This window comes from Haemorhous mexicanus, chromosome 4, assembly GCF_027477595.1.
Source record: "Haemorhous mexicanus isolate bHaeMex1 chromosome 4, bHaeMex1.pri, whole genome shotgun sequence".
Taxonomy (NCBI): domain Eukaryota; kingdom Metazoa; phylum Chordata; class Aves; order Passeriformes; family Fringillidae; genus Haemorhous; species Haemorhous mexicanus.
The window spans coordinates 28,597,606-28,723,960 of record NC_082344.1 but is presented as its reverse complement, the minus strand read 5'-3'; the positions used below and the strand labels follow the sequence as shown (position 1 = coordinate 28,723,960).

The 126,355-nt window shown below is 43.3% G+C and overlaps 1 protein-coding gene across 2 annotated transcripts; it reads right to left on the bottom strand.

Annotated features, from left to right (window-relative positions):
* Nucleotides 1-5,330: 5,330 nt before the first annotated feature.
* On the bottom strand, nt 5,331-76,757 carry TET2 (tet methylcytosine dioxygenase 2). Of its 2 annotated transcripts, none has more exons than XM_059844205.1 (10): nt 76,614-76,757; nt 26,047-29,425; nt 23,762-23,852; nt 20,166-20,259; nt 18,851-19,059; nt 17,896-18,046; nt 15,644-15,733; nt 13,024-13,161; nt 11,330-11,690; nt 5,331-10,096 (listed from the first exon to the last, which is right to left on the bottom strand). In XM_059844205.1, exons 1-10 carry the CDS (start codon nt 76,641-76,643, stop codon nt 8,679-8,681), a joined length of 5,961 nt encoding a protein of 1,986 aa, XP_059700188.1. In that variant the 5' UTR covers nt 76,644-76,757; the 3' UTR covers nt 5,331-8,678. The 2 variants fall into 2 exon arrangements, with proteins under 2 accessions (XP_059700188.1, XP_059700189.1); XM_059844206.1 differs by having other exon boundaries at nt 5,331-10,078.
* Between the last annotated feature and the right edge of the window lie 49,598 nt (nt 76,758-126,355).

Below are 126,355 nucleotides of genomic sequence, written 5' to 3'. Positions count from 1 at the left end.
AACTGCAAATGCATGAAGAGAGCACATAGAAATACTTGCTGGATTCATGGAAACTTGTTCTCTTCAGACTTTGTGAAGTTTTCTTCTTTCCCTTGAACTTAAAATGTGTTTTTCTGGGGTGAGTCTGAGATGTGTAACTAAGCTGTTTGCCTGGCTCTCCCAAGGAAGCAGCTGCTGCTGTGCAGCAACAGAGACTGTGGTGGAGGAGGAGGCAGCACTGCTTTCTTCATGTAACAGGCACAGCTGCAGGAGATCTGAAACCTTGTGGCTACACTTGACCTGGTTTCCTTGTCACAAGCACATCTGGTTTTCAATTTGATTTAACTTGGAATCTGTGTTCTGCCTCTGCTGGGGCTAGGACTCCTGAGATGCAAATCCTTCTGTAAAATGCCAGTGTATTACTGCTGGGAAAATTACCAAGAGAGCAGATCTAAATGTTGTTTTGATAGTCCTATGAGAGAGGTTCACCTTTGTCTTGTCACCTGATGTGGCTGGGATTTCTGCCTGGCAATATGAGTGCTCCGGGAAGTGTCAGACTCCCCACTCTTCCCTGTACTGCTTTGGTTTGGCTGGTATCACCTGGCATCCCCTCACAGCAGCATTGTCTTAGTACAGGTGACTTTCCTCTGTGCTAGTATTTCTTGCCTGGCACTGTGGACAGGAGGAGCCCAGACTGTCCTCTGTGGCACACGTGCACTGTGCCATGGACTTGGTCTCTGTCTTCCCTGGAGCAGCTCAGCTGAGGAGTTTCTGCAGCTTGCCTGAGGCTCCTGCAGGAGCTGGGTCAAGGTGGAAACAGGCTGCTCTTGGTTGCATCCTGTGCCAGAGGTACTGGAATTCTTCTGTGCAAATGAGCAATCATTTTCGTCTTAAGAGCTGGAAGAATAAACTGCAGCTTTCTGACAAAACCTTTGCTTGCTTCTGGTATGGAGAGCATTCACAGAAGAGACAAAGAGAGGGGAGATTTGCAAGGGTTACTCATTATAAGACTGTAAAAATTCCTGAAGAGCAGGCAAGCCTGAGGTTTTAAAATTCTGCTTTATACAGTCCCTTCCAGTGTCCTGGCTTAGGAGGGCTGTGTAAATGCTGCAAATGTTCAAATACAGACCCAATATTTGGAGTCTGCATGTTTTAAACCAGGGCCTGAACTGAAGGGCTGACATGCAAAACAAATGCTCTGGGGTGGCAGTGGAGGATGGAACAGCTAATAGATGTTTTCCCTTTGCTTGACATCTGCCACCTTCCCCCATGCCAACCCTTCCTCTGTTTATAGCAAACCATTTGCTCCCATTAATTATAACTGGATTGCTGCCATCTGACCAGCTTTGTGCCTGTACAAATGTCAACAGAGCCAGGACTACACAGGTGGGGAGAAGAGCCAGTCAGAGGAGATCTGGTACATCTGTTTGGGGAGGGATAGATGGGGGGGAAGGGGGGAAGTGCCACCCTCTCCTTTCCAAATCAGGCACATTGGCCTACAACAGTAATTGAAATGCAGACCGGGAGCCCCAGGATGCCACTTTACCCGGCCCTTTTCAGAGCAGACTGCACTTTAAGCCATCCCCTCCAGTTAAATCTCTTTACCAAAGTGGTCTGTATGAAGCCTTACATACAAGAAGATAATGGTGCTGTCATTTTTACAAATAATCACAATGGGAGCAGAAAAATAAGAGGAAGATGATTACACCTGAAAATGCAATGAGGCTCCAATTGCTAATGCAGTGAAAACTAAAAGGAAGCTGAACCACAGTACCAAGCTGTTCCTGCCAGGCTGGCTTTTCTGCTGTGATTTAGGAGTGTACAGCTGTGTTGCCATGACATTAGGAGGAAATGTACCTACCCTGGGATGGTTTTCCTTGTGTGAAATACTATGAAGACAAAGTATTTAGTGTGGTAGTTGAAGCAAATCTTGAGTGGGTTAACATAGCTTGTCTTGGCTAGGTTGTAAAAGAAAAATCCCCTCAAACCTTCCTGTGGCTGCCTCCAGCAGTGCTGTTCTGCTTCTGCTGGGAGCATGAAACAAGAGGGTGGCACTGGTTTTAACACTGAGGATTAAACCCCATTTTAAAATGAAGTAGAATAGCAGGCTTCCATCACTCCTTCATATAACGGTGGGAAGTGTTTCTTTGTGATGTGGGATGCAGGGGCTTGGTGGGATGTGCTTGTGTGTACCCCAGAGTACTTCAAGCCTTTTGGAATGATAATGATCTGAATCTGTTCAGACATGGAGGACCTGAGTGCCAAGGCTGTGAGTATTCCAAGAACAAACCTGAACCAATGGCAAAATGGTTTTGGGGGAGAAGGAAGGGATGGTGCCTTGTTCTCACAAGCTTACAAGGAAGGAGACCTTTTGAAGTCAACAGTAAAGAGATTTCTAAACAGAAAAGCCTTGGAAATGTTTTTACAGCATGTTGTAGGAGTATGTAATTCCCTTCTCCATGGCCTAGCAACTGGGGTCCCTCCTTCAGGGGCCTCTGGCCTCGACTCTGCTGCAGCGGTATTTTTCTGGGGCTTAAGTGCCTCCATGTTGCAACATCCAAGTCAAGTAAGCAGCATCCAGGTTCAGTGTTCTCCCATCAGAAAGGACAGCAGTAGATCTTTAACATACCTCATCCTTCTTTCTCACATTCCTGCCCCCAGTGCAAGATTTTTCTTCCCTCTAAGAATGAGCATTTTTTGTTTCTTTAAGCAGCACTTTCTGTGCTGATGGCAATACTCCCTTTGCTGGTTAGAGGTGAGGGAAATAAAACATAGAGCTGACTTATCTCCCAAATTCTGCAAGAATCTCTCCTAGCACAATATTTTGCCTAATTAAACTAACTTAGGGAATAATTTACAGGTCAAAGTAAATGGACTCACTTAATGTATAAACATAGTTGGAAAGCAGAGTGTCTCACAGAGTGATGCATAGAGAGCAGTCATTGTGGCTCATGGGTTGGTGGGGGTGGAACTGTCAATCCTCTGAGACAAAATGTGCCTCAAAACTATTACTTTTGTCTGCATTAGGTAAACAGAGTCAACTGTAACAGGAACTTGACCGATGCATCTTTTTCTGGAAAAAGAAATGTTACTGTGTCAAAGAGCAGAGTATTAATTTGCTGCTGAGATGATACGTACCAGTTTTAGTATCAGTGCTGCTGGATTACCTTTGCATTTTTGGGGTGGCATTTGTCACACAAGTGTAGAAGTAACAGAGAGCTCTGCTGGCAGGGCCTTGCTCTTGGGGACAGCCTAAAGGCAAGAGAATGTGCATTTCTATAGGCTCTGTTTTGCAGACAGGGTAAACCACAGGGTTCATGTTTAAATCCAAGGTCTTGTTCCTCTGCTTGGAGCTTTACTTGAGTGAAAAGATTCGAGCTTTTCTAAAACATTTCCTATTTGAAAGTGTGTTGAAAATGTGCATATAGCAAAACTACCATTGCCCACGACTTAACCCCGGCCTTCTGTAAGTTGTTTTGCTTCTCCAAGAGAAATCTGTTGTGCTTTTCCTCTCATCCTTTTTGTGTTGGACAATTTTCCATATCTCTGAGCATCATTACCTGTTACTCTTAATTTTTGCGTGGGTTTGTTCACCCTGGCTTGTCACCACAGACCTTCCAGTCGTTCTCATAAAAAAGCTGTATTGTCCTCTCTGTGAGATGTCAAAAAGTGGGAAATGACAGAAAAGAAAGGGAAGTGAAAAGAAAAGGTGTGGCAGAAGCTATTTGGATGCTCAGCTGGGCATTCCCAGTTGTAACCACTGTACGGGGGCTACAGCCAGTGGTTTGGGTGGTGATGGTGAGTGGTCATGGCCCCCTGAGGCACTGCAGCAAACTGCCCAAGTCTCAGGAAGAGACTGTGTTCCTGGGAGAAGTGTCCTGGGAAGGTCTGGTTTGACTTCTCTGGATCTTGGCTATGAGCACACTGTGCTTTGTTAGCACCTCTGGAATGAGAACTCTGGAAGTGCACTGAAGAAATTATGCTGAAAGGCATAAGTGGGGATGTTCATTAATGGCAAGATTCTTTGCCAAGGAAGGCTAAAGGGCTGAGAGAGCTCTGTTAAAGCCAATGCATCCATCTGTTCAGCTGGCTGATGCAGGAACATGCACCTGTGCACAGAAAAGGGCAGCACTTGTCTGCTGCAGGGCGCTAGCCTGCCTCAAGACATTCCCATCTGGAAATCCACTGAGACCTGGGGGAAACATTACAGACTGCAGAGTGTGAAATCACTGCGTTCCCGAGACACTGAGTGATCTGAATGTGCGTAGCAGGGGGGCTTTCCAAGACGTGTGGAATTGATGGATGGGGGAACCAGTGCTGATAACAAACTCAAGCTCTCAAAAAAGGAAGCTTGAGAATTCTTGTTATTGTCACAGAAATATTTTGCAACTGTGGAGAGAGCAATTTCTGTCTTCTCCCTCAGAATAGGCTATTTCAGAATTCAGTCCTGATATCCCCTGAAGTTAAAGAAAGGGGCCAGGAGAACAAGGCATTTTATCTGATGCCTCCAAGAATGTATGTCCGGGTATTGATTCAGATGCACTTTCTTACTGCTTCTGCTTTTCTCTAGATTGTGATTTAGATTATACCTGAGGTTTTTGGCTTTAATGGTTTTGGGGTTTTTCTTGGTCACAGAATAATTTAGGTTGGAGAAGTTGCTTAAGGTCTTTAAGTCCAACTGTAAACCTACACTGCCAAGTCCGCCACTAAACCATGTCCCCACGTGCCATATGTACAGGTCTTTTGAGTAGCTCCAGGGATGGTGACTCAACCACTTCCCTGGACAGCCTTTTCCAATCTTACAACTCTCTTGCTGACAAAATTTTTTCTAACATCCAATCTAGTCCTCCCTGGCACAATACTATTTGTTGGAGTCTCCCACCATTTGGGAGTGATTTCAAATAAAGTAGAAAAATGCTTAACCAGGTACAGCTGAATAGCCCAAACAAACAAATGAATGCTTAGAGTCTCCCCCTTGTCCTGCCTCTGCTAGGTGTGCTTTTGTGGCTGTTACTTGAGCAGTGAAGGCACTGGCACAGTGAATATGCCATATTCATTTGTGTACAAAAAGACCAATGGAAAAACAGCAGTGAAGCTTTACTGTCTATTCCTGCCCATAAAAACGCCTCCCTCCTTCCCTATAAACACAGATTTTATGGAGCAGTATCCTGGCCTCAGCAACTTGTGTCCCAACCTGTTGGAGGTAAGAGCCAAAGCAGAACTAGGAGTAAATGTGATGTCTAGGCTTCCTGTTCTGAAGTCCCTAGTGATGCACTTTGTTTGAGAGCGATGCCGGCTTTGTTGTTAGCTGGTAAAAATGACAACAAAAGACAAGTTTCTGCAAGACAGACTTAGAGTGCATTAAATAAATATAAATTTTATTAAAAACACCCACATCTCAGCGTTATCAGGAATGATATAATAATAAACAGCTTTCAAATAACCTGCATTACATTACAATACTTACAGTATTTATAACCATCCTTGGATTCTTTTTATAGACATACCAAACATCTCATGAAAATGAATGAAACTAAAGTAAAAAAAAAGTAGAACATAAGCATAGAAAATGCACACAGAAGTTCATTACCTTAGTGTCAAACTGCTAAAGTTTCCTACACAAGTTAACCACTAGCTTTAGAAGTGAACTTTATACTGCTGTGCGTCAATCAGGATGAAAAATTCATTCAAGTAAAGTTGACAACTCTCAGAAGCATCTTCAAGTATGGCTATAATCGACCTGATAATCCTATACAAGCAACTCTGTCTGCTTTGTCATTCGTTCCAACTGAGGCAGGGTTCTGTACACCAAAAATTACAGCTCAGGTATTTACAATACAAAACTGATTCTCCAACTAAGCTTCCTGCTCCTGCTGCCAGCAGTTTGGCAAATGACGGTGCACGGCATATTAACCAAACATCTACCATGGATTACATGAATTAGATAGGATTTAAAAAAAATCACCAAAAGATGAAGATATATAATGATTTACTTAATCTGACATATAACCATAATTTTTTTTCCCAAAAAGGTAAAAGTTTTGTTTCCACAAGTGGATAAAGTCACAGACTGAGAAAACCCAAAATTGCCATAAAAAATATTTGACCATTAAACCCAAAGGCCTCCTTTGATTTACTTGAGTTAGGTTGTGATTCTGTTGGATAGAATTTCTTTTGACCAAACATAATCTTACAGTATATTGCACAAGATATAGCTGGGACATGGAGGTTTGCATGTTTAGGGAAGCCCTTGTACTGACTGTACCTTCTTATATTTTATTTTATTCATTACAGTATCCAAGAAGCCTTGTTTAGAGAGTGACTTGAACAACTCTAGCAAACAGTCACTTGCCAAACCCCTGCCTTACATTTTTCCCTTTAATCAGCTCAGTGCATTCTACTTTCTTTTTGTTTAATCATTTGAAACAGTCAAAACATTCTAAATCTCTTTAAACACTTCTGTTACAATAAAAAGAGCTAACAAATTTACAAAATTAGTCTTAGTTACACAATACATATACAAGAAAAATAAGAGAAGGGATTCAAAAGAAAAACATTAAATCCCTGAAAAAAGAAACAAAACAAAAACAAAAAACCCAAGAATAATATATTTAACCTACAACAGCTTTACATACACACAGGTGACACGTTGGCATAGGAGAACATGAGCTGAAATATCCCTGAATTTTTAGAACCAAAAAAAAAAAAAAAAAGTTGAAGTTCAAGTTATACTTGCTAAAATGTCAAGTATTGAGAGTTTTTTGTTTAGGTTTTTTTTGTTTGTTTTTTTCAAAGGCTGTTGGGGGAAAAAGATGGTATGCAATATATAAACTTTCACACTCAGTTCAATATCCTATTGCCAAACTAGTGTTGAGGTATATGACAAGTAGGAACATCACTCAAACCTTTTAATGTATTTTTAGCTCACATTATGATATATTTGTAGCAGGCTGAGTAGCACCATGATGTGAATTCAGCTCAAAACCCAAATATATATAGATTTAATATTTTTTACAGTACTAAAATACTAAAGCATTGCGTTAAAAAAAGTTTTGTTTACAATTTAATTTACTATACAACTCTCCTGCTTTTTAAATTTTTTTAATAGAAATTAATGATTTAAAACCACCACAGCAAGCCAGCTGCCTATTTTTTTTCTATTAATCAACGGACTCGCACAGAACTAACCCTGTTTCATTCATCTTGTGTAGGCATTGGTCTGCTCAGTCTTTCTGGAAAAGAGGCCACTTGCACCGAGAAATGACTTGCACCACAATGTACATAATTATCAACACAAAAGCAGGTCTGCCATTCCATAGTGGGAGTGCACAGATCTCTAGAAACAGCAGAAGCCCAAGCTAACTAGGTGTAGTCTGTTGCATGCTGCTAATTATTACCTGTGATTAATATAAAACTCTTTCCTTAAAACTGTACATATTTGAGCAATGAACTTGTCATAATAATTGTAGAAAACAGTTTACAGTATAGCTGTGTGAGATGAGCACCAGAAAAAAATGTGTTTTGTGTACTAAAGTATTCCCTTATATCCAGTAAGCCCCATTTTTACCATAACTGACTGTATTAAAAATGGATATGTAGCCCACTAGCTGATGCATGGCTAAACCAAAAGTATTTAAAAGCTTTTTTAGTTTAAAAAAATTATCTTTGCATTTTAAAATCAAAGTAAACTCTTCTTTTTTTTTTCTTTTTTTTAATGTCTTAGTACCTTAGCATTGTTCAAGTTGCCAAGCTTAGGTAGACAAAGTGCTTTTGAAACACTATTTAAAAAAAAATATTTCTCTCTCTATTTTATTGTCCTTTTCTAGGACTTGACTGGATGAGTAAAATCCAGAGGTCTTTGTAATTCCCATTTGTTAAAAAGTAAGCTTATTTTAACACCAGGTAACTTCAATACATACATGAATGAAAAGGTCCTCCCTGTTGCTGAAGAACATTTGACTACATCATTGACATTTTATTATAAAGGCATTAACTGTTTCACTGATAAAATAAAGACACCATTCTCTTGGATAGCACCATGGTTTTAGAATATTCAAACAAATTCAGTGTTTTGCTGTCTACTTGTCTTATCTACTTTGTTAAATAAAATCAAAATACTATTAAGATTACAGTAAAAACTGCATGTTAAAAAGCCATAATTCCAGTATTTCAGTACATCATAGATTCAGCACCAGATGTTATTTTAAGATTCCTGCAGTTGTAATACTACAGTATTTTTTTAGGGTTGTTTTTGCTCCTGTTCCATGACTATGCAAACTTCATGACATTAAAAGTGGCCACAGATGTGAAAAACTGTAAGAAAAAAAAAAATCCATTTGCAGATTATCTCTTTCATTAATAGAGCCAGTGTTTTCCAATGTAAATTGTGAAACACTTTTATGTTGTGTTCTCCCCTTTTTTCTTTCCTTTTATTTTCTTCTTCTGTTTTTAAATTTTTTTTTGCATAGGATGCTTTGGTCTGTTTCCTATGTGCCATCTGTGACCACTTAAAAATCAGTAGAAAACAAGTGCTCTAGTGAGATTTACCTCTTTTTGCTGGTGTGCCGAGGCTTTTTCCACCGATGAGCTCCGTAAAAACGCTCTTTTCTTCTCCACCCTTGCCTTCCACAAAACCTAAAGCACTACTACCCTAGCGACAAGGTGTTTTTTCAAATGAGGTAACCAACCAAGGTGTGAAGTCAGATATATCGGTTGTAAGGCCCTGTAACCCGTGTAAAGGCATATGGAGATGTGGTGACGGTGGAGTCCGTGGTGACCGACAGTGTCCTTTGTGCCAGGGACTTGATGAAGCGCAGGTACGTTGGCTCAGAGGGCTCGTGGGGCTCCACGGGCTCCCGCTTGGCTTTTTTGCCGTAGGATTTCTGAGGCACGTAGTCTGGGCCGTACTTCTCGCATTCCTCCTCTTTCTCTCTTGCCTTCTCAGCCATCTTCGCCTCCCACAGAGCCAGGCCGTGTTTTGGCTCGTTCATGCTCTTGTGCTGGTAAAATACAAGGGATATTCTGGTGGGGTGGTTCCTGTTGGGATTTTTTAAGGGAGTCGTTGCGTGGAGCTCGCGTTTTGCACACTCTATGAGAATTGACCCATGAGATGGAGCAACTGCCACTCCTCCAATTTCTGGATCCAGAAAGTTCTGCTCACTATCTGACCAGACTTCATCGGGATCCTCTGCTTTTTCTGGATTCAGCACGTCAGTTTTATCTAAACCACCCTGGGGAGTAGTCCTGTCATGGTTTTGACCTGGAAGCATGTTAGACAAACCATTAACTGCATGCGAAATAATTTCATTATCCTTATTTTGGAGATGCAGTGAATTAGGGGGACCACTAAACATACTTGGAGCAGAATGGTAGTCATGTGATAAATGTGGAGGGGGTTGCATGTGATGATGTTCGCCTGTTTTACTCATGGAGGCATAATCCATGCTTGGATTATTCAGATTAGATTTTAACCTTGAGGCAACCTCCGTAAAATGGCCATTGGCCTCATGGGTTGAGTAAGAGGAAAATGACCCTACGTGGTGTAAATTTGGTCTAATGGTGCAATTACTGAAGGAGTCTACCTGCATATTTTGGTTTCCATAATTCAAGTACTTGGGACCAAAACTCTGGTTATTCCCAAACCTATGCTGGTATAATGTTTGAATGGGTGGTAGACTTAGTTTAGACATATGGTCTTGACTCTGGCAACTATACAAGTCCATGTGCTGATGCTGGGAAGAGTAGGAGCCCAAGTAAGAGGGGCAGTTGTCCATAGCTACGTTTCCATTGCATTGGTAGGGGGGATATTGGTTATTTTGACTTAAAGATCCTGAATAAGGGTTCATGGGACTGGAAGAATTCAAATAAGACCCCGCAGACTGTGATGAGGTTGGATAGAGGTTCACGGGATTGGACCCTCCATATGGATCTGAAGTGTACGAAGAGTTTGGATAAGCATTGGCTGGATTAGGCAACCTTCCATAGAGATTTGCAGAACCTGAACCCGAGTAAGAGTTAATGGGATTTGATTGAGGGTTGTTAGGGAGAGAGCGCTGTGGATGTTGCTGCTGCTGCTGCTGCTGTTGTTGTGTGGCTGGTCCTGAAAGACGTAAAAGATCTGTAGATGTAAAAAGGAAAAAACAAACAACCACACAACAAACAGGCTTTTTAAAAAAAGGCCCCAAACCAACCAACCACCCAACAGATTACATACTTCACATGAAATTTCTAAGAAAAGTAGATTCATTAACAGATGCTCCCTTTCTCATATCTCAAACACCATCCTTTAAGAAGCTGAATAAATACTAAGGCTACTCTTCCTTTTTGGCGTGTGCCCAATGAGATCAGATGCTAGTGGCAGTGGGGAAAAGAGGACAGTGCAGTCTTTTCAGAGTCACATGCACAAAATCCAAAGAGTTGAATCATCTTTTAAGTAGCCCATGAAATGGAGCATCAAAGTGCTCCCAAACAGCCGTGCACAAAGTGACTTTCTTTTCCCCAAGAATAAATAATTCTTCTCATCTACATGAATAGAACTGACTCCAAGAAATGTCCTTAGCAGTATGTTAAAACCAACATTCACTGGTAGACAGAGCAGTGCAGTAATAAGTGAGATTAACTGATGACATGAGAGCAAAAATAACATTCAATAAAGTGCAATGGCGTCATTTAATGGTCACAACCCTTGCCTGGGTCATGGGACAGCTGACTTCTATTCATAGGTATTTCAGTGACCTTCTGGGTGGCCCTGGATGTATCACTCTTTTCCTCTCTAGGAAAACTGCTGCAACAATAAAATAGTTCTGATAACTCCTTTGCTCTGGACTCTCAAATCTGCTTCTGAGAACTGCCATAAACTCTTACTCCACTCTGGAAAACCTGCTTTGCTTTTGGTCTTGAGGCAGAGAGCATAAATAATGGTTATGCTTGTATCTCCTGAATTTAGGAGGTGCTCTGTAACAGTGGCAGACATGGAGTCATGTGTAGGTCATTCTTTGGCAGCAGCACCACAACTTCTCTTCATGGCTTCTAGCACTACTAGTCCTTTAAAAATACTTTACAATAAACTGGATGACAAGCAGAGTTTATTTCTAGATTTCTACAAGTGTTAACTATCCAACAGTAAAGGATTTCTCATTGCAAATTTTTTTTTTTTTCTTCTCTGGAGTTGTACCAAATTTGGCAGTCTCGTATTTATATAATATTGATATTCGCTTTCAAGAAATTTCTTGCCTTTTTACTTCAATACATTCTTGGGCTGAAAGTAATGGTTTTCTTGAGGCTGATAGTAACTGGCCCTGATTTGTAGGATGCTTACCACTGCTGACCCCGCTCAGATTCCTGTATTTACCTGCCAGCTGCTTTGCATGACCCGCTGCTTCAGAGGTGCCTTGCTTGTTGCGTGCTGCAGCAGACTTCTCTCTCTCAGCTTTGCTAGACCCATTCTCCAAGGAGGAAAGCTTTTCTGCAGCTGCTTTCTTTGCTTCCAGCTTCCTTTGCCGACAGGTCTTAACGGGCTCTGCTAACATCCGTACTTTTCGTCGAAAGGAGGTAAGGACCTGGATGCTGCCATTCCTCTTCTTCTCCTCCTGGCCCTCAGTGCTTCCAAACTCATCCACATCAGAGACTTTGTATAATGGGAGCACGTGGAGCTGCTCATCTTCTGGTGTTTGGCCAATTTCACGATTGTCTTCTCTAGTCAGTGTGCAAACCTGTTAGAAAAGTGTATTAGAGATCTGAAACTCTACCTCTGCATTGTGCCCTGACACTGTCAGCACTGGCATCAGGCAGTCTCTTTGTAAACTGTAAGTTTCCATGCAATTTTTGCATATCACAACAAGCCTGCAAATGTAATTTCTTCCATTACTTTGTTGGACAGTGGTAAAAGAAACAGAAGGTGTATAGATATCTATTTCTTTTACTTGTGCTGAAATTCACAGTATAGTTAGGGATTACCCTCATGTGAAATAGACTGTGTGATCCATTGTACTGTGGCCAGAGAGCTAAAGCAGTGGAATCTGGGACTTTGAACTCACCTGAAGATTCTTTCACTACAATACGTGAGGTTAGAGACAGTGTTCAATATAGCACACTGGTCTTGTAGTTCACACCCTCTTTACAGTGCAACTGTAATGTTAATAACAAGGTTTAGGGGAGTTACTGTTGTCATGCAGCAAGCCTGTTGCTTTAGTTCTAGCTAGAACAGGCCTTGGGAGGATCTTTGTGGAAAAAGGTGCTGAGAGGGACATATTCTGCAGCAAAATCATTGTCCCAGCTTTGGGAAGAAAGCTCAGCTGGAAATGTACATTGGTGGTGATTAACTTGGGAGTTAAGTCAGACCCTGGAAACAGGAAAAATTCAGTTTGAGTTAAAAAGGCAGATACTCTCTTTGGTCATAATAAGAGCTGCACTGTGAATCCAGGGAGCTGCTTCTAACTACAGCCTTGAGAGTATTCTTTCCTATGTTTGGCCCAACTGTTTTGTCACAGAAATAATCCAATACACATTCAAAACCAGCTTGCTTTTCTAGTATCTTCTACAGACTTCTACTGTACCTGCCAGAAATCAGAGCTGAGGAGAGTCAAGGATACATGGACTTGCAGACTTTCTGCTTATCCAAAGAAGGAATAAAATCCAAATTTTCCAAAACTCTCTCAGAAAGAAGTTATTTGTTTCTACTTTTATTTTATTAGAAGATATAATCCAAAGTTGTTAGAAAAAGAAGGATTTCAGGAGGATAAATATGAACTGGTTTGTGCTAGGAACTCTGTAACAGGCATTTCAGTGCTGCTGGAACCTTCTTTCCATTGTCTCCACAGTTCCTTTTCTACCAGGTCTATGTTAAGCCTTTCTTTAATACACCGTAAGTCTCATTCATTTGAAAGAAAAATGTGTAGGGGGGAGAAACTTAGCTCAGTTACTGCCTAAAGGTTTTTTTTTACTGATCTGCGTTATACAGTATAAATTTGAACAGAGGGGAGATAATGAATGAAAGCCAGGAGCTGAGTGCTGGAGTGAGGAGGCTGTTACACATCCCAGACTTACCAGAGTACTCCCGTTCTGCATGTTGTGCAAGTCTCTGTGAGCATGAGCGCAGAAGTCGAGGCAGGCAGTGACCCCTGAGAATGGGCGACCTTCCTTCAGCCCCAGGCGGCACTCGGGGGCTCTGTGTTCGTACTCGATCTGCAGAGACAGGACAGGTTTCACTGGGTGCTCCAGGAGTGCACAAGGAATGCTCTGCTGTGACAAAGGGCAGGTCTCCCTCATGTCTTGGAGGTGACAACAAACACATCTTGAAAGCAAATAAACTACAGCAATTAGATGGCTGTTTTGTATCCATGCTTCATTCTTTGCTGCTTTGTTCCCTGGTACCTATGTCTCTGGTGTGATCGTGAAATTAGTCACTAATACTTTTCTTTGTGTATTACTCTGCCAGGAGTTGGTGTTTTTACATGACAAATGCAGTGCATGGTTTCCGTGACTGGCACTCTGAGAGTGATATGTTTGTGTAGACTGGAAGCATACCAAGCTATTAAGGGAAAATGGCTTTAGAAAACTGACTTCAGAATGACTTAATGAAAAATAATAATTTGCTTTTTGATTTGTAATATTTTGGCATGCTAAACATGTATTTCATTAGCTTAAGTACAAATCTAAACCCTGACTAAAAAGAGAGAGAATTCAGTCAAGACAGCACTTTGTACCATGCAATCATTATTAAGGAGCTTTACAAAGAACTCGAAATGCAATAACATACCTTACACAAAAAGAAAGGATTTTGTAATGGAAGATAAAGCCTTAAAAAAATGATGGTTTCATATTTTATTTCAAAAATTAAAAATGAAACCACATTTATAAAATGATTTGCTGAAATTCCTGAACCTTTCAAGTGAATGCACAGAACATCTACACTTAATGGAACTTAATGGATCCCTCTTTAAGTTAGGTCAAATTAGATGCTTTGCCAAGTCTTCATTCAGAATCACTAAAAATATGTCTAGTTTGCTCACAGACATTTATTTTTCAAAAATGAATTATTTACTTTCCTAGAATCTGAAAACAAGAGCAGAAAAAAACTTGAAAACTGTGTAAACTTCTTTGGAATTAAATGTGAGTAGTCTGAAATGTTTACCAGACTATAATTGTCTGATCAAACTACATGGGTTTAGCTGCTCTCTGAAATGTTCTGTTTGGTCCAGGTGGGAAACAGTCCCTTTCCAGTTTTTGGTTGTAATCCAGAAGTGGTCCAGATTTGGATTAGAATAAATCTGGGCATTTGAAATGTGGTTTTAGTGCTTTTTTGGTTTTAGAACCTTTTACAATATCATACAAATTAGAACTCAATCATCTCCTTTTAAAGCCACTGGCAGTAGCTCAAGTACAGTTTCCCCACAAATTCAAGGTCTGCATGAAACTCCTGAAATAAGCCAAACTATACACATGCCTTATTACATAAGGTAAAAATTGAAACTTGTAAAAGCATGTATTTTCAACAAATGTTGGGCAGCACCACAGCTTACTTGGAGAAAAGTTCTTAAGTGAATTTTTGTGGGAAAAGAAAAGCAGCCCAAGCAAAGAAACGATTTATTGTTCACTACCTCATTTTTTTTTCTTTCTCTTCTTATTTTCTCTTGCAGAATGTCTCTCAGATATTTTGACAGATAACCACAGCTAGTGAGCACATAGCCACAGTTTTCTCCATAATGAGTCTCCAAACATTATCAGATCAGGTAAGTGAAACTGGGTAAGTCTGCACTGAGTCTGCTTACCCTGTCTAGCTCTACTAAATACGCAGTAAAGGAGTGAATCTTACAGCAGATAATAATGGACAGTTTAGTGTTAATTTACTGTTTCTGTTAAAGCTGAGACTCTGTCTTGTGCTGGTTGTACAGCGCTGTCAATAGGAAAGCAGGGTGATGTCACAGTTTGCAGTAGATGCTGAAAGTTTGGGGACTGTAAGTTCTGTGAATGTTCCTAACAGTAGTAAACCTGAGCAACGAAAAGAAGGTCAACAGTTACATGTTTGCAAGTGGTGTGCTGTCAAATTTCGGTGTAACTATCTGAAAGACATTTTGTAATGAAATGTAGATGAGACACAGCCGCAGTGGGAAGCTCTTCAGAGCTCGGAAGGTGTCTGAGAACAGACCCCCACATGAAAGAAGGCTGGTGCAGGTACTTGAGTGCATACACAGGACTGAGTGTATTAAAATATAGAGCTTCACTTTAAAAGCATGTTCATAAAGGCTGTTTTGGTGAAAACTAAATTCATCTGCTGCTTGAGAGAGCAGAACTGAAACTGTGGCTTCAGGACTTGAGTGCAAACTGCTGCCAATTTCATGCCATGTATATGGCAGCTTTGTTGTTTTCAATGGTAATTCATGCTAAATCAAGAAATTTATATTTTGGAGCTGAAGAGTGAAATAATTTTATCATGTTGATGTAGCTGAAAATATTAATTCTATTTAGTAGACCAAATCTGGCTAGTTTTACTTGTGAGAGCATTTTAAGTGAAATTGTTCATTTCTATTTGTCTTCATGCTGATATCAGCAAAATGTTAGCACAAAATGTATATGATGGTTTGGTGCAAGGCTGAAGCACTGGGAAGTATGTTAAAAATCAGGCTATTGCCATGACTGCTCATATTCCTTTTTTCCCCCATCATACCTGGTTGTTATATGCATCGGGTGCAAGCTTCTTGTAGGTAGGTGCCATCAGGGTTGACAGATTCTGCAAATGGGATTCTAGTTTTTCTTCCTGTTAGAGATGAAATAGGGTTCAATGACATTTCCATACTGTACATCTGGGATCCAACAAGTTGGGGTCTTTACACAATTGTGTTTACACTGACAGTTGTGTAAAGGCATAAACCAGTATTATTGGTGTTTAGACAGTGACTGTTGTGAATCTCCTTTTAATTTCATTGTTCCAAGGCCTTTAATGGAGTGGAGCAGTTATAGCAGTGTAGTGGAAAACCTGCAATAGAACATCATCTACTATACCCTTAATTTGTTTTATATTAAGAAAAATCCCATTCTTCAACGTGGATATATTTTAGATCTAAGTGTGATAATCCTCATTATTTTCCTTTTTGGAGTTGTGGGAAAATAATACTCTTCAGAAAGCTTGAAAGAAATAACATCGGAGTAATCCAAGTAAATATGGCTAATTTAAGGATTTTGCACATTGCAATGACAACACTTTGACATTCTGAAACATTTTTATATGCAGAAATTTAAAAATATTTAAATATTGCAGCCTTCAAAACGTTTCCAATCGTTAAGCAATGAATGGGTGTGTCTAGTAATTGGTGATATGGACGTGGGAATGACAACACTTCCTTTTTTTCTCTAAATTGCACACTGTCAAAATAAAGCATTTTAAAAAAATAATCTAATAACATACTCCGTAGTTGTTCCCCATCATGTAAGGATGAGAATCCCAAATTCAAAACTTCACTTGTGAGAGTTTTATCATGGCTTTAATTTTAACTGCATACAGAATGGTGGCATACTGGAGTGGTGTACTTGTTTTTAGGAGTTTTTGTATTTAAGGAAGATGTGAAGAGCTGGAAGAAAAACAGGTTTCAGAGAGAAATGCAGTTGGTGTGTTGAAAGTTTGTGTTCCCTACTAAGGGACAATATCCTAGTTTGGTTTGACATGAAATTGTTAAAAAATATTTTGCTGTGACCTTGTGCCTGCTGCCAGAACGTGGAGGTTTTGTATGGCCTGTAGGTTAGCATTTGTTAGACTGTCTTCTAGTTTTTATTGGCGAGGATTCTGTTTGTGCTGCCTGTAAACTGTGTGTGTGCTATGGAACCCAACCCCTGGTCTGGATGCATGCTTTGGCTGCCCCTAACTTTGGGACCAGGACTGGAGGGTAAAGCCCTCTTTTCTGCATAAATCTAGCTTCCATAGGAAGCAAATCCAAGAATGTAAATTGAGAGAGGGCCCTGGTGAGCTCTGGCCAGGTATCCACCTTCGAAATGTAGGTAGTTTAGGATTGCAGGCTGTGATAAAGAAGTCTTTGTGCCGCAGCATGTATGGAGGAGAGCTATTCTGTAGTTCTTGGTGTTGTAGAAGAGCAGTGGGCAGGAAAACCTGTATGTTAGTTATGATGATATTCTGAACAGTGCACTCTTTTCAGCACAAGCTGTAGGATGTGGAATTATCTGTCTCTCTGATTATGACAGAGTAATGCTTGGATTTGTTTAAGACATCAGAATACAGTGAAACTAGCATGCCAGTACACAAGCAAGGGACTAAATCTGCACATCCTTGCCAGAAAGCAGACTGGGCCACTGGAGCTTCACATGACTTGCTGGAGATGTCCAGGAGTCACTGCAGTCATAACTTCAGGGTATCTTGTGTCCAGGCTAAGGTCAATGTTTATTACTCTGGCTCGTTTTAAACATTTGCCAGTTTGTTGTAACACAGAGCCTGGTCTGGAAACATTCAGTGAGGCAGGACTGTATGTAGAATGAGTCTTCCTATCCTCTTCCTATTGTCATCTCAGAGTTTCATCATGTTTGTCTCCACTGAACCAGTCTGCTCTGGTTCCCAGTTGCAGTGTTATGTGCCATTAGCTGGTAAACCTTCCATTGTGCCACTGGGGAATGCTCAATTGCAGGCCTAATACAGCCAGAATTATTCAGGCCATGCCTTCTCCTCTAATTGTGAAAGCCTGCAAACATGGTTTCAAGTCTCAGGGCTTTTACCAGCTGTCAGAATTTGGACAGTCGATTCAGTTGGCTCAGTGACTGGAATCAATTGGTTTTGACTGGCAGTTATTTAATTACCCTACATGTACAGCACTCAGGGAGGCCTCGGGCCCTGCTCTCTTGTCCTGTATCTCTATTTACAGATCGACAGAAAACATTTCTTTGCAAACGAAGCTCATTTCAGAAATGGACACCAACCTCTTTTGGGTCATCCCCCATCAGCTTAAACTTTCTTGGAATCTTGCTTCTGGCAAACTTACAACCATTGTAGTACATGCTCCAGGAGCAACCGAAGGAAAATGAAGCACCACAAGTTTCAGGGTCCAGCCCTTGGCATGCACAAGTCCGTCTAAAAGATAAGAGAGCACAGCTGTTAGCAGCAAGCAAGTCCCCCTGTGGTGCTCTGGCAGTGGCCATCAGTGTTCTGCCAGTGCTCCAGGGAATCAGCGGTGTGGATAATCTTCCACCAGTAAATAATGAAGAAATGCAAGAGGGAGATAGACACATCATAACAGAATTTATCAGAGTGAATAATTTCATGCTTACAAAGCAGGGTCTTTGGGGGTTCTACACTTGTGTGAGAAACACGGCTTTGCTTGGGTGAGGGTATGTGTGGTGCCTTGTTAGGTACTGATATTCATAGTGTTTCAGGGGCTTGTGCTGACAGCCCTGCAGGATGTCAGAGCCCTCTGTCAGGGGCCAAGCAATAATTCCTGAAATATGACTCTACCCATGAAGCTAAAGTAACATACAGTGATAGTTGTGGTAATTTTGGTCTAAATGTTCTTGTCTCTCAGAAAGGCATAGGAAAGACATACAGTGCAATTTCTTTAAATTGAGGCTAGTCTGTGTCAGCTTACACAAGTATGATTTAATGCATCCAGCTTTTATTTCAGTGTTAAGGTATCAGGTATCCTGGCCCCTGGTGAGATCTCTTCTTTTAAATATATTGAGTTGCTTTGCAACTCTGAGAAAATGTTTTTCCCTATTTATAAGAGTGTTTACTTTGGGTTTCCTGCAAAGTTTGTGGGTTTTCAAACCGCATGAAACAGCTGGGAAGGTTGTAGATGTTTCAGGGTATCAGCATGAGTAGAGGTGCTGGGTCTGAAGATGGAGCTGCAGGTTTGGTGAGCACAGCCCTTGCTCCACTTACTCTTCGTTCAGGGCGCAGCGCCGGTTGGTGAGCGTGCCGTACTTCCTCAGGGTGTCGGTGAGCTCCGAGTAGAGCCTGTCGGCCAGGCTGGTTGGGATTCCCTCCCAGACCAGGATGAGAATGACGATGACGGCCGTCTCACACGTGTGTCCTGCTCGCTCGCGCACCAGGCAGAGCAGCTTCTCCTCCTGACTGCTTCTGCGGACTACCTGCATGTACAGCAACACACACCCCAGAGCCCCAACACAAACGATGCCATTCTTAATGTGAAGAGCAAGAGAGTAGGAAACCTCAGCATTACTGTGCATCTGGGAGCTTACTTCTACTTGTATCCTTCTGGCAGTTCAGTCTGCTTCTGGCAGTTCAGTCTGTTTTCCTCACTGTGATACGGCAGGGCTACCCTTTGTGTTTAATGAAGCTGACTCTAAGAGGTTGACTGATGGCATGGAAAGCTGTGGCGGTGGAAAGCAGGTTTGTAAAAGCAGGATTCCTCTGCTGAATCTGTGTTAGGAGTGTGGCCCAGACTGATTGGTGAGCAAGAGGAAGTGAGCAGTGGGGTATCTCCCTGCACAGAGCTGGGTAGTGGACACCTATCTTAGGGCAGGAAGCATGCAGGCAAAGGCAGGCAGTAAGGAAGGGACTAAATAACTGGACATGGGAGCTCTCTCCCCTTCCCTTCCAAACTTAAGCAGCTCTACTCATAACCAGCCTCACAGTTTTGTGACCTCCTCTTATTACATACAAACATTACAGTGTTGGGAGGAAAGCAGCAGATGTTTTCTTAAATAAAAGCATCCTTCCAGTAGCATAAGCACTGAGAAGCTTTTCCTAAAAAGGGTGCAGTCTGGCATGCATAAAAACTATAATGCATTAGTTTTTCCTCATGCTGTCTTTCCCCAGCAATCCCAACCACTCAGTAATTTGTTCCAAAGTAAGACAGTGTTTGCTAAGAGGATGTCCTAACACCTCTCTCAAACTGGAAGAGTATTTTAAAGACATAACAGTGGTGCTGTTATTTACTAGACTTATTTGTAGGCTAAAATTAAACAGCAATGAAAATGTCAGGTGGTGCAAAACTTTAAGCAAATATGCTCTTCTTCTTAGGTTTTCATACCTTTGAATTAAATTTTATTCTTGCTATTCTCCATGCAACAAGTCAATGGAGTGAGAGAAGGGTGGGAGCAGGCTACAGGCACCCCATATTACTGCTGCTGAGCTATTTGAAGTTTCTTAGTGTCAGTTAACAGGACATGTCACTGCTGTCAGCTACATGAACCATCATACCAAACGGGATTAATTTGTTTACATCACTTACCCATTTAGCAATTGGACATCCTTGAGAACTTTTGCCTTCTTTCCCAGTATAGACAACCCTCTCAATCCTTATAGCTTTACCCTTCTGTCCAAATCTTAAACAAAACAAAGATATGTACAGTAAGCAGATTCATGTGGTTCTGTGTGAACACTGAAAAGATGGAGTACATTTGCCAGTCTTATCTTAGAAAAATAAACACTATGAATTACAGGGAAAGATGTGCAATGTGGTTAGTCTTAATGATTTTATTACAGTAGTGGAATGATATATTAAGAGAGGTAAATGTCTTTAATACATCTCAGATGGCTAAAAATTATCAGTATCAGATTAATATTACCAAATATTTTAGCCATTTCTTTAGAGCATTTGTAATAGATGACATTTTGAAAAGTGTTTTTTTTAAAAAAAAGAAGTCTCCTTATTTTGGTCAAGAATTTTATATTTTTATTTTAATTTCTGGGTTGAAGTTGTTTCTGCAAAATGCACATAATTAAATTGTCATGGAACAGCTGGCATGTAACAGTCACTTTATTAATTTTCTGTGCTTAGAGTGAATCAGTTTCTGGCTTAGTGTGAATCAGTTAAGTCAAGATTAATTTGCTTCATATCTATTTTTTTTAACTTTATAATCCTCTCATAAATTGTTACTTATTTACTTCTACTCGACTTCTATACTCCAGATAGGCTCACAAGGTGCCCTCAAATATCACAATTTGTGTGCCTTTTTGCAGGCAAGGTGGGCAAGCTCAGCTCTTGCTGAAGCGTTTAAACGAGGGAATAAGGCTCTCAAGGCAGGCTCTAGCTCCACACGCAAGCAGCGCTGTTGCCAGAGCAAAGAGGACCCACTTTCCAGGTGGAGATATGGGGCAAATGCCACATGAAGGATATCTTGACTCAATAAAAAGTGCTGGATGTGTTGAGCCAGTGCCAGGCATTTCTCTGGGATTGCCCACCTGCTGAGCCCAGGAGCACACCAGGGTTCAGGGGAGGCTGGGGCAGAACCCGCAGTGGCCGCCGTGTTACAGACTGAGCCACCCTGGCCACTTGGCTGCTCCCTGGGCACTGGGCAAACTGCACTTCCATCACCATCTCTGGAATTTTGCCGCTCTCACTGCTATTAACTTTTAAAACTCAAGTGTGGGGACTGACTAAATCAGTCTTCTTATTCTTTGCCTTTATCGACAGAGTAATCGAGGTATATTCCTGTTATGCAGCCATTTAGTGATGCCTTAAGGACTTTTGACCCTTTTTCCTCTTATTTTGGCACTAAAATCTTGGTGACATATTTAAGGGCCAGTATCTGTTTTTAAACTTTTGTCCTGTAAAGGAAATGAAAAATGCTTATTTTTAGATGTGATCTCGTTGTGAAGTTTCAGTGTCACAGGAAATTATAAAAACAAAATGAAGTTGTACTACACATGTTCTGCAGGCAACTGTTAGGTCACTTTTTCCTGCTTAGGCTTGGATATTAGTATTTATTTGTTTCTTTAATTAACCACATTCAAAAAACATTTTTAAATCTTAATATTTTCTGTCAGTTTTCTAATCTGGATTGCAGGACAATTGTGTGGATGACTCTATAGAAATATGTTGTACATTACACACTGGAAATTAAATGGACTTTGTCCCAAGTTTTTTCAACAGTCAGAAAGGAATTGGTGCCTGATGTTTGTCATGGTTGCTTTCAGGCCAAAGCTGATTGGCTTTAAAACTAGAGCAAATCTCACTGAACATAAAGTAGGAATTGGGAGAAGAGGTAAAATGTCTTTATCCGCTATGGATTCTGCAAGAAATTAGTTCTGGTATAACTAAAATATTAATTGTAAGTCTAAATCCAAATCCTGGCTTCTTTAGCAGTGCTGATACCTTAACAGTCAATCTATATGCATGGGAAGCCAGGTTAAAAGTGCTTGAGTTGTGATTAATGTCACCAACCGAACATGTATGCTTCAGTATCTTTATAGTGAAGGGTTTGAGGTTTTTTTACTTAGGGTTACAAAATTAACTAATGAGTTCTGGAGTTCTTCAGTCAGAGAATTTCATCGTTCATACCATACAGTTGAACACTAGCCATTGCTCAAGTGGCTGCTGCTATACTCTCCTGAACCTGGCTGATTAGTTGCACATTACCTATGATATCTCCTAATTTCCCTCTGCCAACATGAAATTAAATTAAATTCTCAGAAGAAAAGGAAAAAGGCTAGGTCAATATTAAGAATGAAAAATTACTTTCCAACGTAAAAAACCAGAAAAAATTTCATCTCTATAATTGACATTACAACATGAAAGACTTTCCTCTTTTATTTATTATTTGTAAATATTAAAGAACCAGGTGATGAGAGCTCTGGAGATAACAGATGGTAATGAATTTCTTCAGAGAATCAGTGCTCACTCTCCCTTCCCAGAAGGAAGCTGATTTATGTAGTTTACATTCACTCGAGCTGCTCTCAAAGCTGAAAATTACTGGGGCAAGACATGCACAAGAGTCGCAGGGAAAGAGGTGCTAAGAAAGAGAAAGCACCTTAGGATTTAATCTGAAGGGTGTAATAGGCTACAAGTGCCCCATGGCTGTGCAGTGATGAACACAAGCTAACAGACCTTGCTAAGAAATGGTGCTCCTTAGCTCAGACCCAGCGCTGCAATAATGCCCACTTGCTTTCAGTTCTGCAACTAGCTGGAGCTTCACTGCTGTTCTGGAGTCCAGATTTTTAAGGTACTAACAAACCAAATTCTCATCTGTGTCTGACTTAACTGAATAGTTTTTCTTTTGCTTCTTTGTTCAGGGGGAGCTGAATTCCCAGATACCTCTAAAAATCTGGTCATTATTGTCTACAAGTAATGCAGAATTCACAGTGCAGAAGTCACTTTTGTGACAGCTTTTAATTTGTGTATCTTAGGTAGGCTGGTGGGGTTTGTGCTTACTCATATTTTTAAACAGCACATATTATCTATCTTTTCTGTGCCTTTAAAAATTCCTGGTTTGGTTAGCATTGATGTAATAAATACACCACAGGATGCAACATGATGAGAGGGGATTGTCCATAATCAAGATAAGACTGGGTTTGTGCAATACTCCAAGGCAGGGGAATGTTTTCTCACAACACTACTTATCGATTCTTGGGCTGAAATCCCATCCAGCAATTTTGTGGCACTCCTCTGGACATGAATGAATGAGATTTAGACATTTAGTAATTTTGTGGGGGGAAACTAATGCTGAAATTTGGTATTCTGCTCTTCATCCCCCTTCTCTGCTGGCATTTTCCTAGCCAGAGGGAACACCAGCTCCATGGCTGCCTTTGCAGCCCCTGCCAGCCGCCTTGCTTGGCAGGCTGGTGAGAACTTGTTCCGGCTTGGGTTTGCTGGCATCTGTCTGCCAGGGCCCAGCCCGTGCCAGCCAGCAGACTATTAGCCCTGTCAAATATTGTGACTCTCTGCTGAATAGCAGGGTGCGTAATGTTGGCAACACTGGAGGAGCTGAGGCTACAAGTAATTACTTGATTTGCACTTGTTTATTTCTTTATGTGCAAAAGCTGGAAAAATTCTGACATCCACAAAAGGATAAAAGTTAATCTGCTCTGTGCCTTTGCACTAATTACCTTTCTTCCATGATTTCTCTAATAGCTGCCACATTAGGACCGGCTCCTAGATGGGTATAGAAGGGACCTTCATCTTTTTCAATAATTTGCTCTGTTTAAAACAAAATAAAGGTTATTATTTTGAAGCTTAATTCTTTCATGTAAAATGTCACATTGCAAAGTTTACCTCTAGCTTGTTAGAAGACTGCTGTATGGGCTGGGGTCAGTTTTCCAGCACTTATGTCTAAGGTATTTGCCCACACAGCTTGTACTAAACATGCAAAGCAATGGCTAATCCTGCAAACAGCTGCAATAGGGACTGTGTGCCTTTCCCTAGCACAAACACTTATTCCACATCTCAGGCTCTACACTGACATTCAAATTGGCATTTTCCTGTTATCAGGGAACAATTGTTTCTCCTTCTCCCACTTCCTCCTCTCCCAGTATATAGAAAGGAGGATAAATGGGATAACAGTGGTAAATATTGATGTTAGGGAGCTGTATTGTACTTGTTTTTTACAGCACAGGAACTTACAGCTTGAAAAACTGGCCACTAAGGTTACCCAGAGAATTCTTGCCACCCATGGAAAGACTGTGAAATGAACTCCCCCCCCACCAAGTTTGCTGAAAAAAATCATGCTCAAGGCCTGGTAAAAACCCTTGTATGCCAAGAATGTGGCCTCAGTTTTCTGTGTGTAGGTAGGACCATATCAGCAGCCACAATACATGCTGTATATTGGTTTTATACCAGGAAGCAGGCTCCAGCTGTGTAAAAGAAATGGCCAGGCCCTGCTTGGGTTCAGGAGATGGTGGAGCTGTGCTGGCTGATTTCTGAATGCTGACTTGATGCTTTCTGCCATGCTAACTCCACAGGCTGGATGGGTGGTGCTGCTCCTGACAGCCAGCCTCTGGAAGCACGATGAAGGCATGGTATAAATATGAAGTGGGAATGGCTTAATTTCATCTTCTTAAGGACAATATTGATAAGAAAGAGCAATAAACCTATAGATTATGCTGTGGCACGGGGTTCTTCAGAGAGAGTTTCATACCCTTGTATCTCCTACTGTCTGCTAGGACTGAAGAATTAAAATGTAAATGGAGGATAAGTTCTTAAGTTTGCTTTGTGGTTTCAGTATGAAAAAAAAAAGTGAGGATAAGGAAATAAGTGCCAGAAAAACTTGTGCTAACTATATGGAAGAAACAATATTAAAAAACCCCAAAAAATTACAACTGTGTTTTCGAAAAAAACTATCTTTTGAAGGTTGTTTCTTATCAAACAAGGAAGAGCAAGGAACTGGCTTGCAGAGTTCTTCCTGGGAGCTCTAGAAATACACTATTTCCTGGTTTTGTTCTCACATATCATCTCTGAGACACAGCCCCAACATTCAAAAAGGCAAAAAGGTCCGTTTTGCATTATGGAGGAGCATTGATTCAACTTTCCTTTTTTATAATTGATACAAAATCCTAGTAACTGAAACTGTAACAAGGATTTTTATTTTCTTCTTCTTTTTATTTTTGGTGCTGAACCTTTTGCCTCAGCCTGAATAGTTTATGCAGTAGTCTGAAAGTGCCTGTTACACTTGGCTATGTGCAGTGTCAGTACTGTATGAAAGCTTGTGCTAGGGGACCATGCCTGTCACTCTGCTTCCCTCTGCTCTATTTTTCCAGCTCTTGGAGACAGGGTTTGCCATCAAGCAACAACAAGGGTCTCCCCACTGCTATTTTTGGTGCTGCTTGTGTAGTTTCTCTATGAAACTGTGGATTTCTTTAGCCTTACAGTAGACAAATGCCTGAAAAGGAGGATAAACTCTTGCAACAAGTGAGGAATAATCTGACATCTGTTTTTTCTTAGGCTTTACTAAGGGAAACTTCAACAATTTCACTGTTAAAGCAAAAAATGGCCATAAGGCTCTAAAGTTTTGGACAGGGATAGTTTTTTTAAAAGCTGTATCTAACTTTGACAAATAAATTAGGTCATAAAGTTATGACCTATTTCTTATCAGTATGTTGTTGTTACATGTCTGCTGCTCAAGGAGAATGGATCTGAAGCCACAAGCATTCTGACTGAAAAATCAAATAGGTAATTGCTTTATGAAATTATGAGAAAGGGGCCTTGTGTAGGGTTGGTAAGTGGAGTAGGCATAAGTGTGTAAAATCCCAGTTTTATAAGTTTTCATTAATTACTGTTCTTTAAAAACCCCAAAAAATCTTCCAACAAAAACATCCAGCTAACCTTGTGATTCCCAACTTGAAGGCTCATTTCCTTCCCGTGAACTATTATGTTTTTAGTATATCTCAGCACTTACCAACACAGCTGCAAGATGGGAAATCATACTGGGTTTTGGCAGGTGTGTCCAATAAATTTTTTACAGGCGTATCCAATAACTTGGAAGGTGAGTCTAAAAAATTATTGAGAACAGTTCCAGCTGTTCTTTTGGTCGGGGTTTTCTCAGCAGACAAGTTTGCTTGCTGATCTAAGATTGGGGTTTGAGTGTCAAAATCTGCAGCACTGGTATTTCGTGAGAGGATGGTAATAGGGCCTGCTGTTTCAACCTTCACATGTTTGGGTGATTTGAGAGTAAAAGTCTTATGATCGAACAGTGATTTGACCTGTATCTGTTTTAGCTGCTGCTCCATTGTCTCAATGATGCTCTTTTGCTGCATGTTCTCGCAGCCAAAGTGCTGATTCTCTTGTTTAATTGTTTTTTTCCACACTTTGTTTTCCAGCTGTCCAGCTGATGGGCGCATGCAGACATTAGACTTTGTGCCAGCCTCAATTTTTATAGGCTTGCGTGCTGCACTAGGACCAATCTCAGTTTTGGGTTGCTGGTATGCTTGTTGCTCCTGTTTTTGCAAAAGATGCCACCTCAGAGCAGCATGTTTTTGAAAATCCTTAGGGGTCTGCGACTGCAAATGACAGCCTCTCTGGTCTTGGGCCTGGGGGGCAGTTTGGCCATGTGGTAAGTACTGCTGAGAGATCTGTGGAGCTTGTTTGCTCGGGAGGTCTTGGTTCAGACTAGCACCATAGCCCTGTGAGGGCTGGAGGGGTGGCAACTGCGGAACTGAGGCTTGTTGTGTCTGTTGATCTTGTTCTTGAAAACAATGATTCACATCTTGCTTTGCGGTCAAGTTATTTGAAAAATACTGCGCGTGCTGCAAGTCCTGCATTTTGTTGGCTCCAAAGTGTTCTGTATTTGCGGCGTTCCCTTTCTTCTCGGAAATCAGGTGTCTGTTGTTTGGGCAAGGGTGCTGGAGACTGACATTTGCCTTCTGAGTGTAAAGGGGAGCTTTGTTGTTCATGGTCTGTACCTGCTCCAGGCCTAGCTGAGGGTTAGGCAGTGGGAATGCAGCTGATTTAGTGTACTTACTCCCAGTTTGGAAACATTCATCTGCTTTGAGTTGATTGAAGGATGTCCTGTTTAAAGGCTGCTCAGCATTGCTTTGGGGGTGGGGTACAGCTTGGGACAGGCCTTTAGTTTTCGTTTGTGGAGCCTGCTGCTGGTTTGGGGTTTGCTGTGGACTGCATGGCAGTTGCACTGGACGTGCCTGTTTTTGCAGCATCTGTTGCAAGATGTGCGAATGCAGGAATTGCCCGTTTTCTCCTGGCTGGGGATTCAAGTGCTGCTGTTTCAAGGGGGCCCCTAAAGGCTGTTCAGCTTGTTCTGATCTTGGCTGGAAATGGAGCTGCTGTGAAGGGTGTTGCTGCACTTTGGACTTGAGAAGGGAATCCACCTTTGTGAGCTGCGGCTGTGGTGAGTGTTTCTGGAACGGCAGCTGCTGGTCAGCTGGGGGATGCGGCTGCAGCTGGGAGCTCTCACTTTTGTACAGCAGAGGAAATTGTTCCTGTTGCATTATCTTCTGGCTCTGGGCCTGTCCTGAAGGCCCCTTTAATGAGTCAGGACTTCCAGCATACTGTTTTGTATAAACTGTTTGGGCTGTGCTTGCCTGGTACTGAAGAATTGACCGCAGTAATGCTTCGCTGGGCTTCTGGGGAGGCTCTCCCTGGTGGAACTGGGTGGAAACCAGTTCTATCCAGGCTGGTTTTGAATAATGTTGAGCCTGTTGTACAGGCTCTTTCACTTGGTCCTTTTCTTTGTCACGAGTCTCAGGTTCTCTCTGTCCTGAGAAATGCTGATAGTGTTGTTGCAGCTCACCCTCACTTCTGTGTGTGTGCAGGTTTTGGAGGGGAGATTCTGACGCCAGCATCTCTCCTTCGGGGCGCTGCAGAATCGAGGCGGCCACAGCAGCTTGCGGGTTGCTTTCACTGACATCTTGTGACATTTGTGCCTGTTGCAGAAGGCTCTGCTGAGGTTGAAATTGTTGTTGGCTGAGGCTAGGACTTTCTAACATTGGTCCCTCCTGTTGCCCTTCATTTTTTATCTCCCCAGGAAGAGTTTCATCACACCTGTTGTCATAGGAGTGGTGTCCTTCTTGCACCGCGGCAGACAGTGCACTATTCATTTCTGGAGCAGGAGCAGTGGAGGAATCTTTGTGAAAAGTTGAGTTCTGTGTAAAGAAAGCACCATTATTTTCTGCTTGCTCAGAGTGCCTTTCCAGAGTAGTGCTCTGAGCTTGCAGGTTACTGCTGGAACTTAGAGAGAGGTCTTGGTTAGGAATCTGCCCTATGCTTCCATGAATATTACTGTTTCCTACAGGTAACTGGTGAGTATCATAGCCTGGAATCTGTTGCTGTAGCTGTAGATCTGGTTTCTGAAGTGAACAGCTACCTGGCAATACAGGTGGTTTACTGGAGTCTTTTGTGTTGTAGACCTCAGTAACCACTACAGCTGGCACTTGAGGCAGCTCAGAGTTTGAGGTCTGTGGGGAAGTGATCTTCCCTGAGGTATGGGATGAATGTGTTGCCTCATAGGACAACTCATTAGTAGCCTGACTGGTAATGGCATTGATATGAGATGTGTTCTTCTGCATTGCTATGGAAACATGTTCTGGATAATATTGAGACAGTGTTTTCTCCAGGAGTTCACCATGCATGCTTTCCATGGAAGAGGCAGAAACTGTAGCACCATTAGGCATTGGCACTGCCTTGTTCTTAAGTAGTAAGACAATGTCCCTGTTATGGCAATGAATATTTTCCTGTTCCTGCTCATTCTGAATCAGAAGGTCATGAGGGTTTTCTGAACCAACACTGTTGTATCTTGTAGACAGTATCAAATCTGAAGCTTCATTTTCTTGTCTTTTAAAACTCTCAGATTTCTTCTCACTGTAAGAATTGGAGACACTTGGTTTTTCACTATTGTCCTCTGGCTCAGCTTTTTCTCCATTTATCTCTTTATCTTGTTTCACTTTCTTGCTCTCATGAAGTCCATACAGAGAGGGTTCACTAAAAGTGCGTTTGATCCCACCATTTTGCATATATTTGGAATATACTTTCTTTTCTTGTAAAAGGTCTGGGCTAACACGATTGTTTGGACTTCCCTTCGGGTGGGGCACTCCAAAGTTGCTTTTATTGAAGAGTGGCTTATGGTCTCCATTTACTTCCACTTCAGACCTCTCTGTTGCTGGACTCCCGTTCTGTAGCTTCACTGCAGAAGGCTCTGCCTGGCAGACGTGAGAAGACTGTGGTATTAGAAATGGACTCAATCTATTGCCGTCAACATGGTTGGTTCTGTCCTGTTCCATCTGGCCTGCTCTGAGGCCATCCACAAGGCTACCCTCTGAACGTATCTGAAAGAGAAAAGAAACAGGAGAGAATCTGAGTCAGTTTTAGTTTCCATTGAAGGACAGCCAGTAACTGGCAATTCCTGCAGCACTCAAGCACCCCTTGCCCTGACCAGCTCCCACACACAGCGTGAGCCTGCAAGCGCACCTGAGAGGGGTTTCACTATCCTAGTGCTTCTTGCCACCCCCAGGTCTCCCTTTTTCTAAAAGGTTTGTTCTTCAAGATAAAAAGAGAGTAAAAATACAGAGTAACTTCCTTACCCCCATTTACCACACAAAAAGATATTTTACCAGAAGAAATCTCTCGCAGTGGTGCAAAAAGTATTCTCTGCTTTTGAATGATTTGCATAGACTCCTCTGTCATCACATTTTGCCCTTGGTAAGGCAGAAAGTCATGCTGAAACCGTGGTTCCCAGACTTGGTGCTAATCCTGTAATTTGATCAAGTGTGCCAGACCTCTTTTGTCTGACTTGAAGGAGTATTACCACCAAGTTTCCAATTAGAGGGGAAAACTTTTTTTTTTCTGTCCTCAGCTGTCTGAGAGGGTCTTTTAAAACTGGCATTCCTGAAGACCACGCAAGTGGCACAATACACAAGACAAAGCCATACTTGACTGCTGTCCACAGGAACTCTAACAGTTCATCAGCAGATCAGTTGAGTTGAGAGAAATAGAGTGATTTTGGAAAGGTTTGATGGAAATGCTTTTTTTTCAGGTATCAATATACTTTCAAATTTACATATAGACATCAAGCATGGCTTAAACCATGCTTTGGGTTTTGAATTGAGCTCTGCAGCTGTGGAGTTAGGATTTTTTCTTCTTTGTTGGAATGGGAAATCCCATTTTCTCATATACTCTTTACTTACAAAGTGAAGTTTTTAGCTGGATAAAAGTACTGACAATGTGCAGTAAGCAAATTCCATACAATGACAAGCTAATCCTGTTCACATGCATCTTCCCAGAATTCACAGACCCAGTTAACATAGATAAAGCCCTTGTTTGACTCTTGTCATAATTTATTCTTTGTTGGTTTATGGTTCTCAACCAGTTACAAATGACAGAAGGCAGACTGACAGTGGGTCTTACAGATTTGAAGTTGCACAGAGAAAATTTGGATATATGCATGTCTGTTCTGAAGCTTTTATTTTTGGTTTGCATAAAGGAGAATCTGAAGGGTTCTCCATTACCAGGTCAGCACTGCTTGGACTGCAGAGTCAGGAGAAGCATGACATGTGGCTGGTATTGCCACTACGCAGGAAGAGCAATTATACTGAAAAAATTCTCCCATCATGGTTGCTCTGCTTATGTATTTATCCTACATTAATATTTTAATATTATTAAAATGTAATTTTAAATGTTATTTAAATATAATTTATATAGTTTTCAGTACAGTATTGCCTTACTCAGTTTAGTAATGTGATTCTAAAATGCTTTTATAAGTAATATTAATTCATTAAATACATTGCATCCAGCAGAATTCTTTCTGCTTGCAGCTCTGATTTCAGTAGCAGGACAATTCAAATGCTCACTTTCACCAGCAAGCACCTATATGATAACTTATATTCATTTCCTCCAAATGCCAGACTTGTTTTTAGATTTACTTTTGACCACCTGAAGTTTGGTTTTTTTCTTCCTTTACTCAGTTAATGTTTTTTTTTAATGACAGAAGTAGAGAAGATCTCGCTGCAAGTAATGATACTTTAAAAAATAATTTTTGCAGGGAAAACTAAGAACAGGAAGATGGAAAAGTATTCTTGTCAATCTTGCCTGGGTTTTTTAACATGGTAGTGTAGGTTTATTCCCTTCTAGAGGTATTTCCCACCCTAGCTTTATAGTACCACCAGACACGAGCCTTTGCAGCTTTCCCAGGGAGATGATGTTCCATGCTTAGCAGAAAGCCGTGTGAAAAGGATTCCTCTGATGTGTCATTCTAGGCCAGGCAGTAGAACGATGCTCCCAGAGTGTCTCAAAAATAAAATGCCAGACTAATTTGGAAGCCATACTTTGCCTCCACACCTTTCATTCCTAAAAACTGCAGGTGAACCACAGACATGAGTGTATAGGCTGCTGCATTTTGCGAGTATGAAATGAAATAAAGAGCACCATAGTGATTAACACCATGCTGTCAAGCTGCTTCTAAAAGATTTATTTCTTTAAAAAAAGTTTTAGTCTGTGCGACTAAGCTGCGAGAAACTTTGTCTGGCCCCAAAATCTGCCTTGTGGCTTTTTTTCTGGTGTACCTTGTGGGTTGCAACCAAATTCCTTCTGGGAATTCCCAGGCAATCTTTCTTCTCAGCTCCTTACTATCTATCAGATAAACCCACCATTTTCTTTAGAAGTGGGGGCTCCCTGATTTCTTTAAACTTAGCTTACAAACCACTCAAAGGAGCATATCTGTGGTCAGAAAAGAGTCTTAGGTTCATGCTGTTCTCAAAACCCACAAGGTTATCTTGTGAGATGAATTACTGTTCATGGCATTCTCAAAGATCTCATGGTATGTTCCCCCAAATTCTGACCACTTTCAGTGCAAAAGGGACTGGTGTTAGACATTGCAAAACATATGAATATCATTTGGTTCTTCAAAATACAAAGTTAATTCATGCATTAAAAGTGCCAGATTTGCATTCTTTGAAATGCATCTAGGATTGGGGTAACTTTGCATTATACTTCTTTCTCTCACTGTCTACACTCAAGTTATTCACTATCCTCAAGTCACACCTGAGTAAAAATCTTCCTCAACCAACTACAAATCACAGCAAATGTAAAGTAATGTAATTGGTAATGCTGAACTAGCAAAAAATAAATATCTTTATTACTGGTTTTAACTGGGAACTATGAAGTAGTACTCCTACTTGCTTGCATCTTTAAAAGCCTTTGTGGTTGTCCTTACAATCATTGTGGGGTGAACTCTCTACCTCTCAAAGTAAATCTACCTTCCCCCAAGTGCAGCAGTTAGTCTTTTTAGTCTTTCCCATAGCTGTATTTTATCCAGACCATTTAGAAGCTCCACATATTTTTCTTCAGCTATAATTCATTAAAAATTCAAGTCACATCATCAGCATCTGTGAAACAATTACTGCATCTAGGACTGACTCTGCAGTCTAATCCATCATAATTATGACTGGCCTCTTTGAAGATGCCACGATGCATGACTTAAATATAGCACATTACTGTGCAAATGGATCAGCATCTCATCCCACCAATATGCATTCAAGATAGAATTCAGACTACCACTGTTTGACTTTTTCAGATGCAATCAATGTAAGTACATTTATTTCTTGCCGCACACAGGACACAAACTGGAAACTAGGCACTGAATGAGAGCCTGAGATTTTTTGTTGTTTGTTTTGTGGACAAATTTGGCATATTCCTGCCACTTCTTATCGGTGTACTGTGGAAGGTGTTGTTACAAGCAGAGCAGATATTTCTGCAGCAACAGAAGTTGTGTCATTTTCTTTCACAGAAAATCTTCAGTTTTAGCCAGTTCTGGAGGTTCATAGCTTATTTTCTATAGCACCTGTATCTGGGGAGTTTGTGAATGCAAAGCAGTTCAGTGAATGAATGAATAAATACACCCACTGCAGGGGAGTACAGTCGTCTGCAAAACTGGGCAAGATTCCCAGGAGAAAAAGTAGGTGGGGGAATAGCTGTGGTAGAGCACTCACAGACCCAAAAGGACCAAAAGGTGGGATGTCAGATGGGTTTTTTCCCCTTCTAGGGTTAGCCGAGATGGACTTTTATCTCCCCAGAGGTTTTTTTCCCCAGCAGAAATACACATCCTCAGATCAAAGCCTCAGCTGACTTGTGCTCAACTGATTATCGGTATGAGACTTGGGAAAGCAGAAGTCAGATACCCAGAAGCTTCTTGCTGGCTCTCTGGGTTGTTCCTGGGATGTTGCCACAGCCTCCATCCTGCTGGAACCCTTCTGCCACTGCCAGATGACACAGAGGTCTAAATTGCTCCCAGACAAGAAACCCCTCTAGCACTTTCTCAACAGGAGGTGAATTTGCCCATATGCCTTGCCAAACTCTAGTTTGGTAAGTTGTGCTTTTTTGCTTAGACTCTCCTGCTTCTCTTGTCTGTGTACGGTAGGTGGCTTCACTTGTGGCTGCGTATCCTTATGTGCTGTTGTGCAGTTGCATCTCTCCTCTGAAGCTCATGCATCTGGCAAAGAGTTCTAAATACTGAACTTCCAACATGTGAAAAAGCTCCTGAAGTTAGGGGTTTGGGTTTTTTCCTATTTCACTAACAAATGAAAATTTGAGAAGGGGCACGAGTGGTTATTACTTAGGTAAGGGCACTCATGCATGACATTGTCAGAAAGTTCAATTTCTGTTCTAAAACCTGAAACCTTCTGGACTTGCATTTTGCAAAATTGTTTCTGATTAACCTAAGACAAAGATTTCTCTTCTTTAACATTGGAACAAGATGTGTAAGCAGTTACAATGATGCTTAACACCAGGATTTGATATTATGGGATATGATTCCCTGGCCTAGCTAAAGACCAGTTGCTGCAGCTGTGCCTTCAGTTAACACCTGTAAGCAACTGCCAGTGTCCCAAGAGGAGAAAAGATGTGCAGGGGACTCAGATGGCAAAGGGGTGATGTAACACATCAAAGCTCCTTATTAATGAGACATTTCCATTATTGCTGGGATAAAAAGTTGAACACATGCGGTATAGTTAGGGATTTCTTATATGTTTTTGCACTTAAGGTACTGTAGTTTATACAGAGAGAAACTTAGAGGACAGGCAAGACCAGGACAGATTTGAGAGATTGCATTCATACCCAAGGTGAACTGAGGCTCAAAACCCCACCAACATCTCCTAAGGATTTGCTCTGCTTCTTACCAGCAGCACTGCTGTGCTGCCCCACTGCATATGTGTTGATGGAGGAAAACACAGTGAAACTTCAAGGCAGATGTAAAGGAAGCCCCAGAAGGACAAGGACACTCTGTTTTTAGCTGAGCTCTATGGCTTACAATAGAGTCCTTTTGCACTATATTCAACTGTCTCTTCATTTGGATAGTTTATTTATTTAGGGCATTAGCAATGCTTTGGAGAAAACTTGAGTAAGGATGCCATGCTTTGTCTGTCCCTTGAAGTTTTTTAGTTAAAGTTGTATTTTTTCCTAAAATATGCATGTTGCTTTTTTATTGTAGCTTTAAAGAGCAGTTAAGGGGTTAATCTAGAAACTCCTCAATGACACTGTGACTGTATTCTGCAGAAGGTCATATTACATGAATATAATTGTCTTCTCTGGCATTTAGATCTACGATAATCTGTGTCAAACAAAAGAAAATGTGGGATGGATAAAACTTGTTACCTAATTTATAGCTAATTTATCCTTAATTTACAGGGAAAATGGTGACTAGTGAATATACATATAAGCAGACATACAGGAATGAAGAGCATGGGATTTGTGACATATGAGGATTAATAATTCATTAAATCTTCTCCAAGCCAGACACTTCAAAATTCATGCATTTTTAAAATCAACCAGTGCTAAACCCCCCTCAATCTACTGACACCAGTTCCTGCATTTCAGTGATACAATGATCTAATTTCAAAGGCACTTGAATCAATTTGATTTTTCACCTTAATACAGAGGCCATGATAGTAAAGCTAAATGGTGATTTCCACTTGCTACATTACATAACCATCAACAAGACTGGATACTGTGTAATTTCTACCCAGATGTGAAAAATTGTACTATTCTAACAACTGCATAAAATCAAGGGAAGTAAAAATTAAATGCCTCTACAATATGGGTGGAAAAAACCCAAGTATGCAAAGGAAATGAATTCAGGATTATAAAATATGAGTAAACAGAAATTATAATTTTACATCCCACAGCTCTCCAGTTCCCATTTTTTGTGATTTGTGTTCCATACAAACTTTGTACCTAATTGTACTATGTAGCACTTCTAGGAAAACACCACAGCTCCTAAAGTAGTTGCTTTAAATTCCACCATGATATGACCAGATAAGAAATGTCTTCCTAAAGGTCAAACTTTAGAACCAGATTGAATTTAAGAAACAAAAGGACCCTCCCATTGCAATAACCAGATCATTCAAGGTGAGGTTGGCATCTCTGTCAGTTCTTGCCAGTTATGAGCTCTTTTCCTTAGTTTAGGTTTGGAGTATGGTGGATCCAGGTGGTTTGTATGGACAGGCCATTCCACAGAGCTGCAGTGCTCCCCAGGTCAGCTTTTTGGTACTACCTTGGGTGCTAGGATGCCAACATACTCTAAGACCACTATTGCTCAATTTCTTGAGCACCACCTTGACTAGTAGATGTCTTTAACAAATACAGGGAAGCTGAGCTAAAGCATCCTATCATCTTTGCTGGTTTTTTGAGAATCTTTGTATCTGACAGAAAGAGTTATAGCCTTAAGTCTCAGGGGTGCTCAAATAAGTGTGTGTAGAATGAGATGCTTTTGTGTAATGAGAAAATTCTCTGTGAAGTCTGGGCCAGCAAACTTATTTCAAATTGTGACCCACACAGGACAATTCCGTAATTCCACAGTGCCTGTGAATGAAACGTTGGCAGAGATGTTTGGGTTGAAAAACAGAACAGTCTCTTTTTCTTCATCTCAGTCCATTATGCTAGGCTAGGTGTGTTGAGCAGTGTTAATCAGGTGCACAGCTGGTGCTTTGACCCGTTTCTGATGTCTGGAGAAAGGATGTTATCTGAGGGATGATTTTCCTCTCAGAACTTCAGCTACTCCATGTGTCAAATGGCAATGGTGATATAGGCTGCTGATTAAAATCAGCTCCCTGAGAGCAACAGCTGACTTCTCTTGCTGTTCTGGCCAAGCTCTGCAGTGCAGCCTCTTGTGAGCACGCCAGGATAAGCAAGCGTTGGTGGCTGAACCGTTCCTCAAGGCACGCTTGATGTTATCAACCTGCTGTTTAGGGAGGGTTACCAAGAGGTCACTGTCATCATTATCTTCCACTTTCTGTGATCTTTGTCCATTTGGCTTCAGACCTGGATATAGCACGGATTTCTTGGGTTGATGACTTCCTAGCACCAGTCAAAGGTCATTTATCCATGATGATTTCATCACAGCTTTTGGCAGAGTGAAAAACCACTGGATGGAAAAAAAGAAGCACTGGCAAGCTAAAAATTTCAAGGTTTCATTGTGTTGTGTCAGTAACATTAGAAAATAGATGTATGAGCGGAAGAACTGATAGAAGACAATAAAACCTTGTGGGCAGCAGTGTCCTCAGAAAACCTATTTACACAGCTCTGGCTTCCATTATCCTTTGAACTTCAAGTAGGAAAACCTGTTGGTCTCACAGTTCTGTTGAAAACAGAAGTTTTTACAAAATTCAGTTTTCTTAAATTTTTTTTAAAAGTTGAAGATCATACTGAGAGGAGAGTGGGGGGAATGCAAAGAGAATGTTGATTGCTCCAAGGTGTACTCTGACTGGTGCTACTGCATGTCCAGATGGTAAAGCAGAGCTTTCAGCCCTTTTAGTGGCCTCACTACAGTAGCCTTTACACCCCTCTACACATTCTTCCTCTGTTTTTCTCATGGCTCTGCCACACCTAGGCTGGGATGTTGTAGTGAACTCAACTTTTGGCTGCTGTGTTTTGAGAAATGAGAGGCAGCCAAAGAGGCAGCTCCCACACTACAGAGTGTGCCATGTGTGTGCTGATATAGCCAAGGGGCAGGTTCTGGGGATCCCTGCCAGGGCCAGTGAGCCATGAGATGCCCTGGGTCCCTGTGAGAGATGCTGCCTGCCCCTGCATGTCCTGCTGGGGCTTCACTTCCACACTCCAGTGGAGCTGGAGGAGTTGAGCCAAAACAAGGGTACTTGTTTTAGAAACATCTTACGCTGTTTTAATTGTTGCATGATTTAATTTCAAAATGTGTTTTCATTCCCACCTGTGATTTAATTTTATTCATTCCAATTTGTGCCTTTCGCGACTTACAAATCAGACCAATTGCTCATAAATATATGGGAAAAATAGGTTTGTCAGTGCCCTGTTCCTTGGCTTCAGGGCAACACCAGCTAGACCTGTACCAGTCCACTCCAACCTGTTTTCAAAAGTCTCTGATGATGAGGGTTGCATAATAACACACAGTTACATGCAGTAATTAATCTAACGTATTAGAAAGCTTCTACCATTTAAAACATAACCTTAGATCAGCTCATCCCATCTGCCACAGACATGCAGAGCAGGTTTTTTTTCCTTCTGTGCTAGGGCTTGTTTCTCCCCATGTAACTGAAGACTATCATTAATGCTCCCCTCTTAGACAGAATAAACAACCCAGTTCATGACATCCAGTGTCCTCCCTGGGTGGATCTATATCCATACCATTTGTTCCCTGACCAAATGCATGGAGGTCACATAGCAAATCCACAGTCTGTTCTCTGGAGACATTATGCACATGCTACACTCTGCTAGATTTTCTCCAAATTCAGATGCTTGATATACGAGCAGTTATAACATGTATCTGTATAATCTTCCAAAAACCTGTATGAATTACCTTGACTTTCACCTCAGCAACTAAGCAGTTTTATTCCCTCACTGTATAAATCACACTGAAATCAGCAGAATAGGCTTGTTACTCTTAGCAGAGCTTTATAGAAAAGGTTTCCTTAAAACCTTTCAGTGTGCTCAAGTCTTTGAGCTATTCGCACAAACATCTTTTCTGACTTCCACTGTTGCTGAGGCACCACAGAAGATAAGAATCTAATGCATTTTTAGAGGTCTATGAGAAGATGCTCCCTGGAGCTATGGTTGCCATTCAGCTTTTCTGCATCTGTGTGTGGTCTTCAGGAGCAGTTTTCATGTGGGCTATTGCAATCTACACAGAACAATGGCATGGATTATTGGGCTGAAATCCAGATCTGAGAAAACAGTTATAGTTACCTCTCCAGATGTACCAGAGATGGAAGACAAGGTGGTTTTGATGACCAGAGCCAGCTGACAACCTAAGAACAGTTGAGGTCTAATCCTGATAAAAGCAAAACTCTGGGACAGAAACAAAACGTGAGCTAGTGCTGCCATACCACAGTTCCAAGCACACAAGAGAGCTTGGCATGGGTACTGTTGCTGATAGGTTTGAGATGAAGATGTGGGACTCTGTTTTCTTTTTGAATACTCAGTATATAAGCTTGGGAAGAGCTTGGTCATTGATCTTCTTAGATGAAAAGGCTCAGGACCCAAACAAATTGTCAGTCAAAAAACCCCAACTACACATCATGGCAGCATGTATTGAGGAGTTGCAGCCTAGCTTCTTAAGCCTGGCTTGAAAAACATAATTTCTGTAGTTACCATCTTGGTTACAGTATTTTTCTTCCCTTTCTGATTTTAGTTTTATATCCCTTTCCAAGAGAGTTTTTAGGTTTTTCTTTAGAAGACTGCTGTTAATCTTGTTCTGAGGATAAAGTAATAGGCTCCAGTTTGTACTTCTACAACTGAGGCTATTTATCAGTTACTTCTTATCTTGTTCTTTCCCCACTTACAAAGGATGTGGGTTTTATGTATAGCCATTTAAAACTTCTTAGTATTTAAGCATAAATGGGCAGTATATATATTTCTGATCACATCTCACAGCAGACACCAGAGAAGAAGCATTTTCATGGAGCACTGGCATTGCGCCAAGCTCAAACCATGACAGAAGTTCTATGTATTTTGTGACAAGAAACATTTAAGAAAACTACTTGAGAAAAAAGATTATTACAAGGATACAGGCTTTTTCCTTTCTGTGGAATATCACTTAGGTATTCCAAGGAAACTGGAAACCAGTCTAGATTTTTTGAATGGGATGATTGCTTAAAAACTCAGCTCTAGCATGAAAATTTCTCCCTTTAACTAAATTAAAAGACTCAGAATTGCTGTGCTGAGAAACAGTTGGGACCTGAGAACAAGCTGGCATTCCTGCTTTTCTTTAATTTCCAGTAATTCAAAGGAACATTGTTTCTCCTGTTTAAATTTTTCCCTTTGTGGCGGGATGCAACATGAAGAGGCAGAAAATTCACTGCTGCCAAGCTAAAAGGAGCCAGGGGAACTGGCAGATTGTGATTTAACTCTCACTAAGACTTTTAGACTCCCACAGCTGACACTTGGAAGAGCGGCATTTGAGCAGTCCTGAAGGGAAGTGCAACACTTCTCTCTCTGTCCTTCCTTTTCAAATATTTTCAAAGCTTTGAAAACAGTCGGTTGTTCTTCGTTCTGGCAGCTCGCCACTTGCTGCCGGCTCACATCAGTTCATGGTCTTCTGAGGTATCTAGTGGCCTGCATGGATTTGAGAGAGTCTGAAGCTCTAATGAAAGACCTTTGATATTTTGGGATATTTAAGAGACATACAGAAACGGGTGAGTTAAAAGAGCTGTTGTCAGCCTCTGCAAAGCCCACTTCGTATTCTCAGTCACGAGATACCATTTCCCTAATTGATTATTGTCTGTCCTCAACACAGCCATGCTCTTAGTGCACAAAGAAGCAGTGTGGATGAAAGGCTCACCATTGTAAAGTACACACTCAACTGGATTTAGAAAGCTGGGAACTACAGACAAATCTAAGATATGAGACTACTTTGAAGGAAACTCATAAATCATAGCTGAGACTTTTTTCAGCTTAAGTAAACATTTTTCTTACAGACGATGAAAGGTAATGGAAGCCTTTTAAATGCCTCTCTTTAGTCTTTCTAAGAGAACCTAAGCAGGGGAACTCTCCTCAAAAGGGTCAGGTGACTTTTCATTCTTTAAATCCACACCTCCAGCAATGAAGACTTGATCCCACAAGCCCTGCAGAACTGCTCCTACCTGGCAAGGTTATGCAGAGTGTTTGCCAGGCTAGTCCTTCAGCCAGCAGCCTCATAGCTGTGGTGGTCTTGAGCTCAGGAATGCAGGTGTAGGAGAGAACGCCCTGCATTGTGTGCGTGAGTTCCCATAAGCATGTGCGTGTCCTCATGCGCCAAGTGGAATGCACAGCACAGTCCCTGCTTTTCTTGCCAACACAAACCTGTGGTCTCTCTGTCACCCCTGTGCCCCCAAAACACAGCAGGAAGAGAACAGTTTCAGGGGTGAGCAAGGAGATGATAGGCAAGGATTAAGATCTGATTTATGCAACTGGTTTTACTCAGAAGAAATACAGCGCAGACTGTGACTGGTAGTGTTACTTCTATACAGCCTCTGGGGGCAATGAACAGCTGCTTTTTCTTAGGAAAAAAAAAGCATGGGGAGTTGGGAGAAGAGAAGAGACATCTATCAGGATACTCAATGTCTAATGCAGTCAGTTAAGCTAATATGAATGCCACTGTCAAATGCATATAAGGGTACTTTATCTTTGGTTGTTAACCTTTGAGGGTCAGCCAAGTTGATTATGAGAAAATAAGCTAATAATTTTACTGTGGGAAGGGTGGGGGACAAGGATGAATGGCAAAATTTATCTGCTTATTACACTCCACAGCAAACAAACCTTCCTAATAGCCTCATCTAGCTCACAAAAGCTTTCTGTGGAAACAGTGTTTAATAAATATGTCCCTCAGCTTCCCAAACCAAAATTGTCTTAAAAGTCTTTGATAGGTATTGGTGATTAAGCAGATGTTCTGAAAACTTAGTTGCACCTAAAATTAGAACTGAAAACAAAATGGGGAAAAAAATATCCTGGAGTACCTGCAGTTAACCTTTAAAAAGCATATGGAGGACTAAAGCAAATCAGGTGAATGCTAGAGATAGAATATGTCCCCATACTGCTGTGCATCAACTGTGCAGCATGACAGAGAGAAATTATTATGTCATGAAGCTGTTTGGACTCTATGTTCAGGGTGCTGATAGCTCCAAGCCCATCCTATTTCCTACCTTTTCCCTCTAGCACTTTTAAAGTCCTGTGACTGATAGATCCCAAGAAAACCATGCTCCTCTCTTCAAACAGAGGGGCCAGCTGAGCATGCAATGTATACAGGGCATGTGTCAGCATCACCCAGCAGAGCCCCAGTCCCATCCTGGAAATTGCTGGGGGTCCCAGCAGCTCCCAACCTCCCCCTGCCTGAGCTCCCTTCCCCAGCTCTTGGAGCTGTGGAGGCAGAGATATCTTCAGAGTTGTTAGATGTTTTCTCATACACTGCAATATAACCAGGCAGCACAAAAGTCTTAGTCTGCCCTCCAGTTTTTCTGTCTTCATTGAAAAAATTCAATGTCTTGAAAACAGCTGGTACTACTTAATGATCTTTTGGTAACTAAGGCTGAATCCTTTTGTTATGCTCTCTGAAGATTAAATTTTGCTCTGGACTCTATAGCCTGAAGGAGGCTATTGTAAAACAAGATACTCGGAAATCATCAAAAAGATGTTCGAGCTAAAACAGAACACCAAAACATTTTAACTCTAGTGGTGCTGCTGCCAATGAGTTAGAGTAAAGATCCTGAGATTATGCTAAAACCAGTCTGGTATTGTGGGCTAATGGCTGAGAACCTGCTTTGTAGAAATGTGCACAGCCTTGTAAATAAATCAAAACTCCATGATAAGGAAGATGCTTCTTTGAAGTTCGGTTTTAAATCCTGACTTGGTAAAATAGGCTATCATGGAAATAACTAGATGCTGGTATACACTGCTGTTGTTTTAAATTAAAGGAGGGAAATATAAAGCTCAAGAATTGCAGTCCCTTTTACAAGAGACACATTGGGAACAGCCTGTGTCTGCTGAATACTGAAAAGCTCAATCAGGATTCCAAAGGAAATTGCTATGAAAGATTAAATATGTGGTCAGCAGTAATAACTCTCCCTCTGTTTGTTGTGTCGGATTGTATTTGTGTTGGAGGAAAGATTGGTGTACTTCAGATAGCAACAAGGAAGAGAGTGAGAGATTTTCCATTACAAGGTTAACAAGAGGAAGTGGATGGGGTTGAGGGAATGTGCTCCACAGAACTGCAGGAAGCTGAAGCTGGAGGAAGGCTTTGCAGCAGCTAGAGACTGTGGCTAAAAGTTTTGATGACTAAAAACACTGACCATAGTCTTTAGAGATGAAATTACCAAGGACTGCCAACCAATAGTTTTCAAGTTTCCATTGTTGGTATGCGCCTGCAGCACCTGTGGGGGTTGGCTTGTGAATCCTGGAATCGACAGGCAGTGACTTTTGTTGGGTGGTAATTACAGAGGCTTCCCCTTGGATCTGGCTCACTAGGAACCTACTACAGAATTTGCACTGACTTATTTGAAGGTTTAAGCTCCTGATTTGCAGCTATGGCACTCATTTCCAAGTAACTGCAATAACTTTGATTCAAATCAGTCTTTATAGGAACTGGCCCGTGCAACCTTCTGACCCCTCCCAGTGCAGAGCAGCTCCATAGGCCTTCCTTGTTCTGTCAACTTGCACTGGAGTACCCTCCTCCTATCTAGCCTGGCACCAGCACTCACACTGAGGTCCCACCTGTGGGATGTGTGAAGCCACTTCTTTGAGGCTGTCTCTGCAGAGCCCTCCTGCTCCCCACAGAGTTACTGAATGTCCCTGGGGCTTGCACGTGACACCGCTTCCTTTCCGCTCCAGCTGGAACAGGGCAGCAGCCTTTGCCAATTGTTTTGCTCATATAGGTCACAACTACAGATACAGACTCTCAGGCAACTGCAGTAACCAATACATAACAATGCACAAAATGCAGGAAAAACATTTTACAAGCACTTTGAGCATCATTGTTGCCTCTTTCTGCTAAAGCTACAGACATGTATTTTGAATACACAGAACCAGGTTAATTAAGGCAAGTACTGCCAACATTATCTTTCAGGAGTAGATTTGCACTTCACACATGAAGACGTGAACAGTAACTAGTGAATGTTGTGCTGAGCATAACTGAGTAACGTTCCCTGAAGGATTCAGGGTGGCCAGACACTGTAAAGCAGTGGCCACAGGCCATGAACTGTGTACAGCGTGGCATGGCAAAACGTTGAGCACATAGGACAGGATATAGGGTGTTTTTTCCGACCAGAAGCTCAGGGATGAACTATTCATAGGCATTGTAAAATAAACAGCTACGCTTTTAAGTTTTAAGTGAACTTGCTTGAGTTGAGACTCACTGGGTTTTCAATAAGCTGACTGAAAAGAAGAGCAGCTGTAACCATCTGTTATTGACTTTTTTTTCTCATTTGTGACCTTATCATCATTTAGATTTAGTTTTAGGTACAACAATTTACATAACTGCAAAATTATTTGGTACTTTATTAATATTTTAATTTCTGTGGACTGTACATGGAAAAGAAGACCATAAACTTTTGCATCTACTACAATGGATAGAAAAACTGCTGTTGACTAGGCCAGATATCAGATTTTTATGCAGAAACGTTACAGATTTTAGTAACTTAAAGGCGCTGCCGTCGATTACAGGAAAAGAAGTGATGGTATTTTGTATATTGGTCATGCCCCAATAACTCCCACAGTGCTCTTCTGTTGTAACACTGAGTGTTTCATGGCTTGACAATGTTTATTTGCATTCTTTGTATTTTTTGCTTGAAGGGAAGCTCTTCTGTAAGCCTTTTAACAAAAAAAAACCTTTATTTTTTAACTCTAGTTTCTGTATTTCTCATCTTCTCATCTCATTCTAATCTTGTCTTTTCTTAAAGGGGAAAAAACAGATTTATAGTATCTGAATGAAGAAGACAGATGACATTAAGTACCTGACACCTCAAAAGAGCAAAGATCATCAGCTTTCTCTTTCAATGTTAGTTAGACAGTGCATTTGACAAAGTTAGGCTGTCAAATAGATCATCTGCTGGGAAGATTTACACAGTTCTCTCACTTGTTATCTCTACCCATGACAGAAAGCTTAGTTAAAATCAAGTCACCCAGATAAAAAATGAGAAACTGTGCTTCTTCACTTAAAATTGTTGGTGATTTTAAATGCACAAAGTAGATGCATTCGTTTCCTGCCCTACATGATGTTGATCCTGAATGTATATTTAGCATCTGAGCATTTGAGGCAGAGCCCTGAAAAGTCAAAATGACAGCACAAAGTCTTAGATAAGAGGGATATTCCTGAAAGATTCCCCGCACCCAGGAAGGTATGTAAATTAATGCCCCATCTGACTTTGGTCCATGTTTAGTGTCTGTCTTACAAGCAGAACTGAAAAATGCTTTGCAGAGGAAAACTGAATCAGTGTTGGATGGGCAGAAATCTTTCTTTCCTCAGTTCTACAGTCCTCACAGCTGGTTACTTTTATTGTCTTCATTTCAACTTTAGCTCTATTTGAGGGCTGCTGAGGAAGAAAGAAAATCTAGGAAAATCTTGTGCTTATACTTCTTGTCTCACAGAAAAAGTTCTATAATCCCTTTTCTTTTATTTCTTCCAATTGTAAAACAGAGCTAAAATTTTTCTTGGCTACCTTTAAGGGTAAAGGAAAGGGATTATTTCCTAGCTTTAAATGGCATTTTAGCAATTCAGAAAAACAAGCTTTTGTTTGAATAAAGAAGAACAGTACCATCACCTTGTAGCAGGTGATACAAGTGGTATAGCAAGATTTTTGGTTTTGCAAGGGTAAACCCTAGTTCTGTAGTTCAGACATAAAATAGGAATCTTTGTAGATAGGAGAAGGAGTTTCAGAAATGCATTATCCTTGTCACAGTTGACCTTTTCTCTCCTTGAGCTTATGGGTGTTTTCTCAAGAAGTAAAAATTCTTGTTCTTGTTCTTGCTGTGCATGGAGGAGATAAGGACAGTATCACAGAGGGAGGCAGTTGTGATTTCTTAAAAGGTAAATTACTATTTAAAGAAGGAGGGAAAGAACAGACAGAAACTGTTTGGGGAGGATATTTTGCCCAGGGGAAGAAGAAAATATGTAGTATCACAGCTGAGACTAATTACACTGAAAAGACTAAGAAAAAGAAACCGCAACAATGGAGAATCCAAAGCTTGTAGAAGTAAAATGCACTCACCAAGGGTAGAATGGCAGAGATTAGCATTCAGATTTGAAACTGAATTGATTTACTGACTTTCTAGAGAAAGAAAGAGGGGGGATGGGTTTTTTGGATTTGCTCTTGTTTTATTATTTTAAGTCATCATCTGATTAAATGCTTAGTTAATAGCCAAGAGAAGAAAAATCCAAATACAAGAAATCGTCCTGTGCCTTGGTAAAGAAAACCCTCAGTCACTAACACAGTGATTGAATCCTGTTTTAGGCAGGTAATGACTTGAAACTCCCTGCTGAAAACAAAGGTAGTTCACAATGATGCCTGACAGATGCAGAGGCAATGTGACTGTGAGATGGCACAGTTATTCAGGTTTCAGGGGCGACAGGAGTTTATCTAAGGATAAAGGAGGGAGGGGTTCCCTGTGCAAGGTCAGTGTAGGGGAGAGATCCAGGGGGAGACCAGCTGTCTGTGCTTACTAAGCTCTAATCCAGGAGGATGGCTTTGTTGTGCTGCTCCAATACAGAACAGGTTAGACTGAGTGCTGATGAGGTACCAGCCATCTAGGAAATCGTTTTCTGTTTCGCTGATTTTGGTTCTCGTTGTTTTGTTTTCCCTTCCCTTTGTATGTAAAAGAAGCGTTGAAGGAGTTCCTGAACAGAGGTCGCTCTGCTCCTCTCGAGGAGCGGCCTTGTGAGCAATGAGGCTCTGCTGGCCCAAGGGCTCGCCAGCATTTCACAAAGGGCCCTGATAGTACATAAATTCAGATCTTCACCAGATAGATAATTTTATGTGGTCTGCAGAAGAATAGGCCTTTGTCAGAAGGAGATGATAGCTGACTTTGTTTGGGAGGGGGTGGGGAGGGACGAGTTTTTTAATTTTCTGTGTATTTCTATTCAGCTGCTGCAGAAACATCCCCATCTGCTTTGAATCTACATTTTTATTCCAAACCCTAGCAAGAAATACAGCAAGCTGGCTTGGTCTGCCTGGCAAAGTAAATACACAGCAAGCTGCTGAGCTGAAAGCTGTTTCAAAATCTAGGAATATAACAAACTTAAAAGCCAAGTTACCTGCCTGGCCTTGTGTTCTGTTTAACCATACGATGATGATAATCAAAAATAGATTTAATTTGTCTGTCCTTTAAATGTTGATACTTACTCAAGAGTACATGCTTTCTTTCTGATCTGCTTAGTCAGAAAAAATTGGTTTAAGGATATGAAATGGGTTTGGGTTTTCATTTCTCTGGTAAAAACATGCAATGGGGCTTTGCCTGCTTTTCCTGCATGATGAAATGGGAGGTGCAAATTAAATTGTTGATTACCATAATTTATAACACCTATATCTGAATTCATGTAGTAAGACATGACTTTTGCTAGTAGCAGTGAAATCTTGCTTGGTGTATATATATACATATGTGTATGTGTGTGTGTGTGTGTGTGTGTGTATGAAAGCTCAAGGACACATCTTAGCTTTAGGATCTCCACACTTAGAGTTTCTGCTTTGTCCGTCCTAGTGCATAAAATGTTATCCCTAACTGTCAACAGGTGTCAGAAACAGAAGCAGCTGGAGCCAGAGTTGAACAACATTTCTGTTCTGATCTGATACACTTGCAAATTAGCCATGTGTAACTCCTGTTATGGACACCCAGCAAAAACTAATCATGATGCAGACCCTAAGTTAATTTCTGTGCCTGCTTCACAAACTACAACGGGATAGTGAGTGATATACAGACTAACTCACAGTCTGATAAGCAGAACTGCCTCTAAATTGTTCCTGGCTGAAAGGAATCATAGAAATGCAAGTTATTTGTGTGGCACTCTAGAGAGAGTACAATTTAAAGGATTTTTTTTTTTTTTTTGTGATGGAAAGAAAATGGACAAGCAAAACTGTTCAAGCAAACTTAAGCTGTTGTGAGAAAAGACAGAAAAGGAGAAGAGGGTTTACTGTGAGCTGAAAGGGAAAAAGAATTGAAAGATGCCCATTCAAATGCTTCATCTGCCTGCTAATTTTAATTAAGACTCCTCCTTTGTAACTATGCCACAGAGCCTGAGTCTTTAAAAAAAAAAAAAAAATTGTCACTAGGCAGATTTCTGAGTCTCCTGATTGAATCATCATTTTAATCTCTTCACTGCCACCCCCCTCTCCTGAGCAGAAGCTACCCGCTGCACTATGTGACAATTAACATGCTGAGAAATGCTACTGCACTGCTCAGGGAGTTTCAGTGATGCAAAACACCGTTCTGCTGTGTGACAAAAACACCAAACCCTTTAAAATAGCTCTCTGGTGAAATATCATGACTTTTTTAAGCCTGGATGCACACTTTGTTTTCAGTAGGAAAAAATATTCTTCATTAACTTTTTCTTAAGAAAAAAGTATTCCTTTCCTTCAATTCCAGCCGTCCCCAAAATCCTCTGCAAGTTTGGAGAACTTGATAAATACTTTGCAAAGAATTACCAACCAGTGACAAAACCTGCTCTCTGAGTTTGTGTGTCTTTGTTCAGTGTACTTTTACTTTCTCAAATCCTTCCTCATCCTTGCCTTACTGCTTCATGTTTCACCTCTCTTCCCTAATAAAGCACTAGATACAGCTTCTTGCTCTGTGCCTGGTGTGGTCCCAGCCTGCTCTTCTGCACTGTCTCACTCCAATCCCACAGAGCCAAGCCAGGTTTATTGAACTGGGTCACTGCTCCCAGTTAGACACCACCCACTGTACCAGTCTCCTCTCCTAGCAACAAAAAAGAGGGGGGTAATAAAAAAGCAAATTAATCCTTTCTGCATTTTCTCTCTGTCACCTTTGTAAGTCACAGATCAATCCAAGCAAGGTCTGCCCACAGGGACATGCTAATTGAGATGCTGTTTGGCAGCAGACTCCGTCCTTGCACAAATGTTCACGAAACGACTAATTAAAAACAAGCCTCTTGCCCTGCTTCCTTCCCTTGACAGCCTAACATAGGCATGTTTTTCCTTTCATTATTTTATGGACAACAATAATGAACACACCAGAGAAAGAACACTTCAGGAACAATTTTGTCTGAAGAAAATACCAAGGGTAGTTGTCCCTTTCTTCTCTCACACCCCGATGGCTGCCAGCATTGCTGAGAGGGAACAGGCCAGGAGGAAGTCGTCAAGAGGGGGTGTATGGGGAAAGGTGAGTCACTCCAGGCAATTCCTAATTATAGTGAAAGAGGAGGAAATATGCTTAAGCTGAAGAATTCTGTTTCTGTTATTCCAAAATATTTTGGATATTTGCAAGGAGAATAAACAGATTTTCCATGAAGCCAGGAAAGTTTGGTCTCAGTAAGGAACACTTCTGCTGCTCAGCTGAACGTCTGTCCTCCCATGGCCTTGCTTGGAAACCAGAAGGCCCAAGTAGAAGTGCAGAATGCTGCATTACTCCAGAAAGCACACACCATGCCAAATGGCAGAGCTCTTAATTACATCATAGATAAGCATAGAGTAATCATGGAAGCATGCAAGGAATGGGAGTAACTTTAATTCAGGAAAAATAGCTCAGTGGGTTGTGTAATGGGGAAAACCAGCAAATGCAGGAGGAGAATGCAGTGGCAAGGTGACTGCTGCAAAGCAGGCAACAGAATGATTCCCACAGCGATCAGAGATCATGAAGCAACAGGCTGGATTTTTATCTGGCTGCTGTGCGTGACTAACATCAGCTCTGTGTGTGCATGAAGCACTGAGAACTGCTTTCACTGCTTTACTGCATGTGTGTTCATTGTTGTCTAAACTTGGGAATAATTGCTGTGAAACTTTCAAGCACGTAAGAGTTTTCCTGTAGGCAGAATGGACAAACTCCTAAGGGAGAAACAAGCTGGCACCTTCTGAGGACCTTGATCTCAAGACTTGGAGAGGAACAGCTTTGCCGTGCTGGAAAAAGCTGCATGTGCATCCACGTGCTTTGGAGGCAGCCTCCTCGCTGGGTGTGAGCCAGCTGCTGAGGAAGCAGCTCTCCACGCACAGCCAGGCTGCTGGGGGAGTGCCCACAGTGCTCAGGGACACAGAGGGGAAGCCTGGTTATTCCTGCCGAGGCTACGAAGAGACGGCGGTGTGGCACTCGGCAAAACCTGAGTGCCAGACTGAAGAAATGAGCGAAAGATGGGCCAAAATCTGCAGTGGTGTTTGCATACATAGACATGCAGATGGACACCTCCTGGGGACTTACAAACATAAATAGAAACTCTGTGGAATTGCAGAAATACCAGTCTGACACTCCAAACATCTGAATGCTGCTGGAGAGATGGTCCTTAGGGCCTGTTTGACCAGAAGTCAGGTATGCAGGTTTGGTGACCGCAGAATGCGCAGGTCAGATCCTTGTGAGTGCAGCTGTCCTGCAGGATACCTGAGCTCTGCTGTGGACTGCTGGTGGTTTGGTAGCCCACTCTCCATAACCAGCCTGTGCCATTCAGTTAGCACTCCCATATGTAGTTTGTGGAACTGCTGCTGACCTCCACAACATCCTGACAATGTGTGGACAGTTGCCAGAATCAGCCTTATGAAGCTGAGGTCAAAGTGTTATGAAAAAAAAAAAAAGAAGTGCAGTAGCAATTTCACCTTGATACTGGACCTCCCGTGTTAAATAGGTATATAAACTTAATTACAAGGAAAAGCCAAATGCTCTAGGAAGTAGGATTCATATTTCCACGTGTAAATCCACGTGGAAATATGAATCCTTTTATGTGAGCTCCAAACTTTCCTTATGTGAAGAGCTTATCCCTTCCCTTTATGTGAGCTCCAAACTCTCAACACAGAAAGATGAAGTGGCCTGATTTGCAGGCAAAAAAATCAGTCTTCCTCTGAAAAAGTTAACTACATTTTTGTTCAAGTAAGGAAAAGGCAGGAACTGAAAAGAGTGAACTTTACAGGTCAGGTTTTTATTTATGTAAACTGTCCAGAACACCTTGACAATCTGGGGGATACACAGAGCTATATATAGAAGTATGAATAACTGTATAAGTGAGCATGACACTGTGTGCAAGCCAGAATACTCCTGAGTGTTTTCAGCCATATGTTTTCTTTCTTTTCTGTAGCCTTGCATAGGTTATTCTAAATCACTTTAGCACAATGTAAAAGAACTTTTTCTTGCCTTTTATGGTAGTTATTTCAATATTAATGCTATCTAGTGTGAGACTTCCTCAAAACGTCCTGGTTTGTCTTGAAGTTTCCCCTGAATAAAATATTCTATTAGGAGCCTGTAAAGCTGTACCTCTATTCCATTGATAGATCGTTCTGCAGTGAGCAGGTTATACAGAGACCTCATTGCTGAAGAAGTAGAAGTGTTGTAACATGAGGATTAGTAGATCAATAACCCAAACAGGCTGAATCCAACTCCAGAGTCAGTACATACCTGTCATTATCCTGAGTTACTTACAGAACTTTTTAGAACCCAATGCAAACCTAGGAGGTAAGGCCTTTTCCAGGGATTTTGGTACTCTTACTGGTACTTGTGTTCTGAGCATGAAGAACACATGCTGTAAACTAATATTTAGCATTTCTGAGCTGAAATGCAAATATTAAATTATTCTGACTGGAGTGGGAACTATTCCTGATTTGGGACCTGATTTGGCATGCTTTCCAAGCAGGTAGTTTCAGGAGCACCAAGCTCAGGAAGATTAAGATTCCTCTGGGTTTGCTTTTCTTGGGTGACTGAGAGTTTCAGCAGTGAAACTCTCCTGCTTCACAGGAAGCTTTTCTCAGGAAGCTTTTCATAGGAAGACACTCCCTGTTTGGGATCACAGAGAGAGGTGAGTAGGTAAGAAGTAAAACTGATCAGGTCTTTTTGAAGCAACAGACTTACTGTCAAATGACTGGCTAGAGGACAGTACTTTGGATTTACAGCTTTCTTGTCTTTTATGGAGAGAAGCTTGATAAGTAATGTTTTGGGGAAGATAAGTCAGAAATAAAGCCCAGAGCAATGCTTGAGAAGGGGGTAGGGCAGACAGGTGGTACAGTTTAGAAAAATTCTGTGCCATTTTAATGCATGCTAAGTCATGCAACTGCAGGGTAGGAAATTTGTGCCAGTAAACAAGTTTTCCCAAAGACCATTTCACATGCAGTAAAGCGACACACAGGTGAAAGGCTGGAGAGCTTCAGAACTAAAAGGGACAGAAAGCTGGGAATGTGCTAGAAGAAGTCCCTTCCTAATTTTTAATTTGGGAAGAGAACTGTTTTGGAAACAGTTGAAGATAGTTGCAAAGTTTGGCCACAGGAACTGTATAGAGAAGTTTGAAGGATGTGAAGGGAAGCAGGGTAGTCACCCAGGCAGAAAATGTGTAGGTGCTTTGGGAGCATGCAGCTGCCAAGAATTGAGCAAGGAGAGTGCTGTATATATCCAGATACAGATGCAGACCTTGCTTAGATTATTCAGATGTCTGGCCTTTTTTGGGAAAAACAGCAGTGAGATCAAAGGAAGTATCCTAAAGGAGGGCAAGAAGGGATGAGTGAGAATGTGAAATGGAGAAGGCTAGATATAAAAAAAGAGGTTCTGGATAGTGGAAGAAAAAGCTTACAAAAGCATGTTTTGAAATAAAGCAGTTATATTTTTCAACTTGCAGAAAGTGAACAGAGCAAGCGAGAGGTGAAAAAGAGTTTATAGAGGTAAGAAATGAGATAAGAAATAGGATTTTCTGTTTTCTTTTAAAAGTAATCTAACAAAATTGTGAACTTCAGCTTTCTGTGAATGACAGTTGTTGTTCTTTCCTTCTAAGAGCTAGTGTGGTGCAATCAAGTGGTAACAGTGATGGACATGATGAGGAAAAGGTCTCTGGTGTGGCAAAAATACAGGAGGATGAATTTACCCATCTAGTTAGTTCACAAGATGTGCTGTGAACACACGATTCAAAATGATCAAATGGTTTATACGATATCTTTTCTGTGGCACGTGGAACCGAATCTGTGTCCTGGAGTAAGGTCACTACACTGTCAGCTGGGTGACAAACCCAGTGTGAGCATTGACTCATGATTGCAGGCCACGGGCCTCAGGCCAAGGGATGTCGAGCGTGCCCCAGAGGTGACGCGCGCACTCCCGGCGGGCGGAAGGCTCCCAGTCCATCGGCACGCCGCCATGCCATCCCCACGCCAACTCGTGGGAAGGCAGCCGGGCTGCCTCCAAAGGGAGTGTGACTTGTCTGCCTGTCCAGATGGATGTGGCGTTGTGCTGGCAGCAGTGAAAACCTGGCAGAGAGGAGGAAGGGAGTCTGTTGGGTAGCCACTCACTGTTTGTGACGAGCTTTTTATGGAGACTGAACGCTTGCCGAGGATGCCTATTAGCTTTGCCCAAAAATATCTGGTATTTTGCAAGAAATAGCAGAAAGGAGGGCAGGTGTTGCACTGCTGTGGGTCAGGGTAGCTCCCCTGATTTCAGCAGAGTCGTGCTGGTTGAGTTTTGGCTCAAGGTCTGAGCAATGGCATTACACGGTGAGGCTGTTACTGCACTCCTGTAAAATGGTACCGTTCCAGATCTTCCTGCATAACGCAGATGTCAGCCTGCCCCTCAAGTGTTCCTGTTAAGATATGTTGCTACTGAGAATTTATTTGGGGTTTCTGCATCGGTTTGAAAGGTAGCAACCTCCTTGCTGCAGCTGAATGCTTCAGACAATGCCATGACAACTGTACCACATGGTGCCTGCCAGGTTCAGGCAAGGACATGGTGGAGCACACGTCAGCAGTGAAGCTGCAAATGAGGTAATGTGTTATCAGCAGACAGGTCAAGGCTCTGAGTATCAACTCCTGGAGCACAGTAACTAAAAATAGCTCTCTATTGCAAGTACCCATTTCCCAAAGAAGGAAATGCCCTCGATTAACACCTTCCACCCCAAACAAACCATGAATTACTTAATGTAGTTCCTGTACCCCTTTACATCCTGATGGTCTAATTGGATGCCTGGCTTAAGTGCTCTGCTTTCACCTCCAGAAGGTGACCATAAGTCTAAAGTCATATAAAGACCTGAGCAGTCCCAGCCACAACCCCATCACCTGACTGTCACCAAGGATAGTATTACAGTTATGCACCAGCCTCTCTCTGTCAGGAATGTGAGTGTCTGGAGCAAGTGTGAGATGAACTACTCCTCATGGCTTTTGAGGTACACATCATCAGGTCAGGATCTAGACTACTAAATTACCTCACACGTCAACTTCCTACTCGGGTCTGTACTGTGAACAGAGAAGCCTTTGGCTTCTGTTATGAAATCAGACTTTATACCCATACACAGGCACCAGAAAGATCCCAAGGAAATATTTATATTATTAAAAAAAATTAGTATTCATCTGCAGCTTCTAGAGTGCCCTAAGAAGTTTATTTTATCCACTAAACTGTAGTGGATATTTTGGTCCTTGCAATGTATGAAGAAGTCTATAGCACAACACTTGAGTGTGAAGGGTGTGAGTCTGTTCTCCCTAGCAGTGTAGAGCAGCATGGACCTGAGGCAAGGGTAGAAGTGAGTGAGGTCAGTTTATTAATATTGGAGGACAAAAAAAGAATCAAGCTTAGGTAGTCTAATTGTGGTTTTGCATCTTCATAAAAAAAGTTTATTTGATTTCAGCACGTTGTTTCTCAGTAGGTTTGTTACTCACTACCTTGTCCATCAGCTCTGATACTTTCACTCTGGCCAAGCAATTTCTATTCCTTCTACCATACTAATTATACTTTTCCATATATTTACATTATTAAGTCACGGAGTATGCTGATCCTGTCTAATGAGAGTGACAGGCTTACAGCTGTGCCACTACATGCCAATGCAGTCTTCTCCTGAAGATGCTACTGCTTTGAGAACATGCGATAGAGGGCAAAAATGAAAAAGCAAAAGCATTTTGAAAAGGCACCCACTAACAGATACACCAGAAAAAGGCATGTTAAATAATTCATGGCACATCTTCTAGTGACCACAGGTGTTTTAGTAACACACATAAGCAAGGAGCTTAAGCAGGTCCATTGGATCAGGCAAGCTGAACTCCTCTGCCTTTCCATTATTTAACTCAGGATTGGGCTTTCTTTTTTTTTTACCTCCTGACTACACACAGTGCAATGAGTATAAAAAGGACAATTAAGCACCACTGCTGAGCACGTCTCTTCTTCCCATGCTGCACACCCTGGCAACAAATCAATTTTGTCCTTTGCTGCAAGACTTTCTCTCTGCTGCCTCAAAATTATTCTCCCAGAATCCTCTAGAGTAACTTTTTTTTCCCCCTTCACAGTTCATTCTGCCAGTTGCCACTTCAGTAAAAAGCATATAGCTAGCAATAACTTTGTGTTTTCCATTCCCTCTAAAGGTTAACTATAGGTGAATGTTTTATTCTTTATAACAAGTAATTGACATGCATGAGCCAACTTTCTGTTCAGAACATAATTTGTATTCTTGAGAGATCTGTGCGTGTTCTTGTTCATATTGCTTCTTCCCTGCAGGGATCTGGGAGGGGGAGGAGAAGGAGAAGCTTTTAAAGTTTGGCTCACAAAAGTTACAGAGAAAGATCTAGGCTTCCAACTCCATCAGATAAATGCTAATGTAACTGCACCGTGTACAGTACAGTGGCACATACTGATAGGAGAAGAACAGAGTAAATAAGGGGGAGGGAGAAGGGGAGAAGTCAGCAGGCAAAAACCTCAGAATACTCAAGTGTTCAGGCAAGCTTGCTGCTAAAATATAAATCATCAGGAACTTTGATCCCAAAGGTTGGTGAGCTCATTAGAAATACAATTCAGTTTGATGGGAATTTCATGAAAGCTTTCTAATGAAAAGTTGATGTAGTTCTTCGTAGCCTTACACCTGGGAACTTGGTCAGTATTTGTTTAATTAAACTTAAAGATATGATCCCAAGATCACTGAAATTAGATTTGTTTCACTCACTTCAGTGAGTTTAGAATGAAGTTCAAAAAAGCACCATTTTAATGGGGGTGTGGCGGGGACTTTCACAGAGCATACCTTTTTCTTTTTTTTTTTAATAAATCAAGAGTCTTCTTATGTGGCTACATCTTCTTGTGAGAAGGTCTTTTTAGAATTTTGGTTTAAAAAGAGTGTCAGCACATATGCAACCCCTATAATTCAGAACATAGTTTGCGGGTTGTGGTCTCCTCCGTCAGGCTGGTAGGTGTGGTGGGTACAGCTGTGTAATCCTTATGATGCTGGCATCTGTCAGCTGCTACTTTAAATTTACCACACAATAGTGATTTTTTTATTTTGTAGTAAGGATCTTCAGCCCCTTTACATATGTTTTCTTCAAAATTAAACAGACCTAACATCCCCTCTGGCATACACAGAATATTTTGAAAAGCTAATGTAAAATCACATATAGAGACTTGATATTCATACTTTAACCCATGAAGGTATCTCCTGCTGACCAGCAGTAACCCCCTCCCTTAGTTTGTAACATTCACATTTGTGCATTTGAAAGAATGAACAATGTAGTTTTACTGAAGAAAATATAATTTACAGGCAGAACTGGGACAGGATTATGTATTAGTTGCACATGATCGTGGCCATTTATGAGACTTAGCCAGTGGAGTCTTCACGCTACTTAGGTTACAGTATCCTCTTGTAGCCTGCTCCTTGCAGTTTCCTGCTGCACCCACCACCAAGCATTCTCCACACACAGATCCTAGTTGTCTACTAAAAAATACTCTAAGTATTAACGAACTAAGACAACTCAGGCAGACAAAACCCACCTATCTTGTGCAATAAAAGCCTGAAAGAGCACCATGAGGTTATTCTTTCCACTCACACTTTATTTCAAACAGGTGTCAAAGGGAACATATCAGAGAGATTTAAATAGGTTAAGCAGACTGTGAATTTCCATCTATGCTTGGTCTAATTAAAGCTATGAACATACGTGAGACTGAGAATTTTGTTTAGAGTAAACGCCTTTTCAAAACTGTCATATGCCAGGAAATGTTAGAAGCAGAGTTGCTTATTCCCCGTGTTCTTGAGCTACTGTGTTTGCCATTTAAATATCAACATTTCTCAAGAGCTTTCAGTTTAACCCACAGAGGTTTTCCCACAGTAACTTCTGGCTGACTTGTGAGCCCCTTACTCATACCGATGATTAGTTAATTCCGCAAATGCAATTGGATCACATTTAATTATGACTGCATCAATGTAAAAGGTTTCCAGCCCTTTAGGACTAACCCAAATAGTGCTGTGAGATAATCTCCCAGAGGCTGTGATCACCAGACTTTTTTCTGCTTCTGCTTGTGTGAAAGATAAGCCACTGCCACCACAGACAAGTGACAGAATGTTTCTATTGCAAGCCATAGTAAGCATGGGTTTGTTGGGTTTTTTCCCTATTGTTATCTTCCTACAAAGAGCTTTCTGCCTCTTCTGACTCATATTCTACCATAAAAGCAAAACTTTAAGGCCTAGGGTGTAGGATTTTCCCAACTTCACACCATCTCACTCAATATACTTCCAAGCTTTGCACCTCTACCCAGTATTTGCACTTAAAAATAATCAAGAAATTATACAGAAAAAATATATATGTGCTATTTATGTACCACAGGCATGTCTTCATGCATCTGCTGAGCTAGGGGGCCTCCTGTTAGATACTGGAAGGATATAAGATGTCCTTTTGGCTTCCCTCATTGTTATATTGTTCTTCCCAAAGGACTATAGAGTTCTTCCATGGATGCAAGTTCTCACATGTGATCTCACTGCAGTCAGTGACATTATTTGTGAGATTAAATAATCACCACTGTGGAAAAGCACTCATGTTCTTTTTAATGAAAGGGGGGAAAAAGTTTTTCAGTACAGGGACTACAATCCTACATGGAGCAGCAGACAAAGGCCAGAACTGGAAACAGGTGATCATGGATCACTCAAGTCCTCCTGAGGCCACCAAATGGGTCCAGGGCTAAATCTACACACAGGCCACAGGGCTACCCATTCCCCTAGAGCTCCTTTTGTTGGTGTCTGAGGGACAAATTTCCCTGAGTTTTTGCCTGCTAGTTACAAAGCTTTCTTTTTTAAGAGCTGCAATGTAATAACCTAAAATAGCCTGCCCATCTATCCTGAGGGTAGCCGGGCAGAGTTCCTTCATAGTATCCGTCATGCCTAAAAATATTCCTGTTATGAAAATATAGACAGAGATCTCTGGTTTTGTGTGCTGTGCCTGTGTGTTTAATGTACCTGTAAGTGCACGTGGAGATAGTCTGAGGGTGAGCTTCATCATCCTCAGAGAGTGAATCTGTACTGAAGGATTATTTAAACAGTGGGCATCATGATAAGGGCTTGATACCTGTTTCTGAGTATCTGTCTGTAGCTCTACTGCTGCACTGTAAATACATCAAAACCAAAGCAGACAGTATGTAAAGTAGAGCAGGGAATACCTCTGACTTCTAGACTTGCTAAACTTGCAAAGATGTGGGCAGTGCTGCTCACAGTAATACTTCACAGGCATGAGAGAAATACAGAGCAATGAAGAGCAAAATACAGAGAAATAAAGAGCAATGAGGCAGGCTAAGCCTCATAAGTGAGATGGGGTATACAACGGGGATGTTTGGAAGGAAAGAAACTAAAGGACAGAGCAAAGTAGGTAAGATGTACCTTGACTGGTGTAGAGGATGACAGTGGCGAGGGTCACAGTGACAAGGCAGAAAAGTGAGAGGTGTTTTAGATCACATGTGGTTTTCCTTCTCTGAAAGTTTTAAGTCATAGAAAAAGCCCATAAAAGAATCAGATATGACCATACAGAAACAGGAACTGATGAAAGAATCTAAGTCTCAGGGTAGAGGAAAACCCTATTAGTTGAGTGTTTCTCACAGGGTTTTTTTCCCTTCTTGGTTTTAAAATGATGTTCAGCTCCCTAACAGAGGCAAACCCTGCAACTGAACCTGCCCAGTTGAGGTGCTTTAAGGTATGGATGGAAGCAATAAACATGCAAGCACAAATACCTGCTGAGTTTAGGAGAATAGAAAGAAACAAAAGAAAAGGCCTTGGTTGTTTCCAGTTCCCTCTGAACCTTGTCCAGGTCAGCACTGTTGCTGACTATAGTGCAAGACAGGAGTTTCTGCAGGATGTCCAGATTGTATGAAAGGATGTTTATTTCTCACAAGTGCTATCTTTACATCCAGTGTTGCTTTGAAACCTTCTTTGCTTCATAGTCTCTACAGTTCTCCAACCAATATCTCCATGTACTCACCCTCTGAGACTGCTGAAAACGACTTGTAAATTCCCTGGAGGGAAGGACACAATCAGATGAGGTAGCACTTTCCTGCTCAGTTCTGAATACAGAACCTGTAACCCTTCCAAAAGGACTGCCATTTGCATTCCCCTTGAATGTCCTGATTTAGTTCAAATCATATTCATATATATAATTACCATTTTAAAAGGATTTCTAAAGTCTGTGCCATAGCCTGTAAAATGCTTTGGCACACGCAGAAGAATTTAGGTACTTTCAGGTTAAAACAATTTTGGCAAAAGAAAGAAAACCAGAGGCAGTAATAAAAAGCCCAAATCCTTGAAAGCACATGATGTGTCCTTCCCCATGTATTAGGCTGCAACAAGTGTGCTGATAGGCAACATTAGGTATGCAAGGATGAACTAAACAAAAAACCCAAGGATTATGAAGTAAATATTTGGGTGTATTAGCTAGCTGTCTGGGGGTGTTTTGCATTTTTCAATTTGTTTGTATTAATGTTTGAGTCCAACATGCCTTCTAAAAAAAGATAACTGAAACGATCTGTCTCCTGCCCACAGTCATCTCCTCCATCAATATTTGTGCTTATCTCTCTTTGCATGTTTCATGTTGTTGCAAGCAGCTCTTTAGCAAGCCACAAAAATGTTAGCTATCCAGCTAAGTTTAAGTGGACCCCAGCTGAAGTAAATACTCCAGGCGTATTATCTCTCTTTTCCATTTCTTGGTTAGTATTCTTTGGGCCTGCTACATGTAGATCAGGAGTCTTTAAAATGTTTAGTGAGGGACCCGTGCATTACAGTAACTCTTGCTTTCACAGTGCTGTGTTTCTATAGTAACCACCTTATTAAAGCACTGCAGCCATCTGCTTTAAATACTAACTTCACAAGACATCAGGACTAGCTTAAAACGATATCACATGTTCATTAAATATTAAAACTAGAAACAAAAGGAAAGAACTAAAGGAGAGATATTTTTCCTGTTCCTTCAATCTAATCTTTGAAAAAACCCAACACTTATTTGCTCTTTTTAGATAATTTAACAGTTTGTGCCACCGCTTTACAAAGAACTGTGAAAGTGGCCACACTTGCTGCTGGTGACATAAACTACAACTTTCTGGGATGTTGCAAAAAAGAACAAATGAAGAAAATAGCTTCTTGGGGTAGGCGGACAGTCTGTACATGTTCCTGATAAGAGATTTTCTGGACCCTGTTTTTGCAGCAGTACTCTCAGGCATACTGTGGTGAAGTCTTTAGAGGAAGGAGCACACAGGGAAACAGCCAGCAGCAGCTGAGAAGTGCCACACTGAAGCAAACAACTGTCTGCTTTTATCACGGTCTGCTAAAGGGCAAATGCCTCAGAGAAATGTATAATCACTCAGTAATACATTCAGCCAACCTCCAGCTGATAGCCAAAACCATGAGACTTAAACTCCCTGTATCCTTAAGGAGCAGAAGCCTCGACATGGCCCTAATTCACAAAAATGTCTGCTACTTACAAAGGAACCTGCTTAAGTGACAGGCTGTGATGGCAAGGTCTTTAGATTAAGCACATCCACTGTCTTTGTTTCCTTTCAGCAACTTGAAATAAGCTGGCTGCTACCTTCTTTAAATACTGGCTTTCTTCAAATTGTGCTAGCAAGCCAAAGGTAGCACCTCAGAGCCCTTCTCTGTCTTGAGTGTATGTTATCTAGCTCATACTCCAGAGTTACTTTCACTGTGCTTTACTTCTTGCTCCCTCATTCTTGCTGCTTGTTTTGAGGCCCTGACCCAGCACAAGCTATTGTATTTGGAGTCAGAATACATGGGAACACTCATAATTTGCAAATTTCATCTGAAAATCCCATTGGAACAAGAAAGAGGAGGAGAAGTCAGATCTTCCCATTGTCAAACCATATACCTCTGGCACTATAGCTCAAGACAAATATTTAGCAGTGTTTTGCATCCTCTGAAACATGTTTCTGTCTTCATTTACTACAGCTTAACAAAGCCATTCATACTGCTAAGTTTAAGTACTGTGTTCATCTGTTTTTCCCACTTCTCTCTACTGCCACATTGAGCAAGTGCCTACACTTAAGCTGCTCATTGTATAGTCCAGATCTTCTTCTATGGCAGAGAACTCCTTACATCATGCGGAGAAAAGCAGCCGTGTGCTCAGATAACACAGGCATGGTCCTTGGCCAAGAAATGCACATTCTGATGGATCACCAGACCTTCACAAAAATGTGTAATTACTTAAGATCCCCCCACTGTGCAGTTCCTCCTCTTTGATGACACCAACTTCTCTGTTTCACACACTAGCTTTTTTTCTGAAGTTCTTAGGGTGTTTCTTGTATTGGTAGCTTGAGGGCAATGTCTCAAGGCAGGAACAATAATGAGCAAAAACACTGAATGAGGAACAGGAGTTCCTGGAGTTAGAGCGAACATCAAGCTGAGCAGTTATGTCAACATTTTTGAGAAAAAGGACAATTTATGCTCAGGCTCTTTTTTGTGGTTTTGTCAGACATTAGGTTACTTTTCTTCTTAAGCCTTGGCAGGGCTTCAGCTGGAATGTTTTATCTGTCCAAAAGGCAACCATGTTCATCAAAATGAGAAGACCTGGAAGAGTATAGAATCTCTAGTAGCAGCAGAATCTCTATTAGCAGAGGTCTTCTAGAGCAGATTATCCATCTATTTATCAAAAGTGCGAGTTTTATGATTTGGCTGACTTGGGAGAAGATGGATCAAATGGTCCTTCCATGACTATTTCATACAAGTTTTAGGAGCAGCTTGTCCATCTTTCTTACTGCTGTGCACTGGTACAGGGAAAGGCTGTTTAGTACATCCTGATGAGAATTATCCTGGATAAGTGTGCAAGCAAGTTTGGATAGGCCAAAAAGGAGTTCACAAAGAAAAGATACCAACCACTTTTCCCCTCAAAATTAAACTAACCCAAATTGTCCACATCAAAACTTTACACTGAAGCATGATATTCTTTTGCATGGAGTTTCATGAAATTGCTATTCTTGAGACAACCACACTCCACATTTGTGGACCTGCAGCAAGGATAAAAAATCAAAGATAAAAAAAATTAAAAGGCTGCAAGGATAGTGAAAGATGAGTATAAGAGAAGGTCTGATTTTGTTGCTTCTGGTGTATCTCTATTGAACTAATGAATCAGGGTTTCTGCAGCTTGGCTGTTAAATATATGCAGCCGCTTTGTTTCATTGATATATAACTTCCCTACTAGAAATAGGCTTTTGTCATATTTTGAAGCTTTGAAGGTTGGCCATGGCCAAAGTCAGGCTGGTGGGCAAAGCACAGTATTGTTTCTTGTAGGACTGAAAGACACGGGAAGAAACCTCAGCACCTCACTGGTTTAATCCTGTGAATATGCAGAAGAGCCATTGCTGGTTTGGCTCAGCCATCTTTTGTTTTTTTAAACTCACTTGTAAGGGGGTATTTTCTTGCTTTCCTAAGAACATCTCCAGGCATTCTTCCCCAGTACTATAAAAAATCTGAAATGCTCCTTGTTCCTTTCATTGGTTTTGTTCTCTTATTCACATAGTATAGTTCTTGTGACTCTTGAATTTACAGGACTTATTATGTTTTTAAGTAGGGTGATGGGAAACACTTTCTGCCAGTGGTTTATGCTGAAGATGTATTTAGGAGGCCCGTTGCATGTTTCCACCTTGCCTTTGAGTGCTGCAGGCAGTTGTTAGTGAAACTTAATGTGCTGTCCAGCAGGTATTCTGTACATTTTATTCTCTCTGCACAAAACCAATAAGCAGTTTGTCTGTTAAGGAACCATCTTCTGCTAAGATGGTTACTAATTATTCTTACTAATAAGAGAGACAGGAACAATTTGACCCATCTGTCTACCTCCTAGGTCAGGAAGTCCTCTCACTGCCTCATTCAGTGCTTCAACTTTTGGACCACAATTGATGTGCAATTCAGATCCTATCCAAAATTCCCAACTCCAAGAGACATTAATACAGAACCCTCAGGTAAATACCAGAAGCATCATTTCATTTCTTCTCCATCTTCCCCTGTTTTTCTTTTGTAGATTGGCTTTTCAGAGTGGTGGTGAAAGAGGAGTATTGACTGAAAAATATGAACTGGAAAATAAACTCTTTCTCTCTCCCACATACCTAGGTGGTAGAGAGAGCTGTGGCTGGGAATAGTTGTTTATTATTCCAAAGGATTTTCTTCCCCAAACTGTGCACTGTCACGACTATAGATCAATCCATCTAAGTATAAGAAAAATCAAAATTCCTAAGTCTGTTCTTTGGGAGTTGAGTAAAACTCTTTAGTAAGACTTGTACCTGTGCATCTGAGGATGTAATTAAACTTTAGGTGTGTCTTTTGCTGAACTTGTTAAACAAGATTTCCACTGCTTTTTTACCTAGAGGACAAACCCATGAGAGAGTCTGTATTTATTTTGAGATACTCATCTAAACTGACACAATGGCAGTATTCACCCTGTAGCATACAATGGTAATCTTACACTTTTCCATTACCTCCTGCCCCCTGCTAAAAGCATTCAATAAAATAAATTTCATCATAAGCAGCACTTCTTCCCTTATATTCTCTTCATTGGGTGACTAAAAGTTCTTCATATAGTGTAAGAAAATATTATAAACATTAAGAACATTCTCTGAGTAAGAGATTCACCAGACAGAATTTGTGTATCTGTATAGTCATTACACTGGTTAAATTAAATGTACTGGTAAAGCCCACAGACATCATAAATACCAATAATCCAGTCCTTGTAAACCTCAGTACCCTCTGATTCAGAACAATTTAAAAAGTGCTTTAGGGTTTCTGAAGAAAGGCTCCAGAGGATGTACAATGATGTACACAAGAGGAAAGCTATATACATTAAGGGATGACTTTACACTAAGGCTCTAATTCTCCATTCTCCCACTCTGCCCATACTTGTACCGTTTCACAGTAAGGTGGATTCCTCAGAGAGGAGAAATGCTGCAAAGAGCTCTTAAAATAGGAACACAGGAGTGACCTATTTTCAGTACTTCCATTCTTATTTCTAGGTCTATTATATATAGTGTAATGAACATTGTAATGAACATTCAGCAGTGAAAAGATAACAATAACTGACCGAATACATTTGCTCACATTCTAAATACAAGATTAAAAATAGTTAGGAGACTGGACAAAACTGACAATGGGTCAGGGGCTGACCTGCAGAGCAGCTCCCTAGCTCAGGTTAGAGCTATCAGAGACCACATTAAATGAGCTAGTGACCAAGCCAGAGTGAACACGTGTCACCCTCTCTTGTTTCATTTTGCTTACATAACAAAGAAACTTTGCAGGAATTTGGACAACTCTAATGTAGAGCTGACATGGGTATGGTTGGAAAAGATGACATCTATACCTAGAAAAATTTTATTCAGTCGTGGGATTGAACTGTATTGCAGAAGAGGCATGGAGAAGCTCATAGTGTGTCTTTCCTACAGGCTTTATCATGATGATATCTACAAACACTGTGACGTATTACAATAGAACTACCATCTTTTTACCATCTCATCTGCTTCTGAAAAGTCAAACTTTCTATTTGGGAGGAGGAAAAGAATTTTTCATCATTTAGGAGGCTTTTGCAAAGCTGAGATTAAATTCTTCAATTCCAAAAGTGAAAACTGGAAGTGATTTTTAACAAGGATGGGTTGTTTTTGCTCATTTCACAGCTTTTTCAAGAAAACTCTGATTATCTTCAGCAATCACTCACAGTTATAGTACCTGTCTTCCTCCACATACGTGTATTTCTGAGACAACTTCAAGAATTCTAGAATCTGTCAAAAATTAATTGTTGGATCATGTACTCCACTCTACTGTAAACTGCTAACTTCTAGAAAGCAAGCTGCTTTGCAGTACTTTGGCATACAATACAAACTTCTTTTAAGAGCTTCAACAATGAGGAAGGAATGCTTTCTTTTTTTTCAGTAGATGTGTACTGTAAAAAATATATGTGTGAAGATAGAACATGGACATTTGACAGGTGAACACTCAGTGCTTAGCTTGCTGAAGCAGCATTTCTGCTATGCTTTTTTTTCTTAAGGCCCATGTCAAAAAACCAAATCAGCCATATAGCGGTATTCACGTTTTGTAGATGGAAGTGTTTAATTTGAAATTACTAAGGCATCTTTTTCCTAAATGTATGGTCACAGCCTGACTACAAAGCATTCATTAGTGCCTGAGTGCAAGTGTTAATAAAAGAATAAAAAAGGAACTGTCAATCAGGAACTACATGATCGTGCAGTGTTCTTTTCTTTTAGCCAAAGTAATCCAGCTTTGCATTTCCTTCCCGTTGTGAGAATTTTACGTGCTGAGTTAGTTCACTGCAGAAACAGTTCAGTTAGCGTGCTGAAGAACACAGTCACTTCTATCCCTGAGCTGCTGAATCACTTACCCGCCGCTCCAGCTAGTTAATAGTAGCTATTTTTAGTTTATGGTGGAAAACGCTCTCATGGTGGCAATGACACTTCAAAACAGTTTGGGAGCAAAATCATCTGCTTTGAACGTCTCTCAGAGCCTTGTGTGGGTACGAGCGCCTCGCTATTCATTCCCAGCTCTGGCAATCTAGGTCAGCCTGGCGCGCGGGATATGGCATTTGCTGCCTCTTTCATAACTGCCTGTAAGAGTTCTGGGGTCATGTTTGTAAACACTGCTGCCATGTGCGCGTAAGCACGTGGCGAGACACCAGCATGACCTGGAGTGCCAAAGCCAAGAGGTAAAGCTTGGCGCCGGTGTGATGTCGCTAAGCCAACCAGCGCCAGCGCCCCGGCTGGCGCACACCCCGCGCAGCTCTGGGAGCCACCACGGCGGGGTGTTTGAAGGGCAAGTGGGAACCTTTTTCCTGTATGTGCCACACGTGGATGTGTGCTAGTGTTGATGGTGGCCCCGCAGGTTAGTCTGTCAGTGTAAGCAAATGGCAGTTCTGAATTGTTCTTAAGAAAAATGGGACTCCTTTCTGCCCTAAGTCTCTAAAATTGGAACCCACATGGTCCCAGAACACAATGCAAAAGTGTGACTCTTAGGGAGAAGAACTGTATAAGGGCACATTGCCAAAGTTTCCAAAATGACTTCAAAGACAAGTAACAGAGACTTCTGTGTCTGTAATAGCTTTTTGCTGGCTTTGCACTGATGAAATTAAGAGCATGTTTCAGGCATTTGAGGAAGTAGCTCCCAAATTATTTCTGTTTATCAGTAGAAGTTGCGTGATATGGCCAGTACAAACAAAAGTCACGAGTCTTTAATTTCCTCTTAATGAGAAATAAGCAGATTGAGCCACCCAAACCTATGCAAAGTTTCATCTCACGCTGGCCACACACTTTATATGCTTCAAGGAAAAAAAACCAAAACATGTGACAGGGGGAACAGTCTGTGGTCAACGTCCCTCTCCATTGTAGGGGCTCTGTTTCAAGCGCAGCTGTAAGTCTCATTTGCTTTGTCCTTTCCTGGGGGAGCTGAGAATAGGACAAAGAGTTAAAGTGTTACCAGTCTCTGCTGAGTCTGCACTTCTCGGCCAGGCAAGCTAGAGAGGCGGCTGGAAGAGGGTGTGCTCGCAGCAGAGGGTGAGCGGGAGGGGGTGCGGGGAGGGAGAGTAAAACAAAAGGAGAAAAATAAACTGTGCACACCCCGAAACAAAACAGGGGAACGAGTACAGAAAAAGTTCTCGTCTTTGAAGAATGGGAACTTTTCTGTTTGTTTCCCTCCATGTAGCTATATCTTGTTATCTGAACTCAAGGTACGGTAGATATATGAGTCCTTGAACTCTGAACTGGTGAGGAGAGTAGCAAAAGTAAGTGAATGCAATTTTAGCTGAGCAGCTGGAAAGAAACAGGCTTTGTCTTTTTGTTCCTTAGCTATAGGAGGCCATTTAACATTGCAACACACAGCTGTTCAAACCTCTTTCTTACTGTATGCCAGTGGCCTGCTAAAACAAAGCAGAACTAAGGCAGTCTTCTCTGAGTGACAATGCAACTCTGGGTTGAAATACTAGCTGCTCCAAATTATTTGTGGTTTTTTGAGCCCCATCTCTTAAACCTGGACAAGAATTGGTCCCTGGTTTGTTAGTGGGAAACGAAAAAACTGAAAGTGTCCATTAGTTTCCACGGGCTTTTTGAAATCCTGCCCTACTGTAAATGTTACCCAATTCCTTAGCAGTGTTTCTGGAAAGCAGAAAAGTACCTTCCTCACTGTTGTGTGTACATCTAGCTAGCGCTCTCCAGTGCTACTACGCTATCGAGCAATGATGTTTCTATTTTTGACTCACTGTGGACAACCTTGCTCTAAACCCCTGGCCTGAATATTGCTTAAATGTAAAATGAGTAAACCTGAACAAGCTAGCAGGCTTCACAGCCCATCACAGCCCTGCCTTCAGCCATGACTGCTACAAGCTGCCAAGACCGTGGGTGAAAACCAGGAGCTCTCACAAGCTGCAGTGTGGCACCCAGCGGTGCCTGGGGACACCCAGGAGGGTGTTTGTAAACAGCGTGGCCATGTGCACATGTGCCACGTGGGGCTGGGCTGGCTGAACCTCCAAACTGCTGTGGGGAGAGGAGCAGCTGCGGGAGGCAAGTCTGAATGCTCCGCTCCATCTTTTCCAACGTGTTTGCAGTGGTATTGTGTCTCTAAACATGGCAGGGAAAAATCCATCTGTCCTTCATGGTCAGCTGCATCTGCCAGCATCCAGAGATGCTGCATGAGCTAAATTACCTATTGGATTTTATTTCCAAAGGCAGTTCATCATGGATTGTATCACAAGTCCATGAATGTGCTGAAGTTAAATAGGGTGGTTGGTTAAATGCACTATGTAACCAGGCAGGCCGAGCTATGCCTATGATCCACAGCAAAGGAATTCTCAAAGGCCAGAGACATTAAAGATTACCATCTCCAATTCAGGTGGAGGAGAAGAAGGTGGACTCTTGAACAGAAAGCTATGAATGCTGCTATGGTTAATGTCAGGTCAATGCAGGCTTGTGCATCCCATCTCCAGCAGAGAGATTTCTAACAACAAATTAAAACTGTTTTTATTTTGGTATTTTTCCCTTCTTTGAGATCTGCTACCAAGTGTGATGGCAACATGAAGGATCTTGGCCCCTGACAAACCTTTAATTGATAAAACAGATCAAATGGGAATTGTGTGGTAGATTGGAGCTGATGTACATGAATGGCTTGCAGACTGTGGGAAATCCTGCCTGAATGAATAGGAGGATCAAGGGTATTAAAGGGAGTTAACTGGGGTACCTACTTATAGAAATGTCATAACTGTTTCACACACTGTGATTAACTGACACAACCTACTATTTTTAATTATTGTCATTTTAATTATTTGTTTGGAGGTACATAGAGACACCTACAGTGCCAGTAAAATGGAGATAACATTCTTCTCTGCATCCTTTCTCAATTGGAGTGGAGGGTTTAAACAGTGCCAAAAAGCAAAAAGTCATCCTTTTCCCTGAGGAGATTTATTTAATTTGCTGAGTTGTTTTGGATAAGCACTGCTGATTTAGAGGTCCGAAAGTTTGTGCAGCAAAACCAGAACATGTTGTCAGTCAACAGAAAATGCTACTGAAAACCAAATTCTAAAAAAAAGTGAAAAGCGTCTAGTTTCTGTTTCTTAAAATTGATACTTCTGTTATCTTAGTAAGCAGAGAAAACGATCAGTAAACTTCTGAATGAGCAGGAAGGAGGGTAAAGCACTGGGGTTTAGGAGATATGGGTTCAGTTCCCAGCTATACCACAGCTTTCCTGTAGGTCTTCTAGGGTTAAGAAAAAAAAGGCACAGAAATGAATGACTCCAGCAGGGTTTGTACCACATTGCATGATCTCTGTGTGCTTTGGCTCTCAGTTGTTGCTTATTAATTTTATACCCTTTATCTCCTTCTTTGCGTGTTTTGCCTGCTCATTAACATCAGCACCCTGGGGAAAAGGCTGCAGCAGTTCTGCTTAGGAACTTCTATCACACACACACACAGAGAAAGCAGGCACTAATAGCAGCTTTGCTTTATTTACTGCAAATATTTAGGTTTTTGAAAGGGAGCTACTAACACTCTGGACCCTTGTGTGCTGCCAGACCCCTTTTCTCTGCCTCTTTTACGGAATTAAATAGTAAGACAGAACAAAAATGGCTCATGTTTGTACAGCCCCAAGCACAGTGGGATTCTGTTTCATGGCTGGGATATGAGGTGCCTCCTAATGTGCAATAATTAATTTCACTCTATCCACTCTCCTTATGTTTAGAAGCATCAGAGTTGCCATCCTGAATTAGACTCATGCTCCAGCTTGTCCAACAAAGTATCTCTAACCAGCTCACTGTTTCAAGAAAAAGCAGCTATTCTGTTAGTAGCTAGACCCACTCTTCTAGAAGCAAAACTTCTTATTCATCAGCTAGAGTCTACATTTTATAGCAAAATACACGTTAACTTGCAACTGCTTTGAAAAGTTGGGGTTTCTCAGTAAAAATTTGTTTTTTAGCTTCTATACCTGTAGTCTTTCCATCCATCTCTTCTCCCTGACCCCACAAAAAACAGGAAAAAAAAAAACCAAAAAGACCTACTTTTCTTTTTCTTTTTTCAGTACTACAAAGTATATGACTGACTAGGTGCCTCACTGCTCCAGGTGTCTCTGGTATAGCTTGGCAAGCCCAAGAAAAATGAATAGGGCTTTGTGAAAATGGCAGTTTGCGGGATCATAAGTCAGCTGACACTGGGGAAAAAAAAGCCGCCTATACTTAATGTATTGTCAACTGTACAACATAGACACAGTGGAAAAATAGATGGAAATCTGTTTTTTCCTGCCTGGTTTCTCACTTCTCGGGCAGTACACAGAGTAATAGAAAGAAAACAGATCAGCAGAGTTCTTGGTTTTCTTACTGCTTTCTCACACCTACAGAAGCTTCTCTGCATTAAGGATTACAGGGAAGCAGAAAAGTACAGGTCTGAAGTTATTTAGGAAAAACAAATGTTCCACGTAAAGTATGGAAAGCACCATAGAAACAATAGTGAACTATAGGCTGCTGTGATTTTCTGCTTTGAGTGGTTTTCATCTTTATGAATATCAAGAGTGTTTTTCCCTATTTGGTCTGTATTTTCACTTGCTTCTAGGTATGTTATGTGTACATTTGCAACTACCTGTGCATGGAATAGGAAACATACTACCATACATTTTCCTTCCCACAAAATGTCTACTAGATACATAAAATGAAAGAAGTGTTAAATCTGACCCTTTCTGGTTGTGAAGCTTTCATGTTTTTGATTTTTAGTGGTGCCATTTAAGTAATACTTCAGAGCTCTTTTGGGCAGACAAACTTGAAATTAAATAGAAAAACAAGCAAAAGGAGTGCAGAGGGAACAGAAATTTGGTAAGCAGAAAGTATGTTAAAATCTGTAATATGTGCATACACATACCACCACTGCTCCATATCCCAGGAAGAGGTGAGTCCCATGTATTTGCCAGCTTTCATAAGTTCTCTTTTAGGGATAAATTGCATTTGTTTTATTAAGCTGTACATGCACTTGGAGCCTCCTGGAAATACCTCACTTCTATGGTCTTTAACTTTGGGAAAGCAGTAGAAACTCCTGTTTTACTGCAACAATTCCTTTTCTTCATTTTACCATGAGCAGGAGAGTCCAATGCTACTTGCACACAAGAGAAAGTATGCAATCATTCTTTTCTCCTTTTTGCTTACATAAGAGCTGAAAGAGTTTTGTGTCCTTTGGCAAGTATAAAAATTTTATAACTTCAAAGAATGTGACTTCAAACACAAGTGAAGTAGCACTGAAAGAACAAACAGATTAAACAAAGATGAAAAAAAGCATTGGGGGCATGAAATGGGGGTGAGTGTTGCATGAACAGTTGTCTTTCATTCGAAGGGACAAATCTGGAAAGATGCTAAAGGACACAGAAGATGAGGACAAAACTCCCCCTCCAGAATCAGGCCCAGGGTTAATGTTTACCCTTTGATCTCTCTAACAGCACTAGAAGTGGCAAGAGAAGGAACAGTCAGCACAAACTGAGAAATGCCTTTGTCACGTATTCTCTCACATGCTTTACTCTAGCTTGCTACCTTCTGCTGCCCAGACAGTGCAAGAGTAATGGGAATTGTGGGTCAAAAAAAAAACGGCCAGAAAAGAAAATGAAAAGTGGTAAAGAGCTTACTGAAACAGAAGCAGATTCAGGATATGACACAAATCATTTTATCCTGCAAATGAGAAGACACCACTGCAATGTAATTACAAAATTACAGTGTTGTAATAGACATCAACAGAAAATGGGAGCAACCAATGTGGACATACAACTGCTGGCAGAAGCCATGTGTATAACAAGATCTGTGATAGCCTTCCTACTCTGTTGCATTACAGTGAATACCATGACTCATCCAGACAAATTCAGAACATGGAAGAGGCATTTGTACCAACTGCTTCCTCGCTATGAGGAGAAAACAGAACTTAGGATTCATCTTGTTAAGTAAGTAATGTGCTTTGCACAATGTTCTGAGTGATTCCTGCAAAACTGCCTAAGAAAGTCTGAAAAATGTGCATGGGACCAGATAAGGAGCATTAGAACCTCTGATAATGAGGTCCTACATCACATGCAGGGCAGAGGCTTCAAGTGTCTTTGAAGACCAGAACTGGCCTGACAGGTTTGGTTTAGGTACACAGGCCAGAGCATGAAACATGCTGTCAGCTGGGTGCTTCTGAGCAGCTACAGTGCATTTTCACAGCATCACAAAATTTTTTATCTCTGCAAGGAATCCCCAATAACTAACACCAGTTCTCCCCCCTCCTTTTTTTTTTTTTTTTTTTTTTTGTGAGAAACAGATTGGTGGCATTATTCATTTGGTTGGGTAAATGCAGAAATTTCCACCAAACTTCTTACATCTAATGGAGATCTAAAACTTGCCTTGCAGAGGTATAAGCTTTCGTAATGGCAACGCCTCTTTGTGTCAACATGTCTCATTAAGTAATAAAGACTTCAGCTATTTGATTTTACTCATAAAGTTAGTGGGATTCACAATTTCTTTCTTGTTCTTTAAAAAGGGAATTGTTCTAGTATCCTAACAGGCAGTGAATCATGCTTAATTAAGGAAAAAATATATAACCATTTCCAGTGGGATTCTTATAATGTAAAGAGCTGCTTTGCCATAAAAGCTTTTGGGACTTGAATTAATTATACATTTTTAAAAGGGGAGGAGAGGCACAAAAATAATTTGAAACCTTTGCAATAATTCCCTTAACCCTCATCTCATACTTCGGGTCAGTCTGTTCCAGACAAACCCGTCAGCACAGCACAGACTGCGCTCAAGTGCAGAGGGAAAAAACAGCAGCATTCGGCAAAGGATCCAGTGGTCTAGAATGCAACACAGATGCAGAAAGCTCAGCCAAAACCCAAACTATGATATGAGTTCTTAAAACTCTGCATTTTTTTTATTTCTGTCCCCCTCCTCTGCTGTCCGTGAGGGCTAGGGACATTCCTAGAACTCTGTCCTCACTGGCTGCGTCAAGGCAGCTGCCGAGGATGCTGGGACACTGTTTGTAAACACTCAAACCACGTGCACGCAACCACATGGAGAGTCATCGTCCTGACCTAAACCTACCCACTTGGTAAGCCGGGGTTTCGCTGCAGTGGAGCCAAATCCTTTCCCAACACATTGTGACTGAGAGTAGCTCACGCCAGGACACTGGAACACACACTTGGACTGCTGATGCATTATTGGAAAGGAGATTAGGCAGAAGAGTTGTTTAAACTTTAGTCATTGAAATGTGAGTTTAAGGACAGGGTAGCTTATGTAGAGTGCTGAAGATGTTCTTTATACAGCTGTAAAAATTCATCTTAAACCTTTAAATCTTCCCTCCCCTGTGCATATACCTGGTAAAACCAATATTCCTATGTTGGGAAAACATGGGGAATATATTTGAGGTTAGAGGTAATGCTGTAGAACATGTGAAGATTATTTCATGTTGTCTAAATTGCATCATAGTATTTAATCAGAGTGCAGATGATACTGCCCTGTACCTGGAGAAGACATTTCCAAGGGGTATTTGGTTATTGAGCTATTCCTGGTTATCTTAGCCATCTAAACACTCACCTGCTCACTGTGACACTGGTATTTGGTTATTGAGCTATTCCTGGTTATCTTAGTTTCAAAGTGACAGGTGAGTGTTTAGATAGCTGTCTGTTGTGGTTTAACAAAACTTTGTACTTGCTTAGGCTTAAAATGCTGAATTTTCCTTTCTTGCTGAACTTGAGCATTGAACAAGCCTATTTCTTTCTGCACTGCAACAGAAATGCATCCTGTATTTAATGTTTTATTTTTGTTTTAGTAAGAGGAAAAACACACACACAAAGAATTAGGTCAAATACTGCGAGCCTTTATTTGTCTGTAAGCATAATCCTTCTGGGATTTCTTGCCATATGTATACTACAAAACAACAACACTCCAACTTGAAATCCCGACCTCCACAGAAAACTTTGCTTTTTAAAGACAGCCTCAATTTTGTTCAGGTTACTAAGATGATTCAGCATTCTGGAAGGTGTTTTACAGAGATGAACAAGCCTGCTTGAAAAGACAGACAGGAATCTAAATCTTTATGCCTTTTATTTGTTAAAGTGTTTTTCAAAGCATGGCAATTGTCTTTAAAGTGACCTCAGATTTAAAATTCTTTATTGGGAAAAACTAGTAGAAAACTCTTTCTGATCCACCTATAAGTTAGGATATATTTTTTCCTTCATTTCAAGAACAGTGTGAGATACATGAGTAAAATTAGTTAGCTGTTCTTTCTATTTCTCAGACCTTGTTTTTCCTCTACCTTCTTCCACCCTGCTATGTAATGCAAGGCACATTCCCAGTATTTTAATCCAAACAACCTTTTTGGGTCAGTCATCGGCTGTCCTTGGGATTAATCCAGCTGATGCTGGAGGGTCAGAATTTTATTCCTTAACCCCACCATCTCTGCATCCAGCCATTGAGCAGTTTCTTGGCAAAATGGGTGATTTTCCATATATATGTGTGTATATGTATATATACACACACATACAGATCTTTTTAAAAGCAAACTTATCTACCCTAAGGTAAGGCAGAAATGATTTCTTTTCAATGGGTGACTGAGAGGATGATTACTCACGGTACTTTCCATTTGTAAGGCTTTGTTATCTAGGATTATTGGGACAAGGTATGCAAATTGAACATGTAAGCAGTGATGATAAAGTAGCAACCGGAACTATGGCAACTTGTTAGTAGTTACTTGTTCAGTGTTCAAAGGCATATTTCTGCTGCAGAATGTCACTGAATGAGTAAGATGGTACTCACTGCCTTATGAAGTAAGGGATGGGAATAATGCTGCAAGTGTGATTGATTCATACAATTCTCTTTTTGGCTTTCAGCCATGATGCAGTCATATGCTTTATCTCTGTCAGACTACAGCTTTTTTTTTAAATAATGAATCATAGTACATCCCACTCCATTTCAGAACCAGCACATTGCCTTTCAAAATGATGTCACAACACTCAATGCTGCTGGCTGACTGCCTTAAAAGCAATCAGAGAGCTGGACTAAATAAATACTGTATATTATTTGCCAAAATAATTTGTGGTTGTGTTCTCCAGTGCAGTTTCCAAGATAACCACCAATTCTACTTGAAACTTGGCAACTTTGTTCTACCACTTTCAAGCTCCAGTTGTGAAGCTAGCTTGCAGATGCTGCTACCATGCCTAGAGCTACTGTGCAGCAGCCCAATGAAAGAGGTGGAGGGATCACTCCCTGTGACCAGCCAAATTTGACAGCTCTTCTGGAATTCTACCTTGACAACTGTCAGCTTTTTGAAAAGGACCTTACTTGGCTCCTGTTGAAACACGAAACACATCTTCCACTTGGAATTAAATGGAACAAGGGATTTAAAGTCACTGCTTAGGCACACTGATAAAAACACTACTGTCCATGCAACTTAGGAGTGAAGCACTCTCTGTGAACCTGACCAAGTCAGTGACATTAATCCAACCTAACCTTCATGTTTTTTCAAGCACCAGACTTGTTCCAAAATATGATGAGCATTTTTTCCCCCTTTTCTTTAGGGCTGTCTGGCTGTTGTTAATATTTAAGAGAACACTGTGGAGGACACAGGCCAGCAGCATCTGAAGTGCTTGGGCAAGAAGGAATAGTCCCATCCAACTTTGGCAGCTGAAATGTCCATTTCAGCAACTACAGATTCTCCCAATTCCACATGCAAAAGCAAAAACATTTACAACCTTGTATTTCTGCTGCCCAGTGCAGCACTGGTACCAACAAGAGACCTTGGAAATCTGTCCATCATAATAACTCAATAACTCCGCAACAAGTGCTCATTTCTTGTTCTTTAAACAATGCTGACATGCCAAATTCTAAGACCATGTGCACTATATAAAAACAATATCAGTTTTTCTGGCTAAAAGCCACCACAATGAATCACCACAATGACAAAGTTCTAATTAAAAACCTTACTACCAACAGTGATAGTTCTGTAGATTCAGGTCTCCTGTTCAGCCTTGTCTTCTTTTGAAGATTTGTTTGGAATGGGCAATACAAAACCACTTTCTGAAGTTCCCTGAATGCATTCACAAAGGGTTTTTTAATGCCACTTCCCAAAATGTAACAACTCTTTCCACTGAAAGATGACTTTTGAGTTCCTCATCTCACATTAACAGCAATTTAGTACTACCACCAAAACACTGTTGTTTTCCACAGCTTTGCATTCCCTTTTTTCCCTCCTCCCTTCACCCTGGCTTCTAGATTTAAATGTTTTCTGACTTCACTGGTAGGGGTCATTCTAAGCTTTCCAAGAGAGAGACAAAATACTGCCCGACAGAGATTTTTTTTTTTTTCCCATTGGTTTCAAATGGTGGTTTTTTGCGGGATAAAATCCAAGATGGGTACATTGTTTCAGAGAGTTAACAGCATCAGCCAGATCCCACTGTAACTCCAGTTTAGACATGACTATTGATCATTGACATCTCCCTGTTGAGTATCTTCGGCAACTACGTCCTGTTTTGCACTTTGCAGCCTCCTAAGTGCTACAGTGGAATACACACGCAGATACACAAGTGAATGTGTGACTGCTCTCACCCCCCGCTGCAGTAAGTCAGCCTGCCATTAACACGCGAATGGAACGGCCTCATTAGCCGACAAACAACACCCACTGACCTGCTTTCACTAGGGACAGTGTTATCTGCTCATCTCTGAAACTCTTAAACTTCACTTTGAAAGGAAGAAGAAGAATAGAAAATGCTGCTGCACATGTATTCGGAGCTGCCGATCACTGCTCAAAGCCTGCACATTGGCACGCCGCTCATCATGGAAAGCGAATCTTGTGATGAGATCTTAGGCTGCAGCGTTTCGATGAAAGCACGCTAGACCACATCACTTTTCCCTTCACCTCACTCCGAAAAGGAAAATTACTTAGCAGAAAAGAGTCTGCTGAATTTCCAACAGTCAGACCGCGAGCCGAAAAGCCCCCCTTTAACTCCAGGCAAGAGAATCAGTGCTGGTGTCTAAGGGGGTGATTTAACGCCGATAAACGCCGCGATGCGAGCGAGCGCTCGCTGCCGCGCGTCCGACTCAAGCGCGGTGAGGTTGTTGCTCTTGTCTGTCATCTGGCGGGGAACGAGCCTGACCTCGCCGAAAGCGTTCTTTTAGGGGAACACGCTCGGGAAAGTGATTCTCCTTTTCATCCCGTGGCCACATTGTGCCCCGACGGCGAGGTTTAGCAACGCGGGCGAAACACGCGTGTGGATTATTGCACGGAAAACGGGAGGCCTCGCTCCGAGCCCCCACCTCGCCCGCACGCACTTCTCCCTCCCGAGCCCCCCGGCACCGCGGTCCGCTCGCCACCCCCTCGCCCTCCCCAGGCCCCGCAAGCCCCCCTCCCTTCTCCCTTCTCCCCGGGCTGCGCCCGCCTTTGTGTCCGCCCGGGGCCGGGGAGCGGCACAAAGCCGGGGCGCCTCCGGCCGCCGTCCCCCGTCCGCAGACAAAGGCGCGGGGAGGGGCGGCGAGGCGAAGCCTGGGTCCGGCCCCGCGGGGAGGGGGCGGCGGCGCCCCCGCCGCCCCTGTCAATCAGCCATGTTGGGGGACCCACGGCGGCGCCCCCTCCTCGCCGACCCCCGGCGGCGCGGCGCGGCGCTGCCCCGCGACACCTCCCGGCGGTGCCGGGCGGGGAAGGCGGCCGGCGCGGTGATCCCGCTCTGACCTCTGCCGCGTCCCTCAGCCTCGCCGACATCCAGCACGCACAGCCCGGGCGCCGCGCTCCCCGCTCCTACAGCGCCGCCATCTTGCTTCCTTCTGCTCCTTGGCGAGCGCGGCCGGGCCCCCGCATCAATATGCGCGCGGCGCCCTGACGTCGGCGCCCGCCCCGCGCACCGCCCCGCGCGCGCGGCACGGCTCCCCCCCGGTCCCCCCCCAGCGCGCGGCGCGGGGGCGCCCCCAGCACCGTCACCGGCGCCGTCCCCGTTCCCGACCGCGCGGGGCTTTTTTCCCGGCTGCTGACGCTCTTTCGGCCTTTTGGGGATTCCCACCCCCGCCCTCTCGCACCCCTCCGCCTTTTCTGCTTTCGCCGGTGGGTTCGCGGGACGCGGCGGGGCGGAGGGTACCGCCCTCCATGCGCCAGCCCCCGCCACCCCCCGTGGGACACCCCCCACGCCGCATCCCTCCCGTTCCCGGGGGCCGGCGGCACTTTCCCACGGCCCCGGGAGCCCGTCTGCTGTGCGGCGGGCTGCTCTCCCTCGGCTGCTGCGCGAGGCTTGGGGGTACAGCTCTGTAGTGCGCGGTGGCCGGATGACAGAGTAAAAGAAAAGCCAAGATAGAAAAGTGTGTGTGGGGAGGGGGGAGAGGGGGTGAATTGACAAAATCTCCTCAGGCTTCCCCAAAATGAAGCCCTGTGCCCGCAGACACCGGGCTGCCAGCGGGGATTGCTCAGCGCGGGGTGAGCAGGACACTCGTTCCCGGGAGCGCCCGCAGCCCCGCGGCTCGGTGCGTGACGAGCGGGACTAGCGGCACCGTTCCCAAACTACGGGCTCGTGGCTCGCCGCAGGAGAAACGGTGTCGTGCCCGCGACAGCTGGAGCAGCAGAAGGAGGTCTGGCTGCCAGTCTCAGCCCCGGGAGCGGAGCTGGTGCCCCCCCAGCCTGCCAGCCCCCGCCGGCGGGGACAGCTCCCCGCTGCCATCCCCTCCGTGCGCCGCTCGCCGCCTTTCACCGGCGGAGCTGGAGCCCTTCCAGCTGGGCAGCTGCGGGGAGCAGAGGTAAAAGTATGCAAAATCGCCTCCCTGGGAACCGGCTCTGGGCTTTCACACCGCCGAAACACCGCCCGGAGTCCCGAGCGCCGGACGGACGCCGGGGCCGCCCCTCCAGCTGGTCCCTCCACTTACCACTGCGCCAAGTAGGGCAGCCTACAGGTTGCTTTCCTTCGGCTCGTCCGGGACGCGTGCGGGGCCCGGGAGGATTTTAGGAGAGCATTAGCTTTCCGGCCAGGCCCTCTCCCCCTCTCCGGTGTGTCTTTCACCCCAGGGGGTCCCAGGAGAAGGTCTGCAAGCGCTGCGTTCATCAGTAGTGCCCAAGAGATGCTGAATCCGCATCTGTCCCCTGCCTGGCAAAGGCAGGCTGGTGAAAAAGGGTCAGCAAGATGACAAATCCGGTGCATTTCATGCAGATCAAAGTGATTTCTAGGAAGTTCAGGTCATCACTGAGTAATTTGTTTTTCATATCACAGGTTGTACCCTGAGTTTTGGTTTTACTTTAATTTCTGTGAAACATTTCAGAAGTACACTAGAGATAAAAGTTTGCCCTTACAACTTGCTAAAACAGCTGGTGGCAGAGTGTCGCTTCGGTACCTTTGCGAGGCAGCTCGTTCTCCCCAGCCTTTGAAAAGGTGCTGGGCTGGCTAGCTCTATCCTGTAGGAAAGTGCCTGGGGTTTCTGACAAAGACCTTTGTGTTTACTTCTACAGAGCTGACTTCAGCAGCATTTCGTGCAGACTAAATCTATGCAAATAGACGCAGGTCTCTCTCTTCTTGAAAAAGTAAATGATGCAAAAAATGGTTAAGATCTGCCTAAATTGTGCCATTTTTTGTGCTTTCACAGCACTTGTTTGGTTTCCACAGGCTTTAATCAGCATTTAAAACTCTTTTAGGTTTGCCTGTTTTATTAAAGCCTGGGGTTGCTTTATCCCCTGGTGTGGCACATCCAGCTGACACAACAAGGAACGAACATGCTCAGCCTCTCAGTGGGTTCCAAGCTCTGTCTCGTCCCTAAGCTGCTCTAAGGGCGCTGCAGACACCTCCATCCTCTGCACTGTCTTGTTCTGCCCAGCCAGGGCTCGGCGTTGACAGGGTTTGGTGGGGCCTCTCTCTGTGCTTTTCTCCAGCAATTTTTATTGTGCTGGGAGAGGTGACCCTCCTTTGCACAGCTCAGATCCCTCCCATGCTCTTGAGCCCTTTGTGGCTGGAAAAGGCAGGTGGCTGGTTTTGGCAGGGCGCTGCTGCATCGGAGCAAAGACCTATCTTCCCTTTGCATGAGCAAGCAGCTGCAAACCTGTGTAACTGACTGGGTGGGTAAAATGAAAAAAAAAAATAAAGAAAAATCCTCTAACAACCACCAAACCCAAAAGCCACAAGCAGGAGTTTGACACTGAGCTAGGATTCTTTTGTTTTCTGCCTGTACTCCTCTGCTGAAGATAAGGGATCACTCATGCATGTTTTAGCTGCACATATGAATGTGAGAAATGCGTGCATTTTTTAAATGCTTCCTGACATAGGTGTGGTTCCCTTCCCTATTCTTTGCACTCTCTCACTCTCTCTCCCTTTCAACTTTACTGCCCTAATGACAGCCTGTTGTAATCACGAGGCTCCATAAACTCAGGAGCAGTCCTGCTGAACCAGCAGTACTGTCTTGCCTCCTGGAGCACAAGGCACATTTACCGAGCCTCCCCTGCACTGCCAGCTTGTGCTCAGCTATCTCGACCTACAAACCTCCTAAATGACCCAGTGCCATCCTGCTACGTCTTGGCAAACCAGGATCTTTTGGCTTCCAAGACTGAGGCTTTCTGTCGTGCATACTCCTGTCAAATGTAGCGTGCTCTACAAGACATGTTACTTGGTATCTGCTAGCAGCCTGATGGGAGGGAGATGAACCTAAATTCTGCCTTGGAGTAGTTCTGTTTGCTTCAATGTATTTATTGAATGAGACATTTTGACCCATTTTGCTTTGTCGTATCTATCAAACGGGGAGAAAAATGACTGACCATGACCACAGTGAGAAGTCACATAAAACCCCCCTACACTTTTTCACCCTTAAAGAGTTGGGGCAAGGCAAAAAGTCTTTCACATCTCAAACATGCTGTTCCCTGACTTAAGCTGTATTCATTCCTCAAAGTAAGTATCTGCTGTAAAAAACAGATATGCAGCTTCTTTGGAAACGTGCTGAAATGCACATTTAGCTCAAACAATGTTCTGGAGCTGTTTCTAGAACTATCCCAGCCACACCATTTTTCATGGGCAGAACCACAGGTGAAAAGCATCCTGCAATGAGAGCACTTGTGTGTACAGTGTGTAATTGCACACAATTAATCCAGCGGTTTCAAAGAGCGTGGGCCTTGCCCCTTTGCTAGAGGAAAACTTTCTCACTGTGAAGGATGTTGGGGGTTGCCAGGACAAGAGTTGCAGCCAGATTCCTGCTGCAGTGAGCAAACCTGACTGACTTACTGAGGGAATGTGCGTGGCTTCATCAAAGCCCCAAATGAAACATCCAGAGAGATGTACAGGGCAGACAATATTTCATCCTGCACCCCGCCTTGCAGAATAAGTGGGTTTGTATTAGCTACCCACTTCACATAGCTTGCAGGGACAAATTGAACTCTGACTTTGAATTTCTGTTCAATAACCAGTTCAGAGCCATAATTCAATTGTTTCTACTGAGACTTCAAATTTTCAGGTTGTTTTTATTCATGTTATCTTGCCCCCATAATAAAATGTGAACAGCTATATGGGGTGAGAGGAAAGAAATTTGCTAGATACCCCATTTCACCTCCTCGAGCAAACCTCTGGAGCCCAGAGAACTGTCTGCTGTAACGTGATGGGCCTGCAGAAAATCTCTTGTGTCCTTCCTCCACACAGACATTTGTGTCTGTCACAAGGGACACTGATTTCTCATGGGCCCATGTCTGGATCACAGCAGCATCCACCAGAAGCCCTAGAGGAACAAGGTGAGGGAAAAGCAACAGGACCAGTTCAGTGAGCTATTGTTTAGCTTTGGTTTATACTTTCAGCAGGGCTTTTTCAGGTCCTGAGACATCAGCTCATCCATGAGCTTGAGAGTCCAGCCTCAGAGCTGAGGGATCACACTGATGCTGGGGCTGCAGCTATGCCAGCAGGCAGCAGGAGGTGGCCCTGCCAGACTCCTGTTGATGACAGGATGCCACCTCACTTTTTTCCCCTGAATTCATCAAAGATCATTATTTGTCATGTCTTTACATTCCTACCCTAGACAGGAAGGGACTTTTCCAGGACTGCAGAGATGAGTTGTTGCAGAGGAAACACGTAGGAGTTTTGTTTGTCTGTTTGGGAGCGAGGTACCCAGTGGTTGGGATGCCTGCAGGGACACTGGGATGAGTTGTCTGCCCACTGCTGTCATTCTTTTGGTGGGAGATGTGTGTTTCCTAAGAGCTCAGCTTTAGATGGCTCAGCTTTTAAACCCTTGGCTTTTGCCAGTGGGTGTAGATATCCTTGTGCTGCTCTTCAGTGTTTATGGCTCTAAGGTGACTGTAGCCTTGTGGTTGCTAAAGCATTTATGGCTGGTAATCCTGAATTTTGGCACCCTAGACATCTGCTAGGGGCAATTCCTGCCCCCAGGATTGTGGTTGGGATTAATGCCCTGGGGGAAGGAAGCCCCTGGCAGAGGAGAAGGGATAAGGGAGGCTTAAACAGAGGTGAAGCAGGACGACCCTTTCTGAAGGTACAGCTTGTCCTTTTGGGATCCCAAGCTTGCTGTCTCATCATTGTAGGAGTAAAATCTTGAATCTTCTATGCAATAGAATCAGAGGCTCTGCTCAGGGGTTGTAGGGGAAAGTGTGGGCTGAGGGATGGACAACCAGGTGTGTGGTTACTCCTGAGTTGACTTTGTTGACTTCTGGTAATAGCCTTCCAAGAAAGGGCCAGAAGCTGACCTGCAAAGAAAGAGCACTCAGCAGTGTGATATAGATCCTAGATGCAGCTGAGTTGGTGACATTCAGGATCAAAATCAATTCTTCCTGCTCTGCTCATCCACCTCCCCAGTCTGCCAGCATTGCTCATTTGTGTTCACTCCTGGACTGCAGCACCTTTGGGAAAGGCAGCAAAGCTGGGAAAACAAATGCATCAACCCAGTACCATAGACCAACATACACAGGGGGACAGGAGCAGAGTGCATGGTTGCCCTTCTCCAAAACACCTCCCTGTGAGCAGAGACAGCAGCTGGTCTCACTCCATCAGTCAGGCTTGCTGTGGAATGTTCTCCCACAGGCAAATGCCTGTCACAGCAAAGTGTGGTGAGCTGTGCTGTTCCTGTCGAGTGCATTACGCAGCCATCAGGTGGCTCAAAGCTACACCATCAGTCAGTCCAGCTCTGGGGAGGAAAACTGTGCTTTTAACCCTCCTCAGAACCATTGAGCAATGATGTGCAACCAGGACTGCTGCACTGGTGTCAGGTTCTGTATGTGACAATGTGCATCTCTCACTCAATTTCTGGGCTAGAGCAACATTTGGTAGTTGTATCCATTCATTCTCTGATTGTTGGAGAATTAAAATCCTTTGATAACCCCTGAACTGTGAGCATTTTGCAGCTGCATGAATAGCTTAGGGCAAAAGTGGACTGGGAAGGAAAGGCATTCTACAGCTGCCAAATCCTTTACTGATTTTCCCCCTGCCTTCTTTACCGGTGTTTGGTTTTCTCCTTATCTTCAAAGCCTTCCACAGCCTTGTGGGTGGCATCCTGGTGTGGATCCTTACGTGCTGCCCATGGGGTCTGCTGCACTGCTCAGCATCACCCTGCCTGCTGGCAGCTCTTGCCCTGCAGCAGCGTTAAGGGAGCAGGCAGATGGAGGAGGCCATGGAGTCTCCTGTGTGCTCCTCCTGGTCTCTGCTGGTGACACTGATGGAAGGGCATCCCTTGCATATGATGAGCCCTGAGTAGCAGTGTGAGAAGAGCCTGTGTGAAGCAGGGTGCAGGAGGCTTTTGCAGGACTTTGGTGCTTCTGTTGCTGGAAATCAGTAGTGTTCATTCTGCCTTCTCAGCGTTACCAAAAAGTGTCCCAGTTTGAAGAGTGGCTTGTTTTCAAAGGCTTCTCTCTCATCTGTCTCTGTACATGACTTTTGCTTGACTGCAAATTGTACAGGCAGAATGGAAGGCTAAATTCCTACAGCTGCTGGGCCCTGAGAGGGGCTCAGTGTCTTTTCTCCCTGGAAACTGACTTCATATTCCTCAGAACATCAAGGTAGAAAATGAAGGAGTGACTGAGCACTGATCTCCTGAAACCACATTTTCAAATTAGGTGTCTGAAAACAGGCTCCCTGTGTCTGTAGCACTGAGGAAAGGTATCTCTGTTCCAGGTGAGCTTGATGTCCCCTGGTGACACTAGTGACAGTCTCAGTAATCAGTACTCGTCCCTTTCAGTTAGATATTTCCCAATGTATATATTTTAACATGCAGCTTTAGGTATCAGGAATTTGGTCATTTTCTACAGTTCATCTCTCAGTTAGGAAGGAAGAGGTTTTGCTATTAACTGAGAGAAGTCAAGGATATGTGCCACTTTTTGCAGTGCAGCCTGTGATTTCCTGGCATATAATGAAAGCAAGCTAAGAGAGTCTTGCAAAGGGAAAAGTGCCAAGGGAAAACTAGAAGGGACTGATGAAACAGTTAAATAGGCTGATATGCAGACACCTGGGATGTGATACAGCAAATGCCAGTCTTTGGAAGGAGCCTTAGTTGTGTGCCTGGGCAGGAGCTGGGAAAGGCAGGAGCTGCAAAGATGTATGACTCAAAGAGCTTTACTTTTTTCATTTTTAATCATTAGTCATTTTAACAAGCTCAGTAGGACTTTACTTGTTGGTTGCCTTTCTCCCAGTGCATCCAGATGAAAAACCCGAACCTTATAACGGGGTTGCCATTGCCCTGTGACTCAAAAATTCTCAGCCCTTGAGCAGAAGTGTCATGTTTGTTCATATCCTTGGTGCAGGCACAATTATATTGAGTTAAATTCTGTTTTAATCAATTTTACCCTGTAAATGAAAGCTATATGCAAAGCTAACTGCTTTGCAGCATGCATTTAAGCAGCTAAAAAGTGTTCAAAAGCAATGTAAATGCGTGCGTGCCGGTGATCTCTGTAGTGTGGATTTTCTAATCTAGAAGCAATGTATAAAGAAGATAAATATTGTAGCTGTCTTTGTCTCTTTTGATTTCCTTCTCTGGCAGAGCAGTTTGTCTGTGGTCCTAGCTGAGCTGTCAGCTTGCTTTGATTTTTTCTTACATGCCTGCTACTGATTTAGGCAGGGAGTCAGCACCATATCTGCTCAGGGGCAAGACACCCAAGGAACGCCTGTTTGGACACTAACTGGCAGTAGCCTAGGGTTTTGTAGCTCAAGGAAGGAGCTGTGCATTCCATCCTTTTTCTTCAGGTGAAAGTGGGGATGTTATATACAGTTGTCCTTCTGCCCTCCTTCCAAAAGCTTTTGAGAAGCTCTGCTGAAAGATGCAAACCCACATCAGAGTCACAGTCACTGCATTATGTTAAAAGGTACATTTTTATCTCCGGGTTTGAAGAGGGCGAAGAGTGGACTGTCAGAGCCCAGCAGCTGTGAGGCACCAGCAGAAGCCCTTGCCACCCTGAGCAGCTTAAAAACCCCACAAATTCTCTCTTCTTTCAGGAAAAGGCAGCCGCCTTTCTGGCTCATTGGGGCAGCTTTCACTATCACAAGGTCTCCTCTGCCATCCAAATGTAAAAATGTGTGCCCCTTTCTGGCTAGCAGTGGGGTGATGCAGGTGGGATTTGCTTTTTTGGCCCCTGGCATCAGCAGGTACTTTGGGCAAGGCTGAGGTCTGGAGTCCATAGCATGTTCAGTGGTCAGCCTTAAACTGGCAACATGCACCTTTGCATGCAGCCACTGCCTCCAATGTAGAATGCCACTGTCAAAATGAAAAATAGCTGTACTGCTTCCTGGGGGAGGCAACCTGCCCTGTCTTCTGCTTTCCTTAGTAAGGTGTTAAGAGACAAGGAAAAGAATGATTTTTTGAACCTGGTGATGTGTTAAAAAAAGGTAAATTATAGCTGTTGGGATGATGTCTTCTTTGCTAATTCCATCTCTGAAAAATTAGGAGATGTATTAAAAAATAATTGCTCTGATAGAAGAAGTCTGTCTGTGACCGAGGACTCTGACTGACGCATAGCCTGCAATGTACTTACCTTATTTCCTTCCACAAAAAACTGTGGATGAGCTCTCCACCTCTGTGGCAGAATCCTCAATTTTCTTCAGTACCAAGGGAGTGGGGATGCCACCGATTTGAGGTCCCTAAACTGAAGCACCTTAAGGGGCACAAATTGTAGGGGGTATTTTATCTGGCATTTTTAGAAAATTCAACTGCTGGATGTTTTCAGGACATCTCAAATTAGGGACTCACTTTATGAGATTTTTACTTCCAGTCCTACTTTGCCTTACTCTTCCATTTGTAAATAAAAACACTAATACCCTTATCAGCAGAGGGATTTAGCAAAGATAAACAGATTTGGTTTTAATTCCTTCAGAAATCATGCCAGAAGTACAGAAAATAAACAGGAAGTATTTGGATATTTAGCACAGAAGCAAACCAGGATTTAACAGGCACCACAGAGACTCTGGGGGACAGATTACAGCTTGGAAAGACAGATATGGAAGGGCGCAGCTGATTTAGGAAAACTAAGCAGAGAAAATGGGAGTTAAATTTTGCAACAAATACCAGGAAAGGCTGTTCTTCGTCTGACATTTGTGAGGAAGCAAGAGGAAGATTTATTGAATGACTTTGGAGACAGATAAAGAGGAAAGAGAGGAGGGTGTAAAGAGGAGAGTTGTTACAGCCCTCTTGGTGGGAAGGGAGATGTTTAGCAAGGTGCTGCACAAGCAGCTGCTGAGCAGTCACCCCCTGGCAGTGATGGGCACCTGCCCCCTGCCCACAGGTCCCAGGTGGGGCACGGGCGTGGCATCAGCAGAGCAGGCTGCTGTGGAGCCAGCAGCCCAGTGGTGCTGTGCAAGGGCAAAGTGTGCCCCACAGGGAAGTACCCTCTGGTATTCACAGCTTGGTGAAGCTTTGGATGGAGAAATGCAGCCAGCTGGAGAGCTTCCAGTAATATATTAGGTGAGGGAGTTCAGAGGTCATCTGCAGGAATGACAGCTTATACAGCAAAACTCTCCCCCAAGCAGAAGGGTTTGGAGTTGCTGAATTGGGATTTTGGGAGCTGTGAGGACCTGGTAAGTCATCTGCTCCATGTTAAATCCTGTTAAAATGCTGAGCATTAACTGCCCTTCACATCCTCTAAATAAAGCAAGGAAAACTGGGGCTAATTGGCAGCAAGGCACATCTATTGCCAGGACAGTAATTTCTGACTGTAAAGATTGTTCTGCACTTAAAGGAGTTGCCTGAAGAAGATATTACACCAGAGGCTCAGCAGGGTAAGGCCTGTCAGGAAACATCCACACAGGCCAAGGATGGACCAGAAACCACGTACAGTCCTTCAGAAACCCATGTTTGCATCATATCAAGAAAATTATGGACTTTTTTTAAGAGTCTTAAGAAGAGCAATAATGTCGTGGTTGGAGACCACACAGAAAATAAAATCTGGGTGTTTGGAGTAAGGTAGATAGCAGAGAGGTGCCATTTGCTAGGCTAGCCACACTGAGGGAGTTACAGAACACAAGTCACAAGTGAAGGAGGGGGCACATCTTACATTGCTCTTTGCTAGGATGCCAGGGGTGGGCTGAACCTGGAATCAGACAAAGACAAGACAAAACACAATAGATGAGGGCTAAAGCTAGAGAAATTCAGCCCGAAAGGTTCTCATTGTTAAGAGCAAGTGGCATTCTTAAATTGTGGAATAATTTAGCAGGGGAAGTGCCAGAGCCTTTCAATCAAGGATTTGTCTATAAGAAATGTCATGGTGCTTTAGCTGGTTACCTAAAGGCCGTGCTATGTGAGAAGTCAGAAAAGAGGATTGTGTGGTCCAGTTTAGTCAGTGGATCACACTTTTAAGCCATTTGTACTGTTACTGTGACACAAACTGTCACTGTGACACAAAAGCATGACGCAAACCTGAAGATGTCTGCCCTGTTGCTGGAGGACTATGCAGAGAGCAGGTGCCTGGCATTCCTAAGTGAACAGATAAAATCAAGATGTCCCATGCAAAAGAGTTGTAATGGTATTAATTTCACAGCCCTTCCAGGGCTTTTGAAACCAGGGATTGACAGAGGAGTCAAGAGAGGTGGCTGCTAGCCCACTAGGGAGCTAGTGAAGCTCCCACATGTGTCCAGATTGTCAAAGAAACTTTGTGGGCTGTTGCTGTAGAGCTCCTGTGGCTTTTTCTGTTTCAGCTGGCTGTGCTTCCCTGACAGAGCTTTTCTTAATTTTCAAGCAGCAAAAAAAAAAAACCGTTGCTCTATCTGGGGGAGGTCGAGAGAGCAGCAAGTTTATGGAAAGGGCAGGACTCAAATTAATAAATGTGGGTGGGATGGAGATGGCGAGGTGCAGTTGTCTTTCACATCTAGTCACCCATATTAATCTGTCCTAATTGCATTAGAGAGAACGAACAGGCAGCAGAGCTGATGTTTGCTGAGGCTGATGTTTGTAACAGCTCTGGGCATCTGCTGGGAGATTTCACCAGGTCAGCTGCACTGAGGGCAAAGATGCTGATCCCAAGTGAAGGTAGACACTGCCTGTACATGTGCACGTGTGTCTGTACTAGATTAGTGACAGAGATGTGAACATATGTATGAATGTATGCTCTCAGGAAAGATAGCTTAAAAGTTTGATGAATATAACCCCCCCTTCACTCCAAACTTAGGTGAGACCCACACTTTGCATGTTGAAAAACAAGCTCTGAATTTCTCATTTGCTCCTCTTGCATTTTGAACCTGATGTTTTCTTGGCAGATAATATTTATCCCCCACAGGGTGCTGGTTCTTCCAGACTGTTTTTCTCTGGCCAAGCTTTTGAGCAATGAATTGTGTCATTGAGGCCTCAGTGCAGGTCAGAGTCTGAGTCCCACTAAGGACAAACTTTCCTGAGGTAAGGAGAGCAAGATCTGGTCTGGAAACTGAACATCACCTAGAATTGGTGGTTTTGGCATTTCAGTCCATTTAAACTCATTGATATTTTTCTGCCAACTCCATGGTTTTGCTATGGGCAGGTTAAAATCCCCATCTGAAGCCTGCTCATGCCATTGCTGTACCTGACGTGCATCACCTGTGTATGGAGGTGACAGCCTGATTTAATGATGCCTCCAAGGCCTTTTGGCCCATGCACACCTGTGCTGGTTTCTGTGGGTGGGGAAGAGTGGAGAAGAGCAGCATGGGAGTGCAGAGACCTTGTGTACATATTCAGTTGATCAAGCAGCTGCACTGAATTTGCATTTTTAAGCAATGCCCTCATTACCTGTCCTCTGTCTTTCTTTCTTTGTTTGTTTTCTATGTTTAGGTATGGCAGTGGTGAAGGCAGGGAGCTGCCCCTCAGCAGAGCACTGAGCTGGGTATGAAATGGGACATGGAATGAAACCTGCCAGGTAAAGGGTTTGTACTGGGCTCATCTTCCTCTCATTCCTTTCCCCAGTCACCTTTCCAGTCCACCCTGTGGTCCCACAGGAAAGCAACAGCCTTTTCTTTCTGCAGGGAACTGGTTGGCATCCCCATCACTATGGCTGTGGCAGCATCCACAGAATGCAGCCATGTAAATCTTCTTTTTAAGGTACACCCTTCCTCTCCCCAGGGCAGTGGAGAAAGCAGGAGGCCTGTTCTCATCTTCTTTTCCTCATGCTGTAAAACCAGCCCTGTTTTAAGGTATTTTGGCTGGCCTAAGTGTGGGGAAAGCAGGATGCAGGATGCTGTCAGTGCTACTACCCAATGAAGGGGGAGCCAACCTTGGTTTGTTCTGGGTGGGATGTTGTAGGCTGCTGAGGGTTTGGGGCTATTCCCCCTAATAGATTAATTGGTTGTATGGCTTTCAAGGTTATTCAGGTTTAAAAAAAAAAAAAAATTCTCCCCACTTAACTGTTGGATATTCCTTCTGCCAGTGGATTTAGAAAAAACACTCATAGTATGCCAGGCCTCATCCCTGGAAGCACTAAATGAGATTTAATGATTAACATTTATTTCCAAGCCCCCCAAAAGGTGTTGACACTCTCCCTGCTGTTAGGTGCTCTAGGCACTGAGGTGTTTGCACGTGCTGATAGGTGTCACACGTGTGGCTGGGAGTCTCCTAGGTGGTGGCCATCCCCTCATGCCTGCTCTGTTTGGTGCCCCTTCCCCAGAGGTGAGGGCTTGGGACCTCTTTCCAAAGTACCTCTGTGCTGCTACAGGATGAACCTCAGGGCAAAGCATCCTGAGGAGGGATGGGCACCAACTGGTGCAGCTCAGTGAGCAGCATAAACTCACCTCCAAACATGGAGAAATATTTTTAATTTAAATGCACAGGCACTTTAAAGTCAGGGGAGCAATCTTAGTGACAGTGTGTCCCAGCCTGCCTGGGCTTTAACACACCAAATTGAGGAGAGTAGCACAGCTCCCAATTGCAACAGGGGCAATTTAGAGGTGGATTTCTCTAAAGAAAAGGGTAGCCCTAGGCAGCAGAAACCTCTTGTCTTCTTTTGGTGCTTTTTGCAGGATTTCAATGGCATTAAATCCCTCTGAATCCTGCAGGTGTGTTATTTCTCCTGAGGTAATGGTGTTGGTCGGAAAATTGCCTATAAAATGTCCATCCTTTGAGATTGCAATCTGGGGAGTTGACTTTTGTTTGTTAATTTTGTCGACGTATTTATTTTACATTAAAGTGTGGAAAAAATATATTTACAGGAGGGCAGTCACCATCATAGTCAGTCCATCAAGCCTTGATGGTCTCTCTCAGCTTTGAAGAGAAAGTGTTGTTCTCTGCACTGCAAAGCCAACCCAAATCAGCACAAGCAATCGTTAAGCATTAGCAAAGGCTGTGAATGCCAGTAGTGCTAATATTAAGCCTTCTGGTGCTCTCCCTGGAATTGTCTGACTCGATTGCATCCTGTCACACTTGCAATCTGCTTTCTGCTATCGGCTCATAGACTGGCAGACATTTAAATTGTCATTTAGAAAAATCTGAGAGCGCTTGGTTTGGGACATTTTGGGTTTTTCTCTGGCTTTTTTTCTTATTCTGACAAAATGTTATGGTTACCAGAGGGCAGCCTGGGGAAGGGCTTGATCTTCCTTGAGGCTGAACAGCAACATCTTGCTTTTGGGCTGGTATAGTCCACAGCAGGGACAGATGAGGGAAAGGGTGAGCCTTGTTAGGTGTGAGAGATGTCAGTGTGCTGCTCCCACCTCCATCCTCATCCTTTCTTCCTGTCCCTTATTGAATTTGTTTTCCGAAGAGGCATGGGAGAAGGAGATGCCAGCATTCCGCAGCCCAGAGACACACAGACCTTTTGTAGGGTTTTGTGGTGCAAGGAGACAGTATGAGGGACACAGGGGGAGCCAGGTCTCATGGAGCTGGGGCTTGGGCTTGGCACAAGGATAAACTTAAGTCTTCCTGGGAAGACTGAGGGGAAGAGAAGTTGTTGTTCTAACGTGAACAGGGAGGTTCTTCCTCCTCAAACTAATGCACTCCTCCTCCTGACAGAAAACACGGGGGACCAGGGAGAGCCCCCTCTAGCCATCATACCCTCCTGCAATCCCGGCCCTCGGGACTACATCCCACTGCCTGGGTGAACAGGGCTCCTCCCGAGCCTCCCACCCTCCTCCCCATCACCTCCGCCTTGCCCGGATGAAAGGCTCTTTGCTGGAGACACCTGGCAGCACTGGCGCCCGCAGCCGCCTCTCAGTCTCACGGAAGATTTCCCTGCGCAAGCCCTCCCGGCTGCCCGAGGTGAGAAGCTGCTGCTGCTGCCAGCGGCGCCGCTTGATGCCTGCCGGTGCGGCATCCGCAGGCGTGAGACACCACCGGGGATGCCAGCTACTGGCACAGCCTGCGGTGGCATTAAACACTAATTCATTTACTCCGTTTAGCTACGGGCAAGGCATTTCCAGAGGATTTAGAATGTGCAGGGACATGAATTCCCCCTCCTGAATGCTTATGTGTAAGGCTCTCATTTGCACAGCGGTGAAGGTGTCAGGAGGTTTCCTGTAGGATTTGGCTGGGATGCCGACCCTGAGGGCAGCTTTTGCATCCTTTGGTCTGCTTTGTGGGAAGGATCTTTCGATGTGGAAAACCTTCTTACAAATGCTATCTGCCTGGCTGGATTTGGGAGACTTTGTCCTGAGGGAGTATTTTCTAATTTTTGGTTGAGGCTCCATGAGATAATGAGCTGTAACCATGTCCTGGCATATCTATCTCTATATAAATCATTACCCTAGTGTGAGGAAAATAATTTGCCCAGCAAAGTTTAGCTCCTTGGTGGTGCTTTACACAACTAAATTCTATAAGCAAACAAAACTTGACAACCTCATTTTTGTCTGTAATGAACCACAGCTGTCCTGTTGCCTGCCTCCTGAGAGAGGGCTGCACACATCCCCAGTCTAGGAGCGCCATCACATGTGCCTAAGCTGTGCTAAGGGACTTGAGGGATGCTTTGGTGAGCATATTTCCTCCATGGAAGACATTTTTTTTTGGAGTGGGCTGTGAAGCCACAAGATGCAGACACATCCCAGCTGATGGCACATCCTTTGACCTGCTTTCCACCAACATGTGAAAACCATCCTTCCTCATTCCTTCAGTTCTGTGCACGGGAGTAGGATTGGCCTAAGGGCTGGTCCCCATGTGCATGGTGGGAAGGAGAACTGCTGGGTGCTTTGGGCAGTTTGGTTTAATTTGCCAAAAACAGTCTCAAGGGAGTCTGAGGAGAGAAATGAGTGCCAGGCTTGCCTAATGGATGCACTGCCAGGGAGAAACATGCTAAAAATCCTCAGGCAAATGTAGGAACCCTAGGAGAACCAAAAGATGTTTTGGTAGATGGTCTGAAGTGCTCCAGGAGCAAAGTTAGGACCACCAGTTGAACAGCAGGCTCATGACTCCAAAATCCAGCCTCAACATTCTCTTTTCAGCCTCAACATGCTCTTTTCAGGCTCTCTTGCTACCTCACCCAGCTGTGCGAGGACCAGACCAAAACACAGGAAAAGTGGCTGCTGTGCATCTCTCCCACCTCCCTTCCCATCTCCTCATGGCTTTTTTGGGAAAGAGGGCTGGTGGTGCTCTCCCTGCCACAGCTGAGCCTCCAGCTGCGTGGGCAGGTGTGGGGACTGCACACCTGCCACTGTACCTAGAGACCAAGTTTGTTCCTTGTAGCATCTGTTGAGGAGGAAATGGCTCCTGCCCAGAAAGAGGCTTCATAAGGGAGGGGCAAAGGGCCATTATGTCACTGCCATCTCCCCTCCAAGGAAGCAGAGATCTCAGAAGAACCACCAAACACTTCCAGGGAACTTAATCCCCTCCTCAGAGACCGTACAGGGGATGGTGACTGGACCAAACCCTGCTGGGAAGGCTGGGATAAGAAACTGCTTACATGCCCTGAAGAGAAACTCCTTTCCTTTTTCCAGGTGACAGGTTTATGACACGTGGCTGAAGGATGCTTTCTCAGAAGTCACAAACATCCCACAGTGCCAATAGCTGCCAAATTATCTGTACTGTCCCAGGGTGTACAAATGACTGCATAGGCAGTCATGCATGTATACGTGCATATATATGCAGATTTATATGCATGTGTACAGCACATGCACCCATAGCTTTCATCAGGGTCTGACTCAGTGGCACAGAGATTCACACCATGGCACACATTCCCCACCATCCCTGGCTCCCTCCCTCCCTCCTGGGGGCTTTAGGAGGGTCTCCTCCAGTGTGGGGGTGCAGGGGCTCAGCAGCACAGCCTTTGGCACCAGCTGCTTCCCATGGTGCTGCTCTGAGTCAGCACAGGTGGCAGATGATTCATCTCTTGCATCAGTATGATCCTCATCTGCAGTCTCAGGTTAGATTGTTTTTTTCTATATTTTTCCTTTTTTTTAAATGACAAGATGATTAATCTCCTTGTGCTGGTACTTCAAAAGCTTTAGTCCCTGGGGCACTGTCTTATGTGGTTGGTCTTCTAAAGAAAACTGTGCTACCACTTCCCTTTCTCTGTGCTAAGCTGCACTGTCTGGGTTTTTGCACTTTGCTCCTTCCTTTCATGTTAAACTTATGGTTGGCTTATTGTAACATCCAGATAGCATTACCTATCTAGGAGCGATAATTTTCCCTTCCACTTCATCCCTAATAATTTAGGAGGGCAGTGATTACCACAACATCCTCCAATCTCACTCCTGCAGGACTTGGTATAAAGGTGGTGAAATGGTTTGGCTGAAAATGTCTTACACTACCAAAAAAGTCTCTCCAACTGCCTCTCCCTGGACTGAGTGGGCATGTCCCTCCTGAAAGAAACCAGAATGCTCACCCAGTGTGGAAAAACACATATTCAGCTTTCAGCAGCACAGAGGTGAAACCCTTTAATTTGTCAGCAATGTTAGATATTGGTCCTCAGTTATAATTGCTGGCTCCTGAAGTGGAGAGAAAGAGCTGCTGGAGGTAATGAGAGTGGGGGGCCCAAGGGCTTTAAACTGGGTGTTTGCAAGCACCAGCTGGAGATGGACAAGAGGACATCAAAGAGCCACGAGGTTGGTCCAGACAGCAAGAGAGCTTTCAAAGTACAGATATGTCTGTCTAGAGGAAGGAAATAACCTTTCTTCCAGGAAGAAAATATCCCCATGGATGTGGAAAAGAGGGACAGGGAAGGAGAAGGGGGAAGGTCCAGTGTCTGGCATGGATGCAGCAGAGACCATGTGGGTTTCTAGCTTTGATTTTGATTTTAGTGTTTCTTGAAAAATAGTAATAGTTTCTCAGAATACTCTGGCAGGTGTGAAATCTGTCCTCACCATGGATATGTTTTCACTGCTTGTGTGTTCCCTCTGAAGTGGGCTGTAAAAAGCCTGCCTTTCTAATTGAAATTGTGTGTAGATGGAGAAGGTATAATCTAAGATAATTAATGCTAATTAATTATTGCATGGTCAAATGAGCAGGAAATGCATATAGAAGCTTGAAAAAAATTAATTATATGAAAATAGGATAATTGCTTGCGTGTTCAGATACACATTTATCTGAGCAAGCATATACTCAGCATTTTAAAAAGGGTTACTGTAGGACAAAATAAAAAGCTGTGAAGAGAATACATTTCCTAAAAGACTCCCTATTGCGTATTAAGAAAACCCCAAAGCTAGTAAAATACAGAAAATACAGATGAAGTTAAGAAGAGGCTAGTTTCACTATCACTTGCTTTTGAAAGGGAAAGCACTGACATCACACAGCCTCCTGCACTCTCACCATACAAATGTACCTGGCCTCTGAATGTAGCCATTGTTTAAAAAAAAAAAAAAAAAAAAAAAAAACAGAAAAGGCTACATTTTGGTAATATGTCTCAGAGTGTGCAGCACTTTGTTTTGTAAGGAACTGCAGTGAAGCTGGGGAGGGCAAGGTGAGAAGGCTGGGGGGTGAGTGGCTGAGACCCATGGGATGGGAGGGTGCAGAGGCAACTGATGGTTTTTACATCTGCCACAACTTGTTCCAAATACCCATTACAGCTGCTGCAGACAGAAGCTGGTTTCCTTACAAATACAAAAATACTTGCTTAGAAAGTCTCCAGAGCTATCAGGATCCAGGTTTTCTTCCCATATGTTTTTTCCCCTGTCAGCTCCCTGATTGTAGTGCATGATGAAATGCTCCTCCTTAGCAGCCAAGGCTGGGCTCAGAGCTGGTGGAGGCAGGAGGGGATGGTGGCTGCAGCCTGGGAAACTGGGGTTCCTTAAAGGGACCTGGGATGTTCACCTCCCAGTCTCCACAGCCTCTTGTGCTTAGGTGGTACAGCGCTGCATTGCTAAGCAGGTGTATCGCCTCCAGGGTTACTGGTGGGATGTGTGGGACAGTTTGTGATGGAAAATCTGTCCAGGGAGCATGATATGGACTCCTAGGAGAGAGAGATTTAAAGCACAAACCTTCATAGCCAAAATTTCTCACTTTCTTCCTCCTCCTTGTCCAAGGATTCTGATTTTAGATGGTTTATTGAAAAAGCGAGCTTGCCAAAGGTTTGCAAAAAGTTTGTTGGTGGGAAACCTGTTTTTTTTCCTGTAGGTGTGTTTTATTCAGAAATTCATCCTAACCCTTGTCTGAAGACCTGCAGTGCCCAGACACGTGTTTATCTGCTTACATCTTTCCTCTGAGAAGAAGGTGGTAGGAAGATGACCAGAGCTTGGACCTTTCTCCACAGAAGAGCACCACAGTTTGCTGTTTGTGCACCTTAGTACCAACTGTCTATCATCTTTGGAGAAAAAGAAAGAAAGATGGAGGAGCTGTCCTTGGAAATGGATAATGGGCTCAGCATTTTCTGGGACCTGCTCTTGTCCGGAGGGCTGGAGGAGGAGCTCAGTGCTGCACCTAAAGGGCACAAGTCCTCAAAAATATCTAACAGCTAAATTCAGGTCTCTAAAAAGCTGCAGCAACACTGGTTCAGGATTCATTGAATATTTTATCCAGGCACAGGCATCAGGTTAGCTTCCAGGAAGTGGGTGGATGAAAGTGTGAGGGGGAGTGTGTGATTTGTATTAAATTAGAAATAATCAGTTAAGCCAGTAGTGGTTCCAGGGAGCCCCAGCAGACCATTTCCAGTAATTGATTTTTTTGGGAGCCCCGCGGATAGAGCTTTTCTTTTTTTATTATGGATCTGTCCCCTGATGATTAACTAAGTAATTCCTCTAGCAATTACATCCTCTCTGAAATGACAGTTTCATGGCTTAGAAGTTACTCGGAGCTGCTCCGATCACCAAGCCTGTGCAGTTTACACCCCTGGGGCAGTCTCACCTCAACCCTCCAACATCCCTCTCAGCTTTGTCTGTCCCCACAGCTTGAGCCCCATGCTCTGTCCTCTGTGCTGCCCACTTGCACATGAGAACCTCCTGGCAACAGTGTGAATGTGACATAGAGATGGCAAACAGCTCCCTTCTGGCCCTGGCACAAGGGCTGTGCCTGGTCTCTCATTGGGCACTGAAGCCTGCTGGGCTGGAAGGGAGGTGTTGGAAGATGCAGGGGTGCAGGGATGCACAGGCATCTCATTTCTCACCTGGAACCTCGGCATTTGGTGCCACTGGGGACGCAGTGCTGCTGGGCAGTAGCTCAGGCAGGAGTGACTTGTCCTTCCTCAGCAGCCATAGGGTGGTGAGTGTTTGCAGCTGGAGGTGTGGCCGCTCACAGAGAACGGGTCTCCATCTGCCTGCAGGGCCAAACGTGACACAGATCGTCTGGATGTCAATGTTGTGCACTGAGATGCATTTTGGGCATCCCTAGGACATAACAGGCACATGTCTGATATTCTATTCTATTGTATTTAAAATTGCCTCCTGAACTCTAGTAGTTAGTAGGGCATGGTTAACCACTTTCACCCTTGAGTGGGAGCTACACAGGCACACCTTTTCCCAGAAGAAAGCTGTAAACTTGAGGGCGTGTGATGGAGACAAGTCCCTATGGCTACTGGCCAACAGCAAATGATTCCAAACCAGTAGGGCACTCACTTCCTTCAGCTTCATATAAACCGGATAATTATCCTTTGGCTTCGGTATCATCCGTGCAGTGTTGGCTTGTCAAGTTGGCAGGAGGCTGTTCAGTCTGAGCAACAGGAAGTTTCCTCTGTGAATACTTAAAACTTTAATTATTTATTGAATAAGTAGGATGAGCGCCAAGACATAGCAGAAATGTGAGGAGTTTCCCAGGTGACTTTCCAAAGTCTTTGAGGTACTAGCAGGTCCAGCTCTAAAGTTATTAAAAGGAAAGAAAATCCTCTCTAAAGAGCTTTTGGCTATTCTTCTTGCTCTCTTTCCCTCCCTTATTTATCTGGCCAAATCTCTTCAATCTGCCTTTATTTAGTTAAGTTGAGGAAACTTTTTTTTGTTTTTTGATAAACGGAGTCCTTCCTGAGCAATCTTGGTGGAAGAGATAGAAGAAGAGAATACAAATCACAGCACCATATTTATTCCTGACAATGGGAGTTGTTGCTTCTAGTCCCGAGACAAACAGATAAGTCCAGTAATTATAGATAAGTGCTTTTGTTTGATCTGTATAACAGTTTCTGCATTTTCAGGTAATTTCCCTTAGGTGTTCACAGGCAGGTGGGAAGCTCTTCTCATACAGTCTATATTTTAATCTATTTTCAATTGACTTGTTTATGAGCAGACAAACAACTTTCTCCCATTTTTAGGACTAAGCCTTTTCCTGAGACTGTGTATGAGCTGAAGTTATGACAGGATTTAATATTATACTTTCTGACTGCTGCCCTTTCCTCCAAGTAAGTCAGCAAATAAAATAAGATAAAATGCCCAGTTGCTTCACTCTTGATTTTTCCCAGTAGTGAGAACTTCAAAATTCCCTGTCTTGTTGCAAGGCCACCTTACAATACAGAAGCCAAAGTCCCAGGTGAAGATTTGTCCTAAGCCTGCTAGAAGTTATGAAAACTTCTCCAGAGAAGTGAGAGTGGTGTGTGAATAACTCAAAGCATTCATTTTCCTAGCCGTCAGATTCCTCTGAAAGCCCACTGGGATGTTTTCCAGAGGTATGAACAGACTCAGAGGCGCTTTGCTAAATCCCATTCGCAAGCTCACATGCAGTCAGGACTTCAGGGCTGCTTGCAGACACACTGCCCTGGCCAAGAGGTTCGAAAGTGGACATGAGCTAAGGCCAGCTCCATCAGGAAGGGATGAAGCCAAGCATTTGCTATCCCACCCTCAGCTCCCTGAAACAAAGCCAAAGTGAGGGGGCAGGCTGGGCTGTTAGCAGGATGGCTCATGCAGGTGTTTAGAAAGTGCTTGTCTGTCTGAAATTGCCCCACTCTGTTGGTGGCTTTAGGTGATTGTGAGAAGTTCCTGCTAAGGAAGGGTGAAGTTTTGGATGTCTGAAGTGAGTGCAATATTAGGTTGCTTGTCAGTTTGACTGGCAATTGTTCTTTTAGTGGTGAAAGAGCAGCAATTTGAGAAGACCTAAAGCAAACTCTGTATGTTGAGCTTTGACTCTTGCTCCTCCTCCTCTTCTCCACTCTTTCTGGTCCCAAGAGCAGTAGCCTTGCTCCAGTACAACAGCATTCTTTGCTCCTACTGCGAGGCTCAGTTTGACCCTAACAGCAACCCCAAAAGGAGTGGCCAGTGGGTCTGGCTTGAAGAAGAGAGTAGGTCCATGCTGAGTGGACCAAATGGCAGTGCAGAAAAGCAATGAGAGTGTGGCCCAAGAATCATAGAATGGTTTGGGTTGGAAGTGAATGTGAAGATCCCCCTGTTCCAACCCTGCTCTCTGCCATGGGCAGAGAGACCTTCCAGGTTGCTCAACACCTTGTCCAACATGAACTTGAGCGCTTCCAGGAATGGGGAAGAAATCTACTTGCTCTGAGCAGTACCTTGTGGCAGCTGCCTCCTGATGAAGGACAGTCATCCTTTGGCAGTGCAAGACCTCTTGTGGTCAAAGGAAACACCTCCCTTGGCAGTGCTGTGACCAAAAGCCACGTCTGAATGGATTTCAGCTGTTTCTTGCAATGAAGCTTCAAGGATGTTCCAATGAATTTTTTAGAGCCTGATGCACCTTAGAGTTTCTTAAGCATCTTGTCTGTATCTGAGTTACTGCCACCACATTAATAAAAAGGCTGATGTTCAACCAGATAAAGAAATGTCAGTATAAGGCACAAGGAGAATGAGGCTCCCATTTTGGACCAAGAAACATTTAATGGGCTCATTGAGTAATGTGATTGTGCCTGGCAGTGAGGGAGCATGGGTGTTTAATTGTGGGCTATGTAAGTGTCAGCTAGGTGTGGAGGGAATGAGTGTCTAGTAAGTATTTGACAGACCTCTCTGTCAGTCATGGTAGATTAAATAACAAGACATACATTAGCTCATTTAATAATTAGCTACCATCATATCAACTTGATAAAAGAGTACTATTAAGTTAGTCTGACATTGTGTTAATACAGTCTTTAATTTTTTACATAGAAGATTAAGTGACTGTCAAGGATTGCATTGCAACACCTTTTCCAGCTATGTTGGGGTAAATATCTCTTTGACAGCATTCGACATGTTAACCCCCATGTCTGGTATCTTTCTGAAACTTTGTATTTGTTTTAATTGTTCCCTAGCCTCCCTTTCCTTTGGGAAAGAGCAAACTTGTAATGGGTACCTACCACAACAGAGCCAGTTTCAGGGGAGGAAAGGTGAGGATGCGGAGCAGTGAGCATCCCATGCCAGGAACCACACAGAAAAAGAATGGATGAAGGACCTGGCTCGGGTTTGTCGTGGGGTTACCCATTCTACTCAAGGTCTCATTCACCTCTCTTTGCATTACTTTATCTGTGTAAAAATAGTAACATTGATATTTTTTTCCCATGTCACGTTGTTTGGTATGTCACTGCTGGTGTTGCCGTACCTCGTGTGGGGTTAACCACATTTCCTGGCGTGGTTCGGGAGGTAGTGAGAGCACGAGAGCTGCTGTCCTGTGTGTGCATTTCTGTTGACCACATGGAAAGTCTGGGTTTATGCTAATGTGGGAACAAAAGTGATATGTGGTTTGCAAGTGACTTAAGCTGGTTACACCTAGCAGATACTTTCCTCATAGTGAAATCAAGTAGGAGGTCTGATGAGAAGCAATCATTTGGGTTATGATCATGTGTATAAATTTGCTTTGTCTATATTTTGTCTTTCATTTTGCTTCCAGTGGTGCTGGGGTGTTTTGTGCTAGCAGTGCATTTCTGAGCCCTTCAGGTAGCATACTCTGACAGGATTTTTGATCCCTTGCCTTCACTTCTGGATTTAAAACCATCAGGGGAAGACTGATGGTGGGAGTCACACCCAGCAATAGGTGGGGTAAAGCAGCCTCTGGCTGTGCTTTGTCCTCTGGCCAAAGCCCTGGTGGACACCCAGGGGAAAGCAGAGAAACTTCCCCAGTAAAGGTGCTCCATAATGGTGCTGGAGGGATTTCTTTCATAGGAGCTCCTCTAAGCCTCTTTAAAACCTATGTAAGCTTTCAGCATTTTCAAAGGATGTGCTGCCAGGATTGGCCAACCACTGTGCAGATGAGTTTCTTTCCTATCTTCAACACACTGCCTGTTAGTTGTTTTCCATTCCTGCTTAGCTCCTATGTTAAAATGAGTGTGACCAATCCATGTCTGTTGATGCATAACAGCTCATTGCCTTTGCTATGGCACTGGGCAAGCCACTGCATATTAATGTGAAGGTTTTGGGGGGTTAATTTCAGTTTAAATTCAGAAACTAGAATTTTTTTTTTTTTCTCCCTGGTGAAAAACTGATAGAAGATGAGTATTTGGTCCACAAATAGATATTGACTAATTTGAATATTAATTTCTGTGTTTATTGCTGACATGAAAGACTAAGTGGCCAAACCATAGAGGGGTTGGAGAGATTCTTATGAAAGTGACTTGAATACTGTTATACCCGTGCATTCCTTGTTAAACACCACAGTGTTTAATGCCAGTGGCTGATACTAAAAAATAATGGCAGTCTCAGAAAAAAACCAGAAGTCAGCTTAAAATCCTAAGAAGGAAAGGAATATACACTCACACACGTCTGTGGAGAGGCCATTTTAGTTCTTATTTACCCTTTGGTTTTTGAGCTGCTGTTTATGTTGGTAAGCTCTTTTCCTACACTCATATGCTGTATCAATACTTTTTTATTACATTGAAAATGAAGCGCACGTGATATTACTCAGCTGGAGGGCCAAGGCTTTAAGAAAAGTAAATATGACAAGATTCTTGATAAAATTATGGGAGAAGACAAGCTACTGTAGCTGCTTAAAGTGTCTTTACTGGTGAAACATGTTGAATAGTCAGTTGGGAGTGGGTACAGGTAATGATTCTGAAAGATTACATTAACAGTGCTCATTCAAGAAAATGAGCTCTTGATGGGAGGTGCTAATTGTTATTAATTAAACGACTTACAGATTAAATGATTAGTATTGACCCACAATATTAATACAGTAAATTACTTACAGTGTGGGCAAGACTACAATATGGGAAATTGAATAAGTTAATAAATCAAAATTAATGGGTGTCTGGAACAATTATAGCCATTAGTGGAACTACAGTCACTTTAAATATGTAAAGAGAAGTCCATAAAAGCTATAGTCTTGCCCTGAAAAGGGGCTTCTTGGACCAAAACAGAGATACAGACTACCCCAGATCCCATGTCATAGGAGCATCTGTGATGAGGAGAGGCTTTTTCTTCCCTGTAGCTTTCTTAAAGGGGCTCAGAGAAACAGTTTAAGCTGTATGCAGTACACACCTCCCCAGTGAAGCCCATGAAAATTAATGACTGAAAATATCTCTCAAGACCAGGCTTTGATGTGAAGTCCTCCCAGAGATTTACAAAAAATAAATTGTGCTTAATTTAATAAGTCCAAATCCTGCTCTACACTCATAAGGGCTCTGCAACTTGGAGATCTCTAAGGGTTTAGAAGAAAAACTACTGCTTGTTGGCTGCTGCTGGGACACTGGGCTGCCAGTGATTCATGTTGCTTTTGCTTTCTCACCCAGCTGTGTTGGTACAGCTGCTTTGTTCCAGTTTGGAGCTGGAGCCTCCAGTCCCTAAACCTTCTCCTGCCCTGCTGAGTGCAATGGTGACCCCTTCACTGGCTGGAGTGGCATGACATGCTTGGTCTGAGACTCTGGAATCTCACATGCCCCTGTGAGGTTTCTGTCTGTGGAAGGGAGAGGGGCTTGTGGGATGAGCTGTTTCTGCCTCTGAGGGCAGAGGACCTTGTGTTCAAAGATGATCTTCTTGCCCTTCAACATGAAGCTGTGGGTCCTGGTCCTCTCTGGAATCCATCTCCACTGGCTCCTGGCCTGTGAGCACACACAGGGCTACTTTTGTGGAGAGAGGGATAGGAGCACACTCTGAGCACACATCAGGACAAAGGAAGTAGCATGCTATGGACCTGCTCTCCCTTGTGTGTGTTAACTTATGTGGAAATGCAGTGATGCCTTGACACCCAATCACCAGGAAACTGAATCTCTCCAGCCAAAGTTGTACTCTGTTACTGAGGCAGATTTAATCAACAGGAACCAGTGCTGGAGGGCAGTGACAGATAAGCAGAGAAATTAGTCCCAGAGTCATTGTAATGAAAAACATCTGGGTGATGTCAGCCTGCCTAGAAGGCCATTTTCATGAAGAGTTTGTGAGTACTCCTAAACCCCTTATACTAACTGGCAAGAGCGAGCCTGTGCATTACCTGCCACCCTTTTTTTTCCCCCGCTGTGTGCCTGTGTGCATGTCTGTGCAATATTTATTGGTTTGGATATTCCCAGAAATAAAATCTCACATTTTTCAATGTTGGAAAACCAATGCCACTTAAGAATTTAGAAGGACAAATTGATGGCCAGACTCAGCAGATGGAAATGTTTAACAAATTTCTACATCCACTGGAAAGACTTCCACAGATGTGTTTTACCCAGAGACTTCAGCCAAGTCTTTATTTGTACATAGGGAAATGTTCTTTTTTTTATATGAGAATTTTCTTTTCACTGACACCAAGCAGAAACAAAGAAGCAGAACCTCTCACCCCCACCTCCGAGGCAACAGAGTTAGCTCTAGTGGATACAATTCAGATGGAAAATGGGGAGAGTTCAGCTCTCCTTCCCGGGATGTATGGCAAGGCTTTCAACATCAGTGCCCTTCAATCAGAGAATATGTCCTTAGCCTTATTATTGAACAGGGAGAAGACAAATGGGTTACGTCAGGCCAACACTGGAGTAGGAGTTTTCCACTGGGACACTGGGAGAGTTGAGCTGAGTGCTGGGCATGGAGAGGGATGTTGAGCTGGGTGCTGCTCTGGTTTTCTCCAGCATGGGAAAACAAGGCCACAGAGAAGGAGTGGATGGGCAGGGGACATTCTCATCGAGGCACCAGAGCACAGAGGAAGCAGGGCTGACTGCAGACAGGCACCTGTGCTGCCTTTCTGGGAATGGGCAGCTTAGGGACATGCAGAGGATTTCCCTGCCAGGGAAATCAGGCAGGGCAGGTACAGCCACAGGATGTTTTCCCTTTCCCAAGGTCAGTAAGACTTTTTGATGAGACAGGACAAATATGCTTAATGTCTGAAAGGGATTCTTTTTTTTTTCTTGGTTTAATTGACAGCTGGCTGGGATTTTTATTGTTTGTAGGACATGCTTTGCCCCTGCTAAACCTCACATCTCACATTGGTTCAGTTTACAGTCTGAGCGAGAGTCATCCTCAATAATGGTAGCACGAGACTATCAAGTAAAAGAGAACTCAGGCCTTTCTCAGATGCTCTCCTTATTATTTTGTGGAATCCAAAGCAGGGGAATGGATGCTTCAATGCAAACTTGCTGCTGCTGCAAAGACTGGTGTGAGAAGGGGCGGTGAGGGTCACTGGGAGCTGTTGCAAGACATGCCAGTGAAGTGTCACTGACATCTCCATTAATGAGCTGCTGCAGGAAATTGTAATTGCACTAGAAAAAACCAGGGGTATTATTTAAGCATTTTAACAGACTGATCTAATCTGCTTTTCCAGGTATTTATAACATAACCATAGTTGGGGTATTTTTGCGTGCTACAAAACTTTCTTAAACTCTGTGAACATGTTATGTTAGAGATTGAGTTTTCTCTGTGTAAGCATCTTCCTGGGGCAGAGAGAGCTCTCCTTGTCTTTTTCTATACAGAAAAGTGGAGGGGTTTTTGTTTTGATGAGGCTGCTGTAATACATTCCAAGCTCGTTGTGACTTTATGGTCTCTGCAGCAGAGAACCTCCTCCCTTAGCCCCACACTTTGAGGAGCAACCTCTAACACAGTTCTGTGTGCATCAGGCCGCTTATTCTGGCACTGGCTCACTGAGATGTGGAGCTCTGGTTTCCCACAGGCCCTGGTGGGATCCTCTGCAACTCTGGAACACGCCCGTGGGCTGAGCACATCACAACGAGTGGGGGAGAAAAACAGCAGCTGCTTTTGTAGGTGTTTCAAACAAAAGGGAGGGAAAAGAGCCACATTCTCTGACCTCTTTGCTGCAATGTGCTCACCAAATTATTTCTCCTGGCCCACAGGAGGTCATGTTTCCTAAAGTGCACAGATAGTTGTCCCAGTAGCCAGGGCTATTTTGAAGACACCTTTCTGTTATTTTTTTCTCTGCCATGCAGTCTCTTGAACATACTTTAATTTCTGCTATATAGAAAGTAAGTTTTCTCGAGGAGATTTGTGTTGTAGAGGCACACACAGAATGAAACCCTGTCATGCATTAGGAATATCTAACTCAATTTGTATTAAAGTGTGTCATCAACCCCATGAGATGAATGGGCTACATCTGGGCAAGGTCAGACATGCTGTCTTTTAACCAAGCTTCAAGACAAGTCATGCGATGGCAAAGTCCACCCAAGCAAAGAAACAGTCCGTTGGAGGGAGACTTGTTGGCAGCCCTGCTGCCTCATCCTGCTCTTCTTTCCCTTGCAGCCCCCAAAAGCTCCCTCTGTGGAGGGGGTAAGAGTGTCCTGCCAGAAATGCTGCATAGCTGGGATGGAGTAGAATTATCATCTGCCCTGCCCTCCCAGAGCTAATTCCCACCATGTGTCCCCAGGTTGACCATAGTGCATTCTAAAACAAACTAAAGGACACCAAAGGTTGCCCATAGGATGGGCTGGGGGAGCTTGTCCAGCTGCATTTGTTGCTGCTCTACCTCCTGAGATGATGAGAGGTGCAGGCCCTAACTTTTGTCCAGCTCTAAAATCTTGTAAAACATAATAGAGCAGATCAAAGGCCTCTGCAGCTTAATAGCCACTTCCCTCCTTCCCTCCTAGCTTTTTGCTAAGGCAGTGCCAGGAGTACAAACCTGAACCAACAGGTTGAGACCAAAATCACCTGTTTTCACAGGGAATGACGTTTGTGCTTCAACCACCAGGAGTAAAAAGCCTGAGACCAACAATTTGCTGAGTGCCACAGCCTGCTAGCTACTAGGCATGTACAAACCTGAGGGAATGGCTGCTCCCACAGCCTTGTGCTCAGCTGGAAATGGGCAGGAGAGGTGGTGTTGCTTTTCCTGCCCTTTGCATCACTCATCAGCCTCAACCCTCCTTGCTCCAGCAGTGAAAACTGGTGGTACCTGCTCCATTGGGATCCAGGATCTGCCATTCTTAACAGCAAAGCACCGCAGGCACTGGTGGTGCTGCACTGAGGGAAAAGAGATGAAACTGCCCCTTCTTGTCACTTGGATTAAATAGAAGAGTCTGTGCTGCTGCAAGGGAGGCAGGGGTTCCCTAACAGGTGTCTTTTTGAGTGAAGTGCTGTCTTTACCCCACTGTGTGGCTCCTGGGAGTGAAATCTACTTCATGCCTTACTGTTTTCCTTACTCCCTTGCCCCAAAATGTTATTTCTAAACAACTCAGCCTGTTTACTGGGGAAGTTGATCATACCAGCTGGTGAAGATGGTATTGGAAATTGGGAGTTTTAAACTTTGGAACCTCACCAGTATTTCCAGTTTTCTTGTCAGGCTGGGCTGCACTGAAAACAGTAAGTGAAACTTCTAATAATTGCCTGATTCGTCCTGAAAACAAAGGCACAGGGCAGCTTAGTCCTTGTCACCTGCAGTGCAAGGTGACAGATCATCATCACAGGAATGAGATCAGGATTTACAGAATGGCTTGCTCTATAGCAAGTGGGTGAATGTAGTGTGTGGCTTCTTATGAATATTCATTCCCATTTTCAAAGTGACTTTACATCAGCCATTCTGAGCAGTTGGTGTCTCTGGAGATGATCACCCACTTAGGGGTACTGGCTAATTTGTTTGCCTTGAATTTTTTAAAAGCAAAGGTCCCTTGCAGTGTGTTTTCCGAGTGAGATGTTGTTTTTTACAGAGATGGGAGTAGTGAACACTGCCCCGTGGGGTCCTCTCCCCCAGCCTGCCTCAAGAACAAATCTTCCACATGCTGGGGGGTGGGGAAGGCTTTTTACCATCTTATCTTGATATCAGGTATTTTACAGCAAGCCTCAAACTTCCTCTGATTTTTTTTTTCAAATTTCATGCAACAAAGTTTTATTTCAAACACAGACATCAGAGTTTAGATTGGTAACAGGGCTGGGTTGGGGATGTGTCCAAATATTGTCTGAAGTGTAACACCACTTCACTAGGCAGCAGTTTTTCTCTTGGTGTCCAGGAGTGTGGCAGAAATGGGAACACGCAATACAGCTCTGTCTCTGGAGGGGGCTGGTTGCCAGCATGTAGGGTTGCAGGCTGCAGCATGCAGGCTGACCAAGCCCAGCCTGTGCAGGTTAGAGGAAAAGCAGCTCCATCACTACAGAAAAGCTGGAAATCTTTAAATTTAGAGGTGCTGACCACCCTCGGGAGCCCCACCTGGCTCCTTTCCCTGCTCCCCACAGCTGCCTGGCAGGCAGTGACAGCTCTGCCAGCCGCTGGGAATACATTTGCTCTAAACATTTCCGAGCTGCTGTTTAGATCGTTAAGAGCCTGTTTGCATTAGGAGAGGGGAAAAGGGGCCATGCAGGGAAAAAAAAAAAGCTCCTGCAAATCTTCCAGTATTCTCCTGCTTCAGGAGAACTGGTTACAGAAAACCTTTGTGTGACTAAAAGCAGAGGTGCCTGGGACATGAAGGGGATCCGTGGAAGTTGCCAGCCCTGCCAGCATCTCTCCTTGAACTGGTCCTGCCCCTGGCTACTGTGAGGCCAAGTGTGGGACCCAGAGGAAAGGATGCATGGAGAGGCAGCCCAGCAACCCCCACCAGTGTGTTCTTCTTGGGGTATCAGCGTAGGTTGGTTATTTGGGTTGCAATTTTTTTTTCTGTAAAACATTTACTGCATTAATAAAGAATGTTCCACTGGGCTCTGCTTTTAAAAGAAAAGCCAAAGTAACTTTGCAGGGTGTTGCCAGCCCTACCCACTCAACTACTTTTAGCTTTGAAAGACCTTATCAAGTTGAACACAACTGACGGGTCATATTTCGAGGAAGTGAGCCAAAAACGTTTTCACTATTTATTTGGGTAAATTCAAGTGCTGAGCAGTTTAACCCCAATGCACCCTCATCATCTGCTCCCTACAAGCATTTTAAAATTGGTTTTGTAAAGAAAAAATGTAGCTTGACTATTTATGTCCTGAAACATAAGTGTGTGTTTTCTGCAGTGTTATAAATATGTGGATGTTCATTTAGGAAAAGGTAACAGGGGGGGAAGGGGAAGAAAACCCCCAAAGGTGATTTCCATCAGTGCTTCCAGGCTTCACTTCCACTGTTATGCAATTAAATCCAATTCAGTTGATGCATTAGTTACCCAAAATGGAAAGACAGAAGGTTTCTATCTCTTTCCATTATTATGAGTATGATGAAAGCACCATAGGACCACATCCTGATAGGGACCGCTATTGTCTGAGACACAAAGCTGAGTAATAAACACAGTCCCCAGGGGAGATTCTCAGCTGGTGTAAATTATCACAGCAATTAATGTGCTATTTTGAAGTATGACAATTTACAACAGATGATAATCTTCCTCCTGGCCAGGAAGAATTACTGATTTTAGCACATGATTCTATAAAGCCAGCTACAATTGCAAACTGCCCTGATTTACATGCTTGGCTAAAAACCACCACCTCTGTCACATTCCTGTGAATTAAGTGCAACATTTAGGTTCTCCCTCTTCTTTACAACAGACACCTGTTGTGCACCCACCTTCCAGGTGCAGCCAGTAGTTTTTAGGCATTGCTCTTCTTGTGGAGAGTTGTCTCAGCCTCGTGAAGGCAGCCTGGACTTGCCCTGTTAATCTCACCCTGCCTGTGCTGTCTTCCTGCCTGGTGTTATCGAGGCTTGTTGCTCTAAAGGTGTGGGGTTTTGTAGCTGCTGCCTTAAGGAGTCTCTGAAATGATTTTTGGAAATGATATGGGAATGCAGGCTTTGAAAAGCAAAACAGCAGGCAAAGGTGGTGTATTTCTGCAGCTGTGTTGTGGCCTGCAGGATAAGCAATGATGAGGTTAGTGAGAAACCCTTGCAGAGCCTTTTCCTTGCCACAGTAGCTACCAGCTCTGGCTTCTCTTTGCCTTACAGGCTATACTCACCCAGCAGCTTTGGACACATGAGTGTTTATCTGCTATTGCTTTTGTTACCCTGTTTGGGCCTTGGTGTATGTAGGATACCAACATCGGGGAATGAGCTGAAGTGACCCACAGGGACCATTGATTCCAGCTCTTGTCTCTGCACAGGAACATCCCCAAGAGTCACACCATGGGCCTGAGTGTGTTGTCCAAATGCTTCTTAAATGGGCTCCATGCTGTGTGACCACCCTGGGGAGCCTGTTCTGATGCCCAGCCACCCTCTGGGTGAAGAACCTTTTCCTGATATCTATCCATGATCTCTGCCATGACTGAAATACCTCTGTCTCTCCAGAAGACCCTTCAGGAGCACTGCTTTTTTAAAGAGATGCATACAGACTTCCACAACATCTAAAGCAAAATTTTAGAGTCTGGCTGTGTGTTTAGGCATCTAAATTATCTAAATCCATCTCAAGCAAGGTTATTTTTAAATTTCCTTTTACTTTGTGGTGGTTGGATCTCTATTGTTTCTTCTGTACACATTTATTTCTAAACCTATGAATTACACTGAAAACTCACAAGAGTGAGGACCCCTCGGATGTACTTTATACCTAGCACAAATATACACTAGATGGAATCCTGGCTTGATTTGCTTTTTTTAGCCTGGAGATGTTCCAGATGCTAGTGCTGTTACATGTGTGCAATGAAAACAGGATTTCTTTATCTGGTTGAGCACTTTTGGATCCTGCAGGATGTAGACATTACTATTATAATAATGGTTACGGTAATTTCCAAGGTAGGTGATAAATCTATCACTTAATCTATCTCTTCTAATTAGACAGCAAGCATAACATCACTATCTGGGATAGAAGGAGTCTCAAGTGAGATCAGTGTTTAAAATCTAAAATTCAAAATTATCCTTTCCTTTCTGAAGATGGGGTAGAGGACACTGTTGAAAAATAACAGACTCCAGTGATTTATATGGTATCCCCTTGTCTTATAAAAAAACCTGCAGATTCAAATTGAAAAAGCTTTAGTGGCCCTAATGGAGAAAAGTCTCGAGTTTAATCCTACCAGGCATTTGAAAACCATGAGATGATACAGAGCACAGATTTTAAGAGGCAAAATGAAATACTTAATCTTCATAAGTTTAAGAAAAGCCACTTCAGTAACACAGAAGATTATGTAACTCTGAGGAGAGGGTTTAAGTGGTTACTACAGACTGAGTAAACTGGGATTGTGGGAGCTGGGAACAGGAGATGTGTGTGGGGGGGTTGGGTTTGACTCACTGCTGGGGGGCCAGTGCCTGTGAATTCTAGCCCTGTCTGTGTAAGTTGAGATCCTGGCTCACCCAGGGCCCCCCCTATGCAGGAGAAGTCCAAAATGTTTGAACAATTCCAAGGAGCAGGACCAGCTGTGCTTGTCCCTGTGATGCTGAAGCAAGGGCCAGAGCAGTGGCTTGGCTGCTACAGCTCATGTGGGAATGGACTGCTGGTCACAGTCTGTCTTGCATTTTACTGCCCTCGTTTTAATCTGCTAAAAATAGTTCTTTTGGGAGGGTTTTGCAGCCAATTTTACTGGTTCAAGAAGCCTTTCAGGTGCTGGCTTAGAGGTCTCCTGCTCATGAACTGGAGCTCTTGTAAAGAGCTCTGTGCTCCTGTGTATGGCTTCTGGATTAGGGCTGTAATTATTACAGTGCACTTGGCATCAAACCTACATGAGCTGCTTTCTCCAAAAAAGTGAGAATAAATTCCAGTTTTTGCAGGAAAAAAAGAAAAAGGCAAGTCAATCAGTTTTAATTTCACCCAGGTGGGATCTTTCAGGTGGTCTGCTAGTTCTGTGTATACTTTTTATTCCATGAACTTGTAGTGGGATGCATTTGAAACTGGACTGTGGCTGCAGTTGATCCTTTTCCCTCTTATTTTTTACTGCTCTAAACTTTTTCTTTCATTAAAAAAAAACAACATGCTTCCTACACACAAGTCAGAATGTTCTGAATGCCTCTGATGTAACAGGTGGTTTTAAGAAGAAAGATGTTTCTATTTAGGGTATTTTTAGCTGATTTGAAGCATAACAAGCGGCTTATGTCTGTGTCCCTAAACATGAGTGGCAGGGACTTGTCACTCATAAAGCTTTATCTGATGCAGAAGTTTTCCTCCATCTGGAGCTTCTCTGTTCTGCCAACTTATATCCTACTGTGGAGAAGCTATAAGGATTGGATCATTAATTAATAGTGGTATCCTAAGGATATTGTCTTAATCTAATGCAGTACGATAGAGCACTGATTTATTGAGCTGTTTCTTTCCCCTGCCTTAAAAGACTGAACAAACTCCCCCCTCCCAAAAAAATCCTCACCCAAAAAACCAAACCCCAGAAGTGGAGTTTTTTATAGTGGCAAAATCTAGACATAGTGAAACTGCCGCATGGGCTGGAGGATGGGGGAAGAGGGAGGAAAACCTAATTTTGTTTCCCCTTCTGTCAGAAACACAGTGTGTATAAAACAGCTAAAGCAGCTTATAAAGAAAAGCTCTGCAAACAAGGCTGAAAGCAGCATTCATCCCTGCTTTAACAACAGCCCCTGGGATGTTCTGTGTGGCCTTGCTGGCTGGGATGGACATGTCCACTCAGGGTCAGTCTCTGCAGAAGCACTGCTTTTGGAGGAGATGTGCAGATTAATACCAGCCATGAACCTTCCCCCACCAGCCATCAATTTTTTTTTTTAAATTTTAATTTATATCGGCTTAGCTTAGATCAAAATCAGGACCACTGTGCCAATAAACCCACGACCACTGTCCTGATGGGATATGAATTGGTGGCCTTTTACTTAGACCTGCTTTCATTGGTTTCATATACCAACATAATCATCTGGCATTAGCATCCAGATGAGGGTCTTAAAAAAGGAAAATTAACATGACATATTGGAGGTGACATTCAAATACAAAGTCCCCATCATTTTCTTGACTAGAATTCTGCAATTATGAAAAAATGAGCCCATTACGTGCTGGAGGTCCTTTCAGACTGCAGGAGAGCCTTGCAGGCAGGGAGTGCAGCAATAACACAAACCAGACTTTGTGTTCCAACAGCATTTGACAGCATTAAATATAACACAGGCTCATCTAACCTTCATGTCTCCATTCAGATGCCTGACAATAGCAGCAGTGTTGTTTTATTATGGATTGAAGTGCATCTTGACTGGCTTTTCTTTGCCCTTCAGAGCATGCTGGAGAGATCTAGATATCCTTTTTTTTTGGTGTATTGGGGGAACTGAGGTGATTCTCTTAACTCCTACATCTTTCCCATGGCATGGACAGCCAGCTGTGGGGGTCAGCATGCTTATAGCCCCCCTGTCAGGGGCCAAGCCTCCTGCTCCCAGTTCAAGGGCAGCCCTGAGTATTTGGTGAGTGGCAAGGAGCTGTGAGGAAGAGAAATGAAGGAGCAACAGTTGGGCCACACTGGTGCTGTTTGACTTTTCACACGATCAGCAGCAGCATGGAGGGGATGCAGGGGTCTGTGGCAGTGGGTTAATCTGCCCTGACAGCAGAGCTGGCAAGGTAGTGTTCCATAATGGGACCTAGGGATAATTAGATTTAGCACTCAGGGCCAAGCCATGAGCTTCTGGAGTGAAGGGGCTGGTAATTGGGATTATTCCCTGTGGTGGGCTCAGGGTGTCTGCCTGGCCAGGAGGTGGCTGGGGTGAAATATTTGCTAAAGTCCCCCTTGCTTTTTTGCTGAACTTGGCGTAATGAGCCAGAACCCACAGCTCCTTCCTCAGAGTCAAGCTTGTTTTGTTCCTCCTCATCTCAGATGACTTTCCTGCTCCACCACCACCCCCAATGATTAATCTCAAAGGAATATTTTGAGGAAAAAAAAAATTAATATTAAATAGTTTCTTTTTTTTTTTAATTGTGGTGTTATACAGCATTTCAAACCATCCTTAGGAAATAATAAAAGTTACAGAAGTCAGAGGGAAAAGAAAGATGAAACACAATTATGCCAAAACGTAATTTAAAATGCAAATTTGCCTGAGAAACGACAAACCCCTAATTGCGGTGCTCTCTCTTATCGTGCTTCAAAAGCTCTGTGTGCTCCCTCCCTCCCTCCCTCCGGGAAGGGCCTCAGCCGCGGCTGTGCTGCCACACTCTGACCTCTCTAGCGAAATACGGGTGACCCGAAATGAAACCAAGAGGGGAAGGGGGTGGCTGGGGCGCCTGCCCCACCCCGGGACTCAGGGATCTGCGGTGGGTGCCCCGCGGGGAGCAAAGGTTTAATGTGAGCATGTAGGTCTGGAGAACACCAACCTGCTGCCTGCACCTTCCAGTCTGTAATGCCAAAAAAACCCCTTAACTGCACTTGAAAAGAAGCTTAACTGAGAAATTTGAAAATACTGCAGCTATTGAGGTGCCTTTTCACAGAGGCTGGTAAGTGAAATAAAAAAAAAATACATAGTTAGTTGTTGAGCAAAATGTTTATAGCTTTTCAAAGTTGTCCTTGGTGGCTGAAATCCCTGGTTGGACTACGTAGCAGACAGCCTGATGGGCTGCATGCACCAGCACGGCCTCCAGGAGGGCACCTTTCACCTCTGTTTGGGTGGCCAGAGGCAGAGGAGCCTCTCCAGTGTCCTCTCCTGTGCCTTCATGGGCTGCCACTGCCCAGTGTTATGGTAGAGGTCCCAGTGTTGCACATGGACCTGTGGCCATGCTCTGGTCCAAAGATGTATCAAAGATGTCCTCAGGGACAACACAGAAGTAATTGCACCCCTTGGTCTAGGGCAGGCTGGCCTCCTGTGAATATCTCCAATCACTTTCTGGAGCTGTTTGTGTTTTAACCTTTGCCTTAAGAACCCCCCACAATTTTACCTCCCCATGATTTTACTCTGATTCCTTGGAGGATCTTTGCAGGCTTTGTGCGCAGCATCTCACAGTGAATCAGAAGAACTGGGCCTTTAAAACTTGTTCAGCCTTCCTGTGGCTTTTCTTTTGCTGTTGGTCTGTCTCACTTTCTCTTTAGTTATGCTTTATGAGATGCCCAGAGACTGATTGCTGACAGGCAGTGGAGTCATTGTGGAAGCTGTGGGAGGGGCTGATGCCTCCATCTCCCTTGCACAGGCTGCCCAGGGTGGTGACAGACACTGGGGTGTCACCCTGCCTGCCACAGAACTGTGAGGTTTATTCCAGCACAAGGGGAAACAGCAGTCAGATCTTCACTGAAAGGCACCAAGCATTTGGGGTCTCACAGAGCTACAGATGGGATTTGCTGGCCGTGTACTCACCATGGCTGCAGGACACGTTTCCCTTTCCAGTCCCCCCTGTGCTCTAGAGCACTGTGTTTTGCTTAAATTTTGGCAGTGCGCTGAGCTGAAGCACGCACTTTGTCATTTCACTGGCAAGGTTTCTCAGAGGCTGGGGCACATCTGGGGTGTAGGTAGGATGTCTCTCTGGTCTTTTCCAGAGCCCAAAACAGTGGTGGGTCTGAGGGTGCTGCAGTGGAAGGTTTTTCTTGTGCCTCTGACCCAGCAGGGTGCTAATGTGAGCAGGGCAAAATCCTTTACCTTTTTAACAGTCTTAGATGGCATTTGGGAAGAACTAGGTAAAAAAGAGGATAAAGGCAAATGTATGATGTATGACACTGTTTCTACTTGCACAAGGGGCTCAGGAAATAGTCAAATAGGTTGTGCTGGATCAAGCAGAGTCCTGCTTTCTGTTTTCCCTTTTTCCCATTGCAGCATGAGGTAGGAGAGCCAAATCAGCCCATTTGGAGACTCGTGTTTTAGTTTAAATCCACTTTCGTTGGTAATATGGACTCGGATCCTTGCACTGAAGTGTCTGCGCTGCATCCTGCCGGGCCAGTATCCAGGGTAGGAGCTGCAGGATGACAAGGACTTGTGGGCCCAGCTTCTGGGTAGCCACATGTAGGACCAGCTGCTGCTGTGGCTCCTCATTGCTGCTTAGTTTTGCTTATCATTGCTCCGCCTTTTTCAGACTCTGGCCTACTTTTTAGGGTTGCACCATGCACAGCTGCTCTTCAGCCATGGGGGGGCTGAGCTCCCTCTGGAATTCCCCATCAAAGGTATATCTGAGCTCATTGAGGATTTCACAGCCTCTATGCTGGCTCTTACGGGATAGAATGGTCATGGTAAGGCATTTGGGATGCTCTAAAACAGGGAGAAAAGGGTTTCTTGGCATGGTTGCTGGCCTCTCCTCTGGGCTTGCACTGTGGGACCTCTGTGGCACAGCCAGTCAGACGCTACTTTTGTCTGCCATGGAGAGGGGACAGGGCTTTGCAGACAGGCTGGCACGTGTGCTGCTATCCCAGCTGGTTTGGGTGGAATGACTATGGCTTGGCACATCCAGTGCCGTTTCACCGCGTGAGCAGCTTGCTGGCAGGTACAGCGCCAGCTGGAAGCTCACCTACCAATGTAAGCACGAGGAAGAGGCATTCACATCATCTGAGAATCAAACCCTGACTCTTAAAGGCCAGTGTGTTGTTTTTCCTGAGCTGGGATCTTGAATTATTAATGCAGCTTTATGCTGGAGATATGTATTAGATGTGGACATTTTTGGCATTGCCACTTGTTGGTGACATTTCTGAGCTGGCTTTTGCCAATGTCTTTGACTTGATCAGTACTTTATTGATTAATGTCCTGCATTTTCTCTGGAAATACTTGTGCAGTGCTACTTACTTTGTGGCCTAATGACATGGTTTAATTTGGCACATCATTAATGCTGCTACTGTTGGTGTGTCCTCAAAGCACCACAGCAGTGTCTCAAGCCCTCAGCGAGCCATGGCTGGGCAGGAGGGTGGCAGCAGCAGTGGCTGGCCTAAGGACCCTAAAGCAGCAAATTAAGTATCAAAATGAGCTTCCAAATGTTATTTCTGCCCCGAACCTGGGCTGGATGCTGTGCCCGTTCAAACACAGGCATCACCCCACTCCTGAAAGCTCCTAATGGCTTTCATTCCAAGAGTCTCAGAAATCTAACCACTTTTAATACATAAACACTAGTTGAAAAGATGTTTCTAAAACCAAAATGTGGGTCATCCTTAGTTCGTGTAGATGAGTGAAAGCAACAGGCACTTGCTCTCATGCTAACTGCAATGTGACTTTCAAATTTTGGAGCTGGGGGTTGGCTGCTTACACACAGTCCAGGGAGCTGCAGCCAATGGTTGTGGCTTGACGGCAGCAGAGCTGAGTGAAGATTATTCATTTCCACCTAGCAGAGCCATAATAAAAAACTTCTTGCCTCAGACAGGCACGGTGCTCACCTGGCTCCTTCTGTGCTGATGGATGAGAAAGCAAATGAGGTTTTACTTGCCTGTGGAAAAAATATTCTCAAAGAAAGCCAGCCTGAACTCAGCTTGTTGGAAAAGGTGCCAGGGACTTTTAAAGCCATTTTTGGGGATAGGGCAGTAGTGAAGTAATTATTGTCTGAACGCATACACACCATAAAATGGGTATGTTTTCTAAATGGTCTCTCTCTTAAAGCAAAACTGAGTAGTAAGTAGGAATGCTTCCCTGCAGGCTGGCAGAAGGACACAGTTGGTATCACGCATTTTAGCAGCTGGCATGTTAATGAGGCCATTTTTATTGAAATGAGCTAAATACTATTAACATTTGTGGACTCCCAACTGATTTCTGAAGCATTTATTGAACTTCAAAAACTGCCTCAAGAATCAATTAAAAATAATTTTTTTAGATTTGATAGAAAGAAGACGAAAGAAAATTGTGCCGTCACGTTTATGTTTATCTGAACAGATCTTACCTTTCTGTTGCTGACTTTAAAGAGTTTCCTCTCTTTTTTCCTTTTTGGTGCTTAAAATACCACAGAAAATATCTCTTTGGAGAAGGTGGTAAGGTAGTTTGTAGACAAAATTTTTGTTGGTGTGGGTTCTCTTCTGCACGGGAAGATGGTTGGTGAGTGGTTGAAAATGAACATGATGCTCTGTTATGGAGTGATTGCACTTGGTCACTTTTACCAGTGAACAAAAAGTGTATTTAAATTTTTAATTAAAATACTAAGCAGTTTTAGAAAGGAAGAAAGCAATGAAGAGCTGTCTGGCCTAGCATTGGAGGATTGGATGACAAGCAGTGCTTCCCATGTGTCCTTTCACCAGGCAGATCTGGGGGAAACCCTTGAGCTTTGATATGTTTTGGGAAGCCTGAGCAGTCAAGTCTGGGAGCAGTGATGAGGAGCTGCTTGTCCTTACCAGGGCATCAGGTGGTCCAGCACACCCAAACTCACCATGGCACAGGCAAGTGAGGTCTTGTCTCCTTGGCTTCTTCCCTTGGCTTTGGGAGAGCTGCAGCCCAATATTTAAAGCATTGTGACAAGCTCTAGGATCTTCAAGGCAGAGTCAATTATTCGGTGCTAAGGTGAGGGGCTTGTTGGTAAAGACAAATGTTAAAAAGAAAAATCAAGTCACATTCTTGAAAGTGACATTAATCTAAGTGGTGTGTCAGCCTGCAGATGCTGCTGGAGTCATTACCCTGAGCTGAAACAACAACCTATGCAATTTTATTTCCCTTGTTTTGTATTTTTTGTCACAGCGGGGATTCATTGCCTGAAAATACGTGTGGTGTTCATCAAAGACAGTCAAAGGTTGCTCCAAGCCTTGGCAGTGTGTTTGGGGTGGCAGGAGCCAGGCACAGTGTGGTGGCTGAGGGCACCCCCTGAGCCGTGGGCTTGGGGTGTCCTGTGCAGCTGCTTCAGGCAGGGGACATCTGACTGGTTTGTCGAAATAATCTGAGTAAGGGTGGCTGGGCCATCATTTGACTTCCCCCCAGGGACTGGAGGGCTGTAGGTCCTTCCTTGCTGTCAGATGTGCTTTATGGCTCGGGCAGAAATCTGCTCATCAGCAAGGCTCCCAGAAAAGCAAGTTTGTGCATTGAATGCTGCTGGAGGGACTGACATAAAAATGGGGAGTGGGAATTTTAGTCTTTATCCCAAGCACATCTTGCCCATTTACTGATGAGTCCAGTCTGTGGCAGAAAAATCCTCTTGGTTCCATTTAACAGCTCTGGAGAGGAAGCTAGAGCATTAGAGTATGATCTACAGTTGCATACCAGAAATACAGGCTGTTAGGTCTGTGTGCGGTCTGCGAGACCACAGCCTGCCACAAATGTGCAACTGTGCAGCAGCTGAAATGAGCAGCACTTGTGTTTCTGTACACCCTCCAAAAAGTTGTGTCATTGCTTCTAATTTTACCTCATATCTAACCTGAAAATTACTAGCCAGTAGGATGATTATTTTTTTTATTGTTTTCCTTTTAAAGAAAAAAAAAGACAAGAAAACAAACCCATAAAACAAGCAAAAAGATCCTATTATGAAAGCACAGCCTGTGCAAAAATTAACCAGTAGGAAAGGAAAAAGACTACTTGTTTTATAAATATGTGTAGAAGTGGTTGGGATTTTTTTTCTCATCTGACTTGAATCCTTTCCCAAACTTTAAAAATATCCTCATCTGAAGGAAGGATAATGAAACAAGAAGAAGCAGCCTTTCACCCCAGTGCCTTTAATAGTGTACCTGTGCTTCCCCAAGCTGCCAGGCCATTGCCCAGCCCACACTTAGGTGATGGGAGCATGACACGCAAGAAAGGAGACTAGAGCTCACCCTGAGCTGAAGTAAGGAGCTTCTCCCACCCTTAAGTGTTGGAGATGAGATGCAAGCCTGGCAGGCCAGGTGAGCATCTGTGTTGAGGCTGGAGCTGTGGCAGCAGCATGGGGAGCTGCAGGCTCATTGCAGCAGAGAGTAGCATCCCTCGCCTGCCTCCTTCACCCTTCCTTGCCAATGGCATCCCCTGTGGGCTCATGCTTCTGGCTGTCAGGGGAACAAGCTTGAAACACTCTGCATGGAGATTTCAGGGATCTGGAGCATGGCTAACAAAGTCAGCGCACAACAGCTGGAGAAATTACTCAATGTACATTTCTTTACTCTGAGTTCAGTTCTGTCATGTGAAAAAGAAACAGGGATGATGCTGTTGCCTAAGTTACTTGCTACACACTGATCTGTCGTTATTTAGCCCTATGGCAAAATCTGGTTTAGCTGCTTGGTGTCTCTGAGGCTGCACAGTCACTTCAAGCCTCATCCAGGAAGGACTTTGTCCTTTTGCTGTTATGGAAGTGGTGAACTGTTTCTCAGCATGCGAGACAGCCCCCTCAAGGCACTGGGGGGACTTAAATTCTGCTGGGCACAAACACCTGTGAGCACCCAAGATGAGCTTCAACTTCTCACCCTGTCGCTCTCTCTGTGAATGATTTCTGTACTTTTATATTGTATTTATTTAGAGTCCAGGGTTAGTGATCTGTCTGGCATAACTTAACCTCTTTTAAGACCACTTCCATTCTGTTGGTATAGTACACCTGTGGATCTTGCTCATTCTCTTGAACATGCAGATTCAAAATACTCTTAAAATGCTTTCTGATCACTTTTGAGTGACTAGAAAGCCTCTTTTGACTCCTTTGTACTGAAGTTCACATTATCCACTCAGTTTCCAGGAGAGGGGCAGTGTGCAGGTAATCCTGCTAAATGGAGGCCATGAGCATCAGTGTGACAGAAATCCAAGATGAGTTGTAGCTGTGCTGCAATTACAACACACAAGAAATTAACACATTTAAATAAAACCCCCAGCCAAGGTGTTGGCTGATAAAGGCAAAGTTCAAAAGCTCCATCAATTAATCCCTGGGAAGGGCTGGTGCTCCCCAAGCCCAAGGGCTGCAGTGGGGCTGGAGGCTGGGCTGGTGTAAGGGCTCCAGCCCTGGCATTTTGCAACCAGGCACAAATCCAGTGGGTTTTTGTTGGTTGGTTTTAACGTTGCTTAAACAATTTGTATAGGTCTCTTTAGATGCTGAGCAGTTTCATGGCAGCTGCTGCCTGGAAAACTTCATGTGCCAGGGCCCTGGTCCTGAAATAGTAATTTAGGCACTAACTCTTACTAAGATTAGTAGCTCTGTTTTACTTGGATGGGATTGTCTGGGGTCGGCTGTCTGTCTCTGCCCCCAGACACGCTTAGGATGGTTCTTGCACGCTGGGCTTCAAAGGATGAGACTGGACGCTAGGTTTTTTCGGTCTTCAGTTTGTTTATTATCTCTTATCTAAAAAGTCCTTTCCCTGCCTGAAGGATCTGACCAGCACGGCAGCCAAAGGCACTCTGCCCACCCCTAAGGCGGCCGCATCTTTTATAACAAAAACTACGTATATCATATTTACATTTTTGTCCCCAATACCTATCATCTTCGTCACTAAGTACACCCTCATCCCAGACCAATCCACAAGTGCCAACACCACCCCAGAAGATGGAAGACAGGAAGAAGAAGGAAAAGCTTGGTGGCGCACCCTGATTCCTCCATCTTGTCTCTACCACCCCCCTGTACCGAAACCCCAAAATTTGTAATTCACCCTATAATAATATCTTCCCTTCACTATTTACACCTGAGTGGTTCTCGCATGTTCCATTTCCTCATACATCGGTGGCACATCTCTAGATGGATCAAAATCAAGCCACCAAGTGCTTTTGGCAACATTCCAGGGCTCCCGAGCCCCCCAAGGGTTCTCTCGGTAGCTCTGGACATCAGGAGTGATGTGCTGAGCTCCCACAGGATTGTTCCCAGTAGTTAACCACGTGAGAGTTTGCTGAAAGATGAGCAGCTGAAGATCAGCAATCAGTAAGAGGATGTGATGACTGATAGGTGTTGAAGGAAGCAGAAAGGATAACTAAGGTGATGGCATTAGTGAGAAAGAATTTCAGCATAATTCTTCTTACTATTATACAGCTTTCCTTATATACTTTGTCCTGTTTCTGTTTGGTTTCAGGGGTTTTGTTTGGGGTATTTCTTGGTTGATTGGTTGGGGGAGTTTGTTTGCTTCTTTCTTTTTTGTTTTCTACAAGTTTCCATTTTGACCTGTTATTGTTCAGGGAAATCTACCTCATCCAGCCCCTGCCTGTCTCAGTGCCTTTGCTGCTGCAGGGAAGTTCCTGCTCCTCTGCCCAATTTGGCCAACGAGGAGCACTGGCAATGTGCCTCCTTGGGAAGCTTTGCAGTTTGGATGCTGTTTCACTTATATTTTCATTAAAAAAATTAAAAATGTACCAGCAGCAGGAACGTTGCCCACAGGACTACAGTATGCCAAAATGAGTGGAGCCAAATGGCACTGCTTGCAGCTCCCTGTTCACACTGTGCCACTGGATCCAAGCATCATTTGCTGAAGGTTCTGGGTGAGATTGCTGGTTCTTACACAACACAATGAGAAGTGTTGAAAAGTAGGGCTGGCTCTTGCCTACAGGGAAAGTAGGTGGCTGCTGAACAGCAGCAAGAAAATGCCCCTGAACATGATGGCCATTTATTGCCTATGGGGGCAAGTTGCTATTTTCCTTGCAAATGAGAGTTTAGAGTTAGCATGGGTAAAGACTGTCTTTCCCCCCTGCCTCCTGTGTGGGAGTGTGTCTGAGTGAAAGTCTAGGAGGGGAGGGTTTGCTGAGCAGGGAGTGACCTGTACAGGCACTTGACATGGGAAATCCCAAACAAATATCATGGTTAAACCTCTCTCCTCTGGGCTTAGCTTTGCCTCCCCATTTGGTGGGGAGGTATCTGCCTTTCTGGGACAGGCATTCCTCACCCAGCATGTGTGATGAGCAAGAGCTGGAAAGGATTACCAAGATGAGTGAGTTCCCTGAGTGCCAGAACAAAAAATGAGTTCAGATTGGAGCTGGCATCTCCTTTATTACTCACTGAGTGACAGCATCAGCCTCAGCTGCTGTACACAACCCAGAGGCTTTAACTCGAGGTGACTCATTCAGGAAATAACATTTTCCCTCCCTCCCCATCCAACCATTCCAACACTTCCAAAGCAATGATGCCCTCTCTGTCTGCTCAGCTCTTCCCCATCCCAGCACAAGGGGATACTGGCAGCCTGGAGCTCACCTCCCTGCCTGTGCCTGCTGGCAGCTTGCCCAGGGCAGCAGCAAGGAGCTGGGAGCTCCCCTGCAGACATGCAAGGGACACCACAATCATTTGGCAGAGACTTGTCCAAAACCAAGCAGACTTCTCTGTATGATGCTGCTGGAATCAGCATCACCCCACACCTGGACACGTGCACGGTGCTGAACTGAGCTCTTGATTTTCCAGCTGCACTTGGTTGTGTTCAGGAGGTGTCTCTCTGCCTCCCTAAAAACAAACAAGTAAAAATCCAACAGAAAAAAAAAACCAGTCCCACTTTCCCCCCTTCCCACCTCCAACCCCTGCTCTGTGAGCTAGAGAAAGGGTGTTGCAATGAAATGAATGAGATGAAAATGTTTTCTTCTGAGCTCTGTTCTCTAACATCAGAGTGGTCAAAGTGAAAAAATCAGAGGTGAGATGTTTTTAAGGCTTAAATAATTATTTTTTTAGTGCAAACAGGGCATAAGGGCTGACTGATTCCTGAGTAGCAGTAGGTGTGTAAAACCAGGGAAAATGGGGCTAGTTGAGAAGCTGGTACTGTCTGTTGATGGTAAAGCTGGACACAAAATTGGCATTCAGGCCAATATCAGTGCAATTAGTAAAAACAACTCTTCTTGAAAGCTCAACATTTTTGCAAACACTCACTGTATCATTGCCACCCACTCATTGTGACAAGTACAGGGGGCTGCCTTCTGAATTATCTATTTCATTTATATATAATCACCTTGAAGTCATGTGATGGTGCTGTAGTCTTCTCCAGAAAAATGCTGCTTTAAACAGAAATCTCTCTGCCTGTAGAACTATAAAAAATGTATGACTCTGTAAACACAAACTAAAAGGGCTGAATTTATCTTTCCTGTAACTTTGCTATAGCTGATGCTCTGATCTGTGTCTGTATGAATGAAATCAGCCTAAACAGCAAGGGAACCAACTTTATACCAGATTATTGCAAATGTTTGCAGATATTCCACTTTGCTGCCAGAAGTACATCACTGTCACACAGATTTTAAGCACAATGTATCACATAAAACCAGAAATAGGAAGCACTGTTTTGTTAAATGACTGAATATCAAGTATTTAGTTTAAACACTTCACATTGTGAGACATTGGGAAACTATTACTTATATTTTAAGAGCCCACTTGCAAACCAGCAGTCACTAGGAAAACACAGAGTTTGAACCTTGTTTTTGTAGTGGGGTGGCTTTAATGGTTAGATTTGGTGAATTTTTGCTGTCCTGGATTGTAAGCAAAATTATTGTTCTGCTGCTCTCTCTTTAGGAATCATGCTGGTTTTTTTCACTTCCCTGTGAATGGGAAAAACGTAAAGCAAGCTGGCATCAAGGACTGTGCTTTATAAGAAAGGAATGAGGAAAGATAAAATGGCTACATATGGCAATATGGACAGTTTCCAACTTAATGGAAATAAAAGAGTCCTATTTTTGCAGCATATAGTGAGAATGGAACTGTATTTTTATGCAAATGCTACAGAAAATGCAGCTCAGCAAAGGCTGTTTTCTGACTGTTGTCTGGAAAGCATTTTGAGTGCCTAAAGACTTGTATTTCCCACAAGAACTTGGTGAGAAAGAATATAAAGGGGTAATAGAGCATTTAAACCCATTATACCTACCAGAGGTTTCTTTTTTTAAAAAAATCTAAGAATCAGCTAGGAGGAGGAAACACTACTGAGCCCTTAACAAGTCTAAATAGTGATTCTTCCTTGTTTGTTTGTTTGTTTGTTGTTTAAAAATGCAGTCAAACCCAAATTTATTTATGGAGTAGAGCACCAAGAAAAGTGGTGTATGCTTGCCCAGCACAATCCATCCCTGAGGGCTGCCACAGGAGATACTTTAGGTGCAATGTAACTTTGATTGGGTGCAGCTTTATGTGTCCTAGAGGAAAGCCAAAGTAGAGCAGCAGTGCTGTGCAGTGTGGACCGAGCCTCATCCTGGCCCTTCTGCACTGAGTGATGCTGAAAACTCATTGCATGTGATGAATTAGATGGTATCACTATCAGAGGGAGCTCCACCATCTGGAAAAGCCTTTGGGAGAGGGTAGATGGGACAGGCCTTGGATGAGCATGGCTCAGAATGAGGGTGCTCCTTAGAGTAAAAGCTGAAGGGCCTGAACCCCTTTACTGGCATGGATGGGATGAGCTGACTTCCTGTGTATCCTGTTACTGTGAAAACAAACCATGTGGCTTTAAGTCTGGGAGGCCAGCAAATAAAAATTTCTTGAGTGAGTGTGAAGAGAATTCTTTCCCCTCAGAAAGGGGAAAGGAGTTTTAGGCTGTGGGGTTGTCACAGGAACTTCTCCGTGTACCTCTGTGCCCTTAGAGTTAACTGGGACTGAAGGAGACGGCCTCCTGCCCATAGGCAGAAAGTGACAGTGCACTGAAGTGTAAACCAGAGCAGAGAGCAGCACACTGGAGACTTGCCAGGGAGAGGGAGCCAAGAGTTAAAATGCAGAGCTTTATGTAAGGCAGACATTTGTTTCCTGAGTGGCACAAAGGAAGGCTGGAGGAGCTGGTGATGCCATTTCTCACTTGCTGTGGGTGAAACTGGTGCCATTTGTGTAGGAGTGGGAGGCTGCAGAGTGGTGGGAAAGATCAGAGGAGCAGTGGGATGGATGGCAGAGACTGGTGTAATTTCACCTGCAGATTCCAGGGCAGCAGCTCCACCAGCCATACATGCTCCCAAGACTGGATAAGGATTTGTGGAAACTATAAAGTCACTGTGAATTCTCATTTTTGAATGGGTCTGTACCCAATTCCTATATTGTAAGATTCTTTCACAGCAGTTTTGAGAAGGGGGGAATTCACATCTTCCAGCTGGTCATGGGTCTTCCAAAATGATTTGATGGTGCGGATACCCACGGGGCCATTTACAAACATGTCAGTAACCCTCAGAGTGGCTAATCTGTATGCCACAGGATGAGGTGTGGGAGTTACCTGGGCTTTTTGGAAAGTGTTTTAATGAAGGGGATGGGTTCAGAGGAACAGTTCTAAAAGTCAGAGGAAGCACTAAAGAGTCTGCAAATCTGGCTATATTATTAAGAGAAGTAGGCTCATTTCACTTCACCAGAGTTATTTGCAGTCTATAAGAGCAGGAGCAATCTGCTTATTAAAAGGGAAAACAAAAATAATTAAGAATGTACTGGTACCACAGAATACTTTTTCTGGTCACATTAAGCTGAATAGTTTAAAAGTTTTATTCAAATATATTAACTTTGATCAGCTTGATGTCTGGCTTGTTTAAAAACTGAAAGAAAAGCTTCATTCAGAAGAGTGGAATTAGATATTTTGGTGATCAAATAGCTTGAGTCATTTGATGCATTTTATTCTTTAGCATTAACATTAGTACATGTACTGGAAGGACTGGTTCCTGAAATTTCAAACATCTATTAAGAGAAGAGTAAAAAACCCCCTGTATCATTATCTTACTGGACATCTCAAAACTGGCCATCATTCATCTTAAATAATGCTGCTTTGCTGTGCTTCTTTCACTACAAAACCCTTTTGTTCATCATTTGCAGATAAATGCTAGAATGACTTGTTGGGGTGAAAATAATGTCCTCACCACCAATCCAAAGCTATGTCTGGAAGCACTGAGGCTGAGAATATACATTTTTCCACTGGTAGAGGCCAGAGAGCAGGCACTGAGTTTTGTTGGGTAAGCATTTTACCAAAATACCTTTTAGAATAGACCCTCAAAAATGTTGTCTTGTACTCATGGAGGAGGGGAAAAAAAAAAAAAGAAAAGTGGTTCTGTGTACATTTTCTATTCTACAGACCTTTCTTAGCAGTGCTAAAGAAATTGTTCTGGAAACAAGAAATGACTTCATTTTGGTTATAGTTGTACACTCTGGACTTCAGGGATGGCCACATTACATCACTGGCGGCCAGCTTGAGCCAGAGTGCTTTTAGGAAATTGATGTTTTCCTTAGTTCTTTGCTAGGGGGAATACTAGGGACAATAAAAAAAAGCTTACAAAGAGGCACACTGGTATAATTACCTGAGTAGTACCAAGAGACTGTTAAATTGAAAAGGAAGAAAAACCTCATTTCGTGTGCCTGCTGCTTTCCTGCAGAGCAGACACAGGCAGCAGTTTGTGCCCTCACAGCAGATCATGGCCCTTGCAGAGGCTGGGAGTGTTGTTACCTGGGGATGTGTGCTGTGCCACCACGTGTTAATTTTGCAGGGGGGAGAAAACCTGCTGCCTTCACTGCTGGTTGGGGCACATTAGTGGTGCAGAACAGGATATGAGGGATTGGAACATGTGCTGTAGAACAGCCCTGGTGCTTCATGAAACTAAATTTGCTGAATCCAGAGCCAGACGATCCCTGTGCTGACCCCAGTCCTGGGATGCCCACCCTGCCAACCAGGCCAAGTGCTTCAGGAGGGAGTGGGACAGAGCTGCTTTGGTGCACTGCTACAGCTTCCCTTGGCTTGCACAGGTTGTCTGCACAGAAAGTCTCACCAAGTACCCCTGACATAAAGCAATCCCTGTGCTTAAATCAAGCAGACTCGAAACACCTGGCAGTGGAAAATTCTCTGTTCCCTTTTGCCCCTGTGTGATGCCCTAAGTGTCTGCTCGGAGGTAATGGTGCCAGTATGCAATTGGATGGGACAGGGAAGTTTGGGAGAAGGCATGGTAAAACAGATTTTGTTGCCAGTGACTTACTAACCAGAGTTAAAGGGGGTGTGATGAAGAGATGTGCTGATTAAGGGGGTGTGATAAGAGATGAGCTAGGAGTGGATCTAATATGTAGCTCCAGAAGTCAATAAAAATGGCTTCAGTTTTACAGATTTTTGTTGTTCCAGAAAATAATACACAAGGAAAGGAAAGAATGGAAAGGTATGTGGGTCAGCAAAAGGAAAAGGCAAGAGAAAAATCAGATGCTTTTGTTCCCTCCTTAATGCCCTGCAATGACCATTGAATTCAGAGTGCTTCCCCAGGCTTGTGATTTATTTTTCTGTGGGAGATGTCATTGGGGTAATGTACAAGGGAGAAACTTGTTGTATTGACAAGCTGTGCTTTAAAGCTTATGGGGCTGCTGATTTCTCGTTCACTGGGTAAAAAGCATCTAAGATTTTGTTCTGTTTCAATCATAATTATTTCACAGTGGGATTTGATAGACCTTCTGTGTCCACTTCCTCTCAAGAGTTACTGATTTTTAACTTCTTTGTGTATATCAGCCACCTAACTGGAAACAGCTTATAGAAATGAATATGAAAGATAACAGCAGCAATCTAAAAGAACTGTGGCAAAAATAATTGAAAAAGCAAATTATAATAACCTCATTTAGATTTTGGCAGTGGGCAGCACAAATTACTTACAGCTGATACTGTTCCTCATCAGATGGACTGTACCCACTCACTTGAAAGACAAACACCCACAAGCCTTTAAGAGTCAGGTCCCTGACAGACTGGGAGGACCCATCCTTCCCTGTGGTGTGACTGCTCACTTGGGCATGAGCCAAGATTTGGCCCTGGTAAAGGAGTACTACCCAGGTGATGGCCTGGAGGGAACTTTGTTGGTTTGTTGATCCCAAGCAATGGGAAGGCAAGGCCTGGAAGATACTGATTTTGTTGGTTTGTTGATCCCCAGCAAAAGCAGGAGAGGAGCTGTGTTAGGACCTCTGTGTGCCAGGTTTGGTGCATGAGGCTGAGGGTAGCCCTTCCCCTAAGGCAG

Bases quoted from the DNA above. Each gene is read 5' to 3' on its own strand.
- TET2 (XM_059844205.1), bottom strand. From the start codon at position 76,643: ATGTCGGCGAGGCTGAGGGACGCGGCAGAG. The intron at 15,734-17,895 runs GTTGGTGTCCAT...CATCTCTAACAG, and splicing joins TGGGGGATGACCCAAAAGAG to GAAGAAAAACTAGAATCCCA. The intron at 11,691-13,023 runs GTAAGTCTGGGA...CTTTTCTAACAG, and splicing joins TGCAGAACGGGAGTACTCTG to GTTTGCACACTGACTAGAGA.